Raw genomic sequence first — 144179 nt, forward strand, 5'->3', positions numbered from 1 at the left:
CTGGAGAAAGAAACCGTTAATATTTCATCTTAAAGGACTGAAAAAAAATAGAAAGCAAGTTAGTCTGAAAATCAGAGAATGTGGGGAGGGAATTGGGTGGATAAAACGGATGTCTGGAACAGGGCGGGACGATGTTGCCATTGAAGGGGGAGTTGAACTACTTTGTGCAATATCTTGTTAATCGTGGTTGGTGTTTCGTAGTCTGGGTGACGGTGTGTACTTTGGGTGACGGTGTGTAGTCTAAGTGGTGGTGTGTAGCCTGAGTGAAGGTATGTAATTTGGGTGAGCGTGTGTAGTCTGGGTAATGGTGTGTTGTCTGGGTGATGGTGTGAAGTCTGAGTGACAGTGTGCAGTCTGAGTAACGGTGTGTAGTTAGGGTTACGGTGTATAGTGTGGGTAGTGGTGTGTAGTCTCAGTGACGTTGTGCGGTCTGAATGACGGTGTGTCGTGAGGGTGACGGTGTGTGGTCTGGGTGACGGTGTGTCGGCTGAGTTACAGTGTGTCGTCAGGGTGCTGTTTTTAATTCTGTGTGGCGGTGTGATATCTGGGTGATGTCCCGCCCAAAGGTCCACAAAGTACAAATTTAATAAAAAGAAGGACGTGTAATTGTTCAAACACCTACCGTCGGTCGAGTGATATGAAGCTTCACAATTATAGTGTGTGGGTCCTACATACTGTAACGTGCCCGACGATAAATAAGATGTTGTTCCGCGATAGTCTGTCGGGCCTCGTTGCAACACTGCAGGGGGTCAAGGGAATGGCGATCTAACTGGGAGTGTGTTGGGAAATTAATGTGACAGGCATCCGGCAACTCGGGGATTGAGAGCAGGTGATCCACAAAGTGAACCTACCTGAATCTGGTTTCTCCGTTGTCGAGGAGACACCTTGTGACCACCGAAGGCAGCACACAACATTGCAAGAAATAGAAGAGAATCACGGCATTGCCTGAAAAGTTTGCCTGTGTGTCTGGATGGTGGGAAAGAAAGAGGTTAAAATCCAGGACACGCCTTGTGAGGCACAATGAAAGAGTGCCATAGGGCTCCGAGCAGCAGGCTGATCCCTTCGTATCGCTGAAACGGGTGGAGATGAGAATGTGTGTTACGCAGTGGGATCTTGTTGGAATTGGAGGAAATTGTGTATGATTGAAGATGGGGACTTGGGGGTCGAAGCTGAGGCTTCTACTCAGGATTGATGGTTGGTCATCGGAGAGTCACAGCGACGGTAAAAACCATGGTTAAACGTTGTTCTTAACGTGGCATGATCTACATTGGAGGAAACAAACACAGATTGGGACAAGCACAGATTAGCTCCTTGCACTTAGAGAATTCCAAGCAATATTTGGAAAGATAAAACAGTTTATTACCATAACCTGATCACTTTTGCGTCGCCCTGGATTTATTTCCACATCCGTTCATCCAATTCCCGATGACAATTGGGTGGCATACTGTCTAATTTCAGCAAACTGATCGTCCCTCTCTGATGTTTATGTTCAACCCTTACGGCATCGTTGGACGATCCCACACTGCGTCCATTCAGACCACTTCTTCCACTTACAAATGAGTGTATTCCTCATTTAGGGTAATAGAGACATAGACTTGTACAGCACGGAAATTGGCCCTTCGGCCCATGCATCTCCGTGCAGACCAAGCTTATCCCATTTCCAAGTACTTGGCTAATATCCCTCTAAACTATTAACATCCAAATACCTGTCCAAATACGTCTTAAATGCATATAATGTATCTGCCTCACCCACTTTCTCTGGTGGCTGTCTACATATATCTACCAATCGCTATCTATAAAAGAAGGTTGCCCCTCAGTTTCTTTTTGAACCTTTCACCTATAACCTTAAATCTATTTTTCAAGTTTTCGATTTCCCAACCCCGGCAAAAAAAGACCGCTCACCCTATCCATGCCCCTCAATGAGATCACCCCTGAGTCTCGTTTGCTGCAATGAGTAAAGGCTCGGCCTATCTAACTTCCCCCTATAAATCAGTCCATCGAATCCTGGCACATTCCTCGTAATTGTTTTATTGCACTTTTTTCAGCTTAATGCCTGGAAAGTGATTAATTGCCCTTCTGCCATCGAATACTCAGTATTAAATTAAAACAGTTAATGACTCACCAAAGAGCAGTACAGGAAAAATGGCATCCATTTTATAACAGGAGTCCATCTGAGTTAGGAGAAAGTGCAAGGTTGCTGCCGAATCATTCGGTCCAACACATAGCTGAAGGAATGTGAAATTCAGAAGAAAGCAGAAGACGGCATCGAAGGCATGGCGACGTCCTTGAGAGGGAGAAACATAATTAATGTTTCCTGTCAGTGACCTTGCGTCAGAGCTGCAGACTGTCGCAACTGTTACAGACTTGGGAGTGCCACAACTGTTGCAGATACGGCTGTACATAGAGCATAGATCAGTGCAGCACAGGACAGGACCTTCGGCCCACCATGTTGTGCAGAACTAATTAAACCAATGACTCCCAATTAATCTAATCCCTCTTCTCCGCACATTGACTACATCCTTCTCTCCTCTGCGTTTTCATGCTACCACCTGAGAGTCTCTTCAACACTGCCGTGTTAATTGCCTCCACCGCCAGTCTTGGCAGTGCTTTCCAGGCACCTACCACGCTCTGTATAAAAACACATCTCCTTTTTACTTTCCGGAGGTTCAGGTTCCTGTACGTCCTCCTCAGCGGTAGTAACGAGAAGAGGGCATGTACTTTGTATGCTTTATCAATGGAATGAGAGGGATAATGGACACGCAGGCAAAAGTGATTCGTTTATTTTGCTCCCGCCACGGAATATGGAGAAACATTTTCCGTCCGCCACGACAAAACACTCACAAGAAATGCAGTGCACAGCAAAATACACCAGGAGAGTCTCCCAACATTTCCAAGGAACCCATTCTGTTTTATTGAGATGCTGTTGGCGCAGTTGTGATGTGAACTTCATGTTCAGGTTAATTGGACACCCAAACGTGTGGGTAAAGAATATGCAAGATCAATCCCTCTGGTCTATCCCTTTGAAAGACCAGTATTGACAATAATTTCATTCATTCCACTCCATTGATGTTGTCCACTACTTCCGAATCCCAATTCGGTTTTAAAACGCAAAACTCACAATTAGCCAAGGTCCATGTCATCTTCTCGCAGATACTATCGTGTAGGAGGTCCAGAAGCCTGAACTCTCACACCACCAGGTTCAAGAACAGCCACTTCCATTCAACCATTCGGTAGTGTAGCATAACGCTATTACAAGGCCAGCGACCCAGGTTCAACTCCGCCCGCTGTCTGTAAGGAGTTTGGATGTTCTCCCCGTGACTGTGCGAATTTCCTCCGATTGTTCCGGTTACTTCCTACATTCCAAAAGACATACAGGTTAGGAAGCTGTGGGCATGCTATATTGGCGCCGGAAGCGTGGCGACAGTTGCAAGCTGCACCCAGAACACTCCACGCAAAGATGCATTTCACTGTGTGTTTCGATGTACATGTGACTGATAAAGAAATCTTATCTTAATCTTAATCTGCACAACCTTAATCATTACCTCGGTATAATAATGCCATAACAACTTTGACCATCCATTTGGCACGAGAATCGACTGTGATTTTTTTTCGTTCCAATTGTGTTTTTTCTTGTACGATTTTGTATAATTTATATTTAATTAATGTATTTCTTGTGAATGGTGTATTTATGAAGCTATGTGCCTGTGATACTGCTGCATCTAATTTATTCATTGCAACCGTACATGTATGTACTTGTGCATATGATAGTAAACTCGACTTTGACTTTGACCTGTCCCAGTGATTTCAGCGCAGAAACAAGTGACCCGTAAAAACAAACATTTGGTTTATCTTATTTTATAACAAATAGATGTAGTGCAGCATATGACTTTGCTAAATGAGTAAGAACAGCAGGAAGAGTATTCTATAGGGCCGCTGGTAGAAGGAAGGATAATGAGAAGCAGATCGGGAGGCAGATTTTGGAAAGGTGCAAAAGTAACAGGGTTGTTATCATGGGAGACTTCAACTTCCCAAATATTGATTAGCACCGTCTTAGTACCAAATTTTTAGACGGCGTAGAGGCGGTAAGTGCATTCAGGACGGATTCCTGTCACAGTGTGTTCACAGGCCGACTTAGGGAATGCCATATAGATCTAGTATTGTCGTCCCGAAATCAATTTCCCTTTCCGTCCGCTGTAAATAACACAGTGCCACGAGGTCGATTCGAACAAATACCTTTATTAGCAGTGCACCCCTAGGAGAATTCTCTTCAGCAGTCACTGAGAGTCGCTCCCCGAGTTCTCCCCGAACAAAGGGCAGACAGACATTTATACAGGAATTGTCACGCACATCCCATGCAAACGGATCCGAGAGTTTCGGACAAGCAAAAGAGATCCCGAGACAGCTATCACACATTTTGTCTTAGTATAATTGAGTTATAATCAAGGCTTTCAAAGGCAGGTATCACCCTTCATGGTTCAGACCAAGTCTTCACCTCAATGTTAATTACACTCAGTATCACCACCGTCTGAAATATCGGAATGGTTCCTTACCCGAAACAAAGGCAGTTAACATACTTAACATTCCAACCTAACTAGTGGGTCAGCAGCTTGCTAGTCCTTGCTAAAGAAATATAAATGTATATATATATATATATATATATATATATATATATATATATATTGTTTTCCAGTTATAGGTATGGTCGCAATTCTTAACCCTTCACTTCCTCATTCCCTACTTATTTATCATTTCATGATAAACTAGAGCGGCGCTGATAACGGGGCCGAGAGCTCATTAGTAAGGAGCTTGCAACAGGTATTTAGACAGGCCAGCAACACACAGCATACTATTATAATCACGATTAGTCCCACAGCTTCATGCAACAGTTAAGATGCCCACGACCCTCCTAGCAGCCACCCCAACCAACTTGTCCCTCCTGTATATCCCTGCCTAAAGCTATCTACCTGCGTCTGAATGTCCTGAATGGCATGGAAGATATTGTAGGACTCGTCTCTCACGTTGGTGATACATTTGTCCCCAACTATAGCACATACTCCTCCTTGCTGAGCCAACTGGTAGTCCACAGCATACCGGGTCTGCTGGGCATAAAGTGAAGCTCTGCCAGTTCCCGGTTCGCTGCCTTCAGGCCCTCCATAGTATTGTTTCACAGTGCAGCCAGTCCACAAATAAGGTAGTTCTGGCTTTTTTGCGGCTATAGGTCCTGCCGAACTCCCCAGGGAGAGAATACTCAGGAATCCATAGCCTAACGATGCTAAAGGAGATCCCAATGACATAGGATCCCTCCAATCCTCACAGAACTCCTCATTAACTGACCTCACCACAAGTCTTCGTCGGACATGAGCCTTCTGGGGGCAGGGGACCGTGACCTGCCCGATCGTTCCTATTGCAAACTAGGCTGGCAGAGTGGCGGTGGCTGTGGTGTAAGTGCCATTAAAGAGGAACACATACCCTTCCTTAGCCCGGTAGCAGGTTACATTACCCGATTGCCGTGGACTGGGCATTTGAGAATACCAAGAGATCCCAGCAACATTTCTCCCATGCTCCCTCAGGTAATTCTCCCTGGTTAGCCATTCTAAAGAGACATTAGACAATCTCACGTGGGTCCCGTTCCCTTCTCCACAAACCCATCGCTCTCCTGCAAGTAAGGTAGCACACCTAGTGGCAGCGCACTCACAGCTAAACCATCCCCCTTTAAACCCGTAATTCCTCTCTGTACAGGTAGTGGCGGCACATGCTATTGTATGCTGTACAATTTCTAGCCCACAACCCCACCCTATGCCGGAGAAACAGTGGTAGAAGGAGTGGTGGTGGGCTGTACTACTAGGTCGTGTTACTGTTCCTTGCAAGCATTTACCCGGCAGCACCCTCCTGTAAGTTCCCATCTGTCCGACACACTTTGTTTTTGAAAATTCATACTTTAAGAGGGCCCTGGGGCTCCAGCTTGCTGTGGCTATAAAAAGGCCTTCCACTGACTCTGCCAAGGGGGAACAAACGGTGCGATTCCCATGTAGCTGCATATGTATTTTGTAAAACAAATTATCCTCCAACGCCCACAAAAGAGTACTGGTAATGGTGAGGAGTCCGAATTTAAAAGGTATTAGATTTCCTCCGGTGGCCATCGTTTGCAGTCGCTCAGATGAATCCAATGTTCCTGGACTTTTACTTTCACGGCTGTCGGTGTTTGGAGTAGTATCTAGAAGGGGCCTTTCCACCGAGGTCCCAGTTTAGGGCGCTCCCAATCCCGTATCAGTACCGAGTCTCCGATTTCCAGGTCAGGCAATTCCGTGTTCTGCCTTTCAGGTGGTTTAAAGGCACTCTTCACCTGCGAATGAAGAAACTTTAAAGAGGACGTAAGTTGTATGAAATACCTTTGTAGTTCATCCCCCATGATATTAAGGTCAACCTGTGTGGGGCGTTGGGTGGCGGCGTCCCATGGGGTTCTTCCCGGACGCCCATAGACGATTTCAGCAGCGGATACCACGGTGGCTGAGTGGGGGGTGATTCTCATATGGTATAATGCTAAGGGGATACCTTCAACCGGCTTAGACCTGTCTCTGACACTAATTTGGTTAGTTTATTCTTAAGGGTGCTGTTAGCTCTCTCTACTACACACACTGCTTGAGGGTGGTAGGTGCAGTTGAACTGTTGTTCGATATGCAGTGCCTCGCACAATTCCTTATTTATTTTCCCTATGAAGTGGGGGCCATTGTCAGAACTTATCCGTCGGGGTCCCCCAAAGCTTGGTATAACATCCGTGAGCAATAACTTTACCACTGTTGAGGCCTTATTGTTGGTGGTTGGAAAAGCTTCAATCCATCTCCTAAATAAATCAACAATAATAAGACTGTACTTAGAAAAATGTACACGCGGTAATTCAATAAATTCGAGTTGTATGCATTCAAAAGGACCACCTGGCAAGGGGATTTTGCTTGAGGTGCACTTCACCCCTTTCCCAGCATTGGTTTGTTGGCATATCAAGCACGGCCGTATTTTGCCTTGTGCTGCTTCCTCCAATCTGGGGTGCCACCAGGTACGAAGTAAAATGTTACTCACTCCCTCCTTGCCAAGGTGGATGTCAGAATGTAGGCAGTCAATAAGCATTGGTAACAAAGAATCAGATATACATACTTGGCCGACTGGAATAACCCAGAGGCCGTGTAGCGCAGAGGGCGTACACCCGTGCCCCTTCCACATTTGTTTTTTTCTGAGTCAGGGGCGTCCCCCTGTAAGTGCTACACAGTGACCATGTCTGGGGTGCCCGGCGTTGCTATCTTTGGCTTGTAAACAACTGCTTGTTTTTCCATAGTGGAAACGGTTTTAGACCCCTGGCGTGCTGCCAATTTCGCTTCTGTATCTGCCCTGTTATTGCCCTGGGTTATAGGGAGGCATCTGAAAGGTGAGCGGAGCATTTAATGATGGCCAATTTGTTTGGGAGGAGGATGGCTTGGAGGAGGTTATTTACATAAACGGCATTCTGTATGGGGCTACTTGCAGAGATCAGAAATCCCCTGTGTGCCCAGAGTTGGCCAAATAATCATGGGCAACTCCAAAAGCATAGCGGGAGTCAGTGAAGACATTAACTACTTTGTCCTTGGCTAAAATGCAAGCTCGGATCAAGGCAAAGAGTTCTGCTTTTTGGGCAGAGACTGAGGGCTGCAGAGATGCAGATTCCACACTCTGGGAGTCGTTAACGCGGCATAGCCGCTCAGGTGGATGCCCTGTTCAGAAATGTAGGAACTACCGTCGACGTACAGGTTTAAGTCGGCTGACTGGATGGCCTTATCTGAAAGGTCCGGGCGGGGTGCAGTTAAAAAGTGGTTACGCATTAGACAGTCATGAGGTGGGTCCGCAAGATCCTCAGGTGGGGCCTTTAGTAAGGTGGCAGGATTAATGGTCGTACAGTAGGCAAAAGTGAGGAGTGGGTTATTCAGGAGTGCTACTTTGAAAACAAGGCTTTCAAAGGCAGGTATCACCCTTCATTGTTCAGACCAAGTCTTCACCTCGATGTTAATTACACTCAGTATCGCCACCGTCTGACATATCGGAATGATTCGTTACCCGAAACAAAGGCAGTTAACATACTTAACATTCTAACCTAACTAGTGGGTCAGCAGCTTGCTAGTCCTTGCTAAATAAATAAATAAATAAATAAATAAATAAATAAATAAATAAATAAATGAATGAATGAATAAATGAATGAATAAATGAATGAATAAATGAATGAATAAATAAATAAATAAATGAATAAATGAATAAATAAATTTTGTTTTCCCGTTATAGGTATGGTTGCAATTCTTAACCCTTCACTTCCTCAGTATGAGGTAATGAAGCGGGTCAGTTGACAAATCTCTCAGTGGGTGAGCATTTGGGGAACAGTGACCACCGCTTCCTAACCTTTAGCATTGTCATGGACCAGGATAAGATCAAAGAGGACAGGAAAATATTTAAATGGGGAAGCGCAAATTCTGAAGCTAAAAGGATAGAATTTGTGAGTGTGAATTGGGATTACATCTTTGAATGGAAATTTACTATGAAGATGTAGTCATTGTTCATGGATCTCTTGCAGGATGTTAAGGATAAATTTGTCCTGGTGAGGCAAAGAACGAATGGCAGGGTGAAGGAACCATGGTTGGCAAGTGAGGTGGAACATCTATTTAGGAGGAGGAAGGCAGCATACATAAGGTTTAGGCAGAAAGGATCAGATAGGTCTCTTGAAGAACATAGGGTAGAAAGGAAGGAACTTAAGAATGGGCTTAGGAGAGAAAGAGGGACATGAAAACAACTTTTCGAGTAGGGTTAAGGAAAACCCCAAGGCATTTTTCACTTATGTGAAGAGCAGAAGGATGACGTGAGTAAAGGTAGGACCGACAAAGGGTAAAGGTGGTAATATGTGCCTGGAAGCTGTGGAAATGGGTGAGGTCCTCAATGAATAATTTTCTTCAGTATTCACCAAAGTGAGGAGGGCCTTGATGACGCTGAGGACAGTGTTGGTAAGGTTAATGTTCTAGAGCATGTAGATATCGAGAGAGAGGATGTGTTGGAGCTGTTAGAAAATATTAGGACAGATAAGTCCCCGGGGCCTGACTGAATATTACCCAGGCTGCTCCGCGAGGCGAGGGAGGAGATTGCTGAGCCTTTGGTCAGGATCTTTGAGTCCTCGTTATCCACAGGAATGGTACCGGAGGATTAGAGGGTGACAAATGTTGTCCCTTTATTCAAAAAAAGTTAGTAGGGATAGTCTAGGGATCTATCGCCCAGTGAACCTTACGTCTGTGGTGGCTGTTAGAAAGGATTCTCAGGAATAGGATCTATAGGCATTTAGATTTTCCTGGTCTGATCACGGACAGCCAGAATGGCTTTGTGAGGGGCAGATCATGCCTCACAAGCCTGATAGTGTTCTTTTAGGAAGTAACCAGACAGATTGATGAGGGTAGTGCAGTAGATGTTGTCTACATAGATTTTAGTAAGGCATTTAACAAGGTTACACATGATAGGCTTCTTCACAAGGACAGCGGGCTGCTATCCAGGGAAGTTTGGCCGTGTGGATTCAGAATTGGCTTGCCTGCAGAAATCAGGGAGTTGTGCTGGATGGAGTGCATTCAGATTGGAGGGCTGTGACTAGCGGTGTATCATAAGGATCGGTTCTGGGACTTCTGCTTTTCGTGATTTTTATTAATGACTTGGATGAGCGGGTAAAAGGGTGGGTTGGCACGTTTGCAGACAACACAGCGGTGTTGTGGATAGTGTAGAGGATTGTCCAAAATTGTAGAGGGACATTGATCGGATGCAGAGCAGGGCTGAGAAGTGACAGATGGAGTTCAATCCGGAGAAGTGTGAGGTGGTACACTTTAAGCACAAACTCCAAGGCAGAGTAAAAAGTTAATGGTCGGATTCTTGGTAGTGTGGAGGATCGGAGAGATCTGGGAGGTCCATATCCACATATCCCTGAAAGTTTCCTCACAGGTGGATAGAGTAGTAAAGAAAGCTTTCATAAGTGGAAGGATCGAGTCTAAGAGCTATGAGGTAATGATACAGCTCTATAAAACTCTGGTTAGACCACACTTAGAGTACTGTGTCCAGTTCTGGTTGCCTCATTATAGGAAGGATGTGGAATTTGTAGAGGAGATTTAACAGGATGCTGCCTGGTTTAGAGTGTATGCATTATGAGGAGAGACTAAGGGAGCTAGGACTTTACTCTTTGGAGAGAAGGAGGATGAGAGGAGACATGATAGAGGTGTTCAAAATATTAAGAGGAATTGATAGAGTGGACAGCCAGCGCCTCTTTCCCAGGGCACCAATGCTCAATACAAGAGGGCATGGCTTTAAGATAATGGATGGGAAGTTCAAGGGAGATATTAGAGGAAGGCTGTTTTTACCCAGAGAGTGGTTGGGTCATGGAGTGCGCCTACAGGGGCGGTGGTGGATGCAGGTACATTGGTCAAATTCAAGAGTTTACTAGATAAGCATATTGAGGAATTTCGAAGAGCGATATGTGGGGGAAGAGGTTAGATAGTCTTAGGCGAGGTTCAAAGGTCGGCACAACATTGTGGACCGAAGGGCCTGCATTGTGCTGTACTGTTCTATGTTCTATGAACATTGTAATGCTGTGTCAGAATGGAGCTAACGTCGAATGTAGGTTCACGCCAGTTTATTTCACTGCATGCAGTGCACCGCGGCCCTTGTCTTGTTCGAATAGGATTCATTCTTGTCCATCGTATCTAACAGTAGCCAAGCGTTCATGAGGTCCTGACCCATCACCGTCTCGAATACAAGAAATGAACGTGTGTTAAAAACTTTTCACGCCTTCTCCATATTTTCGGCTTTTATCAGACTCCTGGACGGAGCTCTCTTACATTAAAAGGTGATAGAAGGTAGTCCACCACAGGAACAGGCCATTCGGCCCACGATGTTTTGGCGAACTAATGACACCTAATTGACCTGATCCCTTCAGCCTACACGAAGCCCGTATCCCTCCATCCATGTGCCTATCTTAAGAGACTTAACCACCTCAATTGTATCTGCCTTCACTCCACCACCACCACCCCTAGCAGCGCATTCGAGGCACCCACCACTCCGTGTAAAAATCTTGCTCTGCACATCTCCTTTGAATTTATCTTTCTCACCTGATCTCCCAACCTACATTGCAGTGACCATTGCATCTTATGTGTCGACCAGCACTGCACTTTTTCTGTAACTGTAACACTATGTTCTCCATTCTGTTTTCCTTTTACTACCTCAATGTACTTCTGTATGACACGATCTGTCTGGATAGCATGTAAACAAAAGTTTCTCACTGTATCCCGGAACATGTGACAATAATAACCAATTCCAACTCATTTCGATTCCAATTACAGTCCTCTTGCCTCTATGTCTTTTTCATGTTGTGTATGGCGTCAGTGGTCTAAGCTGTCAGTACTACCATTTCATCGAGTCATGGAACCCTATTTCTTTTTACCCCAGTGTAGGGGAGTCCAAAATAGAGGCCATAGGTTGAGGATGAGAGGGGAAATATTTATTAGGGATCCGGGGTGCAACAGTTTCCACACAAAGGATAGTGATTTTATGGAACCAGCTGCCAGAGGAAGTTGATGAGACAGGTACAACAGTACACACGTAAACTGTTGGGGGAATTCAGAAGATCAGGCAGCATCTATGGAAGGAAATGAACATTTCACGTTTCGGGCCAAGACCCTTCATCAGTCTTGCTGAGTTCCTCCCGTATTTTGTGTGTGTTACTCCAGATTTCCAGCGACTTCCGAATCTGCGTCTCCGTAGTATAATTTAAGAAGCGACACATTCCAGATTCCTGTCGCTCTCTGTGTGACGACATTCCGCCTCAGATCTCCTCTACACCTTCCATCTCTCACGTTAAGCCCATGCCATCTTGTGTTGGGCACTCCCACTATGGGGAATTATTTCTACCCAATCTGCCCGTGTCTCTGTCTCCAGGTAATGACAGCTGCCGTGTGTACATCGACACATCGCTGCTGCAGTCGTGTACTCCTTGCGAAGAATGCCAATGATGGTCGGTTACAAACGTAAACAGCCACATTCCAGGCCGTTAGTTAAGTGTTGTCAATGTGGAGATGTTGCATGTATTGAAATATTCTGTTCACATGGTTACGATAAGAGGACGTGCTAAATTAAACGATCCGCACCCGCACAGTGAATATTTCAAAATATCAGACTGACGTCTCTCAGAATCTCCACTTGAAACATTTATCAATTTTGACGTGTTTCGTCTCGTAACTTTATTAAATGTTCCCGATGTCAGAGTATTTCACGTTTCAGGGATTGCAAGATGAGTTGAAATACATGTTTCTTTTTTAAATATCTGCTGTTTGAGGCCAGTTCTCGCTGCCTCCGTAAAGCAGCTGGCATAATCACAGACCCCACACACCTCGGATATTTTCTCCTCTCCCTTCTACCACTGGGAAGAAGATAGAAAAGCCTGAAAGCACGTACCATCAGACTCAAGGACAGCTTCTATCCCGCTTTTAGAAGACTATTGAATGGTCCCCGAGTACGATAAGATGGAATACAAATCTTACAATCTCGCCGGTTGTGGCCTTTCAGCTTATTGTCTGCCCGCACTGTACTTCCTCTGTAACAGTAACATTTTTATCTACATTCTGTTCTTGCTTTCCCTTGTACTACTTCACTGCACTGATGCGATGAAATGATCAGTATGGTGGCATGCAAACGAAGTATTTTTTCACTGTACATCGGTACATATGGCAATAATAAACGAATTACCCGTTACCAGTCGTCTGAAATGACTTGGCACATTTGCCGAATTATGCTTGCGACGGGAAGTCATAACAAATACAATACACAGAAATAGGTCAACCGTGATGATACTCCAGATCTCCGTAACTTAACCTCACTTTGCTCCGTCCATCTGCAAGTCGTGGTTATTCTGGAAAAATGCTTTGTTGTTTTAAATTAAAAGAAAGAAAAAGTGGATGAAACAAGCAGCGGATATCGGTGGAGAAAGAAACAGAGTTGACACTTCAGGACCACGTGTACGTTTACATGTGTTGAGGATTCTGCCTCGATTTCTGTCCCTGCCAGTCATTTACAGAGCCGTTGGCCACACCGTATGATACATTTTCCTGCACATCTCCCCTAATTTTTCTGCCAATTACTTTGGATATATTCTTTCTTTGTTTTCACCTTCAGCTAAAAGAAATAGGTCTTTCCAACTTAATCAACATAAAGCCTTCGAATGTTGTCCGCACTTGAGGGAGTGAGTTGCTGGGAGAGGTTGGTCAGGCTAGGATTCTATTCCTTAGAGCATAGAAACTGTGAGGTGATCTTGCGGAGGGGAACAAAATCATGAGGTGATTACACAGGGTTTTCCCAGGGTTTGGGAATCAAGAACTAGAGGGCAATAGGTTCCAGGTGAGAGAGGAAATATTTAATAGGAACTTGGGCAACATTTTTATGCAAAGTGTGTAATGAAGAATGAGCTGCCAGAGATGTGGTGGAGGCACGTACTAAATCACATTTTAAAAGACCGTTGGACAGGTACATGGATAAGAAACGTTACGAAGGATAGAGGCCAAACGCTGGCAAATGGGACAAGCTTGATCAGAATGCAATTCCACAGCCGCAAAGCCCTTCTGTGTCAGAGAAGAAAATCCTCTTTACTACTTGTTCTTCTTCTCCTGGTCATAATTTTTTTTTATCTACGCATTATCTTTCTGAAGAGCTCTGCGGTACTGTAACTAGAACTGGAATGAGGTGCCGAAGGATATTACCGTTGGTAAACAAAGCATCATGGAGAAATAAATGAAACTGAAGGCAGAAATAAAAAAAAACACAAATCAGACTGCACGCGGAACACGAATGCAAGGGAAATAATTTTGGATATACTGGATGAAATAACTGCACCCACGTCCCAAAGGTACGAAAAGAAACTCCGATATTTGAACCATAGAACCATACAACACAAAACAGGCCTTTCGGCCCACCATGTTGTGCCGTCCATCCAACCACCCTCACACTATGTAACACTTTCCTCCCGCATATCCCTCTATCTCACATTCCTACATATGCCTATCCAACAAACTCTTGAACCTGTCCAATGTACCAACCTCCACCAGCTCCCCAGGCAGTGCATTCCATACACCAACCACCCTCTGGGTGAACCCCCCCCCCTTCTGACATCTCCCCTGAACCTCCCATATATAACCTTAAAACCATGCCCTCTTGTCTTCAGCATTGGTGCCCTGGGAAGGAGGCGCTGGCTTTCTACTCTATCTATCGCTCTCAATAATTTATATACCTCTATCATGTCTCCTCTCATCCTCCTCTTTTCCAGTGAATAAAGCCCTAGCACCTTAAGCCTCTCCTCATATTCCATACGCTCTATTCCAGGCAACATCCTGGTAAGTCTCCTCTGCACCCTCTCCAACGCCTCCACATCCTTCCTATAATGCGCCGACCAGAACTGAACACAGTACTCCAAGTGTGGTCTAACTAGAGTTTTGTAAAGCTGCATCATCACTTCGCGGCTCTTAAACAAAATCCCACAATTTATGAAAGCTAACATTCCATAAGCCTTCTTAACTGCTCTATCCACCTGTGAGGCAAGTGAACTGTTAATATGAACCCCCAGATCCCTCTGCTCCTCTACACTGCCAAGTACCTTGTCATTTACCTTGCACTCTGCCTTGGAGTTTGTCCTTCCAAAGTGTACCACCTCACACTTCTCCGGATTGAACTCCATCTGCCACTTGTCAGCCCAGCTCTGCATCCTATCAATTTCCCTCTGTAAGCTCCGACAGCCCTCCACACTATCCACAACACCGCCTATCTTAGTGTCGTCCGAAAACTTACTAACCCAGCCTTCCACCCCCTCATCTAAGTCATCTATAAATATCACAAAAAGCAGAGGTCCCAGAACCTATCCCCGTGGGACACCACGAGTCACTTCCCTCCAATCCGAGGGCACTCTCCACCACAACCCTATGCTTTCTACAGGCTAGCCAATTCCTAATCCACACAGTCAAGCTTCCCTGGATCCCTTGGCCTCTGACCTTCTGAAGAAGCATGCCATGAGGAACCTTATCAAACGCCTTACTAAAATCCATATAGACCACAACCACCGCACTACCCTCATCAATCTTCCTCGTCACCTCCTCAAAGAACTCTATCAGGCTTCTGAGGCAAGTTCTTCCCTTCACAAAGCCATTCTGACTGTCCCTAATCAGTCCATGATTCTCTAGGAGTTCATAGATCCCATCACTTAGAATCCTTTCCTACGGTTTACCCACCACAGACGTGAGTCTCACCGGTCTGTAATTCCCTGGACTATCCCTACTACCTTTTTTGAACAAGGGGACAACATTCGCCACCCTCCAATCCTCCGGCACCATCCCCGTGGACAACGAGGACTCAAAGATCCTTACCAGCGGTTCAACAATCTCCTCGCTCGCCTCTCGAAGCAGCCTGGGGAATATCCCGTCAGGCCCCGGAGATTTATCTGTCTTGATATTTAACAACTTCAACACATCCTCTCTCTTGATACCTACAATCTCGAGAACATTACCCTTACCAGCACTCCCTTCCGCGTCATCAAGACCCCTCTCCTTGGTGAATACCGAAGAGAAGTATTCATTGAGAACTTCTCCCACTTCCACCGCCTCCACGCACATACTCCCACCTTTGTCTTTAATCGGACCTAACTTTAACCTAGCCATCCTCCTACCCTTCACGTAGGTGAAAATGGCCTTGGGATTTTCCTTATCCCTACTTCCCTACTAGCCAACGCCTTTTCATGTCCCCTTCTAGCTCTCCTCAGCCTTTTCATAAGTTCATTCCTCGCTACTCTATATTCCTCACGGGCCCTGTCTGAACCTTGCTGTTTATACCTTACGTATGCTGCCTTCTTCTCCCTAACTAGTCGTCCCACCTCTCTCGTCACCCACGGTTCCTTCACCCTGACAATCCTTCCCTGCCTCACTTCGACATATTTATTCCTAACATCCTGCATGAGATCCCTGAACATCGACCGCATCTCTATAGTACATTTCCCTTCAAAAAGGTCATGCCAATTTACACTCCAAAGTCCTCTATTTATAGCCTCATAGTTCGCTCTTCCCCAATTAAATATCTTCCTGTCCTCTCTGCACCTGTCCCTGTCCATGACAATTTTAAAGGTTATGGAGCAATGGTCGCTGTCTCCCAAATGCTCACCCACCAATAGATCCTTCACCTAAAACTAGATCTAGCATGGCATTCCCTCTAGTAGGCCTGTCGAGATACTGCGTCAGGAATCCCTCCTGGACACATTTAACAAATTCTGTCCCATCTAAACCTTTGACACTAAGCAGGTTCCAGTCTATATTTGGGAAGTTGAAGTCTCCCACTATTAGAACTCTGTTATTTTTGCCTCTCTCCAAACACTGCCTGCCAATCTGCTCCTCTATATCTCTACTGCTACCGGGGGCCTATAGAATACTCCTAGTAGAGTAACTGCTCCTTTCTTGTTCCTTACTTCCACCCATACGGCCTCTCGAGATGATCCTTCTACAACATCCATCCTCTCCACAGCCGTAACAGTGTCCCTGACCAGTATCACCACTCCTCCTCCTCTTCTCCCCCTTCCCTTTCCCCCTTAAAACACCGAAAACCAGGAATAATCAATATCCACTCCTGCCCTGACGTCAGGACGTCTCGGTATTAGCCACAATATCATTGTCCCCCATACTTATCCAAGCCCTCACTTCATTTCCATTATTCCTGACACTTCTTGCATTTAAGTAAACACAATAGGTTTTTGGGAAAGTATGGTGGAATGAATTGAGGAACTACAGATCAGTCAGCCTGACGTCAGTGGAAGGAAGGGCAGGAGACTGAGGCAGGTACATCAACGACATTTAAAAGCTACTTGGACAGGTACATGGATAGTAAAGACTTAATAGGATATGGGCCAAATACGGCCGAATGGGACTCACGTGGATGGGAATCTTGGTGAGCATGGACAAGTTGGGCCGAAGGGCCTTATCTGTGCTGTATGACACATGGCCCTGTGTCTCTTTTTCTCTATATACCAAATGACTATTTATCTTTTGCTTCATCACGTTAAGGAGTCACCTCTCAACCACAGGGGGGCGATTTCAATATGGCTCCTGATCGATAAAAATATAATATCACATTCAGAGCCGTGACCAGTGCCCGCCCTGCTGTTGTAACCAGCGCTTTGCACCAAAGCTGCAGCGTTGACTTTGCAAAAGAAAAGTATTTTTACTTTTTGCATGTCCACTCTTTCAGCTCATTCTATCGTTTCCTTAATTGAGCAACTATAATCAGTCGCAAACTCATTGTGTTTGTCAGCTCATCTCTAAATTTCTTCTGCGTGAGAACATCAAATTGCATGTTACTGCAAGCCCTGAGCAGCTGTAACATCACTGTTATGCGCTCCGTGATGTATCCTGCGTCAAAATGGGAGGAATAGTAGTGAATGTCAATAATTCGTCGATAGAAGTGCAGAATATTTGTCATACATAACAATACCAAGAGTAAAATTATGGATTTCCTTCGTTTCTCCGTTACGGGGTCCTTGCCATTCTCTATTGATGCGGAACCGGAGCCCCCTGCGCACTCTACTGACAGCTAAAATTGGACCGGCCGTTAGAAAATTGAGCAGTAAAATCAGTAAGAACGAGATACAAGGGTTAAAATCAGGACAAAAAAATCAAAAGCGGCCCATGCTGGGGAAGCCAACAACTTTTGACTTGCTTTACAGCCTCGTGGGATATTAGATCAGATAAGATAAGATATATTTATCAGTCACATGTACATCGAAACACTCAGTGAAGTGCATCTTTTGAGTAGAGTATTCTGGGGACGGCCCGCAAGTGTCGCCACGCTTCCGGCGCCAACACAGCATGCCCACAACTTCCCAAAATGTACGTCTTTGGAATGTAGGAGGAAACCGGAGCACCCGGAGGAAACCTACGCAGGCAAGAGGGGAACGTAGAAACTCCTTTCAGACAGTTGCCGGAATTGAACGTTGCCACTGGCGCAGTATTAGCGTTACGCTAACTGCTACCCGACAGTGCCGATAAAATACCGTGGTTTATACACAGGTGTACCGGAAGCACTCTCTAAACAGCCTAGCGCACTCACTGTCCCTATAGCCGCAGCCGCCGTTCTGTCCGTGCAATATTTTGTTTTCAGCTTCTTACACCAAATGGCCACAAATCGATCGAAAGTGAAAGCGGAGAGAATTTTTTTTTTTGATGCAGAAGCCAGGAGCGAATAACAGAACAAACCGTGGTGGTCCACAGAAACGAATTCTTGAAATGAAATCCGCCAATCTTCCTCAGGATATCGGCCTCTGGCATTCTCACCAGGTAGGCAGTGATACATTTGGAGAGACCGCACTTTCCCCAGAAAGGGATCACAATCGCCACCAAGTTCACTGGAAGAGAGAACACAAGGAAACAAATAACTTACTGATCAAAGGGCAGGTTGGACATACAACTTAGAACACAGGAACAGGCGCCTCGGCCCACAATGTTATTGCGGAACGAATTAAGCAAATGATGGGATCGGGTCAAATTCCCAGCAACAATCTGCTGGCGGAACACAGAGGGTCGAGCCCCATCTGTGGGAGAAAAGGAATTGTCGACGTTTCGAGTGGAATCCCTGCAGAAATTCCCAGCTCTCTCTTCCTCCCTTGGGAGGAACCAAGAGAGGGCCCACGACGGAGTTCGAAGTGAAGAGATTCAGGAAGAAGAATAACGTCGGTCAAATGTGTATGAGGAGTCGGTACTGACGACGGGAAACGTGAGATGAAGGGATGTGGGGTGGCAGGTGGATGCGAGGTGCTATACAAGCAATTTCTTCGCCACAGAGTGGGATTTGGGACAGAGAGCTATACTTCAACATCCCTTTTTTATTTATTAATTTTTAATTTTTTTAATTAAATTTCATTTACAGCGTGGTAATAGGCCCTTCCGGCACAACGAGTCCGCGCCTCCCATTTTAAACCCATGTTACCCTACCCGTACGTCTTCGGAATGTGGGAGGAAACCGGAGCACCCGGAGGAAACCCATGCAGACACGGGGAGAACGTACAAACTCCTCACAGACAACGACAGGGATCGCACCCCGAAACAAAGTTACAAATAGCTACGATTAGCTACGATTAACGTAGATAATCGCTACGTTACCGTGCCGTCCGAATTTGAAAATCACGGCGGGAAGTGCATTCTGAAAACTGGATTCTCTTGGTGAATATAAAGCAAGCACGGACCAGGCCGGAAATATGAAAGAAAGAGAAACGACTGGAAACGCACAGAAAACTAGGCAGCATCAATGCCTTAGTCACAGGTCTTGGAATCATACAGCACGGAACAAGCTCTTCGGCTCACTCAGTCCATGCCCAACAGCTGCTGATCCAAGGTCGTTCCATTTACAAGCGTTTGGGGTTGGTATTCGTGTTGGTTTATCATTGTCATTTGTCCTGAAGTACAGTGAAAAACTTGTCTTGTATCCCGATCGTATATATCAATTCATAACACCGTGCATTGAGGTAGTACAGCTTAAACATAATAACATAATACAGAGTGGTCCATAACCCTATAAACCTTTCTTATCCATGTACCTGTCCAACGGTCTTAACCTGCCTCAACCACTTCCACTGGCAACTCCTTCCACATACCCACCACCGTCTGGGTTAAAAAGTTGCCCTTCTAGTTCCGGTTAAATCTTTCCCCTATCACCTTAAACCTGAGCCTCCAAATTATTGATTCTACAGCCCTGGGGAAAACACAATGTACATTCACCCTGTCTATGCCCCTCATGATTTTACATAACCCAAGGGGATTTCACCTCTCAGTCTCCTAAATTCGAAGGAATAAAGTCCGAGCCTGTCCAATCTCTCCATGTAACTTAGTCCCTCAAGCCATTACAACATCCTTGCAAATCATTTCTGCACTCTTTCCAGTTTACTGACATATTCGCTCCAGCAGGGTGACCAGACAACAATGTTCCAAATGCGGCCTCACCAACATCTTGTACAACCGGAACATGACCTCCCAACTCCTGTACTCAGTGCCCTGGCTGATGAAGGCTAGCGTATCAAAAGTAGCCTTCACCACCCTGTGTACCTTTGTCTCAACTTTCAGGGAACCATATACTTGTACTTCTAGATCCCCTCTGTTCTACAACATTCTCCAGGGCTCCACCGTTCACTGTGAAAGTCCTCTCCCGTTTTGACTTTTCAATACTTCTCCAGTGGAAAGGGGGGAAATAAGTTAAAGCTTCTGTTCGAAGACATTTCGGCAGAACTGGACATTCCCCGTTGTTATTATTTGGTCCACTGAACGGAGCGCAGGCAGAGAACTGGCGGGAAAGACGTTTATGGAGAGGAACCCTACGCGTTAATTGCGGATCCACGCTCGACGCTAGAAGGCGTTAACGGGGGGATGAAACTGGACAGGAACAAGCAATCTGCTTGAGAATCGCACAGATTCTCCTGACCCGCTGATTTCCTCCTGCAGATTGTTTCTGGCTTCAGGTTACAGCATCTGCCATCTCTCGCGTCTCCATGAAACTGTGGAGGGTCAGTTTCCATCGTTTGGTCCATTGTTGGAAACCAAACAGGAGACTCAGGCGAGCCGGGCACGGAAGGTTTTGGCGAACGGTCGGCACCCAAATTCTGAAGTAACAGGATACTGACATCGGAAAGAGCAGACTGCGGCCTATATATGAGAGGAATGTATTCTAAGCTGTATTTTTCAGGCAATCTGATCCACAGAAAACCACCTGCTGGAGGAACTCGGCGGGTCGAGCAGCATCTGTGGGAGGAAATGAGTTTATCGTTGTATCAGGTCGAAATCCTGCATCACATGTGTCTCACACCGGCCATTTCAACTCTCCACTCTCAGTCTTGATGCGGGGTATCGACTCGAAACGGCAACAATTCCTTTCCCCCCCGCAGGTACTGCTTGACCCGTCAAGTTCCTCCAGCAGATTGTTTGCTGCTTTAGATTCCAGTATCTGCAGTCTCTTGTGTCCATATCTTAACTACAGCATTTGATAACACAAAGGGGGTTGAGATGTCGACACTGAACCCAAGTAAAAACAAGAACAATAATGGAAAGACACAACTGGGCCGTCAGCATCTTTGGAAAGAAAAACGGTTAAAGTTTCAAGCAGAAGAGCCTTCATAAGTGAACATAGAACAGTACATTATCGAAGCAGGATCTTCGGCTCACAATGATATGCCGAAATTTTGACACCGAATCTCATCTGCCTGTACATGGATCACATCCTTCAAATCTCTGCATATAGGACGCCTATCTGTGAGGTTCCTAAACGTCGACATCGTATCTGCCTCCAACACCACCCCTGGCAGCGCATTCAAGGCACCCACCACGCCCTGTTTAAAACGCTTGCCCTGCACATCTCTTATACATTTTCACCTTCTCACCTCCGAGAAAGGGATAAAACTAGTGAGTCTATGTTGGAGAGGGCAATTGCTGGAGCAACGATAACGGGTTGAAATGCTGTTGCCATCAAATAGAGCGCTGACTTCCATTTCCTATACAATGTGTAGTTGGCGTTTTGAAGTCCGGGTGACATAGAACATAGAACAGTAGGGCACAATATAGGCCCTTCTGTACACAATGTTGTGTCGAAATTTAGACGTCACCTAAGACTATCTAACCCCTTACACCCACATATCCCTCTATTTTAAATTCCTCTATATGCTTATCTAGTAACCTCTTGAATTTTACCAATGTACCTGCATCCACCACCGCCCCAACCATTCTCTGGGTAAAAAAAAAACTTCCTCTGATATCTCCCTTGAACTTCCTTAAAGACATGCCCTCTTGTATTGAGCACTGGTGCGCTGGGAAAGAGGTGCTGGCTGTCCACTCTATCTATTCCTCTTAACATTTTGAACACCTCTATCATGTCTCCTCTCATCCTCCTTCTCTACAAGGAAGAAAAAGAAGGTGGAGGCAGGGGGAGCAATAAAAAGGGCGAGGGGAGGCATAAGAATCTGGGTGCAGGGGAACCTTAATCTGGTAAACCTCTTGTTGTTTACTTAGTGTATATGTGGACGATTCAGATGCAAGTTTATATATTGATGGATTATTGATGGAGCCAAAAGCAGTCCCGGGTAGGAGAAAGATATCGATCTACTGGTAAATTGGACAGGACAAAGACTGGTGGAATTTAATCCTGATAATTCCAAGATTATATATTTTGTGACGTCAAATAAGGGTAGGAAATACGGATTGACCCTGGGACCTGAGGGAGCATTGAGAAACAAAGTGGTCGTTGTGTGAAAGAACATGGATCCCCAGAAGGTGGTTGCACTTGGGTGATGAAGAAGGCATAGGGGATGCTTACTCTCGTTGGCCGGGACATAATGTGCGCAAGTAGGGTTTTCTCACCACAATTGCATGAAGTTTTGCGTGCTACAACTGGCATATCTGTGCATTTCTGGTCGTTTCAACATTGGGGAGGGGCATGGGTGCACCTGTGAGAGTGCAGAGGGGATTAGCCTGGATGTTCCCTGTGATGGATTGTTTCAGTTTTGAGCAGGCTGTTGTTATCTTTCTTGGAAGCGGGCACTCCGTCTTGGACAAGGCAGAAGTGTTGAGAATCCTGGGAGGGATAGACTGGGTAGATAGTCATGGCATTTTCACCATAGCAGAGGTGACTTGGACCAGAAGCATAGCATGTAAGGAGTAAGTGATTTAGTGGGGATCTCAGAAGACCATCTTCAAAAATTGAGTCAGATTCAGTGTCAGAATCACCTTTATTGTTACTGAAACATGTCGTGAAATGTGTTGTTTTGCGGCACAATTAGTTTTGGTTACCAAAAAATAAATATCTAAAAACGTGCAAAAGAGGAATAATGAGGTAGTGTTCATGGGTTCATGGACCGTTCAGAAATCTGATGCCGGAGGGGAAGAAGCTGTTCCTGAAACTTTCTGTTTGGGTTTTTAGGCTCCTGTACCTCCTCCCTGATTCCAGCCATGAGAAGAGGGCATCACAAATTCATAGAACTGTACAGCACAATAAGGCCCTTCGGCCCACAATGTTGTGCCGACATTAAAACCTCGCCTAAGACTATCTTTCTTTTCTTTTTCAATCTTTTTATTAATTTTCAAATTAATACAGATTAATACATATAACATCGGTGATTATACAAGTAATACAAAGAGATCGGGAGGACAATCATGACATATATAGTCATAAAGAATAAAAAAAAGTATATTCTAGACCCCACGGTTCCTTAGTAAATGAATATATTACAAGAAAATTTCAAAAAGGGAAAGAAAATGAATTGTTGTATTAAAAAATACAAATCAAAAACAAATTATAAGTAACAAAACGAAACAAACTAAAAAAAATCAGAAGAAAAAAACTGGACTGATATTTCTCGAAGAACAAAGAGCATTATGATGTCGTCAACTCCGCTCCTCTTTAAATTCAAAGATTATTGAAAAGGGATCTATATAATCTGAAAATATTGAATGAGTGGACTCCAAACTTCCTCAAATTTAAACGAAGAATCAACAGTGTCACTCCTAATTTTTTCTAAGTTTGAACATGATATAGTTTGGGAAAACCATTGAAAAGTATTTGGAGGTATTGGATCTTTCCATTTAAACAAAATGGATCGCTTGGCCATTAAAGTAACAAAGGCAATCATACGACAAGCAACAGCAGATAAGTGGCAAGACTCCATCATTGGTAGCCCAAATATTGCAGTGATTGGGTGAGGTTGTAAATCACTATTCAATACAGTTGAAATAATATTAAAAATGTCTTTCCAATATTTTTCCAAAAGAGGGCCGGACCAAAACATATGTGTCAGGAAAGCCACCTTCGACTTACATCTGTCACATACGGGATTTACATGGTGATAAAAACGGGCTAATTTGTCCTTGGACGTATGGGTCCGGTGAACCACCTACAATTGTATCAAAGAGTGTCTGATACACATTGAAGATGTATTATCTAATTGAAGAATTTTCTTCCCTGTCTCTGTGGGTAAAAGTATCTGGAGTTCTCTTTCCCCTTCATTCTTAATTTTATCAAGTGTCTCTGCACGTATTTTCAACATTAGATAATAAATTATTGCTATCAAGCCCTTCTGATAGGGATTAAAACCTAAATTTCTTTCCGTAATTTCACTTTTATATGGAGTCAGAAAAGAAGTCATGGTGACTTTTAGAAACTTTCTAATCTGTAAGTATCGAATAAAGTGTGATAGAGGCAAATTGTATTTATTACACAACTGTTCAAAAGATAAAAAAAATCAATTAATAAATCACGGAAAAATGTTATTCCCTTCATTTTCCATAAAAAAAGCTGAGTGGATTCTGGATGGTTGAAAGAAAAAATTAGATTGAATGGGGCTTGATAAGTTAAATTCATTCAAACGAAAGAATTTACAGAATTGTATGTTTAACTATTGGGTTAGTCATATGTTTACTCTATTTAGTAAGTGAAAAAGGGAGTGAGTCTCCTGAAATAGAAACTAATGAAAATCCTTGCACTGAATCATACTCAAGGTATACCCATTTGGGACATTGAATTATACTCCTCAATTTCATTTGTTCATCATAAGATAATTTCGAACCCGAATGGTGGATTTTTATAATTACTGGCTTACTTCATAATACAAAAGTTGTTATGGTTAATATCTATGCACCTAATGTTGATCATCCTGAAATTTTAAGCATTTATTTGCATCTTTTCAAAATTTAAACGAATATACGTTGATTATGGGTGGAGATTTCAACTGCTGTTTAAACCCTCCGATGGATACATCTGTGTCAAATCCTGCACTCCCAAACAATTCCTCTGTCTTTATTAATTCCTTTTTAGTCCATTCCGGAATTTTAGATGTTTGGAGAGTTCTACACCCGTATGATAAATAATGTTCATTTTTCTCTCATGTTTATGATAATTACTCGAGGATTGATTATTTTTTTTACTGATTCTCGATTAGCTCCATTTATTATTGACTGTAAATATGAGGCAATTGCCATTTCTGATCATGCGCCGTTGAAATTATCAATTACATTAGCAGATGTACCCTCTGGCGTCAGAAAATGGTGATTCAATCATTCTCTATTGCAAGATTTATACTTTGTCCAATTTATTAAAGAAAAGATTTCATTTTTATTTTTAACTAATTTTACTGAAGAAATTTCCGGTGGGATAATATGGGATACTTTTAAACTATATATCCACAGCCAAATTATTTCATATTCTGCTGGAAGAAACGAACTAAAAATGAAATACGTACATTGGCTGATAAGATTAAAGAAATTGATAAAAATTTTCTGATGCTCCTAATTTGGAGCTTTATAAAAAGAGTAAAAAACTTCAATTACAACATAGTTTACTATTAACATCTCCAATTGAAAATCAATTACTTAAAACCTGAAGTCAGTTTTATATATATGGTGACAAATCTGGTAGATTGATTGCCAATCAGCTTGAAAGCTGCTTCAACTAAACGTCAGATTATTAAAATTCGTAAACCAGATGGCAATTATACGGTGGACCATGAACAAATTAATAAACCTTTTCAAGAATTTTATACTTCTTTATACCAATCAGAATTCTGAAGACTTCTGAATTCAGGGACCTGAAGACTCCGAAATTATAATTTAATGAACGTTAAATATTAGATGCACCCACTTTGGAGGAAGAAATAAAGAAATCAATTTTTTTTCAATGAATTATAGTAATTCATTGAAAAAAAATTGATAGTATACTGATGGGTATACAGTCGATTTTTTAAAATCCTGTTCTGATCTTCTGGTTAAGAACTTTTTTTTAAAGATGTGGTAAACTACCACAATCCTTTTGGTTTCCAAAATATTGGCTTCTAGATTGGAAAAGGTTCTTCCACGAATTATCTCTGATGACCAGACAGGACTTTTCCAGAATCGCTATTTGCATTTTAACATTAGGGGGATAATGAATATTATATATACCCCCAATCCAAAATTCCAGAATGTGTTATCTCATTAGATGCTGAAAAGGCGTTTGATAGAGTCGAATGGGAATATTTATTTAATACCCTTGAGAAATTCAATTTTAGTCCCAATTTTATATCTGCGATCAAATTGATTTATCATACACCTCTGGCTTCAATACTTACTGATAATCAGAAATCCCCTCTCTTCAGGATTTTCGAGTTACTAGACAGGGTTGCCCACTCAGTGCTTTATTATTTGATATTGCTTTGGAACCCTTGGCAATTGCACTTCGGGGTTCTTCTAACATATTTGGTATCACTCGTAGACAGGGGATTCATAAGGTATCTCTATATGCAGATGACTTGTTACTTTATATTTCTAACCCGAAAGAATCCAGCCCTGCAGTATTATCACTGCTTGCTCAGTTTAGTGTTTTTTTCTGGTTATAGATTAGATCTTAATAAGAGTGAACTATTTCCATTAAATATGCAAACACCAATTTGTAGGCAATTATCATTTAGATTAGTAACTGACCATTTTATGTATTTGGGTGTTAAAATTACCAAGAGGCACAAGGACCTGTTTAAAGTTAACTTGTTACCTTTAATTGATCATGTTAAACAATTATTCACGAAATGGTCTGCATTATCTCTAACATTGATACGCCGAATTAATGCGGTTAAGATGAATATTTTACCAAAATTTCTATATCCATTTCAGGCGATTCCAACTTTCATCCCGAAATCTTTTATTGACACTATTGATTCTAAAATGCGTTCAAATATATGGCAGAATAAAAACCCAAGGTTAAGCAAGAAATATTTACAAAAATTTAAAATGGATGGTGGCTTGGCTTTGCCTAACCTCAGATTAGATTACAGGGCAATTAATAGCAGATATATAATCTTTTGCACCTCAGACTACCTAACGCTTTCCTCCCACATATCCCTTCATCTTAAATTCCTCCATATGCTTATCTAACAATCTCTTGAATTTGACCCATGTAGCTGCCTCTACTACCACCCCAGGCAGCGCATTCCATTCCCTGACCACTCTCTGGGTTAAAAAGCTTCCTGTGATATTTTCCTTGAACTTCCCACCCATTACTTTAAAGCCATGCCCTCTTGCATTGAGCATTGGTGTCCTGGGAAAGAGGCGCTGGCTTTCTGCTCTATCTATTTCTCTTAATATTTCGTACACCTCTATCATGTCTCCAGTCATCCTGCTTCTTTCCAGAGAGTAAAGCCCAAGCTCCCTTAGTTTCTCCTCATAATGCATATCGTCTAAACCTAGTAAATATCCTCTGCACTCTTCTCAACGCTTCCACATCCTTCCTATCATGAGGCATTCAGAACTGCACACAGTACTCTAAGTATGGTCTAACCAGAGTTTTATGCGCTGCAACATAAAATCGTTCCCACGACTTTTGAAAGCTAACATCCCATAAGCTTTCTTACTAACCTATCCACCTGTGAGTCAACTTTCAGGAATCTGTGGATGTGAACTCCCAGATCCCTCTACTCCCCCATACGACGAAGAATCCTGCCATTAACTTTGTACTCCGCCTTGGAGTTTGTCCTTCCAAAGTGTACCACCTCACACGTCTCCGGATTGAACTTAATCTGCCACTTCTCAGCCCAGCTCTGCATCCTATCAATGTCCCTTTGTAATCTTCGACAATCCTCCATACTATTCACAACACCACCAACCTTTGTGTAGTCTGCAAACTTACCAGCCCACTCTTCCACCCCCTCATCCAAAATATTAATAAAAATCACGGAAAGCAGAGGTCCCAGAGCCGATCCTTATGGGACACCGCTAGTCACAGCCCTCCAGTCTGAATGCACTCCCTCCACCACAACACTCTGCTTTCTACAGGCAAGCCAATATTGAATCTACACGTCCAAGTCTCATTGTATCCCATGCCCTTTGACCTTCTGACGAAGCCTACCATATGGAACCACGTCAAATGCCTTACTAAAATCCATGTAGACCACATCTACTGCACTACCCTCATCAATCTGCCTTGTCACCTCCTCAAATTACCAGTATAATGCTTGTGAGACATGATCTGTCCTTCACAAAGCCATGGTTGCCGTCCCTGATCAGACCATGATTCTACATATGCCCAGAGATCCTATCTCTAAGAATTCTTACCAACAGCTTGCCCACCACAGACGTAAGGCTCACTGTTCTATAATTCCCTGGACTCTCCCCACTACCTTTTGTTTAATAAGGGGACAACATTTGCCACTCTCCAATCCTCCGGTACCATTCCCGTGGACTCAAAGATCCAAGACAACGGTTCAGCAATCTCCTACTTCGCCTTGAGGAACAGCATGGGTAATATTCCGTCAGAACCTGTGGCATTAGCTGTCCTAATATTTTCCACAGCCCCAACACATCCTCTCTCTTGATATCAGCATGCTCTAGAACATTAACCTTACCAACACTGCCCTCAGCGTCATCAAGGCCCCTCCCCTTGGTGAATACTGAAGAGAAGTATTCATTGAGGATATCACCCACTTCCACAGCTACCAGGCACATCTTCGCACCTTTGTTTCTAATTGGTCCTACCTTTACTCACTCATCCTTCTGCTCTTCACATAAGTGAAAAATGCCTTGTGAATTTCCTTAACCGTACTCGCCAAGGCCTTTTCATGTCCCCTATTTGCTGTCCTCAGCCCCTTCTTAAGTTCCTTCCTTGCTACCCTGTATTGCTCATGAGACCAATCTGATCTTTTCTGCCTTCTACCTTCTAACTAGATGTTCCACCTCTCTTGTCTCCCATAGTTCTTTCACCTTGCCATTCCTTCTCTGCCTTACATGGTCACATTTATCCCTAACAGCCTATAAGAGATCCCTGAACAACAACCACATCTCCATAGCACATTTCCCTTCAAAATGTCGTCCCAATTTACATTCACAAGTTCTCGCCTTATGTCCTGATAATTTGCCCTTCCCCAATTAAATATCTTCCTGTCCTCTTTGCTCCTATCAGTCATGTCCCGGATGGTAAAGGTCTTTCATGATGGATTCCCCGTTTTTGAGGGACCACCTCTTGAATATGTCCACGATGGCGGGGAAGGTTTTGTTCGATAGGGCTGACTGAGTCTACAACCCTCTGCAGCCTATTTCAATCCTGTACATTGGAGTCTCCATACCAGACAGTGATGAAACCAGTCCGAATTCTCTCCACCACACATCTATAGACATTTGTAAGAGTCGTTGGTGACATAACAAATCTCCTCAAACTCCCAATGAAGCAGAACAGCTGGAGTGCCTTCTTCGTGATTGTATCAATGTGTTAGGACGAGAATAGTTCCTCTGACATGTTGATTCCAGGAACTTGAAGCTGCTCACACGTTCCACCTCCCCCCAAATAAGAACTGTGTGTTCTCCCGACTTCCCCTTCCTGAAGTTAACAATGAATTCCTTGGTCTTGCTGACGTTGAATGTCATGTTGTTGTTGAGACTCCACGCAACACACCGATCCTTCTTAATCCTGTGCAACTTCTCGTCGCCATCTGAGATTCTGCCAACAACAGTGGTGTTCTCAGCGAATTTATAGATGGCGTTTGAGCTGTGCGTAGAAACACAGGCATGAGTGCAGAGCGAATAGAACAGTATTCTTGTAATAATAAAGCACGCATTCTTCAGGTGCCCCTGTGCTGATTGTCAGCGAGGAGGAGATGTTATTACCGATCCGCACTGACTGTGGTTTCCCGATAAGGATGTGAAGGATGCATTTGCAGAGAGAGGTACCGAGGGCTAGGTTTTGAAGCTTGTTGATTAGTGCTGAGAGTGTCCAAACACCCACCTTCTCCGGGACTCCATCATGAATAAAGACAGAGAATGCTAGGAAAACTCAGCAGTTCGGGCAGCATCTGAGGAAAGTAACAAGTAAAGCTCCAGATTTATATCACTTCATCAGAAGTGAGAAAGAGAAAAAAAAAACACAATATGAATCCATACACCAGCATGTCGCACAACGTGTAGATTCTCATCAATTCCGATTGGAAATGTATGCACTGGAATCGGTAGTCAGACAATATCCAGAGGATTCACGGGTTGAATGGTGAAACTATAATGTTCATGGCAAGATATTCTCCAGTACGTCCACGACTGATATCTGAATTGTACGGATTATCCTAGATATTTTTCGAAAACAGCATTCTGATGTATTTAGATTTATTTAGAATCGGAAAACGAGAGATTATTTGTGGTTGTCCTTGGTGATTGTCAACAGTTTGGTAAGCTTCTCTGGGAGGCAAGATAACATGGAATCCAGGGAGAACTGACTAATTGGATATAGAATTTGCCTGACGGTAGAAAGCAGAGGGTCATTGTGGCAAGTTGCTTCTGGGACTGCAGGTCCGTGGCTTCAGGGGTCGGTGCTGGACCCATTGTTGTTTCCCATCTATATCAAAGATTTGGATAAAAAAGCACAAGGCATGGTTAGTAAGCTTGCAGGTGACATTCAAGTAGGTGACCGAGTGGACAATGAATAAGGTTATCAAAAATTACGGGGTGGGGGGGTGGGGGTGGATCTTGATCAGCTGAGCAAGTGATCCGAGGAATAGCAAATGAAGTGTAATTCAGATAAATGTGAGGTGTTTCATTTTGTAAACTCAAGTCAAGGTAGGACTTCCAGTAAAGGACAGGGCACTGTGCGTGTTGTAAAACAGACGGGAATTGGAGTTCAAGTACATGGTTCACTGAACGTGCAGTCAGGTAGACGGGGTGGTTAAGAATGCTTTTGGCATGAAAGTCAGGGCATTGAGTATAAAAGTTGGAGGTGATATTACGATTATACAAGACGCTGGTGAGGCCGCACTTGGAGTATTGTGTTTAATTTTGGTCCGCTTGCTATGGGGAACGTGTTGTGAAGCTGGAAAAAGTTCAGGGAAGATTCACAAGAATGTCGCCCGGACTTGAGAGACTGAGTGAAACCGAATGTTTGCACAAGCGAGGACTTTATTCATTGGAGCGTAGGACACCAAGAGGTGATCTCAAAGAGGTGAATCAAATCATGAGGGGCAGAAATAGTGTGAATGCACAATCTTTTTACCAGGCCTTCGGAATCAAGAACTGGAGGGCATAGCTCTAAGGAGAGAGGGGATAGATTTAATATGATGTTGAGGGGCAACTTTTTACACAATGATGATGTGTCTGTGGAATGAGATGCCACAGGAAGTGGTTGAGGCGGGTAAATTAACAACTGTTAAAAGACAGTTGGACAGGTGCATGGATAGAAACAATTCAGAGAGATCTGTCCAAACACGGGCAAATGGGACTAACGTGGAATGGAATATTTATCGGCATAGACCAGTTGGGCCGAATGGCCTGTTACTCTGCTGCATCTATCAGTGACTCTATGAGTTTTCGCCGATTAACGTGGTGAATATTTGAATAAATGTCTCCCTGGAAATAACACAAAGGAACTCCAGTCGTACAGCGTGAGACACTCGAATATCATCACATTCAGTTCGATGCGTTCTTCAGAGAGAAAAGCAACTGACAGACCTTGACGTAGAATCATAAGATAGTAATTAATACAAGCATAATTCGACTAAGTTTATGAAAATAAAACAAAATGCAGGATGATATACCAACAGTGAACAAGGGGACCTCAGTGATCCGGTCTTTCGATCGAAGAGGTCTGAGTCTTCCTTCGCAATACTTGATTTGTCTGCTGGACAATGCAGTTTTCCGATATGCTTACAAATTACAAACTGCCTGTGTGTGGCATTGCAAGCATTTCGAATATGCGTGGAGATGGATTCATTCCATTAGATATATGTAAGCACAAATAATTTTTTATTTTAAGTCTTATCAGTCAGAAATAACACAGCACTAAAAGCGAACGGTGTGGGGGTGGGTGCAGAGGGAGACGTTAGTATGTCTCCGCCAGGAAACCTTTTCCCACATTTTTCTGAAAATTAAACCCCATTCCCTCACTGTTGGAGCTCATATGCTGCGCCTCCGACAGAACTGAGGTCAATTAGGATGGTTATATGGAGCTGATTACCCATGTTCTAAATAATATTCATGCCAAGAAAAGGTTTGTTCAGGCAACTCAAACCTGTCGCCAGAAAGATAAAACTTACAACATGTTATTCAGGTAAATTGTAAACGCAAGTGCTTGTAATATCCCCCGGGGAGAGAAATACACGACAAAATAGGACATGGACTAAAAAAAGTTTGCTGTAATTGCTCAATGAGCTGTTGCTGATGTGAGTCAGAAGACGTCCCCACTAATTGTCCCAGAGGATCTTCCCTCTCCTGTATAATAACCATTTGTCAGTTCACAGGGCATTTGAAGAGTTTGGAACAACTGATCGCAGCGTGTCAGAGAAAATGCTATATCTAACAATTTATGATATAGCGTGCATTTACTATCCTGCACTTGCAGCGGTTGGTAATACCGGTAAGGCGCTGGATGTGCTAATAGTTTAGTGGATTCCTCTTTCTGTTAACTATGACACTTTACTCCATTAACAGCGCAGAAGTCAACAGCATAATTTCAGTTAGTGCTAACGGTAATGCGCCAAACGCAGATAAAGCGGGCGAGCTCAGGTTGGGAAGTTGGTCGCGATCGACGAGTTGGAACGAAGGACATGTTTCCACGCTGTATAACCCATTGTACCTGTGACTAATGCTGACTTTGTTTCTGACTTCTAATCCTTCTCGAATTTCTCAGGCATTTTCGGTATGAATTTCTCATGCGCAGTTTGCATTCGTGTCGACATATAAATCCTTGGATTGCTGTTGACGTAAACATCTTTCAGCTCTTTCGAGTAAACTTCCGAGATCTTTTCGGAGCCCAGGAAACCTCCGCCGTAACACAGCAAAGTATTCCTCTTTGTTCATCCCTCCAAATGGCTCCACAGGGCAGAACCCCAGGGTGCAGAGTCCCAGCTAGATCGGTAATTCTTTTCCAACCCTGCTGAATAGGGATACAAAGGAGTGAAAGACGCCGTTTGCAGCCATCAGACGCATTCTAAGATTATACGATCTATTAGAACATATTGATCCTACTGAGTTCCGACCTGCGCAGCAGACGGACCACGATATTTTTTTTCCGGAAGCAAACCGCGCTAAACATTTCATCTTGACCTGTACAACGTAACAATCTTCCAAGGCTAACAGCATTTGCAAAAAATGACAACAAAATCATCAATCTCTGTTGATGCTCAGTTTGAAGCCACTCTTCCAAATGACCACAGTCACCCTGTTGGAACGACCCTTTGACGCAGCGGTCATGGTGGCTCATCTGTAGTGTTGCCTCAGTTTATCTTTCTCCATTTGTATAACCTCACCTACCGATTGAATCCAGCAATTCTGCATTTTCTAACTCATTATCTTCTTTATAGTCTTTGTTCTCACTCTCATTCCGGTCATTTGCGAATGCAGGGCACTTTCCGCTGCATCTCTTTCCCAATATTATTCCTTCCGTCTGATGGCGTCATTTGCCTGCATGGCAACACTGGCCTCGCCCTGTCAGATAGTGTCCTTATGTTCCATCCGTCCCGTCGCACACTACGGCTAAAACATCATTAACTTGCTTTCTCTCTCGTTCCTAGGTTGTTGAAGGGTTATCGACCTGGTACCTTAATTCTGGATGGAGCCTGACGGTCTGAGTTTTTCAATATTTTCTCTTTTAATTTCGCGGTACTTTCCAAAATGTTACCAGCTTCTGAAATATTTTCATCCCTTTGTCTTGCCGCTGGTCAGTTACCTGCAGGCATGATAACTGCTGGCGTGTTGGAAACATAGGCGATGACTCCGGAAGTACTCGGTTGCGCTGTTCAATATCTTTCCCTCTTTATAAATATATTCAAGCTGATCAGTTTAAACAGTTATTTTCGAATTAATTCCCTATTTTCTTTTCTCCTTGTAGTTAATTTAACTGGGATAGTGATCCTGTCCCGTGGAAAGTGCGGTCTCTCCAAATGTATCACCCGCTACCTGGTGGGAATGGCACCGGCCGATTTCATGATGGTTGTCATTGCTGTTATTGTGGAGCAGATAAACAACATCTCTTTCTACGCCCATTTCTTGCTCATAACTCCAATATGTGCGCTGACGACGGTCTTTAAAGTTGTAAGCATGGACTGTTCCGTCTGGCTAACAGTTGCTTTTAAGTTCGATAGATGCATAGCCATTTGCTGTCAAAAGCTGCGAGAAAAATATTACACGCAGAGAACAACAACAGTAGTTATTGTAACAGTTGGAGTCGTGAGCTGTTTGAGGTGCATCCTGTTTTACTTTGAAGTGGAGCCTTATGTAATAATTGATTATGTGCCATGGCTTTGCGTCAAAACACATGAGTATTTTACTTCACCTCTGTGGAAAGGACACGAATTGTTTGACAGTATCGTAACACCGTTATTACCAATTTGTTTCATTCTTCTGTGTAACGGATGACAATAAGGCATATAATAGCGGCAAATAGAGTCCGCAGGGGACTCCGGAGCAGCAGTGAGAATGAAAAAGATTCAGAGCTGCAGAACCGGAGAAAATGACTGATTTTGTTGTTCGCTCTGTCAACCAATTTCATACTACTGTGGATACCTTACGTAATACACTCCATGAGCTGGCAAACAGTGAATGTTACCTACGCAGATACGTCTTTAAATACTCCCATATACATATCGCAACAATGCGGATTTATGTTGCAGTTTCTCAGTACCTGCACGAACACGTGTATCTATACACTGACACAGAGGAAATTCAGGGAATAACTGAAAAATGGAGTGAAATATGTGCTTACTTTACACACGAAGCTGAATAAATAACAAAACAATATGAATGCAACTTATTTGTTGTTGTCAAATGAATATTCGAAAAGCTTTGTGGTTTTTCAATGCATACCATAAACACAGGAAGGCAGATAGCTGGCACTCAGAAGCCTACTGTTGCAGCTAAAACAGTATGAACCATTGAACTAAATAAGGTCACTGTACCAGCGAATTGGGTAGTGGAGACGTTATTCTTATATTGTACTTCGTACATTTAACATCATTACCTTTAGGAAAGTTGCCAGGAATGAAGAAAGTGCATCCCTGTTGGAAAATTAATGCATGCCCTCAGTAAACGACGCTGGTGAGCATGTTTCAGAGGCACTGATCTACCTCATCCGATTGAGATGTTCTTCAGAATTATGTCATAACATGGGCACAGAATTTGGTCCTTCTGTTTCTTCCAGAGTTCCTCACGATCGCCGTCCACTTCCATTCATTCATGTGCTTTCGGACCGACGGTTCATTTGGATTTACTTTCAAGTTCGAAATCTCCTTTGATTTTATTATTTATAGTTGAAGCTATTTGCAAATCATGTCCATTCTCTGGGTAACGAGTTTTGCAGTTATCGTTATAAGACTATTTTCCTTATTTAGTGAAATCGGTTGCTACTTCCCATTGTATGATCTTTCCCATGTACCCGAAGGAGTTGCAACATCTGCACTTTCATCCCTTCCACTGCTGCCAACCAGGAACAAAAACTATAATTGCAGATGAAGCAGCGATGCATTTGCAGCTCTTCTGATTTACTGCTCTCCAACACCTTCACCAGATTTTCTACTCTACAGTGAATACACCAAAGGTAGGTTAGGTGATTACTTTAAGGAGAATCTACGCTCACTTCACAGCAGCGACCCTGACTTGCCGTTTGCCCGCCATTTTATTTCAGCATCCCACTCCCACTCTGACCCCTGTGTCCGTGACCTCCTGCACTGCTGCAGCGAGACTCAATGCAGCTTGATGATCAGCACGTCGTTGCTGAGCTTCCAGCGAGACGGGATCAATTTTCAATTCGTCAGCTTCTGCTAGCTTGTTCTTTCTTTCTGCATGTATCAGGTCTGGCCACTTCTCATTCAATACGTTGACAGATTTTTTATTTCCCTTCTATATTCTGGCTTGATTCACTCATACAATTTATGCAACATTATGCAGTGTTCACAATATTAGCAGCACATTACACTAAGGAGTTGACAGCCCATCCAAGAGCTCACCATTATATCACCCTAGCAGGATAAAATGTCGGCACTAAATTGTGGGCCATAAGACATGTACTGTGCTGTAATGTTCTATGGTCTATGTTCTATTTCAGCTGTACTTTCACGGTGATACTGAACAGGTGCAGATGAAGTCACCTTCTTCCCTCTGGGTGCCACATTTCTTTCGAGCTAGCAGAGGGTCCGCTCAGAGCCTGATGGAATACTTGACATCTGTATGACTTCTGCATTCCTCCCTTTAAGTCGTGATCAACTTGCGGTTCAAAGAGCGGGATTTTCTTTCCAATCTCCATCGTAAGCTAAAAAGGGGTTTTCATAATGCACGGTTCCCTTTTGTTTATCGGGGGAATGTCCAAGTCGTCACGGAGACATTCATTGGTGGTAGCAATCCTAGAGGATTCCCGTAACTCTACTCTAGATTATACCCAGCAGCTGACTCCTTAGCGAAGGTCAATTTATATCGTCAGCGACCTTACCATATCGTGCATTTGTTGTCTGGGCGCACATGAAACTCCTCTGACTCTTGAGCTGTTGTTTCAGTGTTTGATTTTCCCGATGACATTTCGAATGATCACCCCTTCTCTTTCAACTTACAAATCATTGTATTTATGCCGCATTTTTTTTCTGTTTTGCTTCTCTAATTGTTTATTTTTCATCTGATCATTGCTTATCTTCGGATTCTGATTTTTCTTTTGTTCCGCTGCAGGCTAAAGCGAGCTTAAATTTGGTGCATTCGGTTCTCCTTCACCTTCCTCCTACAACCAGCGGGTTCATATTTCAAACTCTAATCCAGACTCTCCTCTAACTGTTGCCTCAGTTTCCCAGTCTCTTCCTCTTCAATATCTAATTCTGGCAACTGCAATTGATTTAATTCATTGTAGTTTTGCCTACTCCCGACACACATCCTCGGGTATCCCACCCGTGACAGATCTCCGTTGACCGTGACTCTACTCATTTAGGACATTGTTTCGATAAGTAGTCGCGCACAATCAAGCCATGGTTATCAAGTTTGCAGATGACACTAAAATAGTTGATGTCATTAACAGTGAAGATGGTTATCAGAGTTTACAGAGGTATCTCGATCAGCTGGGTAAGTGGGACGAGGAATGGCAAATGGAGTTTCATCCAGTTGTGCAAAGTGAGGCATTTTGGGAAGACATATGAGGGTAGGATTTTCATTGTGAACGGTCGGGCCCTAGGGAGTGCTGCAGAACAGAGGGACCGAAGAAAACAAGTACGTGGTTCCCTGAAAGTGGCGTCGCAGTTAGACATGGTGAGGAAGAAGACTTTTGACACGCGGCCCTCCTCAGTCGGGGAATCGAGGAGCGATGTTATATGAGAGTTATGCAAGATGTTGGTGAAGACGTATTTGGAACATTATGTTCAATTTTTATCACCCTGATGTAGAAAATATGCTATTAAACTGAAAAGAGTGCAGAGGAGATTTACGAGGATGTTGCCTGGACTCGAGGGACTGAGTTACGGAGAGAGGTTGAGCAGGTTGGGACGTTTTCATTAGAGTGAAGGAGAATGAGGTATGATCCAAAAGAGGTGCATAGAATCATGAGGGCCATCTATAGGGTTAACGGGATTAAACTCCATTTGCCATTCCTCGGCCCACTTACCCAGCTAATCGAGATCCCTCTGTAAACTCTGATAACCATCTTCGCTGTTAATGACATCAACTATTTTAGTGTCATCTGCAACCTTGATAACCACAGCTTGATTTTGCGCGACTACTTATCGAAACAATGTCCTAAATGAGTAGAGTCTCGGTTCGAGAAGATCTGTCAATTAAATCAATCGAACGGTCCTCTTCCAGGTTGGGGGATCATGAACTGGAGGGCAGAGGTTTACGAGGAGAAGGGAGATATTTAAAAGGAAAGTGAGAGGTAACCTTTTCACCCAGAGTATGGTCAGAATATGGAAAGAGCTGTCAGATGAATTGGTTGAGGCACGTGCATTAACAACATTTAAACGGTACCTAGGTACATTAATTGGAATGTTTTCGAGGGATAAGGGCAAAACGCTCACAAATGGGACTAGTCCAGATGGGAGTCTTGGCCGGCATGGACCAGATGAGCCGAAGGGCCTGTTTCCGTGTTCTCCCACTGTATGACCCCAGTCCTTTGTTTGAATTTTGATCAGGAAAACCAGGGAATGACAAACACAGTGAATATCAAGGATGGGGAGGTTGTGTCTGTATTTAAACCTCGGGGTTTAAGTACAGAGCTCGTAGCCAACGCGGTGAAGGCGTATGACTCGCTTGCCTTCAAGCATTGGGGAGGTTTGGAGGACCGAGTACAGGCAGATAGGACTTGCCCAGGAAGGTGCATTGGTCGGCAAGGACGAGTTAGGCCCAAGTGGCTTGCTTTAGTGCTGTGTAACTCGATGACTTGGCTTCAGTAAATGCTGGATGTTTGGAGCCTAAACTGGGGCTGTGGTTTTGTAGCTGTAACTGGGGATGAGATGGACTCAGCCTTTAATACGAAATGTCCATCAGCTCCGGATAATATAAATTCACCTCTCATCAATCCCAACCAAGGACGCCCAGTGTTGCCAGTTTAATGCGGCACAAGATATCACACACCAGACAGTGACCGTGCTATAACTATGCATCTTTATTAATGGCTATTTGTTATCGAGTTCTACAGGACGGAAACAGAGCCTTCGGACCCACTTGTCCATGCCGACAGGGGTGCAAATCTGAGATACTCCTGTTGGCCCGAGCTTGGCCCATATCTGTTGAAGCCATTCCTATCCATGTAGATCGTCCAAGGCAAATTAAACGTTGTATTTGTTCCCCACACGAATTGCTTCCTCTGGCAACTTGTTCGATACACCCACCATCGCCATACACCCACTATATACCCACAAATGAAAAGCTTACTCCTCAGTTCTCTTTCAAATCGATCCCCTCTCGCCTTAAACCCATGCTGTTTCGACTCCTGTAGTCCATACTCTGGGCAAAAGGCACTGACCTCAACTATGCCCCTCATGATTTTATATTTGTCCATATGGTCTCCCCTCAGCCCCTACGGTCCGGGGAGAAATAAATTCCGGCATATCCAGGGTAAAGCTTGCTATCACAGCGGTTTAGCTCACAGTGAGATATGAAGATATCTCGGCTTTGTTCTTGGGTTGAAACTGATGGATGCCGAGAACATGACACTTCTTCACTACTCTTACTTGTTATTGGTCCCCAGTATTCAGTTACAGCCAGCCGAGTGCCCTCTGAGTGCCTGGTAGGACTCTTGACCGACCACTCTCCCAGCTACCGTCGCCAATACTGGCGATAAACTCAAGATATGGGAAAATACCGGGCGATCATCCATTTCAGTGTGAGGATTTATCCAGAAAGCAAAGAAATAACAAAAAAAGGAAGGCAAACTTACAAATACAGACACTGCTCTGAAGTAGGAGTGAGCGGTATATGTGCCCATGGTAGCATGGAATCTCCAATTGCGCTTAGATTGATGGCAAATTCTTTCATAAAGAGAAATTGATTGACCAAACGGGAGGTATTTAAACGTGGGGCACGAGAGACTGGAGATACTGGAATCTGCAGTGAAAAAAAATCAAACTGCTGGAGGAGCTCAGCGGGTCAGTCCCGTCTGTGGATGCAGAGGGATAGTCGAAGTTTCGGATCGAGGCCCTTCATCTGGACTTGTGTCCTGAACAGTTAGCAAGTCCGATTAGACATCGCTGCATAGGAAACAGTCGACAGGCTATATCATTGGGATTCACGGGCTGACTGGTGATATTGTAATGTGCATAGTGAGATCTTCTCTACTGTGTTTGGGTTGATATATGAATCGCACGAATTATACATTACGTGCTTCTAAAATAACAACATTTTGATACTTTTAAATCTGGAAAGGAAGTGATATCAGGTTTTATTTGGTAATTATCAAAATTTTCACCGATGAACTTGATGAAACTTTAAAGGATAGTCTCACTAAAAATAATGTGACATAACCAAAGTCCTGAAGCGGGAAAAGATGGAGAGACCGAAACATGGGCAGCTATGTTCCTTCAGTTGGAGGATGCTACATGCAGGGGGAAAAAAAACTGCAGGGGAATCAGAAGACAGGAAATACTGCAAGCGTAATTCCGGTAAATTTACGAAAATAAACGATGCAAGGGAGTTAAACAAAGGTCAACAATCAGACCTTGGCGAGCACGTCTTTCAGCGGAAGAGATCTAGTGAAATTGGTCATTTGATCGGGATAGTGTTCGTCGATCTGTTTGCAAATTTCAGCTGGCTCCCCGAAAACAAAATGCCCGTGTGTGTGATGACGAGCAATTCAAACATGGACTAAGATGGATCGATGCCGTTAGAGATACGTCTGTGCAGTAGTATTTTGTAATGCTGTATCTCGCCCGTCAGAGTACCTTTCAACACTAAAAGCGCCCGAAATGGAAGAGGGCGGCGTAACTCTGTCCCCTCTATAAAGTCGCTTCCTTCATTTTAACTGCCGAATTGCGCCCTGTTTCATAACTGTACGACTCGATGTGCTGCCTAGAATTGTAAAAATGAAGCTTCTGTTCAGGTGTTTGCCCACGTTCTGAATAAAACTAATGCCAAGAGAAGTTCTGTTGAAGCTTTGTGTCGGAAAGATAAAGCTTGCAACATGTTATTCAGACAAGTTGTACAAACACGTGTTTTGTAATATCACACGACGAATAGAATACATTGCGCAACGCCACAATGAGTAAACATACTTTACTGTAATTGTTTGTTCAGGGAATTGCGGCTGTCATGAGTCAGAAGAGGTTCCCACTGATGGTCCCAGTGGATCTTTCCTCTCCTGTATCAGAAATTCTTAAATCAATTGCCAGTACACGGAGCAGTTGGAACGTTTTAAACATCTGATCGCAGCTTCTCACAGAAAGTGCCATACCCAGCAATTTACTACACAGCGAGCATTTATTACCCTTTACTTGCAGCGGTTGGCATTCCTGGTAAGACGCCGGATCTGGTTACTATTTGAGTGGTTCCGTGTTTCTGTTACCTCCATACCTTGATCTGTCTGCAGTTCAGTTCTACAATCAAGTGCATCGTTTCAGTTGATGCTGATTCTGAGTTTACTGCGAACCTCCAACCTTGCTAGCATTTCCAAGCATTATTAGTATTCATTCCTGATGTCTACGTTTGTATTTCCAAGCCTGATGTTTTTCTTGCCTTCCGCTTTCACAGTCTATTCAACTTCATCTCTGACCTTATCTGTTTGTGACTCCCTGCCCTGTTTCTACGACGCCCAAGGCAAGTTTGAGGACCTCATCTTGGGCACCAGGAGCCTTCTAGACTCAATGTCGTATTTTCTAACTTCAGGCAACTCACCATTCCTGCCGAGTCAGGAAAAAAACATGTTCTGCTGCGGCTCATCGATCTCTAATGTTTGTTCAGTTTGTCTCCGACCTTTAGTACAACCTACCCGGTAAGTCCGTCAGCTCTGCATTTATTGACCATTACGTTCATTTTTCTCGTTCTTCTCACTCTAATTTCATGGCCTTCCTGAACTAAGGGTCATGTTTTGTGCACCAAATGGTCAATGTTATTCCATCTACCCGATGGCAAATTTTATTTTAATGGAAACGTCTGTCTCCTCCTATTGGAGCGAGTCCTTTCGTTCCATCCAAGCCCTCCTCCCCCGCCCCACCTGCCTTGCAACCTCGAACTAACTACTTTTCTATCTTCCCATACTCTGATGGAAGGTCATCGATCTGAAACGCGAACCCATTTTCTTATATCCACAGATACTGTGCGAATATCTTCAGCCTTTAACTTTGCTTCAAGTAGCGACATATGTTCGTGCAGTACAACTCGCCAGTGAATCATTTTCTACCCGTTATGCTCTGACCGATGCATTGCAGGATGAACGGGGAGCCTTTGGAGAGGGCGCGGAAATGTTTCGCCAGGATTTTACCTGGATTTGAGAATTTGGCAGGAAAAAAAAACTTGCATTGCTTTCTCTGGAGTGTTGGAGGCTGGGTGGGGACCTGACAGAAGTTTGTAAAATTGTAAGAGGCACCGATAGAGGAGACAGACAAAGTCTTTTTCCCAGGGTGTAAATGTCATAATGTATGTAGTTTTAAGGTGTGAGGAGCGAAGTTCAAAGGATATTTACGAGGCAAGTATTCTACACAGAGATTCAGGTGCCCAAAACCCGTTGCCCCGGATGGTGGTGGAATCGAACGCCATGATATGATTCACCAGACAAATGAGCAGGCAGGATATGGAGTGAAATTGACCAGGTGCGGACAGAGGGAATTGCATTTATTTGGCAAACGGCAGCACAGGTACCGTGGGCTGAAGTGTTCTGTTTTCTATATTTTATCTTATATGTTCTATGTACTTGTCTCTCATCGCCACGTTACGGAGTATTACTCAGATGCACCATATTTATCCAGACCTGTTATGTGCAGGCGATCTGCAACGGAAGCCGGCGGTTCCAGGCAGTTCCTTGTGTGAAGTTCGTTTGACGTTTCTTTACCCCATCAAGGTCAAGCGAAGTTCGTTAGCTTTTACGCATTCCGAATTAATTATCAGTTTTACTTTCTCCTTGCAGTTAACCTAAAAGCGATTGTGATCCTATCCCGAGGAAATTGCTGTCTCTCCAAATGTATCACTCGCTACCTGGTGGGAATGGCATCGGCCGATTTCATGGTGGTTGCTATTGTTATTATTGTGGAGCAGATAAACAACATCTATTTCTACGCCCGCTTCTTGCTCATAACTCCAATATGTGCTTCGACGCTTCTCCTTAAAGTTGTAAGCATGGACTGCTCCATGTGGCTGACTGTGGTTTTCACGTTCGATCGCTCCATCGCGATTTGCTGTCTAAAGCTGCGTGTAAAATATTGTACCGAGAGAACAGCGATAATAGTTATTGTAACAGTGGGGGTAGTGAGCTGTGTGAGGAGCATTCCATTCTACTTTGTAGTGGAGCCTTATGTAGTAATTGGCAACGTGCCTTGGCGTTGCGTCCCAATACCTGAGTACTACACTTCATCCACGTGGAAAGCATATGAATTTTTAGAAAGTATCATAACGCCGATTTTACCAATTTGTTTAATTCTTCTATGCAATGGTTTAGCAATCAGGTATATAATTGCGACAAATAGAGTCCGCAGGGGACTCCGAAGCAACAGTGAGAATCAGAAAGATTCAGAGGAGGAGAACCGGAGAAAGTCAATGATTCTGTTGTTCGCTCTGTCAACCAATGTCATATTGTTGTGGATGCCCTACGTGATACATTCTATGATCTGGCAAGCGGTGAATTATACCTACACAGACAAATACTTGAATACTCTGTCCTGTATCATACAGCAATGTGAAGCTATGTTAATATTTCTCAGCTCCTGCACCAACACCTGCATCTATGGACTGACACAGCGGAAATTCAGAGAAGAGCTGAAAAATGGAGCGAAGTTTGTGTTCTCATTGAACGGGATGTTTTGTAAATAACACACAGAAGCATCTGAATGCAACTTGTTTGTATTTTCCAATAAATGTTCAAAAGGGCTTTGTAGTTTTCGTAAGCATTCCATGAACACAGTAAAGACAGGTAACAGGCAAACAGGAGCCTTCTGTCGCAGCTAAAATATAACCCATCGTTAAATTAAATAGCGTAGCTATTACAGGGAATTAGGACATGGCGACGTAATTGTTATACTGACAACCTGGTTACAGAGAGCTGGTGAGGAATGAGAAAGGAATCCGTGCTGGGAAAATTAATGTTCACCTTTACAACACGACATGGATGAATATGTTTCAGGGCAACCGACGTACGTCATCCGAACACTGTTCTTTTAAGAATTGCGGGACATCACCATTCATCATCGTGAGGAGTTGAAGACTGTAGGAGATCCCGGTCCGATTTTATTCATTCCGATATGGACTTAAAAAATACAGGCAGGTCATTTCTTTAGATTCCTCTTAAAAATTGAAATCTCCTTTGAATTAATTGCGTACGAAGCGAATTATGCTCATAACACGTTTTACTGTTGGAGTTGTTAGATTAAATTCCACAGTGAACCACAGAAGTTGCGATTTACCCACGTCTCGCACATCCCATGTATGGGAGAAGATGCATCTCGTTTTCCTCCTGTTCCCCCTCCCCCTCCCGCCATCAATTGGCCCAATCTGTCTATCCAGGTGAAGCAGCGATTCATTTGCACTTCTCCTCATCCAATGTACTGTATTATGATCACAACGTTGCATCTTCTACATTGGAGAAACCAAGAGCAGATCAGGTAAATTGTTTCTGCGGATCTCTTGCCGTCCTCTCACCCACTGTACTCTTACACCCACCGAAAGTGTGGCACTCCACTCTCTCGCCTAATATTAATTGGCACTTCCTCAGTGCACAAGGTTTAGATGGGGCAGAATTTGTGTGGTGTGTTCAGGAAGGATTCCGAACACAGTAGGTAGACAGTCGGACGAGAGGGGAGGCCATTCCGGATCTGGTATTTGGTAATGAAACTGGTCAGGCGAAAGACCTGTCGGTGGGCGTGCATTTCGGGGACAGTGACCACAACTCCCTGACCTTTAGCATAGCCATAGACAAAGATAGTAGCAGGCGTTAAGTGAAGTATTTAACTGGGGAGGGTAAATTACGATGGTATTATGCAAGAACCTGAGAACGTAAATTTGGAACAGATGTTCTCTGGTAAATGCACCACAGAAATGTAAATGTTGTTTGCAGATCACTTGTATGGGGTTCAACATAGTTTGCCCCTCTGATACAAGGAAAGGATGGAAGATTGAAATAACCATGATTAACAAAAGAGGTGGATGGTTTTGTGAAGAGGAAAAAGGAAACATATTTAAGGTTTATGAAGCAAACATCAGATATAGCTCTTGAGAGTTATAAGTAGCCAGGAAGGAGTTTAAGAAGGAACTTAGGAGATCTAGAAGGGGACATGAGAAGGCCCTGACAAGAAGGATGAAGGAAAACCCCAAGGTGTTTTAAAAGTGTGAAGTGATACACTTTGGAAGAACACACTTGAAGGCAGAGTACATATTTAATGGCAGGATTCTTAGCCGTGTGCAGGAACAGAGAGATCTTCGGGTCCAAGTACATCGATCCCTCAAAGTTGCCTCACAAGTGGATAGGGTGGTTAAGAAGGCGTATGGTGTGCTGGCCTTCATTAGTCATGGGATTGAGTTCAAGAGCCGAGAGGTAATATTGCAGCTCTATAAGAATCTGGTTAGACAACAGTTGGAATATGTGTTCAGTTCTTGTCAACACATTACAGGAAAGATGTGGAGGCTTTGGAGAGGGTGCAGAGGAGATATACAGGGATTCTATCTGGGTTGCAGAGCATGTGTTGTGAGGAGGGGTTGGACGAGTTCGGGCTTTTTCTTTGGAGTGACGGAGGATGAGGAGAGTTGATAGAGGTATATAAGATTATGAGAGGAATAGACAGTCAGTATCCTTTCCCCAGGGTGGCAATGGCCAAGACTAGAGGTCAAGTGTTTAAGGTACGTTGAGGAAAGTTCAGGGAAAATGTCATAGGTAGTTCCTTTTTACACAGAGAGTGGTGGGTGCCCGAAATGCACTAATGGGGGTGGAGGTAGGGGCCGAAACGATACGGTAATTAAGAGATTATTCGAAAGGCACATGGACGAAAGGTGAAGTAGAAAGGGGGAGGGAGTCTCTGCTGGCCGTTGTTGAAGTAACAGCCATTTGCTGCTGCTCTCACTGAATCTAACTGTTTCAACCCGACCTAAAATTCTTCCTTTTCACCCTTGGTAGTAAATTTAAACGTGATTTTATTTTACTATGAATACAAGGGGTGCTCAACCATGAAAACCACTAAGGAAGATGTTCCTCCTGTAACTTTAGAAGCTATTTTCGAGCAGCTTCAACAAATTAATGCCAAACTTGATTCTTTTCAAAGAAGACTGGAAGATCATGAAGGAAGAATTGAAGTTATCGAAACCGCGTTTTCGGTTTTGGATGGGAAAATCGATGATTTACAGAGCCTTTATGAAAAACAAGCCAACGAGACAAGACAAGAAAGATTAAAGCTGAAGATTATTGACTTCGAAAACAGGAGCAGAAGATCCAATCTTCGTATTCTAGGATGACCAGTGCAGACTGAAGGTAATCAACCGATGGAATTCTTTGCAAAAAATTTTGGCTCAATTATTCCCTGGTATTCTGGAATCTTTGCCTAAGATTCATCAAGCACACATATTACCTTTTCTCAAACCTCCTACGCAGTTAAACCCAGATCAATTGTCATCCATATCCATGATTTTCAAGCTAAGAAGCTTCTAATTCGGGAGGCACGTCGTCGAGGGATGATTAATTTCCACGACTATCAAATTAGAATAGTTGAAGATTATTCACCAGAGGTTATAAAGGGACGGGTTAAATTCAAAAAGGTTATGTCGGATCTGTATCAGAAAGGGTACAAGCCGTCACTTCGATTCGCGGCAAGACTCAGGATCATGCTTAAAAACGGCTCGCAAACATGGTTTCGATCCTTGGAAGAAGCCCATAGTTTTCTGGAAACTCCTACTGAATGATTTCACATTTCTTGTTATGAACACTTTCTGTTTTCTATTTTTTTTCTTTCGGGTTTTTTTTTCTAGTAACCACTTACTAATTTTTGGGATGATTATGTTTCTTTTTGATTGTTTCTGTTTTCTTCTTTTTGAATTTTTTTTGTAATATAGTTTGAAATAAGAAAAAACACTTTAAGTTGCGTTGAACTAAGAACACTTGTTTTTTCATTGTTTAATTATGGTTTCCTTGTTTATCTCATTGCTATGTCTTGGTTGGAACTTCATTAACCTTGACGTTAATTAACAGAGATAATTTGGGGTTATGCTATCTTTAGGTAGCTGCCAACTGCTTCTAAGCTGGTTTCTTTTCTTTGGGTGTTGGGGGTTTTCTTGGGAAGTTGCTTTGGGCTGTCAGCCAAATATGCTGCCTAGTTACTTTATTTGTAATTCTACTGTAGTACTTTTTACCGTTTTTATTTTTCAATGGCTTGCTCATCATTCTTGTTTTACCTACATTCAAATAATATTATAATGGATCGAGTTATTAATTTACTTAGTTTTAATGTGAAAGGCTTAAATTAGCATTTAAAGCGAAACAAGATTTTTCCCTATATTAAAAAAAACTTAAAGCCTCTATTATCTTTTTACAAGAAACTCATATTCGCAATTGTGATATTTCACGTTTTTTTATTCAATGGAATGGGCTATATTTCATTCTTCTTTTCAAACTAAATCTAGAGGTGTTTCAACTTTTATAGATAGGACAGTTTCATTTGACCAACATAAGGTCATTTCGTTATAAATCAGGAGAAATAAATAATAGACCAATGGTATCGGCTAACATTTATGCTTCAGATACAGATGACCCAGGATTTTTTGAAAGATTTTTGTTATTTCTACCAGACTTGAACTTTTATTCTTTGGTCTTGGGAGGAGATTTTAATCCCTGGTTAGATCCCAAATTAGATAGGTCATCTACTAAATTAGCAGTCCCTAATAAATCAGCTTTATTTCTTCAATCATTTTTCATGAAAACTGGGGTTATTGACGCCTGGCGTTTTTTGCATGCAGAGGATAAGGAATATTCCTTTTTCTCTCATATTTACCATGCATATTCCAGGATTTATTACTTTTTTATTGATAACCAAATGATTTCATCAGTTCGATCCTGTGACTATAAAGAGATTGCTCTTTCAGATAATGCTCCTGTGCTTCTTTCCTTAAATTTACCTGGGCCCCCTCAGACAAATAGATTGTAGCTTTTTAACCTAACTTTGTTATCTGATAAAATCTTTTTCCAATTTATGCATAAACAAATTACTCTTTTTTTAAAGAGAATTCATCGGAAGAGATTTCTAGTCTTATTGTTTGGAATACTTCCAAAGCCTTTATTAGAGGTCAAATTATATCTTATACGGCAAGCATTAGGAAAACAGCTGACAGAGAAAGAGCTGATCTCGTTGATAAATTGAAACTGTTAGATCAAAAATATGCTTTGGATCCAGATCCGGCTTTATATGAAAGGCGAGTTGAAATTAAATCTAAATATGATCTTCTTTTAATTTATCCAATTGAAAGTCAACTTTTAAAAGATAAAAGTCAATTTTACATTCATTGGAGATAAACCAGGTAAATTACTGGCTAACCAATTAAATATTTCCAGAGCTAGACGACAAATTAATGAAATTTCGTAAGCCAATGGTGAGAGGATAACTGATCTTTTAGAAATAAATGATACTTTTAGAGAATTCTATTCTAACCTTTACAGTTCTAATTTTCCTAAAGATAATACCGTAATGGATAATTTCTTTGACCAATTAAATGTTCCTACGCTTTCCACTGAAAATCGAAAACAGTTGGATCAATCTATTACATATGAGGAAATCGCCGAGGTTGTGAGATCTTCACATTCTGGAAAGACTTTTGGTCCGGATGGATTTCCCGGAGAATTCGATAAGGCCTTTTCCTCTTTACTTATACCTCACTTATGTGCTGTCATTTCGGATTCTTTTCAATTGGGTAGACTACCACAATCTTTTTATGAAGCTTCTATTTCACTTATTCTTAAGAAAAATAAGAACCCAACAGAATGCGCTTCGTACAGACCAATTTCGCTACTTAATGTGGATGTTAAAATTTTATCTAAACTTCTATCTCGTAGATGCAAAATATTTTACCTTTAATTATATCCGATGATCAGACTGGTTTTAGTAAAAATCGATATTCTCATTTTAATATTCATCGTTTATTGAAAATTATTTGTTCTCCCTCTGAGGAAATATCGGAATGTGTGATATCTCCAGATGCTGATAAGGCCTTTGATCGCATTGAATGGAATTACTTATTTAAAAGTTCCGAGAAATTTTATCGCCTTCTGCTCGAATTCTTACCAATTTTCAAAATTCGAAACCTTTTAAACTTCAACATGGAACCAGACAGGGATGTCCTTTGAGCCCTTTGCTCTTTGATTTGGCCTTAGAACCTTCAGCTATTTCTCTCCAAGAATCCAGAGATATCTTTGGTATCTCCAGAAGAGGTATTAACCATAAAGTTTCTCTATATGCTGATGATTTATTACTCATTATATCTAACGTTGAAGCCTCCTTATCTCCTATGATTTCTTTACTTTCTCGCTTTAGTCATTTTTCAGGCTACAAATCGAACCTATACAAGAATTATTTCTTTTCCTCTGAATAATTTGGTACCAGTTGATATTAATATTCCTTTTTAAATTGTAAGAAATCATTTTACCTATCTGGGAGTATCAATTACTAAAAATTATAAGCATTTATTTAAAGATTTGTTTTTACCTTATTACACAATGTGAAAAGCGTTTTATCAAGTTGGTCTCCCCTTTCTGTATCATTGATTGGCCGAATTAATGTTATTAAAATGAATATTTTACCTAAATTTATATATCTATTTCAGACTTTACCTGATTTTATTCCTAAATCTTTCTTTTACTCTCTTGAGTCAATTATATCTTCTTACATATGGAATAATAAACATCCTAGATTAAATAAAGTTCACCTTCAGAAGGTTAAAAACAACGGAGGTTTAGCCTTAAAAAATTTTAGATTTTATTACTGGGCAGTCAATATACCAAATCTTACGTTTTGGTTATATTACATTAATGAAGAGGCTTGTCCAGTATGGGTCTCTTCGGAAATTAACTCTGTTAAAAAATTCTATTATTTCTCTGCTTGGTTCTCCATTTCCTTTATCATTAATTAAACTAACAGATAATTTAATAGTTAAACATGCCTTGAAGATTTGGTTAAAATTTAGAAAATATTTTAGTTTATTTAGTTATCTTTGTCCAGTCCCATTTTCTATAATTACTTCTTTAAACCTTCTATGATTGATGTAGATTTTAAAGAGTGGGACAAATTAGGTATTACTGGTTTTCAAGATCTGTTTTTTGGAATAAATCTTTCTTCGTTTGACCAATTGTCTACCAAGTATAATTAACCAAAAACTCATTTTTTTAGATATTTACAAATTAGAGATTTTTTTCGATCTCAATTACATTCTTTTCCTTTGTGTCCCGATAAGAATTTATTAGATGTAATTTTTAAGTTGAAACCCTTTCAGGATGGCTCAATATCTAATATTTATGATAGATTACTAGGAATGAGTAAGGTGCCACTAGATAAAATTAAAAACGCTTGGGAACAAGATTTTCCGATGTCAATATCCGAGGAAACTTGGAATGAAATTTTCAAGTTGGTTGATACTTCATCATTATGTGCCCGTCATTCTCTACGTCAATTTAAAGTGGTCCATAGAGTTCACTTGTCTAAAGATAAATTTCCCGTTTTTATTCTGATATATCTCCCTACTGTGATAAATGCCATAACAGAGTGACTTACTTAATTCAAATGTTTTGGACTTGTCAGAATCTTAAAAAAGTATTGGACAGAGGTCTTTCATAGTTTTTCTGTACTTTTGAAAATAAATTTTAAACTTAATCCTTTGACTGCACTATTTGGGATTGTTGGAGAAAAAGATATAACTTTGAAGGCTTCTGATTTACATATTCTGGCTTTTATTTCTCATATAGCCAGGAGAGCAGTATTGCTTAAATGGAAGGAAGCTACTCCAACTACGCATGTCCAATGGTTACGGGATGTTATTTCATACTTGAATCTAGAGAAGATTCACTGCTCAGTTTTTGAATCTAACCGAGACATTCAAATCCTGTGGGGTCCCTTTTTGAATTATTTTCAAAATCTCTGATTTGGGGACTAAAATGCAGATATTGGCTGACACTGTTACGTTTTTTAAAGTTTTTCCTTGCTGTTTCTTCTATCTAACAGCTTCGGGTTTTGGTAGTAGGGGTAGATTTTTTTTCTCTAATAAAATACATCAATTTTCTTTCCTTATTAAGAAACTACTATATATGAATATTGATTTAGAGTATTGTAATCCTAAATATGACTTAATAGAATGTATTCAGTAGTATTTTTAATTTCTTTTTTGATGCATGTACTCTATATTTTTTCATAGATTTAATAAAACATATCTTAAAGAAGAGGTAGAAATGGAGGTAGGTTGAATTGAAATAAGCCTTATGTCAGCAGGCACAACATCGTGGGCCAAGGGGACTGTACTGTGCTGTGCTGTTCTTTGTTCTAAATCCCCACCTTGTCGTCAGGCCCACAAGCACATACCGTGCTGTTGTGGTCTGGGGCACTGACCGCTACGTCTCACAGGCAAGACGGAGCTCTCGGTTAACTCCTCATACTTCACTCTGGGTCAAGAGCGCACCAGTAAACAACATTCCACGGTCTGGTGCAGATCACCCCATATCAGGAGATCTCCCCTCCACAGCCTCTAAAGACATCGTTCCCCAATCCGACACCGCCCTCTTCTATCTTCTACCCGATATCCACAATGGGGACTGCCCTGGTAGATCCATTGCTTCTGCATGCCTTACCCCACCAAAGTTAGAATTTCATTGTCCATGTCCTGTCTGCTGTTGTACAGTGCCTTCCGACGTTCATCTGGGACATTTCGTATGCCCTCCACTATTTTGACAACCTACAATTCCGAACAACAACCGCTTCATAATCTCCATGGACATCCAGTCACCTAGATCCCCCATGAGGAAAACCTTCGGTCTCCTGCTTCACTTTGGAACAAAGACCCCACAGTTTACCCTCTACTATCACTCCCTGGCAGAGCTTGGTTTTACCCTCAAGAACGTTTATTTCGATTACTTCCACTTTCTATAAATGAAAAGTGCAACCATGGGCACTCGCATGGACCGCAGCTACACCTGTATTTTAGTTGGCTACATGGAAAAGTCTTTGTTCTACATCTATTCTGCAGCCCTCTCAAACTCTTTCTCCATTACCCTGACAACTGCACTGGTGCTGCTTCCTCCACTCGTCAGAAACACTTCAATTGTATCACCTTAGCCACAAACATCCGCCCTGCTCAAAAATTCACTTGAACCTTCTCTGACATGTCTCTTCCTTCTCCCTCCCTCTCTCTCTCACAAGATCATAAGACAAAGGAGCAGAAGTAGGCCATTCGGCCCATCGAGTCTGCTCCATGTGCTAAACTAAAACTATTCCTATCCAGCCACAATTTACGGCCTTATCCCCATATCCCTTGATACCATGACTAATTAGATACTTATCAATATCCTCCTTGAACACCCCCAATGCTCGGGGCTCCACAACTGTACGTGGCAACGAATTCCATAAATCCACTACCCTCGAGGGCTAAAGAAATTTCTCCTCATTTCTGTTCTAAATGGGAACCCTCTAATTCTAAGACTGTGCCCTCTTGTCCTGGACTCACCCACTAAGCAAAAAATAACTTATCCACATGTACTCTCTCCAGTCCTTTCAACATTCGAAATGTTTATATGAGGTCACCTCTCATTCTTCTGTACTCCAATGAATACAGTTCAAGAGCCGACAATCGCTCATCGTATGTAGGCCCTTTCATTCCATAAATCATCCTCGTAAATCTCTGTACCCTCTCCAACATCAGTACATCCTTTCTAAGATAAGGGGCCCAAAAGTGCACACAGTATTCCAAATGAGGGTTCACCAGTGCCCCATGGAGCCTCATAAACACATCCTATACGTTATACCTCTCGAAATGAATGTCAACATAGCATTCGCTTTTCTTACAGCTCGAGGACGCCCAAGTCCCTTTGCACTTCTGTATTTGAATTTTCTCCCCAGCTAGATAATTCTTTCTTCCAAAGTGTACAACCGCACATTTTTTCAACATTGACTCTCATCTGCCATTTCGTTGCCCATTCTCCTAAACTATCTACGTATCTCTGCAACCTTCCTGTTTCTTCAATACTCCCTAGTCCTCCACCGACCTTGGTGTCGTCTGCAAAGTTAGCCACAGAACCATTTACTCAAGAATCCAAATCATTAATTTACAAAGTGAAAAGACCAGCCCCAACACCGACCCCTGCGGAACACCACTAGTAACCGGTAGCCAACAAGAACAGGATCACTTTATTCCCACCTTTTGTTTTTCGCCAACCAGCCAATGCTCCGCCCATTCCAATATCCTACGTGTTATTCCATGAGCTCTCATCTTATTAATCAGCCTCTTGTGCAGCGCCTTGTCGAAGGCCGTTTGAAAGTCTAAATACACAACATTCACAGCCTCTCCCTTATCCACCCTACCTGAAATTTCCTAAAAAAACCTCCAGTAGGTTAGTCAGGCCGGATCTTCCCTTCACGAAACCATGCTGGCTTGAACGTATCTTGCCTTGCACCTCTAGGTATTCCATAACTTCATCCTTGAGATCGATTCCAATAACTTTCCCACCACCGATGTCAGATGAATAGGTCTGTAATTTCCTTTATGCTGCCTCCCACATTTCTTATACAGCGGAACTACATTTGCGACCCTCAAGTCCTCCAGAACCATGCCGGAGTCTATTGATTCCTGGAAACTATCACCAATGCCTCCGAAATGTCAAAAGCCACCTCCTTCGGAACCCTGGGGTGCACCTCATCTGGTCCTGGGGACTCATCTGCCTTTAGTCCATTTAGCTTCCCGAGCACCTTCTCTCTAATAATCTTGACTGAACTCAGTTCTATCCCCTGAGACCCCTGACTATCAGGTATATTGCTGATGTCTTCCACAATGAAGACCGATGCAAAATACTCATTTAGACCTCTGCGATCTCTTTGTTATCCATTATAATCTCTCCTGCACCGTGTTCAATTGGTCCTATATCAACTCGTGTCTCTCTTTTACTCTTCATATACTTAAAACAACTCTTAGTGTCTTTTTATAATGTTATCTGCCAACTTCCTTTCATAATTCATCTTTTAATTCCTAATGACCTTCTTAGTTTCTTTCTGTAAGTTTTTACAAGTTTCCCAGTCTTCCGTTTTCCCACTAATCTTTGCTTCCTTGTATGCCCTCCCCTTTGCTTTCATTTTAGCCTTCACCTCTCTCATTATCCACATTTGTGCCACTTTTCCATTCATAATCTTTTTTCTTGGTATATATCGATCCTGCATTTTCCTTATTTCTTGTAGAAATTCCATCCATTTCTGCTCCTCCGTCCCTCCATCTAGTTTACTTTTCCAATCAATTTGGGCCAGTTCTTCTCTCATGCCACTGTAATTTCCTTTGTTCCATTGAAAAATTGACACATCTGATATCAGCTTCTCCTTTTCAAATTTGAAACTGAACTCAATCAGATTGTGATCACTAGTTCCTCATGGTTCCTTTACCTTTAGTTCCCAAATCACCTCCGGTTCGTTACACAGCACCCAATCCAAAACAGTCGATCCCCTGGTGGGCTCATCAATAAGTTGATCCAAATGACATCCCGTAGTCACTCCACAAACTCGCTCTCCTGAGATCTGCTGCCTTCCTGGCTTTCCCAATCTACCTTCATGTTAAAATCCCCCATAATTATCTTGACATTGTCTCTCTGACACGCCTTTTCCATTTCTAGCTGTAACTTACAGTCCGCATCCCGTCTGCTGTTAGGGGGCCTATATATAAGTGTTCTTATTGTCCTTTTATCCTTGTCATTTCTTAATTTCACCCATAAGAATTCCACTTCTTCCGACCCCATGTTCCTTCCCTCTATTGATTTTATGTCATTACTAACCATCAGAGCCACACCACCCCCTCTGACTACCCGCCTATCTTTCCCATACACTGTGTACCCCCGGTTATTCAGTTCCCAATCACATCCATCATTAAGCCATGACTCGGTAATTGCCACAATGTCATATTTTTTAATCTGCAGCTATGTCACGAGGTCATCCACTTTATTCTTAATGCTACGTGGATCTAAATATAGTACATTTAGACCCAGTATCTGCTACTGATTTCGCTGTATATCTATTGTTCAGCAAATTATCCAGTCTTTTCACCTGCCTGTCCTTCTTTCCATCTTCTCTGCCCACTGTCTTCGACTTGTTCCTACATACCTCTTCCTCTATCCTAACATCCTGGTTTCCTTCCCCCTGCGAAATTAGTTTAAACCCTCCCCAACAACTAAATTAAACATTCCCGCCAGGATATAGGACCCTTTGGAGTTCAGGTGTAACTTATCCTCTGTGAATAGGTCATACCTCTCCCAAAAAAAGGTCCTAATGATCCAAGAATATGAAGCCCTGCCCTCTGCACCAGTCACTCAACCACGTATTCATCTGCCTGATCTTGCTATTCTTATTTTCATTAACACGTGGCACAGGTAGCAATCCTGAGATTTCTACCCTGGAGGTCCTGCTTCTCAACCCACTTCCTAGCTCCTTGTAATCCTCCTTCAGGACCTCGTCTCTTTCCTACCTATGTCATTGGTACCTACATGTACCAAGACTTCTGGCTGATCACCCTCTCCCCTCAGAATATTCTGGACCCGGTCCAAGACATCCCGTACCCTGGCACCAGGGAGTCAACACACCATCCGGGTATTGTTGTTGGGTTCGCAGAATCTCTTATCTGTTCCCCTCACTACAGAATCCCCAATGACTACTGCATTTCCCCTTGCCCGCTGGACCACGTCACCAGGCATGGTGCCATACTCCCGTTTTTCGTGATCTTCCTCTGTCAGAGCATCCTCTCCAACAGAATCTAAAATGATATACCGAATTTTTAGGGGGACCGCCACAGAGGTACACTCTCCAAATTCTTTGGAACTTCTGTCTACCTCCTTCTCATTCTCCCTAATCAGCCGAAGGTCATCAAGCTGCAGCTCCAGGTCCCTAACACGAACCCTGAGGAGCCGCATCTCAATGCACTTTGCGCAGATGTAGTCATCGGGGAGGCTGGTAATCTCCCAGGGTCTCCACATATAGCACTCCAAACATAACACTGATCCAAGATGCATACCTCTATGGCACTGTCAAATGTTACTAAAATAATTAAGTCGGTACTAAATAAACTAGTAACTTAACCCCGCTCTATAAATCTCGCCTCTTACGCTTTCCTGCCTCAGCCCGTTGAGCCAAAGCCCAATCACTCTGCTCCCTCTCACTCCGCTGCCCTCTGGATATGGCGATCTTTTTTAAAACTCTCGCGCGCTACGCGCTTACGTCACGCGCCTGCGCAGTCTAGCTCTACTATTTCCGATTAGAGAGAGAAAGAAGCACTTAACTGCTCCGAAGTCCGATGTTCGCCGAAACGAGCCGAATATCTCTCTCTCTCTCTCTCTCTCTCTCTCTCTCTCTCTCTCTCTCTCTCTCTCTCTCTCTCTCTCTCTCTCTCTCTGTTTCAGGAGATCAACCATCTGGATCTTCCTGTTGCATGACAGTTCCATTCCCACACTAGTCCCATTTGATCCTGTCCTTCTTCATTGCCACCGTGATGCCAAACGCCAACTAGAAGAACATATTCCACCTGTGCAGCCTACAACGCAATAGTATGAAGGTTGAATTTTCCAGTTTTAGGTCAATAATCTGAACGTTGAACTTTCCACCTTTCGGTGACCAACAGACCTTGTGTTATTTTCAACTCCTACTGGTACACTTAGGCTATCTCCGGAGTGTGCACGTTTCCCACCCACGACACCTAGATTTGTGGCCCTTTCCAGTTCGATTCCTTCGGCCCATTACCCACATGGGTTTGTTCTCCCACCTTTCCTGTTCTCTTTCCCACGTAATTTCATTTGTCCGTCATCCATCCGTGATCTGTTTAGAATGACCATCGTCCAGGTTCTGCCTCGACCTTCTCCTCTCTTCCCCAGCTGGTCTCTGTCTACCCTTAATCCCCCAACTCAACTGGTTCCACCTATCACCTACTGGATCCTTTCTCGTGCCTCCCTCCCATCTCTTTATACTGGCTATCTTTCCTCGACTCTCGGTCTTGGGGCAGGGTCCAGGTATGAAACATCGACCATTCGTTTAACTTCATATATGCTGCTTGATCCACTGAATTCCCCTAGTCCCTAGATTTTATTTTGCTCCAGGGTCGAAGATCAGCAATCTCATGTGTCTACTTTATTTCACAAAGTCGTTGCACCGAGGTTTGTTGATTTTTTTAATGTTACTAACGATATTTTTTTAAATATGGCTTGACTTAACGGAGTGCATTTAAACAATTTATACTATAACGCAAAGAGTGGTTAATATCTGACGATGACGTGGTGGGACGAAGGACTGTGTCTCTGCTGTACCATTCTCTGACTCTATGGCTCTATGTTGCTTTGTTTATATATTCTGACACATTCAAAAAATGTACAGGAAGATACGGTTCTGCAGCCGTGCTGAACCCTAATCTGTTTCATTATCGTGATTGATTTTGTTTTAAATAAGGTAATGACCTGGTGAAATACACAGTAAAGGAAGATTATCGGTCTCTGGAGAGTAAGTCAAATCTGCAACCGTTCCCTCCTGATTCAGTAAAGCGGAGCTGCTACGGTTACAGTATCCATACAATTCTATTGTCTGGGTTAACTCATGTTGAACGATGAACAGACATTAACGATTTCTGCGCAGTACTATTGGAATGCTCGGCCTCAAGTGGAACACTCCTACTCCTATCCTGCCGCTCCCAGTAGAAAATAGGACGTTGGCTGACACGGGGAAGACGCTGGAATGAAAATATCATCTTTGTTGCCATCGACATTTCCTTCCTCGAATCCATCAGTTTTCCTCCCAATATAATCTCATGATTGACAGATAAACACGATAAAATGGCTTTTGTGAACTGCATGGAAAGGTATGGGGCAGCAAGGATAAGGGAGAAAGAGCGATGTTTATAGAGGGAGTTTCAGAGCTGGGGCAGTTAGTGTGGATGTACGGATAGTGGCGCAGGGAATTAAGATACTGTCTCACTGTTCCAGGGACTCCGGCTCTGTCCTAACCACTGATGTAATCTGTTGTAAGTTTGTCTCTTCCTCTAACGACAGCGTGGGATCTCCGGAGTTCCCTTTGACCCTCACCAATCTTTGTAGATGCATCTTGGAAAGTATCCTCTCCAAAGCATCATGGCTCAGTATGGCAGCTGTTCTGCCCGATACCGGAAGAAACTGCGGATAGTTGTGGACATCACGCAAAGCAGCCTCCCCTATATGGACACTGATTACACTTCTCGTTGCCTCTATAAAGCAGTCAACATCATCAAAGAGTCTGCCCATGCCGGAAAGTCTCTCTTGCCCCGTCCTATCGGGCAGAAGATACCAAAGATTGAAAGTACGTACCATCAGGTTCAAGGGCATATTATATCGCGCTATAAGGCTATCGAACGGTTGATACGATGAACTTCACAATTTATCTCGTTATGGCCTTGCACTTTGTGATCTGCCTGTACTGCACATTATCTGTAACTGTAGCACTTTAATCTACATCCCGTTATATTGTTTTCCCTTATACTACCTCAATGTAATGTTGTAATGAAATTATCTGTATGGATGGCATAGAAAATAAAGTTTTCACTTCCTTTGGAACCTCTTTCCACATACGTACCACCCTCTGTGAAAAACATGCCCCTTAGATCTCCTTCAATTCCCCCCTCACCTTAAGCATACTCTCTAGTTTGAGACTCCCTGCGTCTGTAAAAAAAAAACTGTGACTATCCATGCCCTACTTAATTTCATAAAAGTCTATATGGTAACTACTTAGGCTCTTCCGGTCCAGGCTACCCAATATTTCCTTTTATCTCAAACCCTGCCGTGCACAAAACATTATTATAAATCTTTTCTGCAACATCTCTAAAACTTCATACAGCCTGGCGACCATAACCGCATACAGTACAGCAAGTACGGGCTAACCAACGATTCGTACAACCCACATGCTCAGTTCTTGGGCTGATGAGGGCAAGTATAGCATACCCCTTCATCATCTCGCCGTCGAACGGTGCTTCCATTTTATTCGCAACGTTCTACTTCTACCACAACTTTTCGCTGTTCACAAACACCCTGATAGCCCTGCCAATCCCTGCAGAATTCATAGCCTGGGGATTTTAAACTATCGGGTGCAGAATATCGGTGAGATGGGAAAGATTTAGAGGGGATCTGAGGGGTATGGGAAAGATTTAGAGGGGATTTAGAGGGGATATGAGGGGTATGATTTGAGGGCGGTGAGTGTGCGGCACTAGTTGCCAGTGGAAGAGGTAGAGGAAGGTACCAGTACATGCATTTGGACCAGTACATGGACAGGAAAGGTTTAGACATAAATGGACACACAGAGCAAATAAGACCAGCGAAGACAGGCAACAACACACACACAATGCCGGAGGAACACAGCGGGTCAGACAGCATCTATCGAGGGAAATGAACAGCCAAAGTTTCGCGCCGAGATACTTTATCAGTCTTGATGAAGGGTCTCGGTCCGGAACTTCGCCGTCCTGATAAAGGGTCTCGGCCTGAAATATCGAAGGTTCATTTCCCTCCATAGCTGCTGCCTGATCGGCCGAATACCCCTCAGCATTCTGTGTGTGTTGCTCCAAATGTCCAGCATCTGCAGTCTTTCTTGTGTCCAGCTTAGATTGGTAGCCTTGTCGGCATGGACGAGTTGTGTTGAAGGGCCTGTTGCAGTGCTGCATAGCTCTATGACTGTATGACTTCATAATTTCCCAAAATGCAAAATTTCGTCCTTGTCTGAGTTGAATTCTGCTCTCCATTACCTTGCCCACTTTAACAGTTGCTCGATGTTCCGTTGTAACCAGAGACAAATGTGTTCACTGTCCACAATGCCACAAATATTGGTGGCATCTGCGAAGTTACTAATCATGTGAGACGTGGGAGATCAAGTGCCTTGGATGACTACGTATCTAGGTCTCTAGGTCTCTAGCTGAAGTTCCTTTCAGATCTCATCGACATCGACAGTTCGACTTGTTGAGTAGCAGACAGGAGACTGAGACTGTTAGAAGCATGAGATCCAAGGAGACAGTCACACTAAAGGTGCAGGCAGATCGATGGGTGACCGACATGAGAAGAGACTGAGTCACCTGGGAAGATACTCGTGTGAATTCAGAAGAGCGAGACGGGATCTTATGGCAAGACATAACATTATGAAAGGAGCAGATGAGATTGAGGCAGGAAAGTTGCTTCCACTGGTAAGTGAGACGAGAACACAGGGACATAGCCTCAAGAATCTGGGTGGGGGTAGAGTCTGAGAACGGAGATGAGGATAAACTGCTTTTCCCAGAGGGCGGCAGCAGAGGCTACCACATTCATACACGGTTAGATAGATTTTTGCTGAGTAGGGAAATTACGAGTTATGGGGAAAAGGCAGGTGGGTGGATCAGAGTCCACGACCAGATCAGCCATGATATTATTGAACGGCGGAAAAGGCTTGACGGGCCGGATGGTCGACTCGTGTTACTATTTCTTATGTTCTTATGACAGAGACTGTTATATATAACAGATTCAGGAGGTGGTCATACCAACGCCGCAGCCAGATAATCGAGTGACTGACATAAGGGGCAGGCAAGTAGAGCAAGAGTCTCCTGTGGCTGCCCAACAACACCCCCCCCCCACACCCCACTCAAACAGGTATACCACTGTGGATACAGCTAGAGACGTGACCTTTCTGGGGAAAATTACTGCATCAACCTGATCAGTTGAACCAAAACTGGATCTGTCACACAGCAGTATAGGGCAACGTCTTTGGAGAGAAATAGTGATTGGAAACTCTATCGACAGGGGCGGAAACAGATATTTCTGTGGCTGCGATTGAGACTCCACGATAATATGTTGCCTCCATGGTGCCGGTGTCAAGGATGTCTTTGAGCGGGCACGGGGTGCGGGGTTGAGTGAGCAGCCAGAGGTGGTGGTCCATACTGTATTAGCGGCAAAGGCAGAAAGAGAAATGAGGTCCTGCAAACAGAATTTAGGGAGTTAGGTAGTAAGATAAAACACAGGACATCCAGGCTTGTCATCTCAAGATCACACCATGTGCCGCTGACTAGTAGGAAAGAGATTGGAAAACCATGCAGTTAAATACGGTATTCAGCAACTGGTGAAGGAGGGAGGGCTCCGGGTAATGGATCATTGTGCTCTCTTCAAGAGCAGATGGGAACTGTGCGAGAGGGACAGGTGATACATGAACTAGAGGAGAACCAATACCCTCGAGGGCTGGTTCACTCCTGCACTCTGGAAGTATTAAACTAGCGTGGCATGGGGGTGGGAACCAGAGAAGAAGGTAACCAAGCGGAGGGATTGAGAGGAGGTAGGAGTTAGGCCAAGTAAGTCTGAAATAAACCATATAACCATAGAACCAAAGAACAATACAACACAATACAGTCCCTTCGGCCCACCATGTGGTGCCGCCCTTCAAACCACACCTAAGACTATCTAACCCCTTCCTCCCACATATCCCTCTAACTTAAATTCCTCCATATGCTTATCTAACAATCTCTTGAACTTGTCCAACGTATCAGCCTCCACCACCACGTCAGGCAGTGCATTCAATGCACCAACTACTCTCTGGTGAAAAACCTCCCTCTGACATTGTCGTGGTTATCCGCAATAAATAGGTGACCAGGAGAAGCAGAAGATTCCTCAAGAAGTTATCTTTTATTTGCAAAAAAAAGTTGTGACAGTCAGACATCCAGTTACCAACCACCCTCTGATTACCGCTCTCTCTGACTGCCCCCGAGCAAAGCTCGCGGGCCTTTTTTAAACCTTTTTTCTTAGCTCAATTACATTGTTACAATCCATCATGTTCTCTCTTATCTTCACAGTTTCATCCTTCACCATTTTCCTTCTTTCACAGTTGTCTCCTGGCTCACAACCATCTGTCTTTCGTCACAGTCATTTCCTGACTCAATCATAGGGTGCCCCAATTAATTATGGGCATTGGTAGTACTGGTACTGGACTACAGAACTATCAGTTATAAAACAATACTAGGCTTATTAGCTACAAGTCTAACAGTTATCAAACATTACAAAGTGTCTCTATCACTTACGAGTTCTAAGACTCGCTGGCACCTGGCTTATCAGTTATGAAAACTATCAGCTACAGAACTGCTACAAAATCATTAGTCGCACTGGCCATAACGACCATTAGCTACACAATAGATCATCAATGTCTTCCTAGGAATGGGTTAACCATCTGTCTAATGAGCTACACTAAATCAAAAGTGTCTCCCTGGGAATTAAACTATTTGTTTAATGAGCTATATTTTTCCCGCACGAAGAGCTTCCCGCGCTCGAGCAGGAGAAGAAGGAGGCCCAGCAGCCATCTTAAGGATATCAGCAGCCATCTAAAACACAGTGCAGACTATGAATAAAAAAAGTATAGCCTCTACTTCCTATATATTCTATAACATCTCCCTTGAACTTCCCACCCATTACCTTAAAGCCATGTCCTCTTGTTTTGAGCATTGGTGCCCAGGTAAAGAGGCGATGGCTGTCCACTCTATCTATTCCTGTCAATATCTTGTATACCTCTATCATGTCTCCCCTCATCCTCCTTCTCTCCAATGAGAACAACCCTAGCTTGTTTAATATCTCCGAATAATCCACACTCTCTAATCCAGGCAGCATCCTGGTAAATCTCCTCTGCACCCTTTCCAACGCCTCCACATCCTTCCTACAATGAGGCGACCAGAACTGGACACAGTACTCTTAGTGTGGCCTAAACAGAGTTTTGTAAAGCTGCATCATCACTTCGCGGCTCTTAAACTCAATCCCCCGATTTATGAAAACTAACATCTCATAAACTTTATTAACTACCCTATGGGCTACAGTCGTGGTTGGGACAGCCAAATGGGAACCAGCTGTTGTTCCCCCTCCCTCCAAGGTCGTCTGTAGCCGACAGCACGGTGTGGCGGTGGGACGCCGAGATATTACTGAGGCCATTGCAGGGCGCCCGGACATGCCTTGGTATGTCGTGGTGGATGTAGATATTCATAGCCCCACTATCTGCTACAGCTTAATCTCTCATAAGGAAGCCACGTTCTTATGCGGACCCGAACAACAGGCCGTTTTTGAAGCAGCAAATTCAGCTGTGAAATAGGTACTGCCACTTGCTCCCCGCCAGGCAGGAGTCCCTTTTGAATTGCAGGTCTCGGCCAGCGAGTCGGTCGCTGAAGCCTCTGGCAGAAGATCCAAGGACGCAGAGTCGCTTATGAATTCGCCAGCACCTCCAATAAATCAGACTGCTGGATTTGCATCCTAACCCCCGCACATGCCGATGAATCTCTGCCACTAACACAGATCCCCCTGGATGATCTTCAAACGAACTGCTTACATAGACTTTTTACGCCTATCGCGTTCGGTATATCAGTTGGGGGGGGGCGGGGGCGGACGGCAGTTCCACACCACATCCCTCACCACTACAGGACATCCCTTCCAGCAATCCACGATGGGGTGGGTGTTTCAGAAACTGCTATTTCCCTCCCTCCAATTTGACCTCCACCCGAGTCCCGACCCGCTGAGTCATCTCACAGCAACTAAGCAAGCCTACTACGGAATGCTGCTTCTGACTCCAGAGTGAGCACAGTTCCACCCTTCCAGTTGACCACAGTGAGTGCGAGCGAAACTGGTATCCAGGTGCTTCGAAGACCACTGCCGATGGTGCCGCTAAGCTGGGGGCTCCCTGGACTTTGACCAGAACCCACTGTATTTGCGGCTACTGTGCCTACCCGTGGCTCCCCAGGAGCTGGTACGGCTGCTGCTTGCCGGCATTTGTGGTGCCCGATATCCACACTCTCGATGAACTTGGGGATCACCCGGCATACAGCGGCCACCGGGATAAGAGGGCCATCACGGAGGCGGAGAGGTTCTGGATGATAGCCTTTCCCATGTATGGCACGACCCGACTGTCCGGTGAGGTCATGCAGATGACCAGCGTGCTCCAGACGCTGGCGAATGAAACAACAGCGGCACTGCAACATTTCAAGGATGCCCTGACAGCAGTGGAGCTGGCTGCCGTCAGTTTGGTAGCCCTGCAGAATCGGAAGGCTCTGGACCTCCTACTCGCTCCGGACAGTGGCACCTGTGCAGTGATTGGCAAGTAGTGCTGTACCTTTATCCCTGATAAGTTCAGCAACATCACCAACCCGGCTGCTCAAATTCAGGACTCGGTGGCTAAAATTCAAAAAGCGACGGACCAGCACGACACATCATGGGGAAACTGGTGGCCGTTTGGGTCACTGGGGGGATGTGGCAAACAGTACTATATATACTGACATATATTGTAGATTTAGAAGTAGTTATTTCCATGTAATGATTGGCTGTCATGTGACTTGTGAAAGATCATGGCTGTCACGTGATAGTGGGTGAAAGGTCATGTCTGTCACATGACAGTGACAACACTGACTCCATTTGGTCGGATGACAGCATTGCACCTACCTGGTCGGAAGACACACCACTGTCAATCAAAGTTTGGCTCCACCCCCACCAATCAGTACACCGCTAACCATTGACTTATATAAAACACCTTTGCACCTGGTCCCGAGCGATTGGCTTGTTTAAATTACCTGGGATGGCTCCACCCCCAGCCCTCCAGCACTATAAAGTGTGCAACATGCTTGTTTTCTGCCTCTCTGTTCCTCTCCGTGGGATGTGGAGGTAATCTGTGCACTACTTAAGTGTAATTAGTTGAGGATCCCTGGGACCATAGACCCGATGCTTGTACTGAGTCAGGGAGAGTGGCGGGTGTCGTATTCTTTGATTTGTTTGTACCAGTTTGTTGTGTGTGTGTGTGTGTGTGTGCGCGCGCGTGCGGATGTGACTGTGTATCTCACCCTCGTTGCGATTACCGGCGTATGTGTGAGTGCATCCGTTCCCGTTCATTCTGTCCCTGCGTTTGTCTTTGTGAATAAATCATTTTTAAACTCCAAAGACTGTGTCCAGTGTCTTTGCCCCTCAAGACCTCAGAGAAGCTTTCTTACAACAACCTCGTCGGATACGGTTGAGGGGGATGATCTTTCAGGGGCAAGCAGCAGCAGTCAGAGCTGTAGCACTCTGACCGGCTCTGAGGCTCATAGGAAAAGGGCGCATTCAGACTGCACAATAGTGGTAGCAGACTCGATAGTGATGGGTCAGACAGGAGGATCCCTGGCCGCAGAAAAGACGCCAGGATGGTGTGTTGCCTATCGGGTGCCAGTGGTCAAGGCTGTCTCTGAGCGGTAGCAGAAAAATCTGTTCAGAAGGCGAACAGCCAGATGTCGTTGTAAAAGTGTAAAAGGCTGGCTAGTGATTGAGCTGGTTCACTTCCAGATCAGCAGGGACGACAATCTCTGAAGCTGCAGGAGATGGTTGAATTTTTAACAAGTATTTCTTGTCGGTGTTTTCTGAGGAGAAAATCATGTTTGTTCCAGAGATAGGGAAAAACAAATGGAGATGTTGTGGAGAACTTTCGTTTTTCCAGGGAGGAGGTATTTGCAGCGTTACAGCTCAGTAAGATGCCTAGGGTCTGACAGTGCACATCCACAGTCTTTGTGGGATACTCGACAAGAAATTGCGGATGCAACCAAATGACATTCTCCACAAAGGCTGGAAGGTGGACAATGTCATTTGGTTGTTTGGGAAGGAGAGCAACGACAAGCCAGGGGACGTCAGTCTGACATCTCTGTTCGAGAATTATTGGAAGACATTCTGAGGAACAGAAATCGTCTGCATTTGGATGGATCAGGAGGATTCAGCATGGCTTTGTGCGTGGAAAGTCACGTTGGTGCTCCGGTTACCTCCCACGTTCCAAAGAGCTAACCAAAAGGATTGATGAGGGTAGGGCAGTGGATGTTATCTATTTGGACTTTAGCAAAGGATTTGACAAGGTCCCGCGTGGCAGGGTGGTCTGTAACTTTAGGATCCATGGAATCCAGGGGCAGCAAGTTAGGTGGATTCAAAATCGGCTCAGGGATAGGAAGCAGAGGGTAGTAGTTGAAAGATGTGGAGACCGGTGATTAGTGGCGTTCCACAAATACCAGTGGAGGGACCTTTGTTCTTTGCTATTCATACAAATTGCTTGGACACAAATGCACAAGGCTTGATCAGTATGTTTGCAGATGACAAGAAATTCGGAGATATTGCTGATAGGGAAAAGTTTATCGCAGATTACAGCGGTATTTTGATCAGTTATGGAAGTGGGACATGGAGTGGCAAGTGGGTTGAAATACACGATGTATGAGCTGATGCATTTTGAAAAAGTCAAACCAGCGTATGAATTCTTCCATGAGTGGTCGGACACTTGGAAGTATAATGAAACAGGGACAGAGGAGTAGAAGTTCATGGCTTGTTGAAAACAGTGTCACCATTAAATATGGTGATGAAAAGGGCGTTTAACACGCTTGCCTTCATCAGTCAGGGCATTGCGTACAGAAGTTGGGACATTGCAGTTTTATAAATCGTTAGTGAGGCCGCACTTGGAGTAGTCTGTACATTTGGGTCACACTGTTGCAGGAAAGACGTGGTAAAACCGGAAATAGTGCAGTAAAGATATACAAGGATGTTGCAGGGTCAGAGGACCTCAGTTCTAAGGAGAGGTTGGCCAGGAAAGCTCTTTATTCCTTTGAATTCAAGAGGATGAGGGGCGTCACGGTAGCGTAGTGGTTAGCGCGACGCTATTACAGCACCAGCGATTGGGGTTCGATTCCCGTCGCTGTCTGTAAGGAGTTTGTACGTTAACCCGTGTCTGCGTGGGTTTCCTCCCGGTGCTCCGGTTTCCTCCCACGTTCCAAAGACGTACGGGTATGTTAATTCGGGTTGAAAATGGGCGGCGCGGACTCGTTGGGCCGGAATGACTTGTTACCACGCTGTAAATAACATTTTTAAAAAATTAAAACTTGTTGAAATTACGAGAGACGAAGAATAAAATGGCTGGTAACAGAGTAGGGGAGACTAAAACTCAGGGACATAGATTTAGTGTGAGAGGTAAAAGATTTAATAGGGACCCCTGGGGCAACTTTTTCACGGAGAGGGTGGTGAGTATATTGAATGAACTTCAAGAGGAAGTGGTTAAGGTAGGGACAATAGCATCATTTGTGAAACATTTGGATAGGTACATAGAGAAGCGTGGTTTGGAGGGACATGGGCAGAATGAAGGGAAATTGGGTCCAGCTTGCTGGGCAGCTGTTCGGCATGGACAGGTTGGGCCAAAGTGCCTGCATCTGTGCTTTATTGCTATATGACTCTTGGGTTTCCCCTTCACTGAAACGATTATACAAAATGATTCCACGTTTGCTCCGTTGCATGATGTTCATTTTATGGCTCTGATTGTAATTTGTTGTGTAATGGTGCAAACCGTTGTCTTGTGCTTTTCGTTCTTTTACCCATGAGAACATATAACGTATAACACAGAAGAGGCCATTCGGGCCACAATGTTATACCGAACTAATTAAACCAATGATTTATAATTCTCATCCCTTCTCTGAATATTCATGTGCCTGTCCGAGAGCCTCTCAAATGCTCCAATGCTATCTGCCTCTACCTCCACCGCTGGCAGTGTATTATCGGCCTTCACCACTCTCTGCCTAATAAAAAAATCTTGCGTCGCACGTCTCCTTTCCCATTGAATACATGCCCATTAGTAACAGACATTTCTATCCGGGCAAACAGATTCGGGCTGTCTACTCTATATACACCTTGCACAATTTTATAAACTTCGATAAACTTCATGAAAGGGGACGGTCTACATGAACGATGCTGAGGTCGAGAGGGTTGAGAGCTTCAATTTCCTGGGAGTGAACACCACCAGCAGCCTGTCCTCGTCAAACCACATGGATGTCACGGCCAAAAAAGCTCACCAGTGCCTCTACTTCCCTAGGAGGCTGAAGAAATTCAGTTTGTCCCCTTGACTCTCACCAACTTCTATCGATGCATGATAGAAAGCATCCTATCTGGATGGTACTGCACTTGCTCAGCCCAGGACCTAAAGAAACTGCATAGAGTTGTGGACACAGCCCAGCTCACCATGAACACCAGCCTCCCCTCCACTGACTCTGCATTTACCTCTCGCTGTCTTGATGAAGCAGCCAGCATAATCAAAGACCCCACGCACCCGGATCATTCTCTCTTCTATCCTCTTCCATCGGGTAGAAGATACTGGAGCCTGAGGGCACGTACCACCAGACTTAAGGACAGATTCTACTCCACTGTGATAAGACTATTGAACGGTTCTCTGATAGGATGAGCTGGAATATGACCTCACGATCTACCTTGTTGTGACCTTGCACCTTATTGCACTGCACTTTATCTGTAGTTGTGGCACTTTACTCTGTAGTGTTATTGTTTTACCTGTACTATATCAATGCACTCTGTACTAACTCAATGTAACTGCACTGTGTAATGAATTGACCTGTACAATAGGTATGCAAGATAAGTTTTTCACTGTACCTCGGTACAAGTGACAATAATAAACCAATACCAATACCATAATCCCCTCAAGCCTCCACCGCACCAGCCAGAACCAAAAAAGTCTGTCCAACTTCTCCTGACAGCACATGCCCTCTTTCGTGCCGTCTGTCCTACCTCTCCTCAGAGCACATGCTGGTCTATAATTTCCAGGGTTATGCCTGGTCCCTTTGAAGAAAAGAACAGCATTAGACCCGCCAGTTCTTCGGCAACACACCTGTGGCTAGCGAAGATAAAAATATCTTGTTCAAGGCGCTAGCAATCATCTCTGTCGCCTCTCTCAATAGCCTGCAATATATCTCATTAGACGCTGGGCGCTTATCCACTTTGATGTGTTGATGCGTATTACCTTATCTCGAAATGCCCTAGCGTCTTAGTCCGCTCCACTCTGATCTCACAATCTTCTACAACCTTCTTCTCGGTCAATACAGCCGAAAAGTCCTCATTTTAAGATCTCCCCACATTCCCCGCCTCTAACCACAAGTTCTTCCCCTTATACTGGAGCAGTCCTACCCTCTCCCCAGTTATACTCTTGCTCTTCCTGTTAGTGTAGAATTCCTTTGTGATTCTCTTTAATTCCAAGGCAATTATACTCATCGCTAGCGACATGTCATGAGCCCTTCAAGCTCTCCTAACTCCCTTCCTGAGATCCGTCGTGCCCACTCATAGTCCTCAAACGTCCTGTTCGATTCTAGCTTCCGAACCCGAACATACGTTTCCTTCTTGACTTAATTAACTACCTCTCTCGTAGAATAGCGGTGCTTTCTGATGTCCAAAGCACTGGTGAGGTGTGCGTTTATTCCATACCTGTCTGGTGTTTATTTCCTTGTTTGTCGTGGATGTTCCCGTTTTTCCTGATACGTTATGTGTGTTCGTTAGAACATAGAACGGTACAGGACAGGGACAGTTCCTCTGATCCTCGACATATGTGCTGGCCATGATGCCAAATTAAACTGATCCCTTCTGTTTGCATAGGATCCATACCCACCCCCATATACTGCATACTCATGTGTCTATCTAAACGCCTCTCGAACACTGCTATCGTATCTGCTCCTGGAAGCGCGTTACAGGCACCCACTACTCTGTGTTTAAAGGAAAACTTGCCCCGCACAACTCCTTTAAACTTTCCCCCTCTAACCTTAAAGCCATGCTTCCCAGTTTTCGACATTTCTACTCAGGAACAAATATTCCGGATGCCTACAATATCTGCTGGCCCTCATAATTTTATGTACTGCTATCATGTCTCTCCCTCAGCCTCCGACGCCCAGAGAAACTAGTCTTTCCAACCTATCTTATAGCTGATGCCCTCCCATCCAGGCAACATCCTGGTAAACCTCCTTTGAACCCTTTCCAAAGACTCCACATCCTTTCTGTAATGCGGAACGCAGTACTCCGTGCGGTCCAAACAAAATGCATACAATTTCGACATAAATTCTTGAAAATTATACTGAAAGCAAGCAGGCCGTACGTCTTAGTTACCACTCTTTCGACTTGCGTTTCAACTTTCAGGAGGTATGTATTGGGACAGCAAGATTCCTTTCTACATCAATGCTGTTTAGGGTACCGAAGTCAACAGCACACTTGCCTCTTACATTTGACCTCCCAAAATGTTATATCTCCACATAATTGGATAGCTGCCATTTCTCCAACCACAACTGCACTGATCTACATCCTGCTGTTGCAGACAGTTTGATAGAACATTGAATCTCAGTCTGTTGTGGCCAAACATGTCGAGTATAATGCAGTTTACATTATGTGTAAGGACGTTTCATTTGACCTTGTAGCATTGTCCTCTATATAAGAAAACAATAGAAGCAAAATTTCACAAACTCCGCAGCTTCTCCTACACATACTAACATAAGATATATTAACAACACAATTATTAAACACAAAAGCTATACGAACAGTGCGAAACGTTGGTTATTCTATAAAGTTCCGAATTATATTGGAATTTCATGCACTTTGTTGTTTTTAACTTATTACGTCTTTGCAATTAAAAAAAAAATCAACTGAGTTACAGTCACAATTGGATGTTACGTACAGAGCCGCCCATTTAACGTTAACAGATATTTCACTCCATTTTTTAGCTCCTCCCTGAACTTCCTCTGTGTCAGTCCATAGATACACGTGTTGGTGCAGATACTGAGTTGTCGCAGCATAAACCCAAACTGCTGCGCGATATATATCGGGGTATTCAAGTACTTGTCGGTGTAAAAATAATTCACCGTTTGCCAGTTCATAGACTGCACTACATAAGGCATCCACAATAATATGAAGTTGGCTGATAGAGCGAACAGCAACATGATTGACTTTCTCCGGTTCTCCACCTCGAGATCCTTCCGATTCTCCTTGTGGTTCCAGAGTCCCCGGCGGACTCGATTTGCCGCTATAATGTGTCTAACGGTTAAAACATTGAAGAGCAGTATCAAACAGATCGGTAATAAAGGAGTGAGGATACTGTCAAATAACTCGTAAGTTTTCCAAAAAATGGATGTAAAATATTCAGGTTTTTGGACACAACGCCAGGGCACGTGATCAACAATATCGTAAGATTCCACTAAGAAGTAATACGGAATACACCTCACACAGCTCACTGCCCCCACTGTTACTGAAAACACCATCGCTTTTCTCTGCGTACAATATTGTTTCTGCATCTTCTGACAGCAAATGGCGACGTAGCGGTCGAACGTGAACGCGACCGTGAACCATACTGAACAGTCCATGGCTGCAACCCTCAGGACCAGTGTCACGGAGCAGACCGGAGTGATGAGCAAGAAATTAGCAAACAGGTAGATATTATTAATCTGTTCCACTATGATAGCAACAACGACCACCATCAGATCCGCTGCCGCCATGGCCACCAGGTAGCGAATGATGCATTTGGAGAGACCGCATTTTCCGCGGGACAGGATCACAATCGCTATTATATTAACTGTATGAATAAGGAAATGCAGAGTCACAAACAGAAACATTCACGTGGATCTATTTGTTTGATCGTGGCTGGATTGCACGGAACCAGGACCACTCCCAGATTTGCCACCAACCTTACTATTCGACATATACCTACCGTCGCAATACGTAAATAACACTGCGTACACGGCAGATGAGTGAGGATGCATAAAAAAATAATTTCATTGTCGATTGGCTTCAGTTTTCAAACGTATCTGATATTCAGGGACAAATAAAAAACTAAAACAATACCTTTTTCTCTGAAAGCTTGATTGAGAAACTCGTATTTAAAGGATAAACAAATTGTAGTAGGGTTTTCAGAACAATCATCTTAAATAACAGAGGCTAACTTCGACCTTAGAAATAATTCGAACTTTGAAACGGGTGCAGTTGAAGGTGGCTCATTGCTAATGCAGTTCTTTGTAAATTCAGTCAGAACAGGCTGTTGGCAAAGTTAAATAACGACCCCGAGTTTCCCCTTTCTGCTCCGTTATTTCTCTATCCAATTCGCACCATGAACTATCGGTATGGGGTGTCCTGCACCATTACAATGAGGCCCAACGCAAGTCTGAGGAACATCTGCCGCATCCTCCCTCAGTGCACGATGAGGCTTCGGGATTTAATATTGAATTGTATCACTTTGGGTAACTTGATTTATCTGTCTATATCGCTCGTCCCCCTGTGATATTGGCGCAGATGGTGTATTTATGTTCCCTTTTCCGCTCTGAGGGCGGAAAACATGACTCGTTCTCTCCATGATGTGTTGTCCACGTTGTTATTCCCATTCCTGCATTGAAGGGCAATATCTGTCTCCGTGCAGAGCCCGGCTTTACCATTTCGAAGAGAACTCCTGCCGAGTCCTTGCAGAATCTTCTGTTTTATTTCAGATCCACAGCATTTACTGCGTTTTCCTTCCCTAAATGCCTTTGTGTCTCAAGTTTCATCCAGATTTATCTTAAATGTTGGGAAAGTACATGCTCAGTCAGTGCGTTGTGGATCGGAAAGAAAAACCCTTGGCGAAAGCAAAAGTTCTTTAGATCCTCTCGAAACTTGTGCCTTCTACTTTTACATCGCTCGGCAATGGGGGATGGGGGCGGCGGAATGGTCGTTCCTATCATCTGAACTGTACATGCTCCTCGTAAGATTCTGTAATTCTATGTGGTCGCTCTCAGCGGTTTCCGTTCCAGATTTAAGAAAAATTAGCCCGAGCTCATACGATCTCTGCTTCACCTGAAACATTCCATCCTGATCAGGATCCTGGTGAAACTCCTCTGCACCGGATAACACAAACTATTTAATACCAAGCCGTCGAGCCATTTCTCCTCTCACAAGATGTTGCGCTTGTCAATTCTCCCCCACATAATGCAGTTACAGAAACTTTGCTCAATATAATCAAGAGGAAGTTATGTATTGTTTCCCGAACCGCAAATAATCGAGGAATATGGGGAGGGGTGGAATGGTAATGAATTTCACAGATCGGCTGTGATTCTGTTCAATCGTGTCGATTGACCGGCAGTTGCCGCTAATTTATACGTCTTCATGGTAGTCCAGGAAGAATGCTGAAAGGATGGGATATGTTCCCTATGTATGTACGTATGCATGTATCTATCTATCTGTCTGTCTCTCTGTCTCACTATTTCCTTTCAGTCTCTTTCTCAATCCCGCTATCTTTTCAGCAACAGGTTACAAAATAATATTCTGTCACAGTTTACGGGACGCATGACTGGGTCTGTACCTTGTCTTTCCTTGTCTGTGAATTTTGCACGAATACTAAACGATTTGTGAAATTCAGGAGGATTTTAAAAAATCATTAAAGCCAACGTCTTTTGAAAAGAATAAAAAACTAGTTATGTATTTTAAAGACAACTTCCATTTCTGATATAAAACTAAGAAGATATACAGTAACATTTCATATTAAAACACTGTTATCTCCCTAATCTCCAGATCTGGAAACCCATTCAAATGAATAGTGCCACCGGACCTGCAAAATGTCTGGCTGGTGCAGAAGTGAGGCTGATTTGCAGGATTACATCAAGTGTAATCTGTGTTCCAGATAAAACTTGCCAAATTCTTTGAACGTGCTGCATCGATGGAAAGATTGAATTCAGCTGAACGATTTTGTTCTGCATCAGACCAGCTGAAAATAGAGCATTATACAATTCAGATTTTTGGACTTAATGTTGCAGAGCAGGTAAAATGTTAACATCAGTGAAGTGAAAGGATGCAAACGACAAAGGATCTTGGCAGCAAATATATCCTGACGGCTGTTATACATTGAAACAATTATCAACAATAAAGCGTGCCACAATAATAGTCCTCAATTCCAGTACCTTACCAGGAATACCGACCGCTGCAAGTACAGGGTAGTAAATGCTCGCTGTGTAGTAAATTGCTGGATATTCCATGTTCCGTGTGAAGAAGCAAAATATTCTGCTGCCCACATGATCTGACGATTGGTTTCAGGAATCTTATACAGCAGCGGAAGTGTGCACTGAGATAATTAGTGGCTCCCTCCTAACTCACTTCACCATCAATCCATTAGAAAAAAAAAACAATTTTTACCCAACGTGTTGCTGCGGAAAACATTTCACTCCTTTGGGGATACAATCATGAACGATGTACTCCAATGTTCCTTTCAGTTGTTTTTCAGAAGGAAATATTGTAATTTGCAGATAGAACCATAGAGGTACACAGCACAGAAAATGGCCCTTCAGCCCAACTTGTCCATGCGAACCAGATTGCCTCCCTGCGCATGTCTCATTTATCTGTGTTTGGCCGATATCCCTCTGAATCTTTCACTTCCGTATACCTGTACAAATGAATGTTAACAGTTATAATTGTACAAACCTCTACTATTCTCTCTCGTCCCATGAACCCATTACCTTCCATGTGAAAACCTTTCCCCTGAGCTCCTCTTTAAATATATCCCGCCTCACATTTATGCTGTACCCTCTAGTTTTATACGGCCATATCCTGTGTCCACTTGTGATTTCACAGACGTCCATATGGTCACCCCAGCCTTCCATAGAACAGGAAAAACAGCTCCTGCCAAGGCATCTCCCCTTACACCTCAATCTGTGCAAACTTGGGAAATATCTTTGAATCCATTTCTGCACCCTTTCCAACTTAATGTCATCCTTATTATAGTTGAGCGACCAGTACTACCAACGAATTCTACAGCAGTAACATGACGTCCAACTCTTGGCACTCAGTCCCTTGACCAATGGAGGCAAGTGTGCCATTCGTCTTCTTCACAACTCTGCTGCACATGTCGCCACTTTCAGAGAACTATATCCTTCTACCCCAAGGTCTTTCTGTTATACAGCACTCCGAGAGGCCCTGCCATTTACCGTGTATGTCCCGCCCTGGTTGAACTTACCAAAATGCAAGACGTCGTACTTGTCCGAGTTAAATCCATTTTGTATTTCTTGGCCAGCCTTTCCAGTCCACGCGGATCCTGTTGTAATCTGAAACAACCTTGTTCAATGTCCACCACACCACGAATTTCGGTGTCATTCGCAAACGTATTAACATTGCCACATACATTGGTTTATTCTTTTTACATATACTTCGATACAGTGAGAAAGAGTAAGTTAAAGAGTTAAAATGATTTGATTTACAACCCATCCATATAGATCAATGCAAAACATAACATAAATACTTTGAAATAAGATAAGATTTCTTTATCAGTCACATATACATTGAAATATACAGTGAAGTGCATCTTTTGCGTGGAGTGTTCTGGTGGCAGCCCGCAAGTGTCGCCACTCTTCCAGCGCCAACATGGCATGCCTACAACTTCCGAACCCGTATGTCTTTTGGAATGTGGAAAGAAACCGCAGCACCCGGAGGAAACCAGCGCAGACACAGCATGAATGTGTTTTACAGACAGTGTCCAGAATTGAACCCGGGCTAATGGAGCTGGAATAGCGTTACACTAACCGCACACAACCATGCCAGGAAGTACAAATAAAAAGCACTAACAGAAAGCAGAATATAGTGTTACGGGGTACAAACACAGCGCAAGTGCAGTGCAGGGACACGACAAGGTGCAAAGGCCATGACGAGGTATATTGTGAGGTTAAGAGTTCATCTTTATCGTTTATTCAAGGGTCTTATAAAATCTGAATGGAAGTTGTCCTTGAGCCAGGTGGTGCATGTTTTCAAATGTCTGTATCTTCTGCTGATGGGAGGTGGCAGAAGAGCCAATGTCCGGGGTGGGACTGGACTTCAATTATTTTCACTGTTTTTCCGAGGCAGTGCTTGTCCAAGTTCATGGAGGGCTGCTGGTTTTCGTGATGTAGTGAACTGTGTCCACAGCTCATTCCATTATGTATCACCTTCCGTGCAAAAACGTTGCCGCTCAAGTTCCTGCTTAATCTTTTTCCCTCTCAACTTAAACCGATGCCCTACGGTTTATTCCCCGACCCTACGAAAAAGACTGGGTGCATTCACCATGTCTATGCCCCTCATGAATCTATACCCCCTCTGGACTATTGTCCCGTCAGTCTCCAACTCTACAACGGATAAGCTCCCAGCCTGTCCAACCTCTCAATGAAATTCAGTCCCTCGAGTACTGGCAAAATTCCTGTAAAACTTCTCTGAATTCCTTCCAGCTTAACAATATCTTGGGTGATCAAAACATTTGGACGGGTACATTAAGAGGCTACCTCATCTTCTGCCTCGGCACGTTGCAGCCTTCTGGACTTAGAATATAGAACATAGAACAGTACAGCGCAATACAGGCCCTTCGGTCAGCGAAGTTGTGCCGAACTTTAAACCTCGCCAAAGACAATCTAACCCCTTCCTCCCACCTATCCCTCTATTTTCAATTCCTCCATATGCTTATCTAGTTATGTCTTGAATTTGACAAATGTGCCTGCCTCCATCACCGCCCCAGGCAGCGCATTCCATGCCCAACCACTTTCTGGGTTAAAAACCTTCCTCTGATATCTCCCTTGAACTTCCCACCCATTACTTTAAAGCCATGTCCTCTTGTATTGAGCATTGGTGCCCTGGGAAAGAGGCGCTGGTTGTCCACTCCATTTATTATTCCTAATATTTTGTAACCTCTGTCATGTCTCCTCTCATCCTCCTTCTCTCCAAAGCCCTAGCTACCTTAGTCTCTCCGCATAATGCATACTCTCTAAACCAGGCAACGTCCTGGTAAATCTCATCTTCACCCTTTCCAACTCTTCCACATCCTTCCTACAATGAGGCGACCAGAACTGGGAACAGTGTGGTCCGACCAGAGTTTTATAGAGCTGCATTATTACCTCGCGGCTCTTAAACTCGATCTCTCGACATATGAATGCTAACAACCCATGAGCTTTCTTAACTACCTTATCCACCTGTGAGGCAACTTTCAGTGATCTGTGGATATGGACCCCCAGATCCATCTGCTCCTCCACACTACCCAGAATCCTGCCATTAATTTTGTACTCTGCCTTGGAGTTTGTACTTCTAAAGTGTACCACCTCCGGATTGAGCTCCATCTGCCACTTCTTAGCCCAGATCTGCATCCTATCATTGGCCCGCTGCAACCTTCGACAATCCCCTGCACTATCCACAACACCACTAACCTTTGTGTCGTCTGAAATCTTGCCAACCCACCCTTCTAGCCCCTAATACAAGTCATTAATAAAAAAGTATGAAAAGCAGAGGTCCCAGAACCGATCCTTGTGGGACACCGCTTGTCACAGCCCTCCAATCTGAATGCACTCCCTCCACCACAACACTCTGCTTTCTACAGGCAAGCCAATTCTGAATCCACATGGCCAAGCTTCCCTGGATCTCATGCCCTCTGACCTTCTGAAGAAGCCTACTATGTGGAACCTTGTCAAATGCCTTACTAAAATCCATGCAGATCACATCTACTGCACTACCCTCATTAATCTGTATGGTCACCTCCTCAAAGAACACTATCGGGTTTGTGAGATATGATCTTCCCTTCATAAAGCCATGCTGGCTGTCCCTGATCAGTCCACGATTCTCTAAATGCCCACAGATCCTATCTGTAAGAATCCTTTCCAACAGCTTGCCCACCACAGACGTAAGTCTCATTGAACTATACTTCGCTGGATTGTCCCTACTAAATTTTTTGAATAAGGGGACTACATTTGCCAGCCTCGAATCCTCCAGTATCATTCCCATGGACAACGAGGACTCAAACATCCTAGCCAACTGATCCGCAATCTCCCCCCTCTTAATATTGCATTTCTCAACCTTCGGTAACTTGATGTCTCTATCTGTATCAGTTGTCCATCTGTGACATCCCGCAGCATTGCGTTATTTTCCCATTCCACTCTGGGAGTGGAGGACATGTGCAGACTGACCCACCGGATGTTCCTTCCTGCTCTGCATTTCTCAGCTCCTACCTTCTGTTCTACGTGTTGTGTTGTCCCTATTTTCACTTCCATTCGTTCGTTGACCGATTCCATTGTTTACTGCTTATCCCATGGTCACCACAGTGTTACCGTTCTAAACACGTATACAGTATTTCCAGCATCTCCTGTTTAATTTCAGATTCCCAGAATTTAATGCTTTTAGTCCCTTTGTCTGCCGTGGCAATTCAAGTTTGCATCAGAATTTAAAATAAGATATTTATTTATTGGTCACATGTACAGCAGAACTGCAGCGTAGCGGTTAGCGTAATGCTATTACAGCGCCTGCAACCCGGTTTCAATTCCAGCCGTTGTACGCAAGAGGCTTGCGTGTTCTCCCCATGTCTGCGTGGGTGTCCTCTGGGTGCTCCTGTTTCCTCTCACATTCCACGGACGTACAGTTTGGGAGTTGAGGGCATGCTAATTTGGCGCCAGTTCTTGCATGTTGTCAAATTACTTGCTCACTCCGTGCGTTACAGATTGCAAACAACCCCTTGGTGGAAAAATGTTCTTTTTCAGATCCGTTTTAAACTTATGCTTTCCACTTTTACATTTCTCGGTCATGGGGGATTGTTTCCAACTATATACCCTGCATATGCCCATCTGAGGAGATGTGCATCTCTCTACGGTCCCTCTAACTATCCACCAAATCCATGAAAAGTAAACCCAGCTTATACTGTCTCTCCCATCCATGAAATGCTCCATACCGGACATGATCCTGGTGAAAGTCCTCTGAAACTGATACACCTACCAATTTGAGACTGACCAGGAGAAACTTCTCCTCTAAGAGGATGTTGCGCATGTGTAAATCTCTACCAGAAGATGCAGTTTTAGAAACAATCTTCAATATAGTCAAGGAGAATTTAAATATTGCATTTTGTACCTTAAGGTTTCAAGGAATATGGGGAGAGGAAGCATGGTAGTGAATTTGACAGATCGGCCGTGATCCTATTCAATGGTGGAGAAAGGTCCATTGACCTGCTGATGCCCCTAATATTTAGATCTCAAGTTTTCCTATCAAAGTGTCGACGAGATTAAACAGAGCACAGAAACAGGTCCAGGATCCGCCATGTTGCTGTTGACCATCAAATATCTATGTATTTTAGCTGAAGCCTCCACATAGTGACGATAGATAGAGGCATTGAGTCAGAGAATCACCGAGTTGTACAGCACGGAAAAAGGCCCTTCACCCCACACATGTCCATGTTGACCAAGCTGAATAATCAAAATAATGCCATTTCTCAGCACATGGTCCATATCTCTCTGGACTCCAATCATCGATGTACCTGTCCATATATTTCCTAACTTTATCTAATGTACCTGCCACAACCACTTCATCTGGTAGCTGATTCCATATATCTACCGCCCGCTGTGTAAAATACTTACCACTCAGGTCCTTATTAAATCTTTCAGCTCTAACCTTAAAATTATGTCCTTCAGTGTTCAGTACTCTAACCCTGTAAAAGAGGCCACTCATGCTCCCTGTGCCATTCATGATTTTATATACCTCTATGAGGTCACACCTCAGTCTCCTCCTCTCCAACGTCTTCCTATAACTCAGTCCCTCTAGTCCTGGCAATATTCTGGTAGATATTTTTTTCACTCTTTCCCGTTTAATCACAACCTTCCTACAATAGGGTGACCAAAATTTAACATAATACTCAAAAGCGTGGACTCACCGATGCCTTGTGTAATCGCAACATAACCTCCCAACTTGTATATTCATTGCCCTGACTAATGAAGGCCAGCGTAATAAAAGCCTTCTTTACAGCCCTGTATACCTGTGGCTGCACTGCAAGGGAACTATGCACCTGTACTCCAAGTCCCTCTGTTCTCGAACAGCACCCAGGCCCCTTCCCTTCAATTAGAAATTCCCACCTTAATTTGTCCTTCCTTAATATAACATTTCGTACGTATCTAAATTAAATTCCATTTTCCTTTCCTCAGCCCACCTAAAAAAGCCGATCAAAATCCTGCTGATATTCCTCTTCACTGTCTTGGATTCCGTCTATTTCAGTGACAACTAAATATTTCCTGGTATATTCCCATCAAAATCGTTGATATAGATGACAAATAACAATGGAGCCAGCACTGAGCCCTGAGGCACACCACCAGTCACAGATCTTCAGCCGCAGAAATATCCTTCCAACATGACCCTCTGCTTCCTGCAATCCAGCTAATGTATCCATTTTGAATTTCTCCTTGAATACTATGCGAGCTGGAGTTTCAGTGCAGTCCATCACGCGGAACCTGATCCAAAGCCTCACTGAAATCCATAGATACTACGTCTACTACCCTCCTCTTGTCATTTCATCAAGAAAAAAACCTCAATAAAATTCATAAGACAAGATCTGCCATGCACAAAGCCCTCAATCAACCGCTGCCTTTCCAAATGTAAGTATATTTTATCCCCCAGTATGTTTTGCGGCAACTTACCTACCACAGATGTGAGGTTAACGGGTCTATATTTACCATGTATATCCGCACTGCCTTTCTTAAATAAAGGTACATTTTCCAGCTTGTAATATTCAGGCACCTCGCGAGAGCATAGTGATGTTGCAAGTATCTCAGCGAGGGCTCCTGCAATTTCTTCTCCAGCTTCACACGGTGATCTTGGATATACCTCGTCCGGACCCGGACATACGTCTGCTTTCACAAATAGAACATAGACCATTACGGCACAGTACAAGCCCTTCGGCCCACGATGATGTTCCGACATTTTATCCTGCTCTAATATCTGTTTTACCCTTCACTCCCACATACCCCTCAATTTTTCTCTCATTCATTTTTCTTAGAACCTCCAAAACGGCCCTAATGTATCTGCCTCCACGACCTCTGCCGGCAGTGCGTTCCACGCACCCATCACTCTTTCTTGACGAATATCCTTAGACTCGAAAGTAACTAGAGGCGCTGCCGTGCCTTCTTCGTTGTTGTATCCATATTCTTGGCCCTAGATCGATCTTCCAAGATATTTACACCCAGCAACATGAAGCTGCAAACGTATCTGCGTCCACTGCCTCTGCCTGCAGTGTGTTACATGCATCCACCACTCGCTGTGGAAAAAAATTACCTCTGACATCCACCCATACCTTCCTCCAATCGACTCCAATCCCTTGAGGGATCTATGGACATGCACCCCGAGATCCCTCTGTTCCTCCACACTTCTAAGAGTCTTTCCATTGACCTTTTATTCTGATTTCCAATTCAATCTTCCAAAGTGTATCACTACACAATTGCCAGTTTGAACTCCATCTGTCACTTCTCAGCCCTGATCTACATCCTATCAATGTCATATGGTAACCTACAACAACGTTCTACACTATCCTCAATACCACCAAACTTCGGGTTATCTGCAGAATTACTGACCCGCCTTTCTACATGTTCATACAAGTCATGTATAAAAATCAAAAAGTGCAGGGGTCGCAGAATAGATCCCTGCGGAAAACTACTGGACACTGACCTCCAGGCACAACACACTCCAGTATACCACCACCTTCTGAACACAGAAAGCTGGAGACACAGAAAACAGGACCTTTGGCCCAACTAATCCAGGACGACCAAGAAGTCTACTTGAGCCAGTCCCATTGGCTTGCGTTTGGCTCATGTTCTTCTAAACCTTTCTTATCCATGCACATATCTAAAAGATTTCTCAACGTTGTAAGAAAACAGGGCTTTACTATTTCCTCTGGCAGCTCGTTCCTTATGCAGGTCGCCCTCTGTGTGAAAAAATTGGCCGTTAATTTCCGTTAAAATCTTTCCCCTCTTACTTCGAATGTACGCCCAATAATTTTACACTTTCCAACTCCGAGAAAAGACTGTGGCTATTCAACTAATCTATGCCCCTGTGATTTTATGAATCTCCATTGGATCACTCCACAGTCTTCTCTGCTTCATGGAAACAAATCCTAACTTATTCAGCCTCTCGTTTTTACTCAAATACTCCAAACCCGGGAACATTTTGAAATCTTTTCACCCTCTCCAATTTAATGGGATTCTTACTTCACCCCTTCAAGTGTACTGCATTAAATGTGAACTTGAATCAAGAACTTGTGGAGGGAGGGTTCGGGTGAGAGGGAAAGGATTGAATTGGAACCCGAGGAGCAACCCTTTCACTCAGAAGCTGGTCCATGTATGGAATACGCTACCAGAGTAATTGGTTGAGGCAGGTATTTAAACAAGATTTAAAAGACACTTGGACAGATGCCTGGATAAATTATCTCCCAATCCGTCTCTATCCCAATATCCCTTGATAAAAAATTAATTTTTTCTCTCTCTCTGATCGGGAACAGTGGGGCAAGACAGCGCAGACGCGTGACGTAAGCGGGTAACGCGCTTGCGGTTTTATAAAGAAGACCGCCATATCCAGCGGGCAGCGTCGGAGCGGGCAGCGGAGTGAGAGGGAGTAGAGTGATTGGGCTTTGGATCAACGTGCAAGGTGGTAACGGGGTGAGGCGATGTCGGTGATTTGAGGAAATGAATTAGAATGGGTGCTGTTTTCCGTGCTCGGTGTCAGATATAGCAGGTCCTGGAGTCTCCCAGTCTCCAGGACGACCACCTCTGCACCCGGTGTGTCAAGCTGAAGCTCCTGAGAGACCGCGTTAAGGAACTGGAGATGCAGACCGATGACCTTCGTAGGGTCAGAGAGAATGAGGTGGTGATAGAAAAGAGTTACAACAGGTGGTCATACCGGGGCCACTGGAGTCAGGCAAATGGGTCACGGTCAGAAGGGGGAAGGGGAAGAATCAGGTACTAGAGAGCTTTAGCCATTGACAATAAGTTTTCCTGCTTGAATACTATTGGGGGAGACAGCCTACCTGGGGGAAGCAACAGTGGCAGTGTCTCTGGCACAGAGTCCGACCCTGTGGCTCAGAAGGGTAGGGAAGGAGAGAGGATGGCAGTAGTGATAGGGGACCCTATAGTTATGGGGACATACAAGCGATTGTGTGGTCGAAGGAAGGAAACTCAGATGGTAGTTTGCCTTCCAGGGGCCAGGGTCCAGGATGTTTCAGACCGCGTCCAAGGTATCCTGCAGAGGGAAGGAGAACAGCCAGAGGTCGTGGTACATATTGGTAGGAAAAGGGATGAGGCCCTGAAAAAAGACGATAGGGAGTTAGGAAGGAAGTTCAGAAGCAGGACCTCAAAGATAGTAATCTAAGGATAATTACCTGTGCCATGTGACAGTGGGTATAGGAATTGAATGAGGTGGAGGTTAAATGAGTGGGAGCAGGGATTCAGATTGCCGGATCACTGGGGCCTCTATTGGGGCAGGTATGACCTGTACAAAAAGGACGGGTCGCACTTGAATTCCAGGGGGATCAAATACCTGGCGGGGAGATTTGCTAAGGTTACTGGAAGAGTTGAAACTAGAATTGTTGGGGGGTGGGATCCGAACTGGAGAGACTGGTGAAGTGGTGTTTGGCTCTCCAATAGAGAAAGCTAATACTGGGTATGAGTGGGAGGATAAGAAGGTGCTAGAGAAAGGACGTACCCAGACCGACGGTTTGAGATGTGTCTGTTTTAACGCAAGGAGTATTGTGAACAAGGCGGATGAGCTTAGAGCTTGGATCATTACTTGGAGCTACGATGTGGTGGCCATTACAGAGACTTGGATGGCTCAGTGGCAGGAACGGTTACTTCAAGTGCCGGGTTTTAGATGTTTCATAAAGGACAGGGAGAGAGGCAAAAGAGATGGGGGGGGGGGCGGTGGCACTGTTGATCAGAGATAGTGTCACGGCTACAGAAAAGGTGGACGTCATGGAGGGACTTACTACGGAGTTTCTTTGGGTGGAAGTTAGGAACAGGAAGAGGTCAATAACTTTATTGGATATTTTTATAGGCCGCCCAATAGTAACAGGGATACCGAGGAGCAGATAGAAAAGAAGATCCTAGAAAGGTGTGATAATAGCAGAGTTGTTGTGATGGGAGATTTTAATATCCCAATATTGATTGGCATCTCCATACAGCGAGGGGCTTAGATGGGGTAAAGTTTGCTAAGTGTGTTCAGGAAGGATTCTTGACACAATATGTAGATAAGCCTTTAAGAGGAGAGGCAGTGCTTGATTTGGTATTGGGAAATGATCCTGGTCAGGTGTCAGATCTCTCAGTGAGAGAGCATTTTGGAGATAGTGATCATAATTATATCTCCTTTATGATAGCATTGGAGAGAGATAAGAACAAACAGATTAGGAAGGCAGTTAGTTGGAGTAAAGGGAACTATGATGCTCTCAGGCTGGAAATTGGAAGCTTAAATTTGCAACAAATGTTCTCAGGGAAAAGTACAGAAGAAATGTGGCAAATATTCAGGGGATATTTGGGTGGATTTCTCCATCGGCATGTTCCAATGACACAGGGCAGTCACGAGAGGATACAGGAACTGTTGTGTTCAACGGCTATAATAAATCTAGTCAAAGGGAAAAGGAAAGCTTACAAAATGTTCAGAGAGCTAGACAATGTTAGAGATCTGCAAGAGTATAAGGCAAACAGGAAGGACCTTAAGAAAGAAATTAGGAGAGCAGGAAGGGGACATGAGAAGGGCTTGGCGGGCAGGATTAAGGAAAACCCCAAGGCATTCTACAAGTATGTGAAGAGCAAGAGGATAAGAAGCGAAATAATAGGACCTATCAAGTGCAGCAGTGGGAAAGTGTGTATGGATCCGGAAGAAATGTCGGAGGTACTTAATGAATACGATACGTCAGTATTCACTACGGAAAAAGATCTGGGGAATTGCAGTGAGGAGTTTCAACAGGCTGAAAAGCTTGAGCATGTAGATTAGGAAAGAAGAGATGCTGGAACTTTTGGAAAACATCAAGTTGGATGAGTCACCGGGACCGGATGGGATGTACCCCAGGCTACAGTGGGATGCGAGGGAGGAGGTTGCGGAGTCTCTGGCGATGATCTTTGCATCATCAGTGAGGACGGGAGAGGTTCCGGAAGATTGGAGGGTTGTGGATGTTGTTCCCTTATTCAAGAAAGGGAGTAGAGATAGCCCAGGATATTATAGACCAGTGAGTCTTACCTCAGTGGTTGGTAAGCTGATGGAGAAGGTCTTGAGAGAAAGGATTTATGAACATTTAGAGAGGTATAATATGATTAGGAATAGTCAACATGACTTTGTTAAGGGCAGGCCCTTCCTTACGAGCCTGATTGAATTTTTTGAGGATGTGACTAAACACATCGATGAAGGGAGAGCAGTAGATGTAGTCTATCAGCAAGGCATTTGATAAGGTACCCCATGCTAGGCTTATTGAGAAAGTAAGCAAGCATGGGATACAAGGGGATATTGCATTGTGGATCCAGAACTGGCTGGTCCACAGAAGGCAAAGAGTGGTTGTTGAAGGGTCATATTCTGCATGGAGGTCGGTGACCAGTGGTGTACCTCAGGGATCTGCTCTGGGACCCTCACTCTTTGTATTTTTATAAATGACCTGGATGAGGAAGTGGAGGGATGGGTTAGTAAGTTTGCAGATGACACAAAGGTTGGTGGTGTTGTGGATAGTATAGGGGGCTGTCAGAGGTTACAGCGGGACATTGGATTCAAAGCTGGTTTGAGAAGTGGCAGATGCAGTTCAACTCAGATAAGTGTGAAGTGGTTCATTTTGGAAGGTAAAATATGATAGCGGAGTTTTCAATTTATGGTAGGATTCTTGGCAGCGTGGAGGATCAGAGGGATGTTGGGGTCTGAGTCTATCTGACGCCCAAAGCAGCTGCACAGGTGGACTCTGTGGTTAAGAAGGCATATGGTGCATTGTCCTTCATCAATCGTGGAATTGAATTTAGAGGCCTAGAGGTAATGCTGCAGTTATATAGGATCCTGGTCAGACCCCACTTGGAGTACTGTGCTCAGTTCTGGTCACCTCACTACAAGAAGGATGTTGATGCCATAGAAATGGTGCAGAGGAGATTTGCAAGGATGCCGCCTGGATTGCGGAGCATGCCTTATGAAAGCTGGTTGAGGGAACTCGACCTTTTCTCCTTGGAACGAAAGAGGATAAGGGGGACCTGATAGGGGTGTATAAGATACTGAGAGGCATTGATCAGGTGGGTAGACAGAGGCTTTTTCCCAGGGCTGAAATAGTTGTCACAAGAGCACACAGGTTTAAGGTGCTGGGTAGTACGTATAGAGAAGATGTCGGGGTAAGTTTTTTTACTGAGAGATTGCTGAGTGTGTGTAATTGGCTGCCGGCAACAGTGGAGGAGGCGGATACGATAGTGTCTTTTAAGAGACTTTTGGATAGGTACATGGAGCTGAGAAAAATAGAGGGCTATGAGTAAGCCTAGTAATTTCTAAGGTATGGACATGTTCAACATAGCTTTGTGGGCCGAAGGGCCTGAATTGTTCTGCAGGTTTTCTATATTTCTATGCTCTATGTTTCTATCTAACTTCTCCTTGAATATATTAACACTGTCACTTCATTCTGCGGTAGAGAGTGCCGCTCGCGCAATAACCTCTGAATGAGGACATTTCTCCTCTTCTTGGTGACTAATTCAGAGTGGTATCCGGTACAGGGAAGCTTTACTAGGTTATGCAGCGTTTGGGCTATGGAATAGACAGTGTAATCTGGGGTTAGTTTGCCTGGAACAGAACATACTGAGGGGCACTATTCAGAGACCCACAACTATAAGAGGTGTGTGCAGGGTATAAACTTGTGAACCATTCTCTGTTGCTGCATTGTCTAAATGTGAAGGGAATATATTTGGGGGATCTGAAGAGCATTGTTTCACCAAGGTCATGTTTACTGTCTGGAACGCATTGATTGATCGAGTTTATTCACATCAAGTATTTCCGTAAGTAGATTCAGAGGAAAATGATGAATAGTGACAGAATGAGACCCCTTCGTTATTCATGTGGTCATCTGTGTGTGGGGCCTCTGGAGATGGGTGAAATCTTAAATTAAGAGTTTTCGTCTGTATTTACAAGGGATATGGTCAAAGAAGCAACGGAATTCAGGGAAGACAACATATATTCCGAAACTTATCCACATTACAAAATATGAGGTGCTGGCCATCTTCAGGAGCATGAAATTGCTTAACTTCACGAGACCTGACCAAATATACCCAGCAACATTATGGGAAGCCAGGGACGAAATTGTTCTTCCTATCATTATTAACCAGCGATGAGTTGCTGAAGGGCTACAGGATAGCTAACTCGGTGCCTTTATTTAAGAAGGACTGGAAGACAAACCAGGAAACTATAAGCCCATGAATCAAATTCGATTGAGTTTCTCTGAAGTGATGACAAAGAGGATTGATGAGAGCAAGCTGGTGGATGTTGTCTACATGGACTTCAGTAAGACATTTGACAAGGTCTCCATGTTAGTCTTCTTTGGAAGGTTAGATCACATGGGATACAATATTGGCTTTGTGGAAGGAGTCAGAGGGTGGTAGTAGAGAGTATTTTCTGTCATATTGGGCGTCTTTTACCCAGGGGTGTGCCACATGGATCGGTACCGTTCCCACTGCTCTTTGTTATCCATATTAATGATTTGCATGAGAATGCATGTGGCATGGTCAGTATATTTGCGGACTACACCAACATTGGTTCTATAGTGGACAGTGAAGTAGGTGATCTGAGATCGCAACAGGATCTGAATAAACTGGGGAGTGACCCAGGGAATGGAAGATGGAACTTCACTGGGATGAGTGCGAGAATTGCATTTTGTGAGGTTAAACCAGGACAGGACTTAAACAGTAAATGGTCGCGCCCAGGCGAGTGTTGGAGACAGAAAGATCTTGGGAACACAGAGTTGCGAAGAAGGCGTTTCACATACTTGCCTTCATCCGTCAGGATATTGAGTTCAAGATTTGGGACTTCATGTTAGACCACAGTTGGAGTACTGTGTGCAGTACTGATCGGCCAACCATGGGAAGACGCCCTTAATTTGGATAGTGTGCCGAAAAAAATCGCAGGTACTTTGCAGGGACTGGACAGCTCGAATTACAAGGAGAGACTGGATCGACTGTTTTCACCGGGGCGGAGGAGGGAGGAGGGTTCACAGACATTTTACGGATGTAAAGATATTGGCGTAGATTACTTGAATGCGCACAACCGTTACCAGGGTGGGGTAGTCTGAAACTATAAGGCATAACTTTAAGCAGAGACTGGAAAGATTTGAAGGGGACCTGAGTGGCAAGATTATTGCAACGATGATGACGGATATATAGACCGAGCTTCTTGAAGTGGTGGAGCCGGGTATAATTACAAAGTTTAAGGTTGTTCATTAGGAGTCTGAGGAGACTTAGAATGTCACCAAAGACTCTTGCAAATTTCTACAGATGTGTGGTGGAGAGCATTCTGACTGGTTGCCTCACTGCATGGCATGGAGGTTGCAATCTGCAGGATTGAAAGAGGCTGCAGAGGGTTGTAGACTCAGCCAGCTCCATCATGGGCACAATCCTCCCCACCATAGAGGACATCTTCAAGAGGCGGTGCCTCAAGAAGGCGGCATCCATTGCAAGGTCCTTCACCATCCGGGACATGCCCTCTTCATGTTACTACCATCGGGGAGGAGGTAAAGGAGCCTGACGATCCACACTCACTGATTCAGGAATAGCTTCTTCCCCTCCACTATCATATGTATGGACGGCCCATGAACTCATGAACTCTACCTCGTTATTCCTCGTTTGCACTATTCATCCATTTATTTATTTATCTGTTTAGCTATTTATTTATTTATGTATTCATTCATTTATTTTTTTATTTATTTATTCATTCATTCATTCATTCATTCATTCATTCATTTATTTATTTATTTATTTATTTATTTGTTTATTTATTTAATTATTTTAACTTATTGATTTTTATGTCTTTGCACTGTACTGCTGCCGCAGGATTATTTTCAGTGAAAATAATCCTGATTCTGATCATAACATTTAGACAGATACATGGATAACAAATGTTCAGAGGGACATTGGCCAAATGTAGGTAAATGGGACAAGCTCACCTAGGCAGCTGGGTCAGCATGCAAGTTTGGGCCGAAGTGCCTGTTTCCCTGTTCTATACCTCTACGATTGTATGAACATCTTTAACTTTGTTTCAAAGAAACCAAAGTTGCAACAGTTCCTTCTGAAAAAAACAGTTGCAATGAATATTGCAGTATATCATTCATTGTAAAAGTAGTTTGTATGATGGATTGACGGTGACATGAGTGAGAAGGGACAATATTGTTCTCAGTGCACTTTTCATTTGCAATATAAAAGCTTATTCAAAAAATGGGCAGTTCATGTGGGGAGCGAAATCTTTTGTGTGATTCGACTCATCTCTTATCCACACTGAACAATTAACCAGCAACTTACCACATTGCAAACATTTACTCTCCTGTATTTGCAGCGGTCCGTATTCCTGGTAAGATTTTCGATCTGACACGCTCTCCCCGTCATTGTTGGTATTGGTATTGGTTTATTATTGTTCCTTGTACCGAGGTACAGGGAAAAACTTGTCTTGGGTACCGTTCATACAGATCAATTCATTACAAAGTGAATTGAGGTAGTGCAGAGTGAAAACAATAACAGAATACAGAGTAAAGTGTCACAGCCACATGGAAGATCATTGAAGGTGGACAATATAGTGCAAATTGAAACATGGTGGATTGTGAGGTCAGAGTCCATCTCCTCGTATAAGGGAACCGTTCAATAATATTTTCACAGGGGGATAGAACCTGTCCTTGAGCCTGCTGTTGTGTGCGCTCAGGCTCCTGTATGTTATGCCTGATGGGAGAGGAGAGAAGAGAGAATGACCCGGGCTGGGTGTTTGACTATGCTGGCTGCTTCACCAAAGTAGCGAGAGGTATATGCAAAGTCCATGGAGGGGAGGCTTGTGTCCATGATGTGCTGGGCTGTGTCCAAAACTGGCTGCAGTTTCTTGCTGTCCTGGGCAGAGCAGTTGTCATTATGATTTCAATGTGGAACAGCCGTAATAATATGTTTGCTGCCAAGTTCTTTTGTCATTTGTGTCACAAACCAGCAACAAAAGAAACACACTGAGCATGATTCAGTGTTAAAAACTATTTTATTAATCACTACTTATGATAATACGTAAAATAAAAGTTTAAAAAAAATGTTAGTATGTTAGAATTCAAAAATGTTAAACCTTGAACGTTAACCCCAAAACTAAACTCTTCGTGTGTGTGTGTGTGACAAAGTCCAAAACTCCCAGTTCCTGAATGGTTCTTAAAGTTCAGTTCCACAAGCCATAAGGTGAAACATGAGCAAGGGCTTCTTCAACAACCACCGTTGTCTGAAGATAAGATGTAGATGTAGAAAAACATAGAGAGAGTACATACGAAATCCAAATGTTCCACGATGGAACCCAAACGACACTTCAGTGTTTACTCGGTAGTGACTTCCTCACCCCGAAAAGCATCCGAACCGTGGTCGTCCACACACAAATACCTGTTTCCTTCTACAGGTCAGCAACAAAGTGAACTCCACCGGATTACTTCCAACTTCCATACATGGATTTCAGTGGCAAACACAGTTATTGTTTCTCATCCATCGATAGAGAAAACAAGCAGGCTGGTGTCTCTCTCCCTTCTCTCTCTCTCTCCTTCTTCTTCTAACTTCTTCAACAGCGTCATTACGTCCTTTATCTTCTATTGACGTAAGCACGCCCCACACACACATACACACACACTCTCTATCTTAAAGGGACTTTCACTGAGTCCGTAACACCTCCCACCTAAAAAAAAAATTTTCCCAAGAAAATTTTAACCGCGCATAGAGTTAGTAATGTTAATAATTATCACGCTACACAACTACAGACTATCAGATTAGTACAGATACATGTTTCCCATTTAACATCGGGAAAGACAATCAGCAATCACATTATCTTTGCCTTTAATGTGAGTTATCATGAGATCAAACTCTTGCAAAATTAAACTCCAGTTTAACAGCCTTCTGTTCTTGTTTTTGACTCGGCTCAGAAACACCAATGGGTTATGATCTGTATACACAGTCAATGGTTTCTGAGCGGTGCAAACATATACACTGAAATGTTGCAAGGCTAAAACAAGCGACAGTAATTCTTTCTCTATGGTGGAATAATTCTTTTGATGCTCATTAAATTTCTTTGAAAAGTAAGCTACAGGATGGTCAATATCATCAAGGTCACCCTTCTGCAACAACACAGCTCCTGCAGCTTCATCACTGGCATCTACTGCTAATGAAAATGGCTTTTCAAAGTCAGGTGTTCTGAGCACAGGATGGTAGCATAAAATGGCTTTCAGCTTCTCAAATGCTTCTTGACAAGAATCTGTCCAAACAAACTTTACTCCCTTCTTCAGAAGATTAGTTAGGGGAAGAGCAATATCAGCAAAACTTTTACAAAATTTTCGATAATATCCAACCATTCCCAAAAATCTTCTAACAGTCCTCGTACCTGTGGGAATAGGGAACTCAGATATTGCTTGAACTTTTGCCTGAACAGGAGCTTGCTTGCCTTGACCTACAACATAACCAAGATACGTTACAGTGGCATGGCCAAATTCACTCTTAGCCAAGTTAACTGTAAGGTTAGCCTTGGAAAGTCTTTCAAACAACATTTCTAACGCAGAGATGTGATCTTCCCAAGTATCATTCCCAGTCACTAAGTCGTCAATGTAGGCATCTGTATGTTTTAACCCATGAATCACTGAATTCATCATTCTTTGAAATGTTGCCGGAGCATTTTTCATTCCAAATGGCAAAACATTGTATTCATACAATCCAGAAGGGGTTACAAAGGCTGAAATCTCCCTTCCTCTATCTGTTAATGGAACACACCAGTACCCTTTTAATAGGTCAATCTTTGTAAGAAATTTTGCCTTTCCCACTCTGTCTATGCAATCATCCACCCTAGGAATAGGGTAAGCATCTGACTTTGTTACAGCATTCACTTTCCTGTAATCTGTGCAAAATCTAACAGTTCCATCAGGTTTAGGTACAATAACACAGGGCGAACTCCAATTTGAAGTAGAATGTCTAATAATATCATTTTCCAACATGTATTTTATTTCCTGATCAACAAGTTTACTTTTTTCCACATTCATTCGATATGGGTGTTGTTTGATTGGTTTTGCATCCCCAACATCAACATCATGGGTAATTACCGATGTTCTGTTTGGAACATCTGGGAACAGATTTTTAAATTTTAAAATTAATTCTCTCATCTGGTGTTTTTGTGAAACTTGTAAATGGTCCAACTTCGTTTCAAGGTTCTCCATGATATTTTGGTTTTTTAGTTTCGATGGAACAATATTTGGTCTAAATTGGCCTTCCTCAACATCAACATCAGGCATTCTAGAAACAACCTTTACACCATCCACCAAGGCCACAACTGAATCCCTCTCATAATAAGGTTTTAGCATGTTTACGTGACAGAGTTGTGTTTTCTTGCGTCTATCTGGTGTTTTGATTATATATGTTAGATCAGTCACTCGAGATTCAATAACATAGGGTCCAGAAAAACGAGATTGCAAGGGATTATTTTGGCTAGGGAAAAATACCAACACCTTTTGCCCCACTGCGAATGTCCTAGGCCGAGCACGTCTATCAAAATATGTCTTCATTCTTATCTGGCTTGTTTTCAAATTCTCTCTCGCTAGCTGGTAGACTCTCTCCAACTGAGTTTTAAATTTTTGGACATAGTCCAACAGACTCAAGTGAACTTCCTCATTAACCCATTGCTCTCTTAACAACTCCAAAGGTCCTCTCACCCTATGTCCAAATACAAGCTCAAACGGACTAAATCCTATTGACTCCTGGATCGATTCTCTAACGGCAAACAAAAGTAAATGGATACCTTCGTCCCAATCCTTGGTGTTTTCAAAGCAATAAGTCTTCAGCATATTTTGAGAGTAGAATGAAATCTCTCCAGAGCTCCTTGAGATTCTGGGTGATATGCAGATGATACAATCTGCTTTGCTCCCAGCTCATAGACTATTTGTTGAAAAATTTTTGACATAAAATTACTACCTTGATCAGATTGTATTTCTTTTGGCAAACCAAACAAGGTAAAAAATTTTACAAGAGCCTTTGACACCGTCTTGGCCTTAATATTTCTAAGGGGTATTGCCTCTGGAAATCTAGAAGTGGCACACATGATGGTTAACAAATACTGATTTCCAGTCTTAGACTTTGGTAAGGGGCCAACACAGTCCACAATCACCTTCGAAAAGGGCTCCCCAAAAGCAGGAATTGGTTTCAAAGGAGCCACAGGGGGTTTTTGATTTGGTTTACCTACCATCTGACATGTGTGGCAGGTTCGACAAAACATCACCACATCTTTTCTCAAACCAGGCCAATAGAATTGTTTCAAGATCTTCCCTACAGTTTTATTCACACCAAAATGACCACCCAAAGGCATACTATGGGCCAGGTTTAAATCTCATCCCTATAAACTTTTGGAACAACAACCTGATGAATAACTTCCCATTCCTCATTAACAGGAACATGAGGAGGTCTCCATTTCCTCATTAACACTCCATTTTTGACATAGTATCCAGTTGGCACTTTTTCAATCTCCTCACATGAGAGTGCTTTTTCTTTCAATTCTGTCAATTCAGGGTCCTTTGTCTGTTCCACCATAAAATCCTTCCTTGACAAAGACAAATCTTTAAATTCAGGCTCACTGTAAGGATGTTGATCCTCCAGTGAAGACAGAAAAGTCTCAGATAAGGCATCAAAATTTTCTTCCTGTTTAGGACTGTCACAAGGAACTACATCAGACTGCACCGGACTGTCTGTCTTGGCTAATTCTTTAGCTCTAGCTCGAGTCACCGCACATGATGGGTAAACATCTGGATCATCCTCAGACTCATCAATCCTTGGTTTGGTTGTTAACCGTACCACAGGATCACTTTCTCCATTTGCAAGGTCATTTCCCAATAACAAAGAAACTCCTTCCACTGGCAAACTAGGTCTTATCCCTATCTCGACTGGTCCTTCTACGAACTTTGACTTTAAAATCACCCTGTGAAAAGGGACAGACATGGTCTCACCTGTAACGCCTCGTACTAGATTTACTTCACCAGTGTCACTTTCTTCACCAAAATTTAAAACACTGTCCAGCAAGAGAGATTGACTAGCCCCAGTATCTCTAAGAATTTTCACTGGCACCTGGGGTGACTCATCATTCAGTGAAACAAAACCCTCTGATACATACGAACGGAATTCCTTTCTCACCTCCTCCAACTTTTCCGCTTTTCCCTCTTGCAAGGACTGATCTTTAACAGCATCTCCTGAACCTTTTTGATTTTTAATTGCCTGAAAGCAAGCATTGGGCCCAGCTTCCTTCTTTTTCTTCAAAAGGGCACAATTAGATATCACGTGGCCAGGTTTCCTACAGTAATAACAAGTACGCTCAACAGGTTTCTCCAGCCCTGGCTTCTTTTCATCCTTTCCTTTTTGATTACCTCCCAATTTAATCTCCGGTTTACCTGGATTGTCTTTGTAACTCTTTTGAAAGGTTTTAGGTTGTCCCCATTTGGATTTATGGGTTAAAGCATAATCATCTGCCAACCTAGCAGTTTCTTGTAAAGTTTCCACTGCCTTTTCATTTAAATATGTTGTTAATTCAGCTGGAACACATCTTTTAAAAGTCTTCCACCAGTATCAATTCTGTCAATTTATCAAAATCCCCATCTACATTTTTAGCCAGGCACCATCGTTCAAAACATATTCTCTTTCCATTGGCAAATTCCATATAAGTCTGATCTGCAGATTTCCTCAAGTCTCTGAATTTTTGTCTATAAGCCTCAGGGACCAATTCATAGGCCTTCAAAATAGCTTGTTTTACCTTGGTATAATCAGCTGCATCCTCAACAGACAAAGCAGAATAAGCTTTTTGAGCTTTACCTTTAATCACACTCTGTACCATAAGAGCCCATCCTTTCCTTGGCCAGTTTGAACTCACAGCAACCTTTTCAAAATGTTGGAAATACTGATCAACCTGATCTTCTTCAAACGGAGGGACTAATCGAACCTCCCTGCTGGCTGAAAAACCATCATCAGAATCAGATTCCGAACTCCTACGCTTCATTTGTAACTCATGCTGCCTCTGTTTCTCCTTTTCCTCACTATCCAGCTCCATCCTCTTCAATTCCATCTGCTTCATTGCTAGATCAGCCTCTATCTTCATCTGAGTTAGCTTTTGTTCAGCCTCTAATCTCTTTTGTTCGGCATCTAATTTCTTTTGTTCTCGTTCGGCCTCTAATCTCTTTTGCTCTCGTTCAGCCTCTATCTTTAACTGGGTTTGTTCTCGTTCAGCCTCTATCTTTGCCAGCTGCACCTGTGCCTCAGAAATTGCTATTTCACTGCCAGGAAACTGTTTTAACACTTCCTTCTCAAACACTTTCTTTTCCACATAATGGCCAGCTATCAGTCTCTGAATATCTGCCTTTCTCATAGACTGCTTTACTTCTGTAAGGTTTAACCTTGTAGCAATCTTTATCAGATCATCCTTTTTCGCCACCTCCAATCCCTTTTGGGTTGGTGACTCCAAAAATGCCTTAATATCCATTGCTGCTGGTTTCCACACACACAAGCCAATTAAAAAGAATTTATCAGACCTCCCTCAAAATCTTTGGATTGAATCTCGAACAAATCTCATCAATCTGGGGTACAATCCCAGACGACACTCGTTAACCTTGGGAACTATCCCGGACGAATCTCGTTAACCTTGGGAACTAATCCCGGATGAGCCCCCAATTTTGTCATGAACCAGCAACAAAAGAAACACACTGAGCATGATTCAGTGTTAAAAACTATTTTATTAATCACTACTTATGATAATACGTAAAATAAAAGTTTAAAAAAAATGTTAGTATGTTAGAATTCAAAAATGTTAAACCTTGAACGTTAACCCCAAAACTAAACTCTTCGTGTGTGTGTGTGTGACAAAGTCCAAAACTCCCAGTTCCTGAATGGTTCTTAAAGTTCAGTTCCACAAGCCATAAGGTGAAACATGAGCAAGGGCTTCTTCAACAACCACCGTTGTCTGAAGATAAGATGTAGATGTAGAAAAACATAGAGAGAGTACATACGAAATCCAAATGTTCCACGATGGAACCCAAACGACACTTCAGTGTTTACTCGGTAGTGACTTCCTCACCCCGAAAAGCATCCGAACCGTGGTCGTCCACACACAAATACCTGTTTCCTTCTACAGGTCAGCAACAAAGTGAACTCCACCGGATTACTTCCAACTTCTATACATGGATTTCAGTGGCAAACACAGTTATTGTTTCTCATCCATCGATAGAGAAAACAAGCAGGCTGGTGTCTCTCTCCCTTCTCTCTCTCTCTCCTTCTTCTTCTAACTTCTTCAACAGCGTCATTACGTCCTTTATCTTCTATTGACGTAAGCACGCCCCACACACACATACACACACACTCTCTATCTTAAAGGGACTTTCACTGAGTCCGTAACATTTGCATCGTTTCACTTCACCGACGTTAACATCCTTCTGTCCTCAGTTTTCTGATGTCTGAGGTGTTTTCCGCACGTCTGCTCTTATGCGGGACAAAAATCCTACAGCAAAATGCAATCTTCGATGTAGCACGTTCAAAGAACTCAGCATATTATATTTGGAACATGATTTATACCTGATGTAGCCCTGCAAATCAGTCTCCTTTCTGCACCAGTCAGACATGACGCAGGTCCGGTGACACTTCGTTTGACTGGGATTCCAGATCTGTGTTTTGCTGTAAGATGTGTTCTTGTATTATCTTCTTCGTTCTATGTCATGAATCGAACTGGTCATTCACACGTATTCTGACATCGTTTTCAAAACACGAGTCTGCTTTAATGGATTTTAAATGCTTCGGAATTTCGTAAACAGTACAATCTTCACAGACAGTTTAATAAGTAAAAGTACCGACCCAGTCTTGCCTCCTACAAACACTGACCGTGCATTATTGTGTGGAAGCCTTTGTAGTCCGGTCTTTCATGCCCCGTCGTCAATGTAGGCGGCCCAGGGCTTGCTGCCCACCTGCGGTTGCCCAGGACATTGGCACATATGGAAGATTAGTACTGTGGTGGGGAGAACGCAGCTGACGAATCTTGGTAGCGCTCGATCTGACGCAATATATTTAAAGATTTTTCACTGTTTCTGGGTACATGAGGTGTCGCCTTTCAGATATCCTTATGGTAAAACTCTTCCCAGTGCCATCTACATTTGGTGAATGAAGTGTGTGCGGACGGAAAGCTGGGTAGCGAGTCCCAGAAGTCGGCTGGCTTAATAAGTAATATAAGAGATTTCTTATTCATCACATGTCTATGAACAAATAACAGCTAACTGAAGATTTCTTTATCAGTAACATGTACATCGAACAGCACAGTGAAATGCATCTTTGCGCAGAGTGCTCTGGGTGCTTCCGGCGCCAACATAGCATGCCCACAACTTACTAACCCAAACGTCTTTGGAATGTGGGAGGAAACCGGAGCGCCCGGGGGAAACCCACGCAGACACGTGTAGAATGTACAAATTCCTTACAGACAGCGGCGGGAACTCAACCCTGGTCGCTGGCGCTGTAATAGTTTTATGCTAACCGCAATACTACCATGCCATCCCAAATGCATTGGCCACTGTTTCCAAGGTGAATGGGAACGGCAAAAATACGCAGTCGCCTCACTACCTGGAACAGGATCCGAAATCATGTTCGTGCCCAGGATCGAACTAGGGGCCTTTCGCGTGGGAGGCGAACGTGGTAAGCGCTGGACAGATGCATTTGAATTTTTAATTCAGCACAACGTTGTGGGCCGAAGGGCCTGTTCCGTTGCTGTACTGTTCTATGACTTTCTGTTTCCATTATTCTCACAGTTAACATAACGGCGATTGCAATCCTGTCCCGCGGAAGATGTGGCCTCTCAAAAATACATTACCCGCTACCTGGTAGACATGGCGGCACCAGATCTGATGGTGGTCGTCGTTGCAGTTGTCATGGTGCAGACAATAACATCTACCTGTTTGCTAATTTCTTGCTCATCACTCCAGTCTGCTGCCTGACACTGGTGTTGTGGTTTGCAGTCATGAAATGTTCAGTGTGGTTCGCCGGCGCATTCACGTTTGATCGCTACGTCGCCATTTGCTGTCAAAAGATGCGGAAACAATATTGTACGGAGACAACAGCGACGGTGGTTACAGTAATAATGGGAGCAGTGAGCTGTGTCAGGAGTGTTCCGTTTTACTTCATAGTGGAACATCACCTGATGACTGATCACGTGCCCTGGCGTTGTGTCCTAACTGCTGATTTTTTTACTTCACCTGTGTGGAAAGGGGACGAAATCGCTGACAGTATCCTGACTCCATTATTACCAATCTGTTTAATACCGCTGTTCAATGCTTTAACTGTTAGACACATTGTAGCAGCAAATAGAGTCCGCCGGGGAATGCGGTACAACAGTGAGAATCAGAAGCATTCAGAGGTGGAGAACAGGGGAGAGGCAATGGGGTTGTTGTTCGCTCTGGCATCCAATTTCATCTTACTGTGGACGCCCTACGTAATACACTCTGTAAACTGGCAAGAGCAAAACGATTTTTTTACACAAATAGCCCGATATACATCGTGCAGCAGTTTGGGTTTATGTTGTGACTGCTCAGTACCTGCACCAACACGTGTACCTGTGGACTGACACAGAGGAAATTCAGGGAGGAGCTGATGAATGGAGTGCTTACATGAAATGGGCTGCTCTGTCTATAACATATCAACCTGAATATAATTTTGTTTAGTTTTCAATACATATGCCAAAGAGATAATGTGTTGACTAACGCAGCGTGCATGGATTTCCCGTATTATTATCAATTCTGTCCGGTAACCGATGTAACGCACTGTCTGTACAGAATGTGTATTTTTCATTTGATGTTTCGATATCAGTTACGTCATTATTGGTGGGATAAGCGGTTGCTTTTGTGAGTTGGTATTTTTGTTGTTACCTTACATGGAGGAGAATGCTCCAACGCTGCATAAATTAATCCCGTTCCCAATATAAATGCTGTTCCTTCGATCGAAGTGTTCCCATCCCAGACTTGCATCAAAGTTTCTGTTAGACTCTGTACAACAACGAAAATATAACAGTTAAATATTAAAACAATGCAGAGCAGCTATAAAGAATAAGGGAATCAAGGCCACACCTGAAGTCAAAGATACAGAAAAAAATGCTTTCATCAAGGACTTTTCGGAATCAAAAACAACTTTAATCTATGGGGAAAGAACGAGAAGCATAAGACAACGACTTGCTCCACTTACAAATAAGTTACAATATACACTACAAAATCAGCTTTACACGACGGAACAAATGCGGTATTGTAGCGACTCACCGTCCGAGAAAGCGAACCGGCTCGGCGGTCGGGTCGCGTGTCGTCGGAGCGGCGAGGCCCAAGATGGCACTCGGCCTTCGTCTTCCCCGAGCGACGGGGAGAACCCGCGCGCGGGAAAAGTCTGATGACGTAGAGTATATGTCATTTCCGTTTACGGTGGGCGGGAACGATTCCTCTTAAAAGGCCCACGCAAGGCGGGAAAATAAATCAGTTTTTGTTCTGCAACTCATCGACTAGTGCCTTACTTTTGCATCGCGTAGCAGCCACTACGGTATCATTTTGCACAATGGGGACCATCTGTTTACAGTGTGGAATACCAGAAAAACCATGGTTCAAATTGCAATGGATTATTTTAATTTATTACTCAGATTCTGAAATTGCAAGTGGGTTGTTTTAATTTATTAGCTAAGATGTAAGTATAGCGATATTTGGATCGAACACCCAGGGAAAAACAATGAATATGTTTTTGTTTGCACTATTGTTAGAAAACTTGAATGTTACAGGTTATTGGAAAATTGCTTTATTATTGTCAGATATATCGAGGTACAGTGAAAAGTTATTTTGCATGCCGTCCATACAGATAGTTTCATTACAATTTGTCTCTCATGGTAAATTGATGAAGAAGATTAAGGTACATTGGATTCAGATAAGATGAAATAAGGTATTGTCGCGACTCACTGCACCGGCATCGAACCAGCTCCCGACATCGCGACGTCATCGGAGGCCCTGATCCAAGATGGCGCGGGGCCCTCCTTCTTCCCCAGCATTGGGCTGGGAAAGCCCACGCGCGGGAAGGTCAGGTGACCCGCGCGTGACGCCAGCGCGGGAACTGTAGCGCGGGATGTTCTCGGTTATTAAAGGCGCACCACGCCCCGGTTGGCCTTCGACCTCTGATTCCTAAACCAACGACTCTGTGTCTTCATTTCGTAGTGTGTAGCTAGCCGCTACATTGGTAACCCTGATGGGCCCAAACGTTTTTGAACCCACGGTGTCTGCACAGCAGGAGGTACAGGCAGTAGCCCTTAGACTGCCCACCTTCTGGACCCTCCGGCCCAATGTCTGGTTTGACCAGGCCGACGCCCAGTTCCAGCTTCGCCAGATCACTAGGGACGACACCAAGTAGTATTACGTGGTGGACGTCCTCGACCAACACACCGCCGCCCAGGTCGAGGATTTTATCCAGGCGCCCCCAGAGGAGGAGTTCTTGAACGATAAGTTCAAGACCCTCCTTCTCGAGACTTCCGACATTTCCCGACGCGAACGAGCCTCCCGGCTACTCCACCTTGATGGGTTGGGCCACAGACCCCCCTCCGCGCTCATGAATGAGATGTTGGCCCAGGCAGATGGGCATAAACCCTGCCTGCTGTTTGAGCAGATCTTCCTGGAGCAGTTAACCGACGACATCCACCTGCTCCTGGCAGATACCGATTTCAGTGAACCCCGGAAGGTGGCCGCCCAGGCGATGTCCTTTGGCGGACGAAAACGGAGAGCGGGGCGTCAGTCGAGCGCGTTGCCACGCCACGTACCCAGCGGCCTAGCAGGCCAGACCAGGTGATCGAACGCTCCCCACCCGCCACCAGGTCTGAGACACCGACCGACAAATGGTGTTTCTACCACCAGCGGTGGGGCGTTGACGCCCGCAAATGCCGGCCACCATGCAGGTTTTCGGGTAACGCCAGAGCCAGCCGCCGCTAATGTGTGTGACAGGCGTTCCGGACGTCGGTTCATAGTGGACACCGGAGCCGAAGTCAGCATCGTGCCTCCCAACGGCCGCGAGACTCGCAACTGCACACCAGGACCCACCAGGATGGCGGACTTCATTGGTGAACTCTGAGATGTACGATAAGTACTGCTGTTGCCGTGCTGACCAGGGATCTGAGACCTTGTTGAAGGCGAAGGTCAACGGCTTGTGGTCGGTGAAAGCTGTAAACGGCCTGCTCTCCAAAAAGTAACGGAAGTGTCTGATGGCCATGTACAACGCCAACAGCTCGCGGTCGAAGGCGCTATATTTGAGCTCTGGTGGTCGAAGGTGCCTGTTGAAGAACGCCAGCAGTTGCCAACACCCTTCGATAAACTGTTCTAGCATGCCTCCGACCTTTTCCACCAACATGACCGCGTCCGCCAAGGCCTGCTTGCTTTCGACAAACGTGGTGTGAGCCGCTTCCGACCAAACAATGTCCTTGCTTCCACCTGACAGGAGAACAAACAACGGGCTCATGATGCGGGCCACGGATGGTATGAACCGGTCATAAAAGTTTACCATACCGAGGAATTCCTGCAGGCCCTAGATGGAGGTGGGTCTGGCAAAATGGCGGATGGCGTTGACCTTCACAGGCAGGAGCGTGAGGCCGTGTTTGTCGATCTGATGACCCAGGAAATCGATTGTCTCTAGCCCTAATTGGCATTTGGTTGGTTGAAGGTCAGGCCGAAATCCCTCAGGCGAGAAAAGAGTTGGCGGAGGTGCGTGAAATGTCCCTGGCGGCTGTTGCTGGCGATCAATATGCCATCGAGGTATATGAAGGCGAAGTCAAGGTCGCGCCCGACCGCGTCCATGAGTCGTTGGAAGGACTGAGCAGCGTCCTTGAGACCAAAGGGCATCCGGACGAATTCAAAGAGGCCGAAAGTTGTGATCAGCGCCGTCTTCGGGATGTCGTCTGGATGCACCGGGATCTGGTGATACCCGCGGATGAGGTCGACCTGGGAACAATGGACCGTCCATGTAGGTTGGCGGCAAAGTCCTGAATGAGCGGCACGGGGTACCGGTCTGGGGTAGTAATGTCGTTGAGGTGTCGGTAATCGCCACAGGACCGCCAGCCTCCGGTTGCCTTGGGTACCATGTGTAGCGGAGAGGCCCATGGGCTGTCCGACCTGCGGATGATCCCCAGCTCCTCCATTTTTGTTGAATTCCTCCTTCGCGAGGCAGAGCTTGTCTGGGGGTAGCACCCGGGCGAGGGCGTGGAAGGGAGGGCCCTGGTTGGGGATGTGATGCTGGACGCCGTGCTAGGGCAAGGTGGTGGAGAACTAGGACGTTAGCATGGACAGGAACTCTGCCAGCACTCTGGCAAACTCGTTAGTCTACGTGGTGAAGGAGTCGAGGTTTGTGGTCGGCAGCTTGGCCTCACCCAACGACAACGTTTGGAAGGTCCTGGCATGTAGCAAACGCTTACCCCCACAGGTCAATCAGCAGACTGTTGGCACGAAGGAAGTCTGCCCAAAGGAATGGTTGCGCGACAGCGGCCAGGATGAACCTCCAAATAAAGTTGCAGGTGCCGAACTGGAGGTGTACCAACCGGGTGCCAAAGGTCCGAATGGCGCTGCCGTCGGGGAAAGAGTACGTGGTCGCAGATGCACTGTCATATCCCACCATCCGGGTTTTGTCCCGGGGGTGAATTTCGGCGCCTTAGCGGAGGCACAGCGGACGGACATGGAGATGTCCAGCTGTTGCATCGCAGTCTCAGGCGTGCAACTGCAAGACCTTCTGCTAGGACCCGGGAGCGCACCCTGGTCTGCGATTTCTCCATAGGTAGACCCCGCCCCATCGTCCCAGCTGCCTGGCGCAGACTGGTGTTTGATGCCATTCACGGCCTTGCACACCCATCTATCTGGACAACTCTCCGGATGGTGTCAGACAAGTTCGTCTGGCATGGCCTGCGTAAACAGGTTTCCGAATGAGCCCGGTCCTGCACTCACTACTAGACCTCGAAAATACAGCAGCACGTCAAGGCTCCCTTGCAGGATTTTCAGCCTACCCGCCGAAGAAACGACCATATCCATGTCTACCTGTTCGGCCCCCTTCCGGTCTCCCTAGGAGCGTGGTACCTCCTCACGATTGTCGACCGTTTTATCCGCTGGCCTGAAGCCATTTCCCTCGCAGATACCTCCTCCCAGTCCTGCGCACGGGCCCTTTTGTCAACTTGGGTGGCCCGTTTCGGTGTTCCGGCACATATCACTTCAGACAGGGGAGCTCAATTCACCTCCGGCCTGTGGTCTGCCGTCGCCGACTTGTGGGGTTCCCGGATCCACCTCACCACCGCCTATCACCCGCAATCCAATGGGCTGGTGGAGAGGTTCCATCGCCACCTGAAGTCGGTACTCATGGCCCGCCTTAAGGGGCCAACTGGGTAGACGAACTCCCCTGGGTCCTGCTGGGGATACGTACCGCGCCGAAAGAGGACCGGCATGCCTCATCCGCGGAGATGGTCCACGGAACGCCCTTAGTCGTCCCGGACGAGTTCCTACCAGCCCCTCGGGGGCCAGAGGAAGGACCTGTCGCGGCGCTCGACCGGCTGCGCGAGCAGCTTGGAAGCCTGGCCTCTATTCCCACCTCGCGACACGGACAGGTCCCGACCCGTATGCGGACTTCCCTCCAAGACTGTAAGTTTGTCTTCGTCATGAGGGGCACGCACCGATCACCGCTGCAACGGCCGTACGAAGGGCCATTCCGACTCGTCAGGGACAATGGATCTATGTTCGTGCTGGAGGTGTTTACGGTTGACTGGCTGAAGTCGGCTCATTTAGACTTGGAACAACCCATGGGGATACAGCGAGCGCGGCCCAGTGGCAGGCCACCCAAGTCATAATTTATTTGATTATGGTTTTCGTGACGGTGTTGCCGGTTCTGGTGGGGGGGGGGGTATGTAGCTACTCACTGCACCGGCATCGAACCGGCTCCCAACATTGCGACGTAGTCGGAGGCCCCGATCCAAGATGGCGCGGGCCCTCCTTCATCAGCGTTGGGCTGGGAAAGCCCGCGCGCGGGAAGGCAAGGTGACCCACGCGTGATGTCACGTGGGAACTATAGCGAGGGAAGTTTTTGGCTATTAAAGGCGCACCGCGCTCCAGTCGGCATTCGACCTCTAATTCCGAAACCAGCGACTCTGTGTCTTCATTTCGTGGTGTGTAGCTGGCCGCTACAGTATCTTTATTATTCATACGTACATCAAAACACACAGTGAATTGCATCTTTTGCGCAGAGTGTTCCTGGGACTGCCGGCGTTGCCACGCTTCGGGCGCCGATATATAATACCCACGACTTCTTAATCCGTACGTCTTTGGAATGTGGGAGGAAACCAGAGCACCCGGAGGAAGCCCACACAGACACGCGAAAAACGTACAAACTCCTTAGAGACAACAGGCAAAATTGAACCTAGATTGCTGGCGCTTTAAAAGCGTAAAGCTAATTGCCTCACGACCGTGACTGCCCACGATAACTTTGTAGATTGGATTCAAAACCGATTTGGCGATAAAATACAGAGCGTAGTGATAGACGGGTGTTTGGCAGCCGGAGGTCTGTGCCACTGGTGGGCTCCAATTCTGAGACCTCTGTTGTTTGTGATAGGCCAGTTGCAATGTAGACAGCGGAAAGGTAGATGGAATTCAAACCGGGAAAGAGTGAGCCAACTTGGTATGTCAAATGCAAGAGGATGGCGGAACCCTTTAGTGCATTGATGCACTCAGGTGTGTTGGGATGCAGGTCTACTATTCCTTGAAAGTGGCAACACATGTAGATATGGTGTTAAAGAATGCATGTTGCGTGTTAGCCTTAATTGGTCGGGGTGTGGAGTAGGGACGACATGTTGCAGCTGTGCGAAACGTTGGTCAGGCTACGTTTGGACTATTGCATGCAGTTCTGGATTTGGAAAGTGTGCGGAAGAGATTTTCCAGGATTCTGCCGGGATTCGAGTTCTGAGAAGTTGGCTAAACTTGGGTTGCTTTTTCTGGACCATTAGAAGCTGACAGAAATACATGCCACTATGAGAGACATAGGTTGGACAGATTATCAGAGAAATGTGAAATAATAGAGGGCAAAACTTGAGAGGGGAACAGTTCAAAGGAGATCTAGGAGGCAGTTTTATTTTACATGGTAGTAGATGTCTGAAACTAGCTGCCAGGTGAGGTGGTGGAAGCAGATACGATAGCGTTTAAAATACATTTAGACAGGTACAGAAGCAATCAGGGAATGGAAGGATATAGACCATGTGTAGACAGATGGGATTACATAAAATTGGCATCATTGTCTGCACAGATATTATGGGTTGCCATATGTTTTTTACCTGCTTCATCAGCTGTACGCCAGGGGGCTGTGCTTTCCCTCCTCTCCGTTGATAACAGAATATAGAACTCTAACAACAGTCGTCAATCATTTATATAAAGACTGCACGTATTCACAAGCTGCTGTACTCAATACCTGATTTATCAGAGGCAGGAAGTTCCTGATCTTCATTAGTAAGCCAAACAACAGCTCTCCCCCTCCCCCACCTTGGTCCCAGTGTCCCTTTAACCACTTCCACCCTGTCATTTATGTTGTTTCGGATGTTGAGGGAACACTGATATCTGGGGCAGAAAATAATACCAGAGTCTTAGAAAGGGGAACAAGATAGAGGTGTCGCGACTCACCGTCCGAGCAAGCGAACCGGCTCGGCGATCAGGTCGCGCGTCGTCGGAGCGGCGAGGCCCAACATGGCCGTGGGCCTTCATCTTCCCCGAGAGACAGGGAGAACCCGCCGCGGGTAAGATTTGATGACGTGGCATATACGTCATTGCCGTTTTGAGTGGGCGGGGACAGGCTCTCTCAAAAGGCCCGCTCAAGGCGGGAAAATAAACCATTTCTTGTTCTGAAACCCTTCGACTGGTGTTTTGATTTTCACATCGCGGTAGCAGCAGCTACATTGGTGACCCCGACGGCCCAAACGTTAGTTGGACCCGCGCAATGGACGACACCGCAGCAGCCAATGCAGTGGCACTCAAGCTGCCCACCATTTGGACATTTCGTCCCAGCATCTGGTTCGACCAGGCCGAAGCACAACTCCACCTTCGGCAGATCACCTCCGAATCCACAAGGTACTACCATGTGGTCAGCTCTCTGGACCAGGAGACAGCCGCCCAGGTCGGAGACTTCATCCAGTCTCCTCCGGAGGAAGATAAGTACCCAGCTTTCAAAGATCTTCTGATTCGGACCTTCTGTCTCTCCAGTCGTGAGCGCGCCGCCCGCCTGCTTCATCTCGACGGCCTGGGGGACAGATCCCCATCCGCCCTAATAAATGAGATGCTGGCATTGACCAAGGGACACAAGCCCTGCCTAATGTTCGAACAGGTCTTCCTCGAACAACTACCCGATGACATTCACCTGCTGTTAGCCGACGCCCACTGCAGCAACTCATGTGAGGTAACTGCCTGGGCAGATGTCCTGTGGAAGGCCAAACGCGAGAGTGGTTCGTCTGTCGGCCAAATCGCCAGGCCGCGAGAACAACGACCGCCTCAAACAGTCCCAGCAACCGAGCGCCCACACCCCAGAAACACAGACGCCCACCCTCCAAGCTCCAGGAAAACGCCAGGGCCAGACGCTGCTGATGGCTACGGCGGCTGGCCGCCGACAAAGCCTCCTATTTGTTCAGGACAGGCAGTCTGGGCGGCGTTTCCTCGTCAATACTGGAACAGAGGTCAGTATTTTGCCCCCGACCTGCGGCAACACTCGTAACAGGCAACAAGGTCCTGTACTCAATGCCGCAAACGGCACAACGATACGGACTTTCGGTACCCGTACACTTCAATTACAATTCGGCAGCAGCCGTTTTAGCCAGACCTTTACCCTCGCCACCGGCGCCCGACCACTCCTAGGAGCCGATTTGCTTCGGGCCCACAACCTGTTAGTCGACCTGCGAGGGAAGCGGTTCGTTCACTCCAGAACTTTCGAGACCTACCTCTTTGGAGGAACCAACCTACCAGCCCCGCACCTGGACGCCATTTCCCTGTCTGGCAACGAGTTCACCAAGCTCCAAGCAGAATTCCTATCAGTTTTAGCACCTCAGTTTACAAATTCTAGGCCCAAACACAGGGTACGACAACACATCATTACCACAGGGCCACCCCATTCATGCTCGAGCACGACGACGACCTCCAGACAAGCTCCGCCTGGCAAAGGAAGAGTTCCGTCGCATGGAGGACCTGGGGATTGTTCGCAGGTCAGACAGCCCCTGGGCCACCCTCCTGCAGATGGTCCGCAAAGCCACCGGCGGCTGGAGCCCCTGCGGCGACTACCGCAGGCTGAATGACGCCACCACCCCGGACCGCTACCCCATCCCTCACATCCTAGACTTCGCAGCGAACCTACATGGGGCGCGTATCTTCTCCAAAGTGGACCTTGTTCGGGGATACCACCAAATCCCTGTCCATCCGGATGACGTCCCCAAAACTGCGATTATCACCCCATTCGGCCTTTTCAAATTCCTTCGAATGCCGTTCGGCCTTAAGAACGCTGCGCAGACTAACCAGCGGCTGATGGACGCGGTAGGCCGAGACCTGGACTTAGTGTTCATTTACTTAGATGATATACTAATCGCCAGCCGTGACTGCCAAGAAAACCTTTCCCACCTCCGCCAACTGTATTCCCGTCTCCATGATTTCGGCCTCTCGGACAACCCGGCCAAGTGCCAATTTGGGCTTGATCCTATCGATTTCCTTGGCCACAAAATCACCAGCAACGGGCCAACACCCCTACCCGCCAAGGTAGACGCTATCGGCCATTTTCCCGTCCAAACACGGTCAAAGGCCTACAGGAATTTCTTGGGATGGTCAACTTTTACCATCGGTTCATCGCTGCAGCAGCCTGTATCATGCGCCCTTTGTTCTCGCTGATGGCTGGTAAGGGCAAGGACATCGCCTGGAACGACGAGGCTGCGGCTGCCTTCGTTAAGGCCAAGGAAGCCCTGGCAGACGCCACGATGCTTGGACACCCCAGGACACACTTCCCAACCGCCCTCACGGTGGACGCATCGAACACCACGGTTGGTGGGGTACTGGAACAACTAATCAAAGGCCGTTGGCAACCCTTGGCGTTTTTCAGCAAGCACCTTAGACCAACCGAACTAAAATACAGAGCTTGATCGGGAACTTCTAGCGCTGTACTTGGCTGTCCGGCATTTCCGGTACTTTCTAGAAGGCAGGTCTTTCACCGCTTTCACTGACCATAAGCCTTTGTCCTTCGCCTTCTTCAAAGTCTCCTATCCCTGGTCAGCTCGTCAACAGAGACATTTGTCCTACATTTCCGAATTCACAATGGATATCCAACATGTCTCCATTAAGGACAATGTCGTTGCTGACGCACTTTTAGACCGACCATCCACAACCTGTCCCTGGGTGTCGACTACACGGCCCTGGCTGACGCACAGCAAGCCGACGACGAGCTGCCCAGCTACAGAACCGCAGTCTCGGGCCTGCAGCTCCAAGATTTCTTGGTTGGTCCAGATCGGCAGACCCTCCTTTGCGACATCGCAACAGGTCAACCCCGCCCTATAGTTCCTGCAGACTGGCGGAAACGTGTTTTCGACTCGATACATGGGTTGGCGCACCCGTCCATCAGATCAACCGTCCTACTGGTCGCCAGCAAGTTTGTCTGGCATGCCCTGTGCAAACAGGTCAGTGAGTGGGCCAGGACTTGTTCGCACTGCCAGACATCGAAAATCCAACGACACACCAAAGTCCCGCCACAGCATTTCGAGCCTACCCGTAACAGGTTCGACCACATCCACGTCGACCTCGTTGGCCCTCTGCCGGATTCAAGAGGAGCCCGATACCTCCTTACTATCGTGGACCAGTTCACGAGGTGGCCAGAGGCAACTCCTCTATCTGACATCACGACCGATTCCTGCTCCCGGGCGCTACTCACAACTTGGATCTCACGTTTTGGTGTTCCGGCCCACATCATTTCAGACAGAGGCACCCAATGTACCTCCAGCCACTGGTCTACATTAGCGAACATGCTGGGGACGCAGATGCACACCACCACGGCCTCCCACCCTCAATCAAACGGGTTAATGGACTGTTTCCACCTCCATCTGAAATCAGCCTTGATGACCCGCCTGAAGGGTCCTAACGGGGTCGACGAACTGCCTTGGGTCTTGCTTGGCATACGCACTGCCCCCAAGGAAGACCTCCACGCTTCGTAAGCTGAACTTGTGCACGGTGCTCCCCTGGTCGTCCCAGGGGATTTCATACCCCACCCTTCGGGACCAAGGGGAACAACATCCGGCAGTCCTGCAAAGACTCCGCGAGAGGCGCGGCAACTTGGCACCGATTCCCACCTCTCGGCATGCTCAAACCCCATCCTGTAAGCCCAAAGAACTACGAGACTGTAAGTTTGCTTTCGTTCCCAGGGGCACACCTCGGGCACCGTTGCAACGACCATACGAGGGGCCGTTCCGAGTCATCAGGAATAATGGATACACCTTTATTTTGGACACTGAAGGCAAGGAACAAGTCTTCACGACGGACCGCCTCAGATCGGCCCATTTAGATCTACAACAACCGGTCGAGGTTACAGCACCGCGACGCAGAGGCCGACCTCCTCAACAACGGCTAACACAGCTCGCGGACCGTGGGGACCGTATCGTCGGTTCTGGGGGGGGGGGGGTGGTGTGGTTGTGTAGCGACTCACCGTCCGAGCAAGCAAACCTGCTCGGTGGTCGGGTCGCGCGTCGTCGGAGCGGCGAGGCCCAAGATGGCCGTGGGCCTTCGTCTTCCCCGAGCGACAGGGAGAACCCTTGCGCTGGAAAGATTTGATGACGTAGCATATACGTCATTGCCGTTTTGAGTGGGCGGGAACAGGCTCTCTTAAAAGGCCCGCGCAAGGCGGGAAAATAAACCATTTGTTGTTCTGAAACCCTTCGACTAGTGTCTTGTTTTTCACATCGCAGTAGCAGCCGCTACAGAGGCTTATTTCCATTCTAACACGGGTAAAGTAGGCTGAATAATGGGGACTTGCTAAAGCAAAATAGCCATCAGTGCACAGAGCAAGAGAATGTAAAAGATAATTGAAATGAATATTCGTCATATATACGCACTTAGCTGCATGATGTGGCACTTGGGAGTCTTCAGAACGGGGCGGAAATTTCACAACAGGTTTGTGGCTTTGGAAAAATATTGCAGGTTATTGGAGGGATGGGCTTAATCTAAATTTGGAAAGGCAGTGACTACTGAAAGATTGTCCGCATAGTTTTGTTAGAACGAATTCGTGTATGACACATCTGATTGTTTTTTTTATTCAAACATGTAACTAACTGTATCAATCGTAGCGGTGCAGTTGGTGTAGCGTATCTGGTCTTCAGCGGGGGGTTGCCAAGGCTTTACATCGGAAACTGTTCAAACAGGTTAAAACCTGGACATTTGGTGAAATTGGATCTAAAAAGTCTTGAAAATAAGAGGCTTAATATAATGATGAAGATCATTTTGTGATTCGAAATTTATAATAAACGGAGAAAAACTTGTAATAGATGGATCATGTCATACAAGTTCGAAGAGTCCTGACTGTTACAGCACAGGTAATCAATTCAGAGAGTCATAGAATCATGCATCACGGAAACAGGCCCTTCGTCCCAACTCGTCCATGCCGATCAAGTTGTCTACTGTAGCTCGTCCCATTTTTCCGTGTTTGGTCCATATCCTTTCAACCTTTCCAACCTGCCTAAATGTCGCAAACGTTGCAATCGTACCCGCCTCCAGTACCACCTGTGGCAAATCGTTCCATCTATCCACAACGTTCTATGTGAAAACAATGCTCCATCGATCCTTTTAAAATATTTCCCCTCTCACTTTTAAGCTATTCCATTCAGCCTTTCATTTCCCTACCCTGGGAATAAGGACTGTGACCATCCATCCTATCTATGTCTTTCCCGAGGCGAAAATGGCTAAAACGAGGGGGCATAATTTTATGGTTATTAGAAGAAGGTATAAGGGGAAATTACAGAGATAGGTTTTTTACGCAGAGAGTGGTGGGAGCGTGGAACGCACTGTTGGCAGAGATTGTGGGGGTAGATCCTATTGTGAGTTTTAAGAGAGTCGTACACAGCCGCATCAATGATAGAAAAATGGAGGGCTGTGTGGGAGGGAAGGTTTCGACAGATATTAGAGCAGGATAAAATGTCGGCATAATATCGTGGACCGAATGGCCTCTACTGTGCTGTAATGTTCTATGTTTTATGTTCCATGTCCTTCATGATTTTACAAACTTCTGCAATGTCACTCCTCAGTCTCGTCCGTTCCAGGGTAAAACATATCTCAGGCATTCGAGCTTCTCCTTCTAACTCGTCCTCCAGTCCTCATCAATGATTTCTGCACCCAGTCCAGCTAAGTGGCATCCTTCCTATAGCTGCACACAGTGCTATTTCACCAACGTACTGTACAGCAGTAAAATGCCGCCCCAACTCTTGTACTCAATGGCCTAACCTATGAAAGCAAGAGTGACAGACGCCTTCTTCATCCCTCTGTCCATCTGTGCCCGCACTGTCATGGAACAATGTACATGAACACATCCGTCCCATTGTTCTTCAAAACACTCCAGGACCCTGTCATTCACTGTCTAAAACCTTATCTGGTTTAACCTAGCAAAGTGCAATGCTTCATACTCTTCCGGGTTCAATTCCATTCTCTGGACCACGTCGTAAGCTGGTCCACATCCCATTTCAAGATGCTCCATCGAAGCTAGTCCCATTTTCAGCAGTTGTTCCATATCCCTCGAAATATTTCCCATCCATGTACGTGTCCAACCGTTGTTTAAAAAAATGTTATTGTACCTGCCTTAACCACTTCCTCTGGCAGCTCATTCCACGTACCCACATTCCTCCATGTAAAAAAATAACAAGGTTGTTTCCAGGGCAGTCGGTCTTCAGCTTACTGCAAAGGCTGGACGAATTGGGGCGATTTTAATGGGAAAGTGGGACTTTGAGGAAATGCAAGTAGGTAATGCACAAAAAATATCAATGACTGAGAAAGAGGTAAAATAACTTCTTTCCCTCAGAACAGAAGCAGGAATTTAGAGAGGAAAATGGAAATTTGTGCAGGGAGCAAGAGGCCATTCGTGACATTTGAAATGAAGAGGACAGAGAAGGTGTTTCTGCTGAAGGTATGCGAGCAGTTGGCCGAAATGTCTTTTCTATTAATAACAGAACCACAAAATTAACATGCCCCAGATTACTATTTGACATTAGTTTGGGGAGTGCAAGCAGCTCTTTATGGAGAAAAAAGGTTTCAGTGAGAAAGAACATGTGAGGTCTTTATTTCGTTGTCTAAATCCTCAGCGCTTGTTTCAGTGCAGGCAGGATGGCAGTTAGGATAGGGGAATGCCCCGGCTGTAATATGTGTGATGTCAGGGAACCCCACTGTCTCCCTGATGACTACATCTGCAGGAAATGCACTCAGCTGCAGCTCCTGACTGACCAGGTCAAGGAACTAGAGCTGCAGCTGGGTGTACTCAGTGCCATCCGGGAAGCTGAAAACCTCATAGATGAGACTTTTACCGAGGTGGTCACACCCAGGGTACAGGGTACAGATAGTTGGGACACCACCAGAACAAGTAAGGGGAATAAGCAGTCAGTGCAGGGTTCCCATGTGGTAGAAAGGAGGAATAGGTCCTGCACGGTGAGTACAAGGAGGTAGGATAGAGCTGAAAATCAGGACCTCGATGGCATTAATCTCTCGATTACTCCTGGTGCCATGTGCTAGTCAGGGCAGGAATAGGACAACATAACTTTTGAATGAGTGGCGGAGGGACTAATGGAGTCCGCAGGATTTCAGGTTCTTGGATCATTAGAACCAGTTCTGGGACAAGGGTGACCTGTACAAGAGGAACGAGTAGCACCTCAACTGCAGGGGATCAAGTATCCTGGCCGGAAGATTCGCAAGTGCTACACGGGAGGGTTTAAACTAGTTTGGCAGGAGGATGGGGTCCAGAGTACCGAGTGAGAACATGTTGGAATTGAGAGGAAAGTAGAAGTCAGGGTCAGTAAAAACAAGCAGGCGCAAAGTAATATACAGGATGGGATGGAAGGTTTGAATTATCTGCATTTTAATGCTAGGAGTATTATGGGTAAGGGTGATGAACTTAGAGCATGGATCAGTACATGGAGCAATGATGTTGTAGCCATTACAGAGACTTGGTTGAGATAGGGCCAGAAATGGGTGCTTAATGTGCCAGGGTTTCGATGTTTTAGAAAAGATAGAGAGGGAGGTAACAAGGCGAGGGGTGGGGGGAGTTGTACTACTAATCAGGGACAATATCATAGCTGCACTCAGAGGGGATATAATGAAGAGTTCTTCCGCTGTGTCAATCTGGGTAGATCTCAAAAAAAGAATGGTGCAGTCACTCTGAAAGGATTATAGTACAGATCCCCCAATAGACACACTGTATATTAAGGAACAGATATGCAGACAGAAAACAGTCAGGTGTAAAACCAATAGGTTTGCTGTCCTGTGGGATTTCAACTTCCGAACATAAACTGGGACCTCTTTAGTGCAAGAGTTTAAATAGGTCATAATTTCTTTGGTTCATCCCGGAAGGTTTCGTAAACCAATCCAAAGAGAAGAGGGGCCGGACTGGATCTGGTGTTGTGTAATGAGCCTAGCCAGGTGACAGACCATTCAGTGAGAGAACAGTTAGGGAACTGTGACCACAACTCCTGAAGTTTTAAGATAGCTGTGGATAAGGAAAGTATGGACTTACGGTGGAGTATTAAAGTACGAGAACATTAGGCAGGAGCTAGGGGAGTTAATGGGGAACAGATGTTTTTGGATTAGTTCACATCTGACATGTGGAGGGCGTTTAAAGACCAATCATAGAGTACCGAACGTGCATGTTCCAGTGAGATGGGAGGACAAGGATGGCAAAGTTGGAGAACCTTGATTGTCGAGAGAGCTCGTGAATTCAGTCGAAAAGCAAAAAAGCAAAATATGTAAAGCTTAGGAAGCTCGGATCAAACAGAGCACTTGAGGATTATAAAGAAGCTATAAAAGAACTCAAGAAGGGAATTAGGAAAGCCAGGAGGGGCTATGAATACTCCTTTTCAAATAAGATTAAAGAGAATTCCAAGGCATTCCATACAGACGTCAAGAGCAAGACAATAACTAGGGAGAGGTCAGAACCTCTCATAGATAAAGGAGGGAACACGTGCATGGAAGAGGAGGAGGTGGGTGTGGTCCTTAACGAGTACTTTGCATCAGTATTTACCAAGAGAAAGGACGTGGAGGATAAAGAGTTCGGTGCCGAGCGTACTAATATGCCAGGGCATTTCGAGATAAAGAAGAACGTAGTGTTGGGACACTAAGGTGGATAAGCCCCAGGTCCTGATGGAATATACCTCAGGTTATTGAAAGAGTCAAGAGATGAGAATTCTGGGGCCTTGACCAATAACTTCGTGTCCTCTCTAGCCACAGGCGAGGTCCCGGAGGACTGACGAGTAGCTAATGTTGTTCCATGACTCAAGAAGGGAAACGCGGTTAATCCTGGAAATAATAGACCGGTGAGTCTCAAGACAGTGGTAGGAAAGTTACTGGAGAGGATTCTTAGGGATAAGATTTATGAGCATTTGGAAAACCATAGCCGAATTAGCGACAGTCAGACTGGCTTTGTGTGGGACAAGGTCCGTCATGGGAGGCTCACCCAGACTATTAAGATGCATGGGACCCACGGTGAATTGGCCGTTTGGATTCCGATCTGGCTTGCCTGTAGAAGACAGATCGTAGTGGTCGATGTGACTTAATCTTGCTGGAGCTCTGTGACTGAATCTTGCTGGAGCTCTGTGACTGGTGCTGTTTTTCAGGGATCCGTACTGGGAACTCTGCTGGTTGTGATGTGTATAAATGACATGGATGAAGCTATACATAAGTGGTTTAGTAAATCTGCAGATGATACGAAGATTAGTGGTGTTGTGGATAGCATAGAAGACTGGCAAAGGATACAGCGAAATATGGATCAGTTGCGGACATTGGCGGAGAAATGGCAGATGGAGTTCAACCCAGCAAAATGTGAAATGTTGAACCTTGGGAGATGAAGTGTATAGAGACAGTACACCGTTAATGACAAGACCCTTAACAGTGTTGATGAGCAGAGGGATCTTGTGGTGCGAGATCATAGCTTCCTGAAAGTGGCTGCACATGTTAATAACGTGGTAAAGAAGGCATAATCCACGCTTGCCTTCATCAGTCGAGGAATTGAGCTTAAGTGTCAGGACGTTATGCTGCAGCTTTATAAAACTTTAGCTGGGCCGCATCTGGAGTATTGCATTCATTTCTGGTCGCCCCATATAGGAAGGATGTCGAGGCTTTGGAGAGGGGGCAGAAGAGGGTGATCGGGATGCTGCCTGGATTAGAGGACACGTGGTATGAGAAGAGGATGGACAAACTTGGGTTGTTCTCTCTGCAGCTGTGGAGACTCAGGGGAGATCTGATAGTGGTTAATAAGATTATGAGGGTCATAGATAGATCTGAGAGCCGGTATCTTTTTGTAAGGGTTGAAATGTCTAATACGAGAGGGCATGTGTTGAAGTTGATGGGTTATGTTCAAAGGAGATGCGATGGGGCAAATTTATTTTACACAAAGAGTGTGGGTGACTGAGATATGCTGCCTGGGGTTTGCTGAAGGCAAATACGATATGGATGTTCACAAAGCTTTTGGAGAGGCACAGGAATGTGAGGGAAGTGGAAGGATAAGGACATGGTGTGGGCAGAGGGGATTGGTTTAGTTGGGCATTTGATTACAAATGTAATTGGTTCGGCAGAACATTGTGGACCGAAGGGCCTCATCCTGTGCTGAAGTGTTCAAAGTTCAAAAATACAATCAGAAAATTGAAATTCAAAGTTGTAATTGGGAGAAATGGTTTTCCATGCACAGTAACGTGGAAACAGAGAAGATGCTAACAGCAAATGAAGAATTACAATCGCTCTGTGTAGATTTCAGAAACATCAAGGGGAGAAAATATTCGTGGGAGTTGCATACAGCTTCCCTAATTATAGTGGTAATATAGTGCATGGTACTAACTGGGAAATCATCACTGCATGCGACAAGGATAGTACATGGAGGACAAGTACGTGGAAGGTTTATTGGATATACACCTTGAGCGAACACAGATCCAGGGTACTATTTTACAGGCAGTATTGTGTAATCTGAGTTAAGGGAACAGTGATTATGGGAGGAAAGCATTTGTATTCAAAGAAAGGAACATGATTTAGTTTTCCTATTTAGTTTCCACCCTTTTCCTATCTTCAGTCCTGAAGAAGGGTCCTGGCCTTAAACGTTGACCACCTGCTTTCCTCCACAAATGCTGCCTGGCCTGTTGATGTCCCGCAGCATCGTGGTGTTTTTCATTTTCTTCAACATGATTTAGTTTAGTCATTAGCCAGAGGTTGACCTTGAACGAAACAAACCTTGGCGTGCACGTCCATAGATCAATCAAGGTTGCCGTGCAGGTTGATAGGGTTATTAAGTAGGCGTATGGAGTGCTGACCTTCATTAGTTGGGGTATCGAGTTCAAGAGCCGCCAGGTAACGTTGCAGCTCGATAAAACTCTAGTAAGATCACACTTGGTCTAATGTCCATTTCTGATCTCTTCATTATGGGAAGGATGTGGAAGCTTTCGACAGGATGTAGAGGAGATTTACCAGAATTCTGCCTGGATGGCAGAGCATGTCTTATGAGGATAGGTACAGCGAGCTAGGGCTTTTCTCTTTGGATATAAGGAAGATGAGAGGTGACTTGATAGAGGTGTACAAAATGATAAGAGAAACAGATGGAGTAGACAGTCACAGACTCTTTTTTTCTCAGGGCGAAAATGTCCAACACGAGGGGGTATAATTTTAAGGTGATCGGATGAAGGTACGGGGGATGTCAGAGTCAAGTATTTCACCCAGGTGAGGGCAGATATATTCGTGACATTTCAGAGACTCTTAAATAGTCACATGAATGACAGGACAAATAGAGGGTTATGTAGGAGGGAAGGGTTAGATAGATATTTTAGCAGGATATAATGTCGGCACAACATTGTGGGCTGCAGGATCTGTACTGTGCTGTTATCTTCTGTCTTCTATGTTCTATTAATAATCAGTATACGGCCTACATTGCAAATGGCTGCAGTTGAACTTTAACTTTAATAGACTCGTATACAGGGACAACAGGAACGTCAGTGTGGGGACACATCCCATAGAGTAATTAAGTCACTCCCTTCCGCTCACCATGTCCACAACCACCATCTTTACTAATCCCATTCATCAGCACTTGCTCAGTTGCCCCGATTCCTTGTCGTTTCAAGTGCACCTCACGTACTTCTGAAAGACAGCAAGAACATCCGCCGTCCTCACTTTCTCAACTGGTATATTGCAGCGTTCAATCACCCTCTAGGATCTGAGATCAATGCAAATCACTTACCCCTCGCCTTTAAACTAAATGCTCCACCTGTTCCTTTCATAATTTTGTTTACCTGCGGCCGGAGCTTCCTCCTTCTCCACAAGAAAACGAACCCATTCTATACAGTCTCTCTTCATAACTAGAGCTTCCCAACCCATTAATTATCTCTTGTTCCCCTTCTATCGGGTAGAGTTACAAATCTTGAAAGCGTGCACCACCAGGCTCAAGGACACCTCTATCCCGCTGTTATAAGGTACTTGAATGGACTTTTTGTACGAGAAAAATGAGATCTTAATCTCACAATCTACCTCTTCATGGCTCCTGCGCCTCACTGTCTGCTATACTGCACTTTCTATGTAACTGCAACAGCATATTCTGCTTTCTGTTATTTTTTCTTCATATGTTGCCTTGGTGTACTCATGTTTGGAATGATCTGTACAGAAGGCATGCAAAACAGCATTTTTCACTGTATCTCGGCACATGTGACAAGAATAATCCAATTACCAATTGCCATTCTGATGAATCTCTGCACTCTCTCCAGTGGAATGATACCTTCCTTATAGTTGGAGACCAGAACAATGCATATTTTACAGATGTGATCAAACCAGCGCTTCCTGATGGCCAACCAAAATCTCCAAGCTCGGCTCATGAAGACGCTTATCCTGTATGACTTTGTAGCAAACTTATCGACCCTTGCTTTCACCTAAAGGTGTACTTGGACCTGTACACCGAGGTTGCTGTGTTCCTCAGTACACACTGTGCCAATACCACTTATCGTGCATGCTGTACACTCAACAGTTCGCTCTCATCACGCACTCATCAAAAAATCAATCAACCACTGTTCTGCCTTTTCCCAACTCATGTGCCCTTAACCTTCCAGTCTATGACTATCTTCTCAATATCAACAGCACGATTTTTATCCTCAACCATAGACAAGATACCTCAAACATTTATACTGAAATCGGCAGTAGAGTACCAACACCGTTTCCTGTCGTAGACCATTGGGCACAAGCTGCCAGTAAAAGAAAACAACCTTCCACCATTCCCCTCTGATGCTTATTACGATGCTAACTTTGGATACAACTTGTTAACTTGCACTGGATTTCATGAGCGCTATCTTGTGTCCTCTCCGGTAACTAGTTAAAGACCTTACTTCATACCTTGCCTCTTCGAAGAGTTGATTCAAATTGATGTGACAGATTCCTCCTTACAGCATCATGTTGGCCATCTGTGATCAACTTCGGCCTTTCCAAATGCAGAATTATCCGTTGTTTCAATAAACCCCGCTTCACAAACGATAGACTCACCGCCCTGCTGCCCTTCTTGAATAAGCACACCACATTTGCTGTCCTTGCTCATCTGCCAGATCGTCTCTGGACAAGGGGATTAAAAATAAAGTTTACCGGGGCCCAAGAAACCACCGACACCCATGGCCTCTCATAGCAGTCTGGGATACATTAGTTACTGGGGATATCTCCACCTTTAAGCATCCTGAGACATCCACTGCCCCTTCATTATTACGTGGTGTAGAATTTCACAGGTCTCTCCCTCAACTCCCCAAATACGAAGCTTTTCTTATCAGGGTCTGCATATCAGAAGTAATAGTTTAAGATGTAGGATGGGAAAGGCTTGGATAGGAAAGATTTAGACAATATTAGCCAAACGCGGACAACTTGGACAAGCTTAGACTGGGATCTTGATCGGCATGAGCCAGTTGAGGGAGTGCATTCAGATTGGAGGGCTGTGACTAGCGGTGTCCCAGAGGGATCGGTTGTGGGACCTTTACTTTTCTTAATGTTTATTACTGACTTGGATGAGGGTGTAAAAGGGTGGGTTAGCAAGTTTGCAGATGACACAAAGGTCCATGGTGTTGTGGAGAGTGTGGAGGGATGTCGAAGATTGCAGAAGGAGATTGATAGGATGCAGAGCTTGGCTGGAAAGTGGCAGATGGAGTTCAATCCAGAGAAGTGTGAGGTGGTACACTTTGGAAGGACAATCTCCAAGGCGGAGTACAAGGTTAATGGCAGGATTCTGGGTAGTGGAGGAGCAGAGGGATCTGGGGGTTCATATCCATAGATCACTGAAAATTGCCTCACAGGTGAATCAGGTAGTTAAGAAAGATTGTGGGATATTGTGCTGTATTGTTCTATGGTTCCATGGTTCTATATGAGCTTTTTTTACGTCATGGGATCGAGTTTAAGAGCCGCGAAGTAATGATGCAGCTTTACAAAACTCTGGTGAGTCCGCACTTGGAGTACTGCGTCCAGTTCTTGTCGCCTCATTGTAGGAAGGATGTGGAAGCATTGGAAAGGGTGCAGAGGAGATTTACCAGGATGCTGCCTGGTTTGGAGAGTATGGATTATGAGGATAGATTAAGGGAGCTAGGGCTTTACTCTTTGTAGAGAAGGAGGATGAGGGGTGACATGATAGACGTATACAAAATATTAAAAGAAGAATAGATAGACTAGACTTCCAGCGCCTCTTTACGAGGGAACCAATGCTCAATACAAGAGGGCATGGCTTTAAAGTAATAGGTGGGAAGTTCAAGAGAGATATAAGAGAAATGTTTTTCACCCAGAGAGTGGTTGGTGCATGGAATGGGTTGCCTGGCGTAGTGGTGGATGCAGATACTTTGGTCAAGTTCAAGAGATTGTTAGATAAGCATATGGAGGAATTTAAAATGGGGGATATGTGGGAGGAAGGGGTTAGATAGTCTCAGGCGTGGTTTGTACGTCAGCACAACATGGTGGGCCGAAGGGCCTGTACTGTGCTGTATTGTTCTATGGTTCTATTTTGACACTGGTTGTCCTTTTCTCGTGATTTTAGTTAATAAAAGTTTATATTATACAAATACAGAGAATGCATTGAGTTAATACAGAGTGTATTGTGGCAGTACAGGATGCATTGAGATTGCAATGCCATGCAATTCTTCTCTGAAGTGTTGCATTTGCGTTTAGAAGGTGCTTAGTCAGCGTTACTTTGCTGTAGTTACATATGTAGATGTTCAGTTTGTTTTCTTTTCTTTCTGTATTAGTTGTAGTATAGTGACTCTGGTTGTCCTTCTGTCATGTTTTTAGTTAATACACATCTGTATTAAAAAATAAAGGGTGCAGAGGAGATTCACGAGGATGTTACCAGGACTGGAGGGCTTGAGTGATAAGGAGAGACTGGAAAGGACTTGGACTTTTAAGCCATGGAGCGGAGAAGGTTGAGGCCTGACTGTATCGAGGTGGACTCTAGCCCTCCTTTCCCCGGACTAGGGGAGTCCACAACTAAGGGGTATAAGTTTCGAGTGAAAGTGGAAAGATTTAAAAAGGACCCTGGGGTCACACACAGTGGGAATGGGTCAGCGGGTGGTGTCCCACCCGGGGTCATCGGTCCGACTCTGGGGTAACAAACGGTGGCTGTGTCTCCCTCATTCCGTCTCTCCCTCCCACCCTCCAGAATTCAACCTCTCCCTCCCTCATTGCACCTCTTTCTCCTTCCCTCCCTCCCTCATTCCACCTCTCCCTCGCCTCGCTCCTTTCTTCCCTCTCTCCCTCCCCAACCTTCCCTCCCTCCGCCCTCCTCCACTCCACCCTCCCCTCCGACTCTCTCCCCTCCTCCTCTCCTCCCCATCACCCTCCTCACCAGCTCCCTCCTCCAGGTGACTCCCCTCCCCCTCCCCTTCCTTCCCCTCCCAGTCCCACTCCACTCCACTCTCCCGCTACTCCACTCCACTGTCCTGCTACTCCACTCCCCTCCACTCCCCCTCCCCTTCCACTCCCCTCACACTCACCCAGCATTCCGCTCGCGTCCCCATCCCATCACTCAGCCCTCTCTCACCATCTCCTATCCTCCCCGTCCACTCCCCTCGCATCACACCCTGCCCACACCCTTCCCTCCGCTCCCCCTCACACTCCACTCCCCTCCCCTCCCCCTCCCCTCCCTCACCCCCACCATCTCCCTGACCCTCCAGGAGGTAGCGGGGATGACAGGAGTACCGGATGTTGGTCAGGTACCCGTTATCCACCAAGCTTCCCTCCAGGACGGAGAGGTGTCCGTACTCCACGGTGCTTTGGCTCCCTGCAGTCGATCACTGGGAACAGGAGAGAGAAGGGTGGGGACACGGGAACAGGCGTCAACACCGCGGCCCACCCCCACCTCCCCACCCCCTACCACTTCCCCTCCCCACCACCCAACCTCAAAGTCCCCATCACTCCCCCTCCCCTCCTCCCCAACCCCACCCCCTACCTAACCACTCCCCACCTCCCCACCACCTCACCGCTCCTACCACCCACCCCTCCTCCCCACCCCACCTCTTCCCCTCCCCATCCCTCTCCGCTGCCCCTCTCCACCGCTCCCACTCCCACCTCCCCACACCCCCACCGCTTCCCCTCCCCACCTCCCCACCCTCACCACGCTCCCTCTGCACCTCCCTACCTATCTAACTCCCCACGTGCCCAGCCCCACCTCTCCCCCTCTTCACCTCCCCACCCCCAGCTCTGCCCCTCCCCAACTCCCACCTCTGCCCCTCCCATCCTTCCCACCCGCGGCCACTTCCTCTCGCCACTGGGGGGTGTGGGGTGCTGTAGGGGTGTGGTGGGTGTAGGGTGTGTGGGGATTGTGGGGGCTGTGGAGGGCTGTGGGGGGTGAGGGGTGACAGAACGTGGGACAATGAGAGAGGGTGTCATTCGGGGGTAACTAGGGGAGAGAGAGGGGGTCAAGTCGGTGTAACCTCAAGGTCAGAGGGAGAGAATGGGGCAATGGGTGGGTAACCCCACGGAGACTGTGAGAGGAGGGTTCGGAGGGGTGTAACTCGAGAGAGGGAGAGAAAGGGATTGATGGGGAATTATCGAGAGAGAGAGAGGGGATTGGTGGGGGTGTATCTCATGAGAGAGAGCGAGTGGGGTTCGTGGCGATGTATATCGAGACAGCGGTGTTCGTGAGGCTGTATCTTGAGCGAGAGATAGAGGTTTGGTGTGGGTCTAACTCGATAGAGAGAGAGAAAGAGAAAGAGGGTTGGTGAGTGTGTCGTGGAGGACGATGGGAGGGGATGGGGAGCGGAGGGTTGGTACTTGGAGAGGGAGATGGTGAGTGGGGGGCAGTGGTGGAGGAGGATGGGGGAGGAGAGGAAGCAGGGAGACGCAGGGAGTAGAGGATGGAGGGCGGAGGGAGGGAGGGGATTGTGGAGGGAGTTCGGGGTTCGAGTCCCCAGTTAAGGTAATTTCGTGTTCGGGATTCGAGTCGCCAGTTTCGGGTTTGGGATTCGAGTCCCCAGGTTTGGGTTTTAAGTTTGTGAATTTCAAGGGTTTGAGCGCTAAGTTTTGAGATCGGTTCTCCGGTACTACCACCTTGCCTTAGACCGGTTCTTAAGAGGGGAAATCCCCCACGGGAAAGTAAGGGACCTGAATTGGATGAAGGAAAGAGACCAATCTTGTAGATAATCGCAGCGATCTGTACCGTACGATCGGGAAGAAAACAAAATGGGACAAACTCTCGATAAGTCTGGGTCCGATACCCAACTATCTAAGTTATGTAAAGACGATCCGAAGAATGACAGTAATTTCCGTAAATTATCGGCATGCCTCAATAAAAAAACTGGGAAACGAAATATGGCCATTGGGGGGAACTTGGGATGTGGATAAGTCCCTAAAGGCAGTAGTAAGGGCGATTTTGGGAGTGGAATACGGGGAAAAATGGACAATATTAATGTCTACTTAGAGGAAAACGGCCGTAGACCTAACAAATAAATCTGAACAGAAAAGTTGGGAACATAATGCGCGCAGAAGGGGAATTAGTCTGCGTGATAAAAAGGGAAATCCTTAGAGCTAGAAAGTCCTGAAGTCTCAGTGCGGAGACTACGATGCTGAGAGGAACAGAAGGGAGAGAGAAGGGGTAGATCAGGAGAATAAGGAAAAACGTAGGAATAAAAATAAATGAAATAAGGATAAAGTGGAGGTACCTCCCGACATGTCTGGCGCGCCCCTGGTGTTCCAAAATAATGATACGGACGAAAATGAGGTGGATTGGATGGTCCGACCCACAGCCCTTATATATCCCCCCGTTTCACTGCCGCCCCCATATAATGCGACTAGTCCGCAAACCGTTCCGCACTCACCACCAGCGACTGCTAGCGAAGTCCCGCCCCAAGGACAATTCCATGGCCCTCTTGCGTCCCGAGCCGGGAATCAGCTTAGACGGAGAGAAAGCCCGCACACGAACGGCTCTGAGGCCACAGAGAAGCGACGGAACTTTTTGGTAGGGGACAGACCTTTAGTAGATTCTCAGACAGACACCGATTATGACTCCGTTTCTACCCCTGATTATGAGGACCCTAAAGATCCTGGACCACCATCTATGTTGAATAAGGTAAAAGGAGCCAAGGTTAAAAAACAATTCCCCAACAGGAGTGTTCCCAATCCTGATCCAACCCAATCGAGCGCTAATCCCACGATCCAAATCTACACTCCTTGGAAGCCTCAGGTAATGTGCCTAATCATGAGTCAGGCGCCCAACCATAAAACCAACCCAGAGGATTTCATAGATTACGTGATCAGAACAATTCAGATGTCCCAATCCACCCCCCAATACCTTTTCAGTCTTTGTTGCATGGCCGTTACAAAGAATGAGACAGAAAGGTGGAAAAAAACACCTGGATAACCATGCAGACTGGACATCCTTTCAGGCGGCCGTCCGGCCTCAGGCTCAGGTAACCACCATTAGAACTGCGCTTCGCAAAACCCTCCAACAGCCTATTGACATACCTAAGGTTTCAGGATGCCCACCGAAACAGGTGAGGACGGCCCAGATTATTGGAACAGTTTCTGTTCACTTTACGGTACCTATGCGGGGGATGATGCCTACAACAGAGGCAATGCCTCCCCCTAGTTTAACGCCATCCTATTACAATGTATTCCTGAGGGAGTGGCGTCAGCTATCCGCACTAATAACATGAATTGGCCTGACAATACACGACAAGCCATGAGGAGTGTCCTAGTCTACTTCTGGAGTAACGGTGGCGATTCCAAAGCCACAAAGGTAAAACAGGAAATGGTGCAGAGACCCCCTCGGCCCCAACCTCCCTACTCCGATAATACAGGATATCAAATGGAACGGCAGTTCTGCGTTCCAGGAGGGGTTGACAAACCTGGTAAAGGATATCCACTGTACCCCAACTACGCAAGAGCCACAGCATACGGGTCACCTTCTGAGCCACCACCACCCTCCCAGGGGACCTGAGCAACCCGCACCGTGGGGCACCTGACCATTGTCGGCGGGACTGCCCTCACTATCGTCATCGGCAGACTAGACCCCCTGGTAGACGACAATCTTTTCCAACTAACAACTCGTTTTCTGCCTGACTAGCTGTGGGGAGTAGCCATTCCACGCATCCTACCCTCACCGATAACCCGTCAATGAACCCATTGTCAATTTCTTAGTTCAGGGAAAGACAATCCCTTTTATGATTGACACAGGGGCAAATACCTCGACCCTAGAAGATCCTTGTATCGCCCAACATGATTTTAAACTGTCCACTGCCTCAGTTCCATTGAGCAGGCTGGAGGGACAGGAAAGGTCCTACCCCTTAACTGAACCTTTACAAGTGAAATTTGGAGAGCAGGAATGTCTGATCCAATTCGCAGTAACCCCAAACCTAGGGGTTAACTTGGCCGGGAGGGACATAGTCTGCTACCTCCAACTCAGAATACAATGCCTGGATGAAGTAATTACCATTACTAGCCCTAAACCCAATAGGAACCTCTGGATTCACCAGCCTTCTCAGTGGTGGACAGTGGACTTCGCGAACAGAAATTATGACCCACCCTTGAAAACCCCTGACCCGCATCTGACGCTAGCTTATGACCCCACAGGGGTCTCAAGAGAGCTAGAAGGGTTGTATGCTCCCTTCCTGGGTCGCATGGTGACTGTCACTATTTTAGGGGCAGTAGTGGTTAAGGAGGAGGCAGCACTTTTCGTTAATGTGCCTAATGAATTGTGGAATCAGTCAGGCTTGATGTTCCCTCACATTACCCTGTCAGTTAATGAGAGTCATAAACCGAAGGAGCTGGGATTCTTATCCCACCAGCTTGAGTTACAGGCAGACACAGGCCTTTACGGGGTTCCCCAGACTCTACCAGAAGGGACCCTGACTTATTACCTCACCCCTTCCTCGGTGACAGGCTGTTTACGCCACCATCAGCCCCACCGACTCAATTCGGATGAGCCAACCCCACTCCACTCCATATCCGTGTAAGACAGGGAGCACAACTGCCGTCCGTCCCGCAGTACCCCATTTGGAGAGAGGCAGTTGACGGAATAACCCATTTAATAGATTCATTCTGCAAACAGGGCATTCTGATTCCTTGCCAATCACCTTGAAACACTCCCATTTTACCCGTCTCCAACCACAGACGGATGGAATGGCGCCTTGTACAAGACCTGCGTAAGGTCAATGAAATAGTGGAGCCACTACATCCCGTGGTCCCGAACCCAGCCACTATTCTCAGCAGCATCCTTGCCGACTCCTGTATTTTTACTATTGTGGACCTCTATCATGCAGTTTTTGCAATTCCCCTATCTCCCGACTCGCAGTACCTGTTTTATTTCACCTTCCAAGTTCAGCAATACACCTGGACGCATCTCCCGCAAGGTTTTATACATTCCCGACTATTTCTTTTTACCAAGTTTTGCATAAACAACTCCAAGGCTTGCAACTTCCTGACAAATCCACCGTTGTCCAGTATGTCGATGACCTTTTATTGGCAAGCCCCTTGGAGCCCGCCAACATCGCGGACACCAATAGACTACTTCACGCATTCCACTCTTTGTGATACCTAATACCTCCACAGAAAGTAAAACGAACCCAGCTTCAGGTCAAATTTCTGGACACCCTCTTAAGTGTTACTGAGCGGCGGCTCACTCTTTAATGTATTTCACCCATCATTGCTCTCCCACCGCCAGCTACCCCGAAGGGCATGCGCTCCTTCTTAGGTTTAGTAAAGTTCTGTAGGCAGTGGCTACCGAACGCGGCCCTTCTTACTGAGCACCTCACACCCCTGGCTTCAAGCCAGTCCGTGGGACCTTTTGAACTTACAGAGGAACAGAAGGAGGCCTTTGAAAAGCTCAAACAGACCCTTGCCAGAGCCACGGCCCTGGGATTCCCTCTAGATGACCGCGCATTTCAGGTTTTTGTGAATGTCCTGGAGGACTGCGCTACAGCCGTCCTTACTCAAACCCGTGGGGATAGAAAAATACCGGTGGCATATTACTCCACTCGGCTGGACCCAGTTGCTAGGGGGCTCCCGCCATGCTCACAGATGCTTCCAGCCATCTATTCCCTAGTAACAGCAGCCTCCAATATCACCCTGAAACAGTCAGTAGTTGTTTATTCCTCCCATACAGTAACGGCATTCCTAACATCTCATCAGACGCAACACCTTACCCAGGCCCGCCCGCTTAAACGGATATGAGGTAGCGCTCCTGAATAACCCACTCCTCACTTTTGCCTACTGCACCACCATTAACCCTGCCACCTTTCTAGAGGCCCCACCGGAGGATCTTGCAGATCCATGCATGACTGTTTAATGCGTAACCACTTTCTGACTGCACCCCGTCCGGACCTTTCGGAGAAGGCCTTCCAGTCAGCAGTATGTCGACGGTAGTTCCTCCTTTTCCGAACAGGGAACTCGCCTTTGCAGCTTTGCCATAGTAAACGACTCCCATGTTGTGGAGTCTGCAACTTTGCAGTCCCCAGTCTCTGCCCAAAAAAACAGAACTCTTTGCCCTGACCAGAGCCTGTATTTTAGCCAAAGGTAAAATAGCTAACATCTTCATTGATTCCCGCTATGCTTTATGGAGTTGCCCATGATTTTGGCCAACTCTGAGCGCACAGGGGATTTTTGACTTCTACAGGTAGCCCTATTCGGAATGCGGCTTATGCAAAGAACCTCCTCCAGGCCATCCTCCTCTCGAACAAATTGCCCATCAATAAATGCTCGGCTCACCTTTCAGACGCCTCCCTAGTAACACAGGGAAATAACAGGGCTGACGCAGAGTCTAAATTGGCAGCACACCAGGCATTTAAAATTATTTCGACTGCGGAAAAACAGGCAGTTGCTTCCAAGCCAAAGATACAACGGAGGACACCCCAGTCATGGTCACTGTGCAGCACTTACAGGGGAACGCCCCTGACTCAGAAAAACAAATGTGGAAGACGCACGGGTGTACGAACTCTGCACCACACGGCCTCTGGTTTACTCCAGTCGGTCAAGTATGTATACCATATTCCTTGTTACCAATGCTTATTGACTGCCTGCATTCTGACACCCACCTTGGTAAAGAGGGAATGAGTAACATTTTACAACGTACCTGGTGGCACCCCAGATTGGAGGAAGCAGCACAAGGCAAAATACAATCGTATTTGATATGCCAACAAACCAAAGCTGGGAAAGGGGTGAGGTGCACCCCCGACAAAACCCTCTTGCCAGGAGGTCCTATTGAATGCATACAACTCGACCATATTGAATTATCGCGTGTACATTGTTATAAGTGCTGTCTCATTATCGTTGATGTATTTAGTAGATGGATTGAAGCTTTTCCAGCCACCAACAATAAGGCCTCAACGGTGATGAAGTTATTGCTTACAGAGGTTATATCAAGGTTTGAGGTGTCATGACAGATAAGTTCAGACAATGGTCCCCACCTCATTGGGAAAATAAATAAGGAATTGTACAAGGCACTGCATATCGAACAGCAGGTCCACTGCAGCTATCACTCTCAGTCAGCGGGTATAGTAGAAGGAGCTAACAGCACCCTGAAGAATAAACTAACCAAATTAGTATCAGAGCCAGGTCTAAATTGGCTGAAGGTTCTCCCCTTAACATTATACCACATGATAATTATCCCCCACTCGGCCACCGGGGTGTCGGCCGCAGAAATCATCAATGGACGTCCGGGAAGACACCTATGGGAGGCTGACACCCAGCCCCCCACCCAGGTTGACCTTAATATCATGGGGGATGAACTACAAAGTGATTTCAGCCAACTTACGTCCTCTTTAAAGTTTCTTCATTCACAGGTGGAGAGCGCCTTTAAACTACTGGAAGGACAGAATGCGGAACTGCCTGACCTGGTAATCGGAGATTCGGTGCTGATACGAGATTGAGAGCGCCCTAAACTGGGATCTAGGTGGAAGGGCCCCTTCTAGATACTACTCCAAACTCCTACAGCCGTGAAAGTACAGGGCCGGGAACGCTGGATTCATCTGAGTCACTGTAAACGATGGCCGCCGGAAGAAAGATGATTTTTCTGAGATTCGGACTCCTTACCATTACTAGTACTCTTGCGTGGGAATTAGAGGATAATTTGTTTTACAATGTACACGTGCAGCTACATGGGAACCGCACCGTTTCCTACCCCTTGGCAGAATCAGTGGAAGGCATTTTTGTAGCCACACCAAGCTGGAGCCCCAGGGCCCTCTTAAAGTATGAACATTCAAAAACAAAATGTATTGGGCAGACGGGAACTTACGGGAGGGTGTTGCCGGGTAAATGCTTGCAAAGAACAGTAACAGTTCCTAGTAGCACAACCAGCCACCAGTCCTTCTCCCGCTGCTTCACCGGTAAAGGATGGGGTTGTGGGATACCCATCGTACAACACACGATATCATGTGCCACCACTACTTGTACGGAGAGAAAATGTGGATTTTAAGGGGGATGGTTTTGGTGTGAGTGCGCTGCCACTAGTTCTGTTACGTTACTTTCAGGGGAGCGATGGGTTTGTGGGAAGGGAGCGGAACCCATGTGAAATTGTCTAATGTCTCCATAGAATGGCTAACCAAGGAGAATTACCTAAGAGAGCATGGGAGACATGTTCTTGGAAGCTCTTGGTATTCTCAAATGTCCAGTCCACAGCAATCGGGTAATGTAACCTGTTACCGGGCTAAGGAAGGGTACGTGTTCCTCTTTAATGGTACTTCCACTACCGTCACCCCCACTCTGCCAGCCTGGTTTGCAATGGGAACGATCGGGCCAGTCACGGTCCCCTGCCCCCAGAAGGCTAATATCTGACGAAGACTTGTGGTGCGGTCCGTTAGTGAGGAGTTATGTGAGGACTGGAGGGCTCCTTTACGTTGGGATCTCTCTTATCGTCGTTAGGATATGGATTTCTGAGTACTCTCTGGGGGGTTCGGCAGGAACTATAGCCGCAAAAATACCGGAACTACCTTATTTGTGGACTGGCCGCGCTGGGTAACAGTACTCTGAAGGGCCTGGAGGCAGTGAAGCGGGAACTGGCGGAGCTTCGACTTTCTGCCCAGCGGACACAGTATGCTGTGGACTTCCAGTTGGCTCAGCAAGGAGGATTATTTTCCATAGTAGGGAACAAATGTGTCACCAATGTGAGAGTTGAGTCCTACAACACTTCCCATGCAAGAATTCACATTGAGAAGCAAGTAGATAGCTTTAGGGAGGGACACTACAGGAGGGCCGGGTTGGTTGGTGTGGCTTCTAGGAGGATCGTGGGGATCATACCTGTTGCATCGGGCAGTGGGGCTAATCGTTATTATGATATTATGCTGTATGTTGCTGGCCTGTCTAAATACCTGTTGCAAGTTCCTGATTAATAAACTCCCGGCCCCGTTCTCCGCCCCACTCTAGGTTACCATGTAATGATAAAAAGGAGGGAATGAGGACGTAAAGGGTTAAAACCTGTAACCATACCTATAGCTGATAGAAAAAAATACCTCGCAAGCAACAACACGCAAGCTGCTGACTCAATGGATAAGGTGTTAATTACTTTGTCCGGCACCTAGGTCAGTCCCTTCATGCTAGACAATAGGCGTACTGGGTGCAATAAACAACGAGGTGGAAGCTTGTCCTATACAATAAGGGGTGATACCTGTCTTTGAATTTCTTGAATATAATTCAATTATGCTGGACAATAGATGCGATGTCTGTCTCGGGTTCTCTGTGGCATGACAGAAACTCGCGACGCCGCATGCATGAAATGTGCGTGACAATATCTGTATAAATTTCTGGCTGCTCCTTTGTACGGGGAGAACTCGGGAAGCGACTCTTAACGAGTGCTGAAGAGACTTCTCCTTTGCGGTGCACTGCTAATAAACGCGTTTTAACGAAGCGACCTCGTAGACTGTGTTACTTCACAGCGGACAGAAGTGAGAACTTAATTTCGAGACAACAGTGGGCCTCCTTGGCTGCTGGCGCCAGCATATCCCGCACCTTAATATGATCCTGAGACCCCTCCATAGGGTTCACCGAAAAAAGGCCACCTTTCCCTGGGGGCCTGAACAGCAGGCTGCCTTTGAGACAGCGAAATAAGCTGTGGGACAAGTCCCGCCCCTTGCCCCCTGCCAAGAAGGGGTCCCCTTTGAATTTCAGGTCTCCAGTAGCGAGTAGATGGCTGAATGGAGCCACTGGCAAAAGACACATCGGCGCAGAGTCCTGCTCGGCTTCTGGACCAAGTGCTTGCCAGAGGCCGCTGCCCGTTACAGCCTGTTCGAGAGCCAGCTGCTGGCCTGTTACCTGGCGCTCCTTGCCAGAGAGCACCAAACTGGCACTGACCCCGTCATCCTTCGCCCCCATCTTCCCATCATGCTATGGGTCAAGTCGCCCGAATCTACTCACAAAGAGGGCCAAGCCCAGAGGTCGTCGGTGGTGAAGTAGAAATGATACATCGCGGACCGGGCCGAACCGTGTGTGAAATGGTTCTTTTCAGCCTTAAGGATGAAGGACTCTGGACACGAGCTTTGGAGATCAAAACTAGTTTAATCACAAAGGCAAACGCAGGGACAAATGGATGGGAACAGATACACACTCACACACATGCAGGAGACTGCAAACGTGTGGGGAATCGCAACTAGGATAAGATACATTCACACAAACACACTGATACACACATGCATACAATAAGAATGTACAACTTCAGGATACACTACTTCAATGCTTCATCCATACTAGCATTGGCTCTAAGACTGCCTGGTATCTGAGCGTAACACTCCCAAACCACATGGTGATGCACTCTTACCAGTGATCTCTTCAGCGTTGTCTCACTACTCCTGGGGCCGTCAAAGAGGAAGGGCTAGGGGATTGCAACCCTTTTTATGGTGCTAGAAAACTGGATGGAGCCTCACTGAGTGATTTAAATGGGCCAATGGTTTGGGGGTCAAGGACAAAGGTGCCTCCAACAGCCAATGGTCAGGCAAGGTCAGAGACATAAAAGTACTCTCACACCTCAGGGGTGGGTGGAGCCGCACCTTAATGACAATGGTGTCACTTCCGATCCGAGGAGCAATGCTGTCCTCCGACCAGCGGGGGTCATGTGTCAAGTGGGGGTAACCTCAGGGGGAGAGAATGATGGGGTTTTGGAGGGTATGTAACTCGAGCGAGAGAGCAGTTCGTGGGGATTTACCTCCAAAGAGAGGGGTTTGGTGGGTGTGTATCTCGAGAGAGAGAGAGAGAGAGAGAGAGAGGGTTGGTGGGGTGTAACTCGAGAGAAAGGGCTAGTTGTCGGGGCAGTGGGAGGGAGGATGGACGGAGGGAGGGAGGAAGGAGGAGGGAGGGAGGTGGAGGCAATGTGGGAGCGGGCGGTATCATACCTGGGATGCAGTAGTGGATGGTCTCCGTGACCCTGGGCTCGTCCAGCAACGAGTCTCCGTCAGGTAAACGTCCCTGGATGGAGAGGAGAGGAGGCATGAGGTGTGACAGCGGTAGGGAGGGGTGCCCACCGAGAGATCGAGGTGGGGATGGAGGGGTGACTCCCACTCACCCTCACCCTCACTCCCTCCCGCCCTCATTCCACCACTGCCTCCTTCATTCCACCTGTCTCTCCCTCCCTCCACAATCCCCTCCCCTCCTCCACACTCCACCCTCCCATCCCCCTCCACCTCTGCACCCCAACTCACCATCTCCCTCTCCAGGTAACAATCTTCCTCTCCTCCGTCCCCTCCCATACTCCTCGTCTCCCCTCCTCCTCCCCTCCACTGCCCCCACTGCCCCCACTATCTCCTAATCCCCTTCCCACCATCCCTGTCCCCTCCCCTCCCCGCCCCTCACTCCCGGGGACAGGCGTCAACACCGCAGCCCACCCTCACCTCTCCACCCCCAGACCCCACCCACCAACCCCACCACTCGCCTCCCCACCTCCCCAACTGCCCACCCACCACCTCTCCCCCTGCCTTCCTCTCACCGATCCTCCTCACCACCTCCCCACCACCACTCCCACCGCTCCCGTTCCCCACCTCTCCACCCCATCACTCCCCGTCCCCACCTCCCCACCGCTGCCCCAGCCGCCACAGCTCCCCCTCTCCACCACTCCCCTCCCCATCCCCCAGCACTTCCCTCATACGCCATCCCACATCTCCCTCTGCCTCACACCCTCGCCTAAACTCCTCTCCCTTGGGGAGTGTGGGGGGTTTAAGGGTGTGTGTGGGGTGTGGAGGGTGTGGGGTGTGTGTGGGGGGTGTGGGGTTGTGTGGGGACAGCGTCGGGATGTGGGGGGTGTAGTGTGTGTTTGGGTCTGTCTCTGCACACCACCCCGTCTGTGTGACACCATCCCTCCCTCCCCTACACCCCTCCCCGTCTCTGTGACGGGGAGGGGGTGTAGGGACCGGAGGGTGTCACAGAGACATTGAGGCGTGTAGTGGCCACAGAGGGTGACAGAGACGTGGAGGTGTGTAGGGGAGAGTGAAGGGGTGACAGAGATGGGGAGCGGTGCAGAATTTTAGGGAGGAGGTTACAGAGACTGGTAGGATGTCGGGGAGTGAGGGGTGGACAGATACGGAGAGGGGTTTAGGGGAGGAAGGGGTGTCACAGAGACGGGTATGGGTGTAGAGACAGACCCCGCCACACCCCCGACACACCCACACCCCAACATGCCCATACCCCACCACACAACCCTCAAGAGAGAAGAGGTGAGGGGATGGGATGGTGAGTGAGGGAGTTGAGGCAGAGGGAAATGTGGGAGGGGGAAATGAGGGACCCCCCACACCCCCTCCGGCACCCTCCACACCCCTCCCGACACCCCCAGCTCCTCCAGCACCCTCCATACCTCCCACACCCCCACACCTCCAGCCACCCACACCTCCACCCCCTCCCGCACCCCTACACCCCCAAACACCCCACCCCCAACCCCTCCGCACCCCCTCACCAACTCCCCCACACCACCCCCTCCCACCACGTCCCACACCCCCACACACATCTACACCCCCCCCCACACACAACCTACAAGGGAGAGGAGGGGAGGGGAGGGATGGTGAGTGAGGGAGTTGAGGGAGAGGGAGATGTGGGAGGGGGAGATGAGGCAAGTGGAGGTGGGGTGGTGGGGAGGTGGGGACTGGCAGCGGTGGGTGGGTGAGTGGGTGGGGAGGTGAGGAGGGCGAATGGTGAGGGTAGGGAGATGGTGGGTGGACAGACGTAGTGGCGGGGGCTGGGGTGAGGAGTTTGGGAGGGGGAGCGGTGTGGGGTAGGGAGGGACAGTGGTGGGGAGGTGGGGAGGGGTGTGGTGCGGGGTGGGCTGGTGGGATGGGGGAACGGTAGTGGGTAGGGATGTGGGGAGATGGGGACGGGGAGGCGTGGGTGGGCTGCGGTGTTGAATCCTGTCTCCGGGACCCCACCATGCTCTCTTCTGTTCCCAGTGACCGACTGTAGGGAGCCCAAGCACTTGGAGAACGGACACCTCTCCATCCTGGAGGGCAGTTCGGTGGGGAACGGGTACCTGACCCACATCCGGTAATCCTCTCACCCCCGTTACCTCCTGGAGGGTCAGGGATAGGATGGGTGAGGGGCAATGGAGAGGAGGGGTAGTGGAGGGGAAGGAAGTGTGAGGGGGAGAGGAGGGAAGGGGAGTGGGGAGGGAGAGAAGCGAGGGGAGTGGACGGGGAGGGTGGGAAGGTGAGTTGGGTAAGGGGAGGTGGAGTGGAGGGGAAGGGAGCGTGAGTGGGGTGGAGGAGAGGGGAGGTACATGGAGAGGGAGAAAGTGAGTGGGGGCGGGGGAGGTGGGATGGGGAGGAGACGCGGAAGGGAGAGGGAGGAAGTGGGGTGTGGAGGGAAGGTGGGAGAGGAGGGTGGAGGAAGGGAGGGGAGGGTGGAGGGAGGGAAGGATGAGGGAGGGAGGGAAGAAAGTGGAGCAAGGGAGGGAAAGGTGGAATGAGGGAGGGCGGGAGAGGTCGGATGGAAGGAGGGGGAGGGGAGGGGAGGGGAGGAGAGGGGAGCAAAGAGGAGGGAAGGGGCAGAAAGATACCTGGAGAGGGAGACGGTGAGTGAGGGGGAGGGTGGATGGGGGATGGGAGGAGGAGAGGAGGAGGGGAAAGTGAGGGAGAGGATCGCAACATCAAAAGACAAAGGAGCAGAAGTAGGCCATACGGCCCTTAGAGCCTGCCCCATGATCTAAACTAAAACTATTCCTATCCAGCCCCAATTCCCGGTCTTATCCCCATATCCCTTGATACCTTGACTAATTACATACCTATCCATCATTAAACACCCCCAATGATTGGTCCTCTACAGCTGTACATGGCAAAGAATTCCATAAATTCACTACCATCTGGCTAAATAAATTTCTACTCATTTCTGTTTTAAACCGGTACCCTCTAATTCTAAGATTGTGCCCTCTGGTCCTGGACTCACCCACCAGTAGAAACAGCTTAAACACATACACTCTGTCCAGTCCTTCCAAAATTCGAAATATTTCTATGAGGTCCCCTCTCATTTTTATGTACTCCAATGAATACAGTCCAAGAGCCGACAAGCGCACATCATAAGTGAGCCCTTTCATTCCTGGAATCATCCTCGTAAATCAAACCTCATGCCTCCTCTCATCTCCATCCAGGGATGTATACCTGACAGAGACTCGTCGCTAGACGAGACCCAGTGTCAGGGAGAACATCCACAACTGCGCCCAGGTACCATCCCGCCCACTCCCACATTTCCTCCGCCTCCTTCCCTCCCTACGTCTGTCCTCCCTCCCACTTTCCCTACAACTAACGCTTTCTCTCCAGAGATACACCCCCACCAACCCATCTCCCTCTATCTCGAGATACACCCCCACCAACCAACCACTCTCTCTCTCTTGTTACACTCCCACCAAACCCTATCCCACACTCGAGATACAGACCCACGGACACCCTTCCGTCTCGATATATATCGCAACCAACCCTACTCTCTCTCTCGATACACCCCGCCAACACCCCGCTCTCCCTCTCTCGAGATAGACCCCCTCACTCTCTCTCTCTCGAGTTACACTCAAATCAACCCCCCTCTGTCTATCTGTATCTCTCGATACACCCCACTAATTCCCTCTCTCTCTCGCTCGCCCTCTCTCTATTTACACCCCAACCAACCCCTCTCTGTCTGTTTGTCTTTCTCTCTATTTCTTTCTCTCTCTCGATACACCCTCACCAACTCCCTCTGTCTCTCTCTCACTCTCCCTCTCTCTCACGTTACACCCCCACCAACGCCTCTCTCTCGTTACACCACCACCCACCCCTTTATCTCTCGTTACACACCGAACAACACCCTTATCTCTCTCAATATACACCCCAAACAACCCCTCTCTCTCGATACACCCCCGCAAACACCCGCTGTCCCTCTCTCGAGATAGACCCCCATCAACACACTCCACCTCTCTCGTTACACCCCAACCAACGCCTCTCTGTCTGTATGTCTGTCTTTCTCTCCTTCATTCCCTCGTTACACCCCCACTAACGTCTCTCTCTCTCTTTCTCGAGAGATACATGCCTTCCAACTCTCTCTCTCTCTCGTTACACCGCTACCAACCCCCTCTCTCTCTCTCGATTTACACACCCAACCCTCTTTCTGTCATTACACCCCCACCACCCCTCTCTCCCTCAATTTCACCCCACCAACCCCCCTCTCTCTTGAGTTACACCCCAACCAACCCCTGTCTCTCTGACTGTCTGTCTGTCTATCTGTCTCTCCCGCTGAGGTTACGCCCACTGACACCCCTCACTCTCTCTCTCCATCAAGTTACACCCCCGCCAATCTCCCTTCCCACACTGACCCCTTCTCTCTCTCTTCTTTCCCATTGAAGTTACACTCCGACTCTCTCTCTCTCGTTTCGCCCCCACTGACCCACCCCCTCTCTCTCCCCCCGGCGTTTCACCCCCCACCGACCCTCACTCTCCCTCTCACCCTGGGGTTACCACCCACTTAACCACCTCTCTCTCTTTCCACCTGGGTTTATCTCAATGACACTCACCCCACTCTCTCTCCCCCTGGGTTTACCCCCCCATTGACACCCCTTCTCCGCCTGGGGTTACACCCCACTGACCCCACCCCTCACTCTCTCCCCCGCACTGTGGGAACGCAGGTGCGGAAGGAGAGGTGAGAGAGGGGAGGTGAGGGAGGAGAGCTGAGGATGTGGGGCTGAGGGTGAACCGCACTTTGGGAGGGGAGGTGAGGGATAGGGGTGAGCGAGGGGAGGTGAGTGAGGGGCGTGAGGGTGCACTGCACTGCGGGAGGGGAGAGGACGGACGGGGTGACGGATGGGTGGTGAGGGAGGGCGGTGAGGGAGGGGAGGTGAGGGTGAAGAGGTGAGGGAGGTGAGGTGAGGGAGGTGAGGTGAGGGAGGTGAAGTGAGGGAGGGGAGGTGAGGGTGCACCGCCCTGCGGGAAGAGGGTTGCGGGGTGTTCCCCCACACTTCCCCTTTCACTCCCCTTTCACTCGCCACTGCCGCTGCCTTGCCTCACTGGGAATTTCCATTCTCTCTGCCCTGGAAGAGCCTCTGCCAATTATCGGAAGGTTTCGAGGACATCAGGGGCGAGGATCAGAGGACAATGAGAGGGATAGGTCTGGGAAAGAATCCAGGAAGGACATACGTTTCCCAGCAGGAGCTACGGACCGCGAAGACTGCTACAAACTGTGTAAATATTGGCTAGGACATCAGGTCCCAGTGAACACAACACAGGAGCAGGGTAAGGAGAAGGATATGGAGACAAATGGAACTCAGTCCATCTCCCCATGAACAACCCATGTCCTGGCAGTGTGTGATGGGATGGTGCGGAGGAAGCTTCAATCTGTGACTGACCCCATTTTTTTTTTAATTCCTTGATTACAAAACACAATCTACAATACTCCAAAACTACAAACACGGAGACAATAACAGTGAATAAACACAACTAAACTAAAATATCCCCATCTCTCCTAAGGATGGCATTTATCCCCGGGGGTGCCCAACGGTCAGGATCGCCTCCATGGTACACGTTGACACTGCATATTCCCCCTCAACAGCTACCCGGGCACGGACATAACACTGGAACATCTCGAGGCAGTCCGCCGGGACAGAACCTTCCACTACCCGCTTCCAGGACCCACGGTAGCCACCTTATCTAGCCCCAGGAGCAAGTTCACCAGGATATCCTCAGCACTCTTTGTCCCCCTCCTTACTGGATGACCATAGATGAAGAGTTGGGGGCTAAAGTGCAGCTAGAAGGCGAGGAGTAGCCCCCGCAGATATGCAAAAAGGGGCTGCAACCTTGCATACTCCATGTACATGTGGTACACGGTCTCCTCCAGCCTACAGAAGAGACAGCCGACTGGGAGATCCATGCACAAACTAAGAAACTTATTTCAGGGCACTGCCTTGTGTAGCAGCCTCCACCCCAGGTCCCCGATGTACAGGGGAAATACACCCCTATAAAGGGACTTCCACGGGTGACACCCCTCGCTCCCAGGTGGAAAACGACCGCCATGGTGTGTCAGGGAGGTGAATAAGGGCTAGGAAGCGGAGGTTGTCCAGCCCATGTAGTTACCTCCTACCTGCATCTCGGAAGGGCGCAATGGGTGTCGATGAAAGGCGGCTCAAATTGTGTGGGGCAGGCTCCTGGATAAGATTCCGGGGCCCAAGCCTGACGAGAAGCTCCAGCTGAGTAGCTGGAGTCGCCCCACACAACCGAGCCGCACCGACACCCAATGAGGTAGGGCAGGGGTGATCTGAGCTCTCAGCTGGGCACCATCCTCCGCCAGCGGAGGGGGCTCCAGGCCAGGGGAAACCATGTTCCAGGCTCTTAGCAGGTCTGGGACCTGCCACTGACCCACTAAGAGTCTGGAACATTTCTCCCAGTTGATCCTGGCAGAGGATGCTGCCAAGAAAACATTCTGGCTCTCACGCATCCTCCGCAGGTAGAGGGGCCAGTCATCCCCAGGAGTACATCGTCGCCGTAGCCCGATAGGACGACCTCCATGTCCATCTCGCGTAGAACCAGACCTGTCAACTTCCTCCGAAGGAGACACAGGAATGTTTCGACGCAGATGGTGTACAACTGGCCGAACATGGGGTATCCCTGACGTACTCCTCTCCAAAAGGGAATGGATTCTGTCAACGAACCGTTGGACTTGACCAGGCACTCCGTAACAGTGTACAACAGCCGGACCCGGGCCATAAATTGCGGTCCGAGCCCGAACACCTGCAGAGTGACCGCCAGAAAACCGTGATCCACCCTTTCAAACGCCTTCTCCTGGTCAAGGGGGAGAAACACTGCCGGGGATCCAGTCTTCTGGATCAGGTGGATCAGGTCCCGGACCAGGTGGACATTGTCTTGAATGGACCGGCCTGGGACCGTGTAGGACTGGTCCGTATTTATGATCCGTCGCAGCACAGAGCCAATACGGTTGGCCATTGCCCGGGCGAAGACCTTGTCGTCAGTGCACAATGGAGAGACCAACCACCAGTTATTCAACAGGCGGAGGTCTCCCTTCTTTGGCAACAGGACCACGACAGATCTCTGCCACGAAAGGGGCATCTCCACGGTGGACAAGCTCTCCCTAGGACAAGGACGTAATCATCCCCCAGGTCATGTCAGAATGTAACTCTCCTGGAGGGGCTAGAGTACATGCAGCAGGGAGCACCCACACAGGTCCGTAGAACGGAGATGAGGGCTGGGGTCACCAGCTCTCGTTTCACACGCAGTTGTACCTGGACCTGTTGCGCGCAGGGGTGGACCGCGCTAGCATAACTGGGGTCCCGACCTCCGCTCTCCAGGCATGATGGAAGGAGCTCTGCGGGGTAAGTCCAGCCGTGAGAAGACCCACGACCACCCCGGGTCCAAGTCTGACACAGGGGGCTCCCCTAACTGCTGGACCACATGGGCTGCCCCCGCAGACACTGATACAGCCTCTGCCTCTTCCATACCTGAAACAGTCTCCCCTGCCCTCCGGGCTCAGTTCCAGGACATGCTACGACAGGAAATGTCCCATTTCCGCTAGCAGGAACCCTCACCCACAGATTGGCAAACCCCACCCCCCTACCATATCATAAAGGTCAGGGTACCCGGTGTACCACGCATCTCCTCTACCTGGGAGTCTACCTGAGTCCCTCTGAGGGGACCTGGCTGGCAAACTGGCAGGACCTGGAGTTGAAAGTCGTGGCCTGGCTGGGGCGCTGCTCAGGCCTCCTCAAGGTGCTTTCCTATCGAGGCAGGATAATGGTCATAAACCATCTGTTGGCCTCCATGTTGTGGTAACGGATGGTCACCTTGACCCCACCTGCAGCCTTTGCCAGGAGAATGCAGGGGAAGTTAGTGAACTTCTTCTGGGGCAATAAGAAACACTGGGTCTCTGCAGCGGTCCTGAGTCTCCCGTTGGAAGAGGGCGGACAGTGTCGCTGGTGTGGGTACGTGCATGGCGGGTGTCAGCCTTTCTGCTCTGCGGAGACTGCCCAGCTTCTATCAGGACCTGCTAAGTGCTTGGTAGCCCTGCAGAATCGGATGGCCCTGGACTACCTACTCGCTGCAGACGGCGGCACCTGTGCAGTAGTCGGAAAGGAGTGCTTGTACCTTTATCCCCGATGATTCCAGCAACATCACCAACCTGGCTGCTCAAATTCAGGGCTCGATGGCTAAAATTTAAAAAGCAAGGAACCTGCTCCTCCAGCATGACACCTCATGGGGAAACTGGTGGCCGTTTGGGAGTCTGGGGGGGGGGTGGTGGGCAACTGTCGTCCACTGGGACACCACCCTCGTTTTAGTTTTAATAGCTATCTGTATTTTGTGCTGCGCTTGTCAGATTATTAGAACATTTCTGCCTTCCATTAGTACCGCATACTGACGCATATTTCCTGGCTTAGTTATACCTATTTCCCTGACATGCAGTGGATGTAACTTTCGAGGGGTGGAATGTAGTGTGAAAGGTCATGGCTGTCACATAACACTATTGAGCACCGAACGAAAGCGACACCACTGTCAATCAAGGTCTGGCTCCACCCACCCATTAGTGCACACTCTTGACCATTGGTTTCTGTACACACCTTTTGTACCCAGCTATGACGTATTGGACCTTTTGAATTACCTAGGCGGGCTCCACCCAGCTCTCCAGCACAATAACGAATGCCACATGTGCGTGGTTCTCAATTTTTTGATAGCTGTAGGAGTCGAAACCACGCAGCAGAGACATTGGTCACAGTGTAGACTTCCAGAACAGTTAAGAGCATGCTTAGTAGATTCCGGATAGCGTTGAGCCGATGCCTACACAAATTCGGGGTGTTCATGCGCGGTATTGTTTTTACCCTGATCATTTGTAACCAGTTCGCTGTGTGTGTGTGTGTGTGTGCGTGTGTGTGTGTGCGTGCGTGTGTGTGTGTGTGTGTGTGTGTGTGTGTGTGTGTGTGTGTGTGTGCGCACCTCACCCCGTTGCAATTTCCCCCACGTTTCGCAATCACCGCAGCTGGTGTGGGTGTGGGTCTGACTGTGTCAGTGTGTCGGTGCGTGTAGGTGTGTCGGGGGTCCCACGCCAAGCGGTGTGGGTGTGGGTCTAACTGTGACCCCCCGATGGGTCCCAACCCTATGATCCACTTCGTACTTCTGTTACCTCAGGGTCGGAAGCATTGACTCCTCGATGGTCCCCACCCTGTGACCCACTCCCACCCTGTGTTACCCCAGTGTCGGACACACTGACTCTTCGATGGGACCACACCTCTTGACCCAATCCCAACATGTTTTACCGCAGGATGGGACGAGTGAACCCTTGATGGGACAACACACTCTGACCCACTCCCACCATATGTTACCCCAATGTGGTCCCAGTGACCCCTCGAGGTAAGCCAACCCTGTGACACACTCGCGCCATGTTTTACTTCAGGGTCTAACCAGCAAACCCCTTGATGTGACTCCAAACTGTGACGCACTCCCACTGTGTGTTACCCTAGGAGCAGAGCCAGTGAACCCTCGATGGGACCAACCCAGTGTCCCACTCCCACCGTGTGTTACCCCAATGTCGGAATCAGTGAACCCTTCTATGGGACCCCACAGTGTGACCCACTCACACCACGTGTTTCCGCAGGGTCAGACACAGTGACTCCCTAAATGGGACCGCACCCTGTGACCTGCTCCCTACGTTTGTTACCCCAAGGTCGGACCCAATGTACCCTCGAGGTGATCCTACCCTGTGACCCACTCCCACAGTTTGTTACCCCCAGGGTGGGACACAGTGAAGCCCCTATGGGACCACACGCGTAAACCACTCCCACCATGTGTTACACCAGTGTCGGACCCACTGACCCATCGATGGGACCCCACACTGCCACGCATTCCCTCCCTGTGTTTCCCCAGGGTTCTACCCAGTGATCTCTCGATGGAACTCCACACAGTAACCCTCTCTCACAGTGTGTTACCCCAAAAACATACCCAGTGAACCCTGAATAGGATCCCACCCTGTGATCCACTCCCACCGTGTGTTACCCCAGGGATGGACCCAGTGACTGCTCGAAGTGACCCCAACCTGTGAGCGACTCGCACAGTGTATTACCCCAGGGTCAGACCCAATGAATATCCAATTGGACCCCACCGTGTGACCCCGAACGTATGTTACCCCAGGGTTGGACCCACTAAACCCCCCCCCCCGGAGGGGACCCTACCGTGTGACTCACTCTCAACGTGTGTTGCACCAGGATGGAACCAAGTGAACCCATCGATGGGAACCCACCTTGAGACCCACTCCCACAGTGTTTTACTCTCGGGTAAAACCCAGTTAACCCCTATTGGACAACATACTTTGACCCACTCCCATCGTTTGTTACCCCAGGGTCAGATCCAGTTTACCCCCGATGGGACCAACACTCTGTCCCACTCCCACCGTGTGTTAACCCATATTCAGATCTAGTGAACCTTTGATGGGACCCCACCCTGTGGCCCACTGGCTCCGTGTGTTACCCAAGGGTCGGAACCAGTGAATCCAGAATGGGACTCCACCCCGTGTCACTGGGTCCCACCATGGGAGTAACATATGATGGGAATGTTTCACAGGGTGGGCTCCGATTGCAGTGATTACTGTGTTCCACTCTGGGGTAACACACGGTTGGAGTGCGTAACAGGGTGGGTACCCATCATGGTTTCACTGGTTCTGACCCGGGGGTAACAAATGGTGGGAGTGGCTCACAGTGTGGTGTCCTTTAGGGGTTCACTGGGTCCAACCCTTGGGTAACACACAGTGGGAGTGGGTCACAGGGTGGGGACACATCGGGGGTACAATGGGTCCAACCATCAGAAAACAGAACCCTGGGCATGATTTGCTGACTCGAATATCATCAAGGGGTTGGAGTGGTTTCTGTCTGGAATAACGTCCGTGAGGTTTGTGGAGACGGGTTGTGGGGGGCCCTGGAGTGTAAGGGTGGTGTGAGGGGGTAGGGGGTGTGGGGACCGTGGGCGGAGTGTGGGGGGATGTGGGGGCGGTGTGGGGGGTGTAGGGAGTGTGGGAGTGCATCGAGCGGTGCATCGAGGTAGTACAGATTGCACTGAGATAGTACAGAGTGTATTGAGGTAGTACAGAGTGAATTGAGGTAGTACAGCGTGCATCGAGGTAGAACCGTGTGCATTGAGGTAAACACAGTGCATCGAGGTGGTGTAGACTTCATTGAGTTAGTTGGAGTGCATCGAAGTGGAACAGTGTGCATAGAGGTAGTACAGATTGCCTTGAGGTAGTGCAGGGTAAAAACAATAACAGAGTTCAGAGTAAAGTGTCACAACTACAGGAAAGTGCATTGCAGGTAGACAATAAGATGCAAGTCATAACTAGTTTGATTGTGTGGTCAAGAGTCCATCTCATCGTATAAGGGAACCGTGGGATGGAAACTGTCCTTGATCCTGGTGGTACGTACCCTCAGGCTTCTGTATCTTCTACCTGATGGAAGAGGAATGTCCCGGGTTGCTGGGGTGTTTGATTATGCTGGCTGCTTCACCAAGACAGAGAGAGGTATAGACAGAGTCCACGGAGGGGAGGCTGGTTTCAGTGATATGCTGGGCTGTGTCCACAACTCTCTGCAGTTTCTTGCGGTCCTGGGCAGAGCAGTTGCCTTACCAAGCCGTGTTGCATCCAGATCGGATAGTGTCGATATCTCTTCACACAGCTTCCCTCAACGTTCTGGGATACGTTTGTTCAGTTACTGGATTCCTCGCCATCTCAGACTGCCAGCATCCCCTCTGTTGCAACGCGGGTACGTACCAATACATCGCGATTCCTCTTCACCCTCAGTGGTTTGGCAGGACTAAGGAAGGAAGAGGGACAGTGTTGGGTCTTGCATTCCATCAAGAAGCAGCATTGGGGGAAAAGTGAGAAACTTTACCCCTCTGTAGATGGCATATGAGGGTCGAGCAACATCCGGCACCTCAGAGACACCGGTGAGGTGTTCGACAAGGTCCCGCCGTGCTCAGCTCATCGAGAACCCTTGATAGGACCCCACCCTTTGACCCACTCCCACCATGTGTTATCTCGGGGTCTGACCCAGTGAAATCTCAATGGGACCACACCCTGTGACCCACACCCACTGCCAAACTTGACCCAGGCGCAGATCTCGCTGAATGAAAAGCTGGTGGCTCTGTGAAGTTTTGGGCGGGGCCTTCTCCCCGAGCGGACCAGGCCTCCCTGCCTGCCTCGCGTGCTGTGAGAATGCCAATCCCCTCCCCTCCAGCCCCAAGCTATTCAATTGTTGTTTGCTGGAAGCCCCTTGGTGAGAGTCTGTCTGTTGGCCTTTCTGTGAGTGTGCCAGTGTGTGGCAGCAGGGGAGGTGCCTTGGATTTCAGGCTGCCCTCCAGGCGGTCGATGGCGGATCATTGGTCCGTGAATGGGAGGGAGGATGGTTAGGCAGAATGCT

Source organism: Pristis pectinata, chromosome 23, assembly GCF_009764475.1.
Source record: "Pristis pectinata isolate sPriPec2 chromosome 23, sPriPec2.1.pri, whole genome shotgun sequence".
Lineage (NCBI taxonomy): Eukaryota > Metazoa > Chordata > Chondrichthyes > Rhinopristiformes > Pristidae > Pristis > Pristis pectinata.